Here is a 143,590-nt window from a genome sequence, read left to right on the forward strand (position 1 = left end):
ACCGACTGCCGGCTGTAGACTTACAGTATATTTACATTTCGTACAGATCATCTAACTCTCAGCAAGAGAGCAAAGCGTATTTCCCCCAAAATGTCTAAGTATTCCTTTAAGAGCTGGGGCTGTCGTGTCCTGGTCTTGCTAGGTACATGATAGAGAAAAAGAGAGCAGATTAACTCCATCCAAGAAAACTTTCCACTTGCTGAGGTAAAGGTAGATAGATTTAGAGCCATAATGTTTTCTGTTAGGCTGTTGTCTTCTTCCTGTTGCTCTCTGACAGCTTGAGGGGAAATAATGATTCAAATCTGAAATTCATTCAAGCAGGATGTAATTTTAACTGTGGATAATCATTCCTGCCCTTTACAGTAATGTTTTATTAAAGTGCAGAAAGCTGAAACTCCTGGGAAAGAATGACATATACCGGTCCTGCTCCTCCACACATATCCTTTGTGCTGGCCCAAGGCGGCAGCAGAGTGGAGATATATAAGATATATAAACTTCTATCCAGCTAAGTGGATAAAGAGAGGAGAGTGAGCAGGAAGTGCCTGGAACTACGGTGTCCCCAGAGGCCCATTATAAGCTTCTCAGTGGTGCCATCCACTCTCAGTGTGGCACTGAATCATTAGGAGATATATGGCTGCTGGCCCATAATGAGTGTAGCACCGGGCAAATGTCAATCTGTCATCGCTCCTGGGAGACCAGAGGAGTGAGGGGAATCGAAGACGCCGCGGGCCACTTGGAGATTGCCTTTGTATCTCAGATGTATCAGTGTAGGTGTGAGAGCATCAGGTTAGACAGCGACTCTGCTGTTAGATTGTCTCCTAAAGGATTCAGGACCCACTGAGATACATGTACACGGACAAGGAATAATTGAAATGCTTTGACACCATGTTTTCTGACACTGGTTCATTACATCTTGCAGTGTGTTAGTAGATTGTGCCAGTTTCCCCTAGCTGTGCACTCAAGGGACAGAGACAAAACACCCACTGTACACCAACAGCAAAGTAGTGTTTCCATCACATCAGCCTGGAGTTCACCATGTGGGCAGGAACATAACAACGCAACCTGAGGCAGAGAAATGTAGTTTAAAGACATGTAATTCAAAGAATGTCTTTGCAATCATTTGGGTCTTTTGTCAAATGAAACCCATCACTCATTCATTTAAGAAACACCTCTTTTTTAAGTCTCTTTGTATTGAAATTTTCTTTCTTTTACAAAAAGAAAATGTTGCATGTTGTTGCATGTTTCTGTAGATCCTCAGTTCTTATCTGTTGCTCCTGTCGACATCATAACTTGCACTCTGAGAAGCCTGGGAGCTTTTCACTCCATGACAGCTACAACTAGTAATGTGAGCATGTGATCATGTTATGTATTGTAGTATTTTACTCATTGTTCTTTATCAGTCCACCAACCATACATACAGGCTTACTGTAATATTTACACACATCTGAACTGATTGGTTCAGTAAAACTCATCTGATTTTCACTTTGAGACTTGATAAAAAAAGATGTATTTGAGCTTGATGGTTAATTTTTTACTTTTGGGAACAGTGTGTATAAATATCTAAAAATCAAAGGCTGATGGTTTCACTAGTTTGTTAGAGCTTCCAGCAAAGATCACCAAAGCATCTGATGATCACTGAGGAAAACTGTGAAATGCCGTTGAAAGATCTGAAATGTCAACACGTCACGTTTGCTGTCAACGTCATGTCAGCGACTTATTTTTTTAGAAGCTTGTAGGCCATAGATAATGTTTTAATGCACTATCTACAAGCAGTGTAGGCCTGTTACATCATCAGCCTAATAATTTCAACTGAACAATCAGCTGACTACCCCAGGTATTTATTAGCTGTTGTTCATTGGCACCTCTACCTGCTCCTGATGGTGGTTTTAAAATAAAACATAAAGTTTAAAGGATAAGGCAATATTCTATATTTTTCTTATTGTCTTATTGATTTGTTAGCTTGTTGTGCTACATATCACAAGCTCTTGGCTTTGTACTACATTGTAAACTTGTGAAAGAACTATAGCACAGAGTCAAGAGGTTGTGATATGTAGCACAACAAGCTAGCGAAGCAGTGGTGTCTGCCGTACACGGAACTACTCTCTACCAGTTCTAAAAACAACAATGGAGGCACTGAGGAATAAGATGTATCAGGCTTTCGATACACACACAATACTTGTAAGTAGGATGAGTTCATTGATGGTTTGGCTCTGCACATGAAATTTGTTGACAATAGGATAAATGTAGCAAATCACCAGCCATATCCTTTAAAAATGCAAATATGCCTCTGTTCTTTTTCTTTTAATACATTTTAAATATCAGTTTTTGGGAGTAACTCTGGTTTTATGTTACATAAGTTTGTTGCATATAAAAATATAACTGTGTTTTACAGAAAGAGATATTCTTAAAGATTATTTAATGGAATGTGGAAAATTCCTACACATTCATGTTGTGCATAAATACACGTCACACAGTTTTGGGATGCAAAATATAGCACGGACAGCAGTCTGCCAATTTAGTCAGTCATTTGAGAGGACCCTGTTACACACACACCATTAACTCACAGTATCAAACACACACACACACACACACTCACTTTCACACTGAGCAGTTTTCATGCACCATTTAAAGCGCACTATCAGTTAAACACAAGAAAACACCCACACATAAGCACTGTATCTGCTATACGGTAAATTAGCACAAAGCCTGTGAGTGTGTATGTGAAAACCGTAAGTGTTTGAGTCCCACTTCTGTCCGTCCAGATGGTGTGTGGCCACGCCTCTTTCTGTTCTGCTGCAAATGGTTGGAGGGGATATGGCGAGCTGGTCATCCATCTCAATCCTGAGCTCCAGATGTTCCACAGACACACAGGCACACACAAACAAACTGCCTTGCTGTCAAACACAAGTGCAGCTGTGTTGATTATTCGATGCTTATTTCCTGTTGCATATTTAAAAAAACACATCATATGCATCTTTTCTTTGGTGAAGAAGTGAGAGTAAGACAGAAGAGGTTGTATTTCACCTTCAACTGATGACTTAGGGAAAACGCCTGAACCTGAGAGCATGTTGTGTGTCTGTGTGTGAGTGTGTTTTTGTGTGTTTTCAGGGGTAAGGTAGGGTAGGGTTGTCAGGAAAAAAAAGAGAAGGAAAGGAGGGGGAGGAACCAGTAGAGAGGGATGGACAGAAAGAGATAGCAGAGGAATGAAGGAGAGAGGAGCTAAGGAATGAGAGGAGGAGGAGATGAAGAGAGATTATGCAATCAATCAATAGATTCTTACTGTGTGCACTTTGACAAAGACAACCAATTCTAAAATCAATTCACACTCTGGGAGTCAGAGCAAAGAAGCATTTATTTCTTTCTCCTTTTGTATCTCTCTTGTTTTTTTTCTCTGCCTGTTTTTGAATCTCCTTGTTTTTAGTATACTAACACACTCTGCTAGAATCTCCTCTGCGCTCTTGTTTCGCCTCTTGACTCAAAGCTGTACCCAGAAATCCCTCTGTCAGCTCCTGACAGGACACTGAACTTGCTAAGCGCAAGATGAGACAGTGTCAGACACGAAAGGTCAAAGGTCACGTGGCTGGCTCACTTAATTAACGCCTTTGCAGTGAGAAAGGTTGACAAAAAGGACCTACTTGCTTGTGCGAAAAGGTGATGCCACCATCTGTATAAAGTGACTAATTAGCGCTTGTGTGTGCCTGTTAGTGAGTGTGTGGACGGGCTGAAAGCGGGAGAAGACGAGTGTTTTGTCCCTCCACCTTAAATGTGATGTGACGTGAGCTTTTAATCACCTGTCACATCTGTCAAGACGTATGAAGCAGTGCAATTGTTTCCTAGTTCATAACGCAAGCGAAGCACTTGTGTGTATGTGTGTGTGTGTGTGTGTGTGTGTGCTGGGCCCAAGCACTGAGCATGCTGCGTGAAAATGGACATTTCTACTAACTGCAGGGTATGTTGATATAGTCAGCGCCAGGAGAGAGGTGGGAAATGCCCTTAAAATCAGGACAGAAACAACACACACACACACACACACACACACACACACACACCAAAACATTCCCCACATGTACTGGCATCACTCCCAGTCTCCTAAAACGTTCTAAATCAAAGGAAGAGATAGAGAGAGCGAGAAAGAGATTTTACTCAATTGTTGAGTCATATGGCAATGGTTAACAAGTTGTTTCTCAAGAATTTTCTCAGCTTGTTTCCTGTTAGTGACCATAACATTAACAGAGTGAAAGAGAAAGCGAGTGAGGTAGAAGCAGAAACTGAAAGAAGTAGAGAAAGGTTATCTAGTAACAAGATAATGAAAGGAAACATTAAAAAGGACATGCATGAGAGAGAAAGAAAGAAAATGAAAGAAAGAAGACAATAATAGAACAAAGCTTCCTTTATTCTTGTTGGTCAAACCTTAAAGGAACAGTTCAACATTTTGGGAACTACACTCCCTCACTGAGAGTTATAGGAGATGTTTGTCAGGGTCGGCCTCTTTTGTTTAACCCAACACAACACAGCTGTAACCGCTGCTGTCAGGGTACAGTGACAAATAACTTGCCGCATACTGCAGATACATTCATCAGTGAGCTTTACAGGGAGGTACATTTTTGAGCTGTGGAGAGAGACACGTTAGCTGTTTCCCCGTCTTTATGCTAAGCTATGCTAATCACCTTCTGTCTCTTGTTTCCTATTTAGCACACAGACTTCTTATCTTCTCCAAAAGAACGAGAATAAGTGTATTTCTCAAAATGTCAAACTATTCCTTCAATTAACTCTCCTGTGTTCAGCATATAGTCTGAAACAAACATGCACATAAACCAACCACTTAGCTCATTCTCTTCTGTTGTTGGATAACATAGAGGCTGAAATGATTGTTGCTCAAACATCCACATTTTGGGCTCTCGTGTCTATCCTACACTGTATATATACTGCATGTATGTCTATTTTCTTGTCTCACAGACGATTGAAATCTTGAATAATAACATCTTTCCTCAATGTGGACACACACACACTTGCCCACAAGGTTGAGCAGCTAACAATACACAGAGGTATGGATGTGGTCATTATAGCAGAAATCGATGCGGTGCCTTTCATTGCCGCATTGTTACACTTATTAAGGTCATTAGTCAAAGAGAAAAGGTGCTTGTTAGCAGGCAAATGTGTGTTAAAAAGTCAAAGGTGATTCCTAATGAAGCAGCAGCACTCTGTGGGCACTCTCCTGTGGTCAATACTCTTCAATGTTTCAGTAAGGACAGTGTAATAAGTAGAGATGGTTACAAAATGGAAGTGATTCACCAAACCAAGTACTTATGCTCACAGTTATTTAGAGATGAGGAACTGTTTATCTATTTTTTTTGTACATTCATCATCCTTCAGCTCTCCCTGCCTACTTCAATTTCAGCGAATGATTTCCGACATTTACCAGGATGCCTTTTGACAGCTCCGCAGAATATGAATGATGTTTTTCCTTTAAGCCTGCTGATATAAAAATGCAAATTTCCCCACACACTTTACCTTAAATTACGGTTCTGCTGCCCTCCGACACACATTCAGATATACTTTTTCAACCTTTAATCCAATTTAAAAGCAAAAAAAAAAAAAGACCTAATGAATGATGTGTGAAACATATTGATAAAAATGAATGAAGAATAAAAATCATGACTGGTGGAGACATTATTTAAAATGAAGAAAAATGCAGGGATTCAATCCAATTACACAGAGAAATATCAACAGCAGCAGCAGCTACAACTTATCATCTGTCTCTTGGCTGTTTTTTTCCCTTTCTTGCCACAGCTGTTTCAGACAGTTCAATGTGGCTCCAGTAGAAAATAAAAATCTCTTCAAAACATTGGCACATTTACAAAAGATGCGTTTCCCTCTGCAAAAGATAAACATGAAATCCTTTAATACTCATAAGTTGGTGTTGTTATGAAAAGAAACTATAGTAGTTGGGGTTCACTAAGAGTTAGGACTTTATTAAGAAACAGCAGAATATACTGTTTATCTGCAGTGGAGCGCATATGAAACCCCACACCTGCCTGTCTATTAGCACGACATGCTGTCTCTCTGTGTCTTTGCATGTCTGTCTGTGTGTTTTTGTTCCTCAAACTTTATTTGTTGATATGGTTCTCTCTCTTCCGTTCTCTCCCCCGATGTGACCTGGCTCACCTGTCAGTAAGAGGCGATTGTTTTGTCATGGTTATATTGTCACCCTTATATTTTAAACAGCCATTCATGTATTATCCATCACGATAAAGCAAATACACAAACAAACAGACCAGGTGCTATGAGGCCATGCTTCTCTCACGCTGTCCTTAAAAGATCGAAGCGGTGTGATTTTACTGCAGTTTTACATGACTGTTGGGTTTTCCTACTGCGTGGTATGAAAATCAACTTGCAAGTACTTAAAACGTGCTGCTGTAAGGTTTATCATAACAAGTTGATTTTCATACTATAGTGAAATGAATGATAACCTTTTACTGCCTGGAAGGTTACAAAAAAACATTAAAAATTGAAGGTCATGGGGCGCCCTGGTTGCCTATTGGTGAACACACATACCACCGCAACGTCTGCAACGCCCATGCTTTGATTCTGGCAGTGGACCCTTATTGTATGTAACACCCCTCTCTCTGTTTCCTGTCTCTCTGCACTTTCCACTGGCAAAAAAAGACAAACATTCCGAATAATAATCTTAAAGTATAGACCTATATATAAACTGTGTGATTTGTAGAGTAAATGGGCTGAAAGATACTAAACAAAGAGATTTAAGTGAGCAAAGTTTAGATTTTAGAACAGCCAAACTTATAAAGCAACAGTAATAGGTGTGTGTGTGTATGTGTGATGAATAATGAAAGTGAATGGTAAGCCAGACATCTGCAATGTGCTATTTCTCTATAGGAGATTCCTTGGGGAGACATATTGATCAAGAGGCTAATTGATTGGGAGGATTCATTTTCTTGGTGTCTATAAGTTTGTTCGTGTGTGTGTATTGCATGCATCAACACAGTCATGGTGTCTCTATGCTTATAATGTCACTATAAGCTCTGTCTTAAAAAAAATAAAATTAAAGTTAAGAACTTTTATTGGGGAAAATCATGTTCCATGCTACTTAACTGAAAACTTGAAAAATAAAACAAAATGGATACACAAGCACTACATGGCATCTGTGTTTAATGATAATGAAAATATTCTGTAAATTGTTCCAGATTCTTAAACAATGAGCGTTGGCTGCCATTTGTTAGATTTTGTGTTGACAATGTTAAAATATTCAAACTGTGTTTTGGAACTATTTCCTGTATTTCCTAAGTTGTATTTCTCAGCATTTGAGCAGCATCTGCTGTGTGGGCAGCAGCCCTGCCAAGTAAACAAGGCTCTTATTAACTATTAAACACTTCACAGCAGGGACCACAAAACACACACACACACACACACACACACACACACACACACACAAACACAAAGATGCACAAATGCAAGTACGAGTGAAGAGGGGGTGAAAGTCCCAGTGCAGAGTCAGTGGCCTCTTTTTCCTCTAGTCACAGTGAAATTGGATCTCTCCCTCCGTCCTCTGTGAGGAGGTTGAACACTTCACCACCAGGCGGTCCACGTCCCTCTTGGCCTCTAATGGACGAACAGATGAATGACTGCGTAAACTGAGTGCAATCCAGCCTGATTCAGCCCCACTACAGGCAGTTGAGGCCTTGAAACATTCTCTTTGAGGGGTTACAGAAACCATTTTAAGCTGAATTAAGGAAAGGACAATTCATCTCTACAAGCAACAAGTCCAAGCAACTGTAAGTCAAAACTATTGCCAAATAATAGCCTTTTTTTGTCAGCATGGAGACACTTTAGAGAAGGCAGAAAGGAGACAAATCCAGGATATTTCTGTACCATATGTTCCCCTTTCAGTATGTCATGACTTCTGTTTACAAGGTGGGGCCACAAGAGGGCCCTGTCACACAGTGAGAGCCTGTCAATGGACACTATAAGAATATTAATAAACAGCAGCAAAAGCATAAGGTGAGAATGTAATGTGGTGTATTTTAATAACAGGAATGCATTTATTATGTTACTTTTATTAATTTAGATATTGCATATGTTATGGAATGTGCTATCAGTCTGAATTAGATTGTACTGGATTGAACTTTAGGGCTGTGACCATTTTTTCAATTAATGAATTAATTGTCCCATGAAATGTGTAGTGAAACATGCCCATCACATGTTCAAGAGCTCAAGATGAATTTAGTGTGCCAGATTTCTCTCAAACTGGTCTTGTACAAGACATGACTTTTTCTCACATACACAACATACTATGCAGTAAGATTAAAGGATAGGTTCACCATTTTTCAAGTCTGTCTTAAAATAATAGTCAGGTGCCCATATGAACACTGAAACAGAAATTTCTTGGTCTCTTTGGATTTTGTCCCTCATCACTTACGCTGAAAGCACATTAGGCAGGCATCTTTTCTTGGCCAGTAAGGAATGATAACAGCAAGAAAAACATCTTTCAATGTTCATCTAGACACCTGACTGTTGTTTTAAGACAGACTTGAAAAAATTGTGAATCTATCCTTTAAGTTACTGTGTGGTGTTTCAAAAGGAAGAGAAAAAGTTGAATTTTTGGTGATTGGTTTATTAATTAAACCCACTGGATCTTTTTACTTCTACTCATGGAAGAACATTAATGTTAAGAATAGGAGTTTAGATTGTTCTTTGTTTCAGTGGAATCTTAATCTGGTTGTGTTAATAAAACACTCAAAGTGGCTTTAAAACTTCTTTAGGTGTTCAAAGCTTATAAAGAAAAACAATTTGTACAATAAGAGGTAGAAGGGAAGCTGACTTTGAACAGAGTTGTGAGTGTGCACGTTCACTCTGAGGGTGAAAAGGTTCACTGCATATTTTCATTCTCCACCTCTCCTGGCCGAGCCCTGACCACAGGAGAAGTCCACTGAATGACACACTAACTAGTTCACCCAGGAAGGAAACTCCCTGTCTTCCCGAAGCACAGTCGTCCAAAGTCCACTGAAGCAGCTGTGTGTTTGTGTGCATGCATTTATGAGGAAAGAAGAAGGAAAGAGAGGGGGCTGTGTCAATACACATTAGATGACTCCCTCAAGTGTACCGTCAAGCATCAAAGGCTAAGTTTCATACTGATACTCAAAGCAGTTTGTTTTAATAAAAACAATCCCTCCTCGCTTCCTTTCTCACAGTAGATTCTGCTTTCTTTGGTATTTTTCATGTCTGCTGCTGCTATGAGGAAGATCAGAGAGCTGCTGAAATTGCTGAAAAACTATAGATGAGTGGTTTTGTTTAAGGATGACATATTCATGAATGACGCATAGGGAGTAGGAGGGACATGCACTCATGCTCTCACTCACATCATCAACCTTACACTTGGACAAATAAATTTACGGATCGACATACACACCCACACACAGTTGTAGAGGTGATGTAATAGCTTCCTGGAGCTGCTGTAAAGTGAATAAGTTGTTCAGGCCTCAGCCAACTGTAAGACAGTATAAGAAGTAGGTAAAGAGCAACAAAAGACACATAAACATATTTACACCACTCCCAGTTCTCCCATTACACATCCAATACTCGTGTTGTCGGACCCACTTCTCTGATTTGCCTGTTTGACTCATACGAAGTTTTGTTTCTCACTGTACTGCTACACACTTTAAACTGAAGTGGAAAGTAATTTATTTATATTTCACAAAACACTATTTTAGTCAAAATCTAGCCTACATATACTGTATGCTGTTACATCTTGGTGTCACATCTATGATCAAAGAACACCCACACAGGTGTTTTCACTTATTCTGGCTAATTAGTCTTCTACTCAGGTAGAAGTTGCTATGAGTTATACTGGAAAACAAAATAAAAAAAACAACAGGAGGGTTAGAGAGGATGTCAGCCAAGCACAGTCTGTACACTCCCACAAAGTCCTCAGAAGGGGTCTTAAGATGAAGTGCGCTGAGCTCTTTCATCCACTACTATGCAGCAGATGTGGCAGTGTCGCAAGTAGCCACTGGGTCAAATTAAATGAACTCTTAATAAATCTGTAGTAGAAACACTGAGAACTTAAGCTTTGTTTGACTGCAATAACAGCACCCTCCTCATGATTTGTCATGTTTTGCAATTTTCTGAAAAATCAGACGAAGTTGTATGGAAAGTTAAAATTCATTCCAATCATCTTTGGTTTCCTTTGTGTAGTTTTACAATAGAGTCTCAAAATTAGTGCAATAATTTGCTAATGTTAAAGCGATTCAGATAGTACCTTTAAAGTTATGGCCTATAGTATTCAAAATCAATTTTCGTAATATGTTATGAGCAATTATCACATTGTAAAGCATTATTTTATATAACTTCCACACAATGAGGATAAAGGAGATTAGCACAGGTGAAAGTGTAAATTAAAGGCTCTGTGTTGTGTGAAACTTTTTTAAAAAAAATTTTCAGGCATTCTTACCGTATAAACTTGCAGTTCATTGCCAACTATTCAACTTGACCTTTTGTAATTAGCCAGTTAGGCCAGTGCTTTTGAACTCACTACCTGCATCATGAGAAACTAGCTTGGCAGCTAAATTATAGCTACTTTGCTTAAAATGTGAAATTCTGTAACTACCTGCTTATCTGCGCACAACTTAGTTATTGTTTACAGTATTAACTGTCCTTGGCATCAGCCTTGGCTACCAATTAACCAGTGTCCGTTACTGGAAGGTAAAGTAGAAAACTTTCCTGGATTTTCCTGCAGATTTCCCCTGATGCTATGACCTTTCGGGGAATGATCAAAAAATATGATTAGGCTAATTTAGTTTATTCTTGTTAATTATTGCTCATTTTAACTTTCACTTTCCACTATGAGAGCTCTCCATCTGTTACAAAGCCACATAAAAGTTTCCCTATCTTCCCTTGCCTTTTCTTATTGTAGGTCAAACTGCTGCCTGTAAGGTAGAACATAATCTTCCATAATTTGACTTCCTCACCATCTAATATTGCCAGAAACAGAGTGAGTCGGCTCTTTTGCTCTAACCAGTGACTCACAGGCAGCACGTTGACATCCATAAACAGAAGTGTCAGCCAGTGAGCTAGTTAGTATCAAAATTACCTCCACTCTGAAAGCACTTCATGTGTAATCGTGTCGCTTTCAGGGAATACAACTTATTACTCCCTGGCTCTGGCTGGGAAAAGGAGACAATGGCTTCATTCAGTCCACATTAGTCATTTGCAGTGGAACAGCATTGCAGCATTGACACAGATAGTGGGTGTATTACCTGGAAATCCACATGACTGTTGGGTCAAATCACAACAAACAACCTCACAGCTATGTCAGAGAAATATAACCGAGTGGAGATTCAGAGGAGCTGGTGGTGAGTGAGTGTGTGTGTGTGTGTGTGTGTGTGTGTGTGTGTGTGTGTGTGTGTGTGTGTGTGTGTGTGTGTGGACTGGACGGCAAGCTGAACCACAGGATGGTATATCATTGTTACTCCTCCCTGCTGCAGCCAGTACTGCAGTCCAAATGTGTTATTTCCCTGAATATAGACACTGTGGCTAAAAGTCCTTGAGACTGGTGACCTTTTTCCCTCCCTCCTTCGCTCTCTCTTTCTTTCTCATGGTGAGGCTGGCACAGAGCCGAACAGCAGCTCTGGTGGCCTTGATAGAATTACAGTCACAGAGTGCTTAGCAGCTGGCACCCAGGATGTGGGTGAGAAAATTAGGGACTCTCCGAGAGTCCCTGGTGAGTGGGAAGGGGTATGATGAGGGGAAAAGATAAAGAGCCTCTCTTGGGGGTCTCTTCTTGCATTTCACTTTCACATTTCAAGGACAAATGAGTGCGTGTTTCTGTGTGCCCAGAAGAGTACAGTAACAGGTGGTCATGCCACATGGTTTCAGTGAGAAGAATGCAGAATTCTGGTGTTTAAAGGGAGTTTTTACTATTTTTATGACTCTGTATTTTCTTTTAGTACTTTATTTCTATTTCATATAAGGTACAATTACTAGCTTTCTCTTGAGTTTTCAGTTGCATCTCAAGGTCTTCATCTGTTTCTGTTCAGTTGTCATGGAGATGGCTCAGTTGTAATCATGTGACCTATGTATGGAACTATGTCCATTAGCTCGTGCTCCTAGTCTGACCCCTACCCAGTTGATATTGTGACTAGTCTGATAGGATGATGTTTGTGGTGTTCATTCAGTCTCTTGTTTCCTGGCTGTCGCATGTGATGTCATGCACACTGCGGTTGGGTTGGGTCTCGTCTTTAGGGTCTACCAGCAAAGATAATAAAGTGTTGAATGGTTTGTGGTGGGTGACTGACTCCTTGTGGCTTGATTTCCTGACAGCCCAACCACGTAAGCGAGTCACACATTAGTGACCAGTGACAACTCAGCTAATTCCATCCTGTGATAAAGTCCATGAGATGTAACTAAAAGCTCTGGAAAAAGCTAGTAAGAGGACCTTGAGCTAAGATTATTTTGTCAAACCACTATTTCTAGAGTCAAGAATGAATTTTGAAGTTGAGTTGAGTTTTGTTTGCATTGTCAATGCTTTGATGCACTAAGAGTCAAAGTTCATATATTTTCATACCTAAATGCATCACAATCTATCATGAATCCAGCTATACACTTAGTAGAGTCAATGCAGAAAAACATCAACATCGCTGAGGTCTGTTAGTCAACTTACTTACGAAATTTCTCAAGAAATACTGGATTTCCTCTGGACTATGAAATGGTAAAAACAAGAAATTCATGGCTCACTGTGGTCTTGGTGCGTCTGTTATGTGCTGATAGTCATGCTCGTGGTTGAATGAAGCGTAGGTGTCTATGCGTGTATGCATTTGACCACAAGGCCACCGATGGTCAATGCAAATGTCAGCATTGACATGGTTAGAACCACGGGGTTTCCTCGGTTATGTACAGGAGCCACCACACGGATGTTTTCGGAAATTTAAGTGCATGCCATCATTCCAACCATGAAACCACAGACGAAACATCTGATCCAGTTCTTAAAGTGATGTTGACATTCCTGTGTAAAAAATTAACTCTGCCATGTTAGTAGCCTTCAGGAACGTGATAGATGGAAGGAGGAAGTTGGTCAAGTAGTTTGAACATTTTTGCTACAGTAAGCAGCAGGGTTTATGGGTATTGTGGTCTCAATGTGGAAAACACTTGCACAAACAATACCGCTGGTAACAGAAGGTGGGGGATTTTATCAAAGTATCTCAGTTACTTTGTGTCGATATTTAAAGACACTTAAAAAGACGTTGCACTGTGGGAGAATATCCACCGTTGTTCCATTGCTTCACATCTTCTGCGATAATGAACATGTTTTTCATTAAGCATAATAAGCTTCATTAAGGTTGAATTCATGACTGGGGGCAGTGCCCACTGGTCTTAGAGGGCTGGTAATGTGGGAAAACAAGAAAAATAAGCTGTGGGAAGGATTACGGTGATGGTGAAGGCCCTCTTGTGCTGTAAACTTACTCAATTCTATCTCTTCTGTCTTTTAAAGTAATTTGAAATTTTGAACTTTGCAGCTCAAGAGCTTGCGTTGTTGAGGCGGAACCTGTTACTATGTCACACCAGAAAGTCACATCAAATATGGTGTGAAGCTTTAGCATGAGCCCTCTACTGCCCAGTGCTATACTGAGTGCGTACATAACTTCTGTAGTCGGAGTTTGCAATTCAGCCGGATGACAAGCAGAGCAGGACACTGGGAGTGTTGCTGGCTGTTCAGCAGCTAAAAAGTCTTTGCCGCCTTCCAGAGGATGGAAAACTATGTCAGGAATGGTCATGTTTGGAGACAATCTTTCTTCCGTTATCGGCAAGTGCTTGTGTGTGTGTTTCGCAAATTTTACAGCTGACTGTCTGCTTAATGACTCAGTTTGCTGCAGGATTTCCAACTTTTTATCTTCAATCTTTGGATGAAGTTTTAAAACAAAAGCCCTTGCAAACCTTGTTTCTTTCTGTTACTCAGCTAAAGGAATGTTATATATCTGTGCTAGCCAGACCACCAGTTATGCTTGAAAAAATTACTTTCACTTTGTGAGGAAATTTAGGCACAATTTTACCATTCTGTAACATCCTTTTGAAATCTCAACTGCGCCACAGCAGTTTCTTCTCCTTCCTCTTTATATTGTCCAACGTCTCCAGCTGCAGCCATTACTCCAGGCAATTTGCATTATTCATTAGGTCATATTCCAATTGGCTGGGGGTGAAGGTGGGGGCCACGTCTCCAGCCAATCGGAGTACGTGCTCATTAATAATGCTGATTTTATGTAAATAGCTTGGGAGTCTGGGCTGTCAGAGAGAAATCTAAACAAATTTTGGTGAATAAACATCACAGATATGTTTAAATCAACTGAGTATTTACACAAATGTGTCAAAAAAGGCCATAATACCAGATCTTTAAGCTTCATTAACCATGACTTTGATCCTATTGATTATTTCTAATTATCAAACATTAATGTTTTGCTGTTAGATTTTAAGGAGAGTAATTATTTGGGCATAAAAGTCTTGTAATAGCAACATGTCTGGTAGTAATTTGCACTTTTGCTGTTGAGTGTAATTGCAAAATGGATCCTTTTATCTTCAAGGCTTCTTTGCCAAAGCAGCACCTTGAAGTATTTTGTACATTTTCTCCCCTCATTTATGTCTATCTGTTGCCTCGTCATTTTCCACTGAAGGTTAACAAATACATTATTCATGAAGAACAGATACAAATTCCTTCCCCAGCAGTATCCCCAGTAGACAAACAAACAGTGCAGCTACACAACATGTATTTTAAATGAGAACTATGATTTTCACTTTATAACAAACTGAGAGAATCTCTGCAGTTGGTATCACTGCTGAAAAACAGTAAAAAAAACAACAACAACAAAAAAAACCCCACATCATACCTGAGAGCTGTGGAATGGAAGTTGAATGGATGCAGCTTAATAGTAGAGATGGAAGAAATATTCAGATCTGGTACTTCAGTAAAAGCATTCAACAATGTAAAAGTACTCCATTACGAGTCCTGCATTCAAGATTTCTTTAAAGTAGAAGTACAGAAGTATTACCTGAATATATTCAAAATGTCAAAAGCAAAAGTACTCATCATGCAGCAGAATGGCCTCTGTAAGTGTAATATTATTATATATTCTATTATATGCTTTTTATTACATATGATTTAACATGTGAGCAATAGTTTAATGTTGTTGCTGGTAGAAGTGGAGCCAGTTTTAACCACTGTATGTACTATTGGGTTGTTTAATCTATAACAATGATCACATGTTTTGTATGTTAAATCTTCATCTTTAATGTAACTATTATCTGTAGCTGTCAGATACATTTATTGGAGTAAAAAGTACAATATTTCCTTCTGTACTGCAAAAATGAGCACAAAATGTAATGCTGAAATGCTTTAACCCTGACAGAAAATCGCATTTCTTTTTATCCCAAGATGAAATATGATCTCAAAAAGGATTGTTGGCCTTTGATTTGTCAAACTCACTCAGCATTATATATAAGTTTGGATCTCACAGCAGAACAAAAATGATACTAAAAACTGTGAACATGCAGTAATCACATGCGTTTCACTTATGTTTAAGACAAATAACAAAAAACAGATTAGCACGTCATTCTGCGCAATAAGGTAATAGAGATTTCGTTCACTCAAAAATTTACAGATTGTTACCACAGTGACATTCAAAATAGTGAAGTGGTTACAATAGAAACAAGGGGGTTCAGACTAGACAATGCAGTCATGCGTACCAACACATGTTGCTCACTATCACCTCAAAAATTTCAGTTCTATGTTGAATTTCCATGGAGGAGACTCTTTGACTAAATCGTTACAAACAAATAGATACTCCTACACAGACACACATAGAAAAACAGGAACATACAGAAGAAAGGTTCCTCAAGAGCTATTTTTAGACTTTCATGCTGTCACAAAATGAAATGTATCTGTCTGTGACTACAGTTTCAATAATAGCAGTTGCCAAATTTAAATCTCCATGACCTCATTTGTGCGGTTTTGAAAGAAGTTGCTGTTTAATCTAAAACCCGTTTGTCTGAAGAGAATTTGAAAACAAAAACATTTCAGTGAGTGTGTGTATTGTACTGTCTGTGTGTTAATGCTTGCACGTAGGTGTGGGGAGGTGATAATAATCTGAGGGGAAAATTCAGTTCACTAAATGCCAAATTTTTACTAAGTACAAGAGGGGAATTCAATTTGCTGAATCATGGTGATTTGAAGAGAAAAATAATTTACAATTGTGTGATTGTTAGACTCCCACACACAGTAAATGGCACAAATGTTTCAGAATATTTCACTGCTCACAATGTCAGATTCACCCACTTTGTGCACTTGTGCTGGCTGGTTTAGGTCTGTGCATGGGAATCCCCAGCAGGGTCCCGTCTCACCTTTGACCCCTACTTTGTCCTCCCATCAACTTATCCAGTTGTGCCAAAGAATGTGCGGCTGAAAGGCGAGTGTGGGAGACACTTCAGAGCGAAAACCGGTGAGAGGAGTTGACTTTGAATGGGGATTTGGAGAGAAAGAAAGGCAGGCAGGTGTTAAAGTGGGAGTGGTGGTTCAAAAGTGGACATGAACTAGGTTGGTGTGTATGTGTGTGTGAGTGTGATTGGAGAATGATGAAACCAGACCAGCGTGAGGGAAAGCCCAGCCGACTGCTAACACAAACACACCAAGTGGGAGAGAAAGAGAAAAAAGAAGGGGGAGGACCTGGAGGTTAAAAAGGTGGGGGAGGATTGATAGAAAGAGGAGTGTTTTGTGTCAGCTTTACAACGACGACAGATGTCATTAAGATGCTGATGTTGACCAGTATTGATAGGGCCGAGGTAGTGTTTACACCAGAGTCCATTATCAAGCTTGCTTGGAGGAGAACAGATCCATATTTTGTCCAACCCTCCCTGCCTTGGCCTGGGTGACATCTATGAGTGGAAGGCCTTGGAATCTGGATTTCAGAGATGTTTCACACACTTAGAAAACAGTATGGTGTGTGTTTGCATCATTACCATAATTGAGAGTGACTGCTAAGAGGACACGAACAGAGGAGGTGTTGGCACTCTCCCTTCAAAAATCCTTGTTTGACAAATTATGTGAATGAATGGGAGGAGAGGCGTAGCTGGCTTGGTTCCAGCGCTCCTGAATGACAGATGGGGTCAAACAGAGTAGATAAGGGACTTGTGTGAGTGTGTGTGCAGGGTGAGCTTACTGCTGTGAATTGGTTGCAACTGCTGGAGTCTTCACAGTCACTGTTTAGGCTACGTGCCAAGAAAAACATGTCTGCTTTATCTGGTAGACCTCTGCCAGAGACAAGCATCCAATCATGCCAAAGATGGTAGACTATTGTGTCGTTTGTCCCTGAGCGGCTCTGTTTTCCCCCAAGCTTAAAATGTTGAGTTGTTTAGAAAGTCTTTGGCTCCTGCTCAGCGGAGCAGCCGGCGGAGCGAGGTTACTCCATGTCATTGGAATCTGTGCACAATGGACCTAAACCCTCCTCCTCCTTTAGCACCAGCTTGTGAACCCCTCTGCAAGAGCTCTGGTTTTACTGACCCCCCTCCCTCTACCCCTGCACCCCCATCATCCATCCACAATTTCAGTCCCCCCAACACACACAGGAGCCCTCAGTGTTGTTAAATGACTCCCTGGAGAAGCAATATAAACATCAGTGTTCAATTCAAGGCCATACTTCAGCTGGAATGCACCCCACCGCAACTGCTTGTAGTAAGCACTTTACGTCTGTCTTCCTCTCTCTCCTTATTTGTCTCTCTTCCCTCCCTCTCTCTCTCTCTCTCTCTGATAAAACCGAGGACAGCGTCGTTGCCATGGCACCGCCTGAGTCAGTACAGCGGTTAAAACACGGTCACTCTCCTGGTTTTAGTGTGGGATGTTCAGTCAGCATGTTGGTGCGCACCGGCTGAACGCAGCACTGGCAGCTACTGGTGTGTTCGCTGTAACTCCGTTCAGCTCTGTCCCGGGATGAGACTTCAGCTGTGAGAGGAGGTCCGTCGTAGGAAGCAGACCCGGACACGTCGCACACCTGCGGCTGGATGGAAATAGATGGAGGGACTTGCGCCGCAGCCGAGCTGTCGCCGCACTCGACCGATTACTTCACCTCCTCTCCTGGTCGACGGGGGAGCGCGCTTGTAAGCTGATTTGACCGGGGGATGTGAATACCTCTCCGGGATTAGAAGGTTATTGGGTGAACGACAATGCCCCGCGGCTCGGTCCGGCACTCCCGGCTATTGTTAGTGCGGCGGCGGACGCACGGTGCCCGGTCTCCCCCGGTTCCACGTCATCTCCAGTAGCTGCACAGCCTGCTCCTCTGCCTCCTCGCTCCGGTCGCACTCCCGGTGTGGATAGGATAATATGACTTCCTGGCTCCGCACATACGGCAGCGTCCCTCTGTGTCTCCTGCTCGGCTTCTTAGGGGTCTGCGCAGAAGCTTCCCGACCGGGTGAGTGGAGGTTCATTAGGACCAATTACATCATATCCTAGCAATTAGCCTACATCTTGTATCATGTCAAACCATCACTGCGCAACATCAGCTCCCATCCCGCATCTGTGCTCTGCAGGGGGTCGACTGGTTTCCCAAGATCTTCTTGAAAAAAGATTTATATCTAAGGACGCATATTTAAAAGCATTTTAGCACTCAGTATCTACAAAGCTGTCATTATCACATGTTAGAGGAGGACAATTAAGATTTTAAAGCAGTCAGACTTATAAATTCTCACTTAAATGAGTGAAATAGATGCTTATTTTTAAAGGGGAACCTGTAAAGCCTCCATCTTGGCCCTGGGGCCCCAGTCTGAGTGTCTGTTGAACAGCCTAGACTGCATCAACTTCTACTTCAGCCTTTATTGATCAGTTATAATTAGAAGTTAAATGTTTCACCTATTCAGAGCTTTGCCAGAGGCCAGGAGCGCTAATTGGGTCAGAGCGGCTTGTTAGTGGGCTGTTAGTGATGCTCAGACCTGCAGCCTTTCTCTGTCCTACATTTCTCTATCTCAGCTCACTGCAATGGCTGTGGAAAATTGGATTTCAGCAGATAAATCATCTCAATGAATCATTAATCCCACTACAGTAAGCCTGAGGTCCGTTTTGCGCCTTTTGTCACCTCGTAAAATCTTCAGTCTTCATTCTTGCTGTATTTTTCTACTAAGGCTGTATAAAAGTAAGAGTGATTTGGCCCTTCACTCCATTAACAAGTTCATGCACATGTAGTATTAACTGACTGATTCATGATTAGATGTCCTCTGTGTGGGGGTTGGTGTGTATGTCTGTGGAAATGATCTATTGCACCATTTCAATGACTGAAGCACCTGTTCCCACACTCCCAGTCATTTTCCCACAACACGGCCGGCTGATTCGTAGTGAATAACTCCATATGAGATCCTAAGTGGTGCTTCGATCATCAAAAGTATGCATGAGATCTCTACATATCCACAGGGGCTCGACTGCATGGCTAATGAGTGCTGACACACACATTCTTTCATATGCTAATTGAATTTACAGATTCTTTTGCCTCTTCTCTTCTCGACAGGTGACAGCGCATGTTGGTCTCCCAGTATCACTTCTTGTGCCGAGTGTCTCAGACGTGGACCGCAGTGTGCCTGGTGCTTCAAGGAGGTAGGAGTGCGTACAAAAATGTGTGTTTAACAGAGAGAGAGAGGGAGAGAGAAGCTTAAACAAAAAAAAAAAGGGGGAACGTGGCAGATATTCAGCAGCATTCCTCAGATGACACACACCAAGGCTTTGATGCCATCCACAGATGTGAATATAATGCATATGTTTAAGCTTGGTGGCCTGCCCTATGACCTGTGTGTGTGGCTGTTTGTGTGTGAATCTTTCCATGCGTGCGTTCTCATGCAGCAGCAGAGGCAGAGCCACTTTCTATCCATGTGTTTAGTCTAGACACATCACTGCAATTCTGCGGATCCGCCTGCGTCTGTATCTGTCTTTGCTTTTTTTGGTGTCAGTCTGTCTCGTAAAGAGTCTTTCCAGAATCACTGAACAGATTTGAGAAGCTGTAAAGCCTCCAAACACAGCAGCCTGAACAACACAATAACTCCCACACGCACAAAACTCCACCAGACTGTCAACATGTGTGTTTAAAGACTTCAGGTGGTTTCCCACCCTGTGAACCCTAACCTTATCTGACATCATTAAGTAGGGCCGGGTTCACCGGTGTGTGAAAGCATTCAAACACTCCTAACCACCTACACACACACGCACACACACACACACACACACACAAGCACACACACACACACACACACACACACAAACTCAGAGTCATGCTTGGAGAAGCACCTCAAACTAAGCAGGTACAGCACACACGCATGTTAACGCACAGTCATTGACATTCGGTGCCAGCCAAAGGAAAGAAAGGAAAGTCCCGGGAAGTCACTCTGAAACTTTTTGATATTCAGAGTTGTTAGAGGACAAATTATAGCCACAGGGAGAGAGCCATAAATAAACCAAATTCAGTCTAACTTTCAGGTTCAGGCACTGGTCACATATTCAGTTTCAGCTTTTATTGTAGACTGTTTGCTTTGCTTTCATGCAATTGCTGTTTTTAAAAGTAATTAAGGGTATTCATTCCCCATCTGTACAATCCTGCTGGTCTTGTCGCACTATTTACAGAAAAATGACTCATACCATCATCTTATGAATGAGCATGTTGTAAATATTCACATTTTATGGTCTAGTGTTATGTTTCTGTATTTGTGTTTCTCACAGACTAAACGATCAAAGGTCACTAATCCACTGCAAAGCTGCAAGTCATGACACTGTTGTATTGTCAGGGCAGCTATGGTTGTTAGTGGAGAGGTTAGCTATATAACATATCAAGAGTCATTCAGTGAAGTGTTGATTAAATTATATCCTGAATAAGAAAAAGCCCATCGAACCATGTAATCTCTTCTCTATCCATTAAAATTCCTACTTAAGATTTAACCAGTGACGCAATGATCGCATGACTAAACAAAAACACACATTTGTTCCTGATATTTCAAACTAATAAATAACTTAAAAAGCACATAATAAAACAGCAGTGGTTCTCATGTCGGTGTAACCATGTAAGAAATCAATACAAACATCATAAACATGTCAGAAATGAATAATGAAACCAACGCGACTGATTGTGAAACTGGTTTCGATTTGAAATGACTTTCTTGTGTCAAATAAACCAAAGCGCTTTAAGCAAAAAGGCTTATCACACCGAGACTAAAGATCAAAAGCCATGGGTAAATTAACACATGCGATAAATACTGTACTCTGGAAATCTACTGCAGACAGTGATTCAAGTAGAAAATAATGATTAGACAAATAGGAAACCTGTGGGGTCACATGAGACAGTGTGGCTTTCAACTTGACCCTGTTGTTTGTGTCACTTCTCATTCCTGACAAATCCGATTACTGTGATAATATCAGTGTAGCTGGATTATCTTTACAACTGTCTAGCAGGTTTTCTCTTTTGTCTTTTTTCATTCTCTATGTGCTGTTTTCTATATTTTATATAATTTTATTACTGTAGAATTAATAACTGAAATAATCAAAATATATTAATAAAAGAAGACTACCTGATCTTGACTTTGTGTGACCTCAAGGACTTTCTGGATGGAGCGGGCCCTAGCCACCGCTGCGACCTACCGGTGAACCTGCTCAGAAGAGGCTGCGGACAAGAGTTCATGGAGCAGCCGGAGATCAAAGTGGAGGTCAACGCCAGCACCAGCAGCACACAAGTGTCCCCACAAGACATCAGCATCACCCTCAGACCCGGTACAGATGCCTCTGGATTTGAACATGTTTGTGTCTCGAGTAGGACAAGTATAAAATGGTGGATCTCTGGTGTGCTTGAAGTTTTCTGAAGTAAGGTTTAGAGTTATCTGCTGTTATTTTATTATATGTTTGTGTATGTGTGTGTGTGTGCCTCCAGGTTCAGAGGCTAGCTTCATAGTGGCTGTGAAGCAGCTGGAGCGTTATCCTGTGGATCTGTACTACCTGGTGGATGTATCGGCATCTATGCAGGAAAACCTTGATCATGTAGGTGTTCATAAATTCAACTCTACCTTTGATCTATCACCACCGTTCAGTGAGTCAGTGCGGAAGCATTATGCTCTCTTTTCTTAAGAAGAGAGGAATTTGGAATTATCACAACGTTTTTTTACTCAAATTCTCACATTGATTTGATCACGGTCCGAAAAAATCTAGACCTAAGAACACAGATAACAGTTTGGTATTAAATCATTCAGGCTTATTATATGGCTACTGTCTTTACATTTGACATCTGATAAACAAGCAACAAACTTACTCATAATTGGCTTTCCCATGCTGTGTCCACCTGCTTCTGCTTGCTGTCTACGGTCCAGCTGAAGACGGTGGGCGTAGCTCTGTCTCTTCGTATGACGGAGCACTCCTCAGACCTTTGGCTGGGTTTCGGCTCGTTTGTGGACAAACCTGTCTCCCCTTACATCAATGTCCATCCCTCCAAGATCAACAACCCCTGCAGGTAAGGCACATCATTTGTCAGCTGGATTATTGAACTAGCCTGATAAAGCAATGTTAATCCGCCTCATGTAGCTCATTTTGTGAATTTTCTTGCAATCAGCATCATACATTTATAACACCATCAGAGTTTGCCTTGCTATATTCCTCAAATAACATAAATGGTGTGGTAATTTGAGTGATTATTTGAACAAGACTAAGAGTTTACAGCCATGCTTGCAGCTCTGTGAGGCTGTATGTCTAGCATATATAATGTTTATCATATTCACTGTCTTAGTTGCCTGCTGGCATTTACTATTTAGCAGTAAATACAAAATACAGCTGAAGCAGATGGGAATGTCATTACAATGACATTCTAGCTATAGCTCTGCAGGTATTTGGTCATGAACTAAAGTATTGGACAAAGTAAAGTTTTCAGCTGATGTTGATGCTAGAGGAAAAGTCAGAGGATTGCCAAGGTTAATACAATTCATCCTGAGGGGAACATGAATGTCTGCACCAAATTTAATTGCAATCCTTCCAATGGTTGTTTAGACATTTCATTCAAAACCATAAATATCAACCTTATGGTCGTGCTAGAGGAAAAGTCAAGGGATCCTCAAAGTCTTTAGGATACATCTTCTGGGGATTATGAATGTTGACAAAATATTGTGCAAATTCATTGAATAATTGAGACAGACAGAAAAAGAGCCACGCCACCAGCTTGACTAAAAAGATCCAAGCCAGCTGTTCTCATTAATTGTTCCCAATTTTGGTGTGACTAAGCCAAAGACTCATCAGTTGTTGGGGGCAACATTGTTATGATGATGAGCTGTGCTGGGAGACCAACAAAACAAGCTTTTGACATTTGTTTGTTCTGGTTGTTGATTTGGAGCTCTGCATTCCTGAATGTTGCAATTAAAAATCTTTTTGGACTCGTCTCCGCCTCTCACCAGTGATTACGAAATCCGCTGTCGGCCAGCCCACGGCTTCCACCACGTCTTAAGTATGACAGGGAATATGAGTGAGTTCACACGTGTGATCAAACGCCAGCGCATCTCCGGAAACATGGACACGCCTGAGGGAGGACTGGATGCTATGCTGCAAGCTGCTGTCTGCCAGGTGTGTGGGTGTTTGTTAAGAAGAGAGAAGGGGTTATAAAAATATTTTGAGATTGATTTTCAGGGCATGCACACTTTCTCTTAATGTAAGGGGTTCTCAATTATGTCCTTCTTGAATAGTTCAGAAAAAATGAGATAAACCCTAATATGGTGATAAGTCTGCATGGCAGTGAAAGAGGAATTTGGTGGCACTGTGACTCAGCATTGGATAGTACAACTGGAATGCCACTAAGTAATGACAGCACTAATAGGGAATGACAGCTACACATATAAACACACACACATACACACTCACATAGAGTCATAGTCATTTATACTATGGCTGCAGGAGAGGTGTGAGTCAGACCATGCTGGGGGTCCTGAGTAAGCAGGCTGTAGGGGAACACCGTGGTGGTCATAAGTCTAGAAATAGACTCTCCATTATGTCAGACCTATATTTATAAGCTCACTGGGTTTCCTTAAATACACACATGTGCTCAGAGATCCACACAGAGCCTTTTTGCTCACACTGTCTATGACGAATCACAGACATAAAGACGGAGACTCTCTGACTACTGCTTTTCCATGGGAACTAATATAGTTCAGATGAGGAAAATGTTTTGAATTTGCAGTATCTTAACATGTGTAAACATTTAAGATATAAAGTATGCACATATTTTCCACAGCACTCATTGTGTGTGTCTTGGTGACAAGTGATATGAGGTAATAGTAATGATGTCATTCGTAAAACTCTTCTCCAAAAACAGAACGTATCAATTTGCAAAATATTTTGTGGCTTTAAATAATTGCTGTGGAAAATGATGCTTTCTCCTCTGGATATGGAGGGATGTGAGAGATTCAGTCTCATTCATTTATTGTTTGATAGTTTTAGATATGGATGCGCCAATCTGACTTTGTCAGTCCCGATACCGATACCTGGGCTTTGGGTGCCGTCCGATACTGAGTGCCGGTTTGATACCAGTATTTACTTAAACGCTGTATGCCTCACTGTGTGGGAGAGACTGGGATCATTCTTTTATGTGTAAGGCAAAATCAGGCTTAACTTAAACGTTGCTTTCCTAACCGATCTGATCCAGCTGTTTGAGTCAGTATTGGACCGATATCCAATATCAGTAACGGTATCAGTGCATCTCTAGTTTTAGATTCTTTGTATTTATTTTATTTTCTTAGACTGTTCTTATGTTGTCTTTAAGGAGGTACTCTAAGCTGTTTCTGTTTGCACTCTTTTATGATTCTTTTTGACAATAATTGAATTTGGCATAATTTAACAGTTGCATTTTTATTCAATTTTGCTCTTATGACATATTTTGTGTTCCTGCTTTTATCCCCCATCTTGGACAGGACCTCTTGAAAAAGAGGATTTTAATCATAACATTAGTCCCTGGTTAAATAATGGTTAAATAAATGAACAAAATAAGTTAAATACTAGAGCAGTTTTTGCCAATTTTGTCAGTTATGTCTGATAAGGTGTAGTTTGTCTAGTCCTGTATATTTGTGATGGTTGTTTGGTTTCCTTCAAATCAAAGCGAGGTTTTTCTTAAAATTACCATTAAACATAATTTAACCATATTTGGATGACATTTTAATTCCTCTCTGTCAGAGAGCGGTGGGTTGGCGGCCAGAATCCAAACGTCTGCTGCTCCTGATGACCGACCAGCCTTCCCACCTTGCCCTGGACAGCCGGCTGGCAGGGATTGTCACGCCACATGATGGCCTGTGTCACCTGGAGAACAACATCTACACGGGGAGCACTAGGATGGTGAGAGGACAAGATGCTGAGCAGTCAGGCTCACAGGAGCTACCCTGAGGATTTATTACACAGCGTGACGAATCAACTAATTAAAGCCCACGTGGTCACATGCCTACATGGACTGTGTACACTATTGTTGCTGTCTTGTGAAAAGCATGTTTCTCTAAAAAACTGTTAATTTACTGTGTCTCTTTCTCAGGACCATCCCAGTGTGGGCCAGTTGTCTGACAAGTTGCTGGAAAACAATATTTACTCCATCTTTGCTGTGGAGAAGCAACAGTACCAGTGGTATGAGGTAATCTCTCCTACATGAGTGTATAAAACAACACATGCCTCCGTTGTTATACATAGTTTTCCCAGGAAGTGCAACTTCGTTTTAGCCAGAAACGTTCAACATAACATCAGTAAACACCTACCACGTGTCACGAGTCCTTAGCAACACAGTGAATCCCTGCTAGCTTCAGTAGGAACAGCTCCAGAGCTGAACTGAACTCTCGCGTCTCTCCTTCAGGAACAAATATGTTGCTATTTAAGTGGTATTGATATGTCAGGTTTCTGACACTAGTGTACTTTTAACAAAATCAAAAGTATTTCTTTGACCTCATCTACCTTTCCTTCTCTAGGAGTTAGTGCGCCTGCTGCCTGGCTCCTACCTGGGAAAGATAGGTTTCTTCCAGGCCCCAAACCTTATAGAGCTGGTGGTGGATGCATATAAGGTACAGAGCAATCAACCACTCTCTGCAACTGCAGAGAATCACTTCTCTCTCATTTTTAAATTTCCTGTCCTGTCCTCCCTCTGTGTATTATTCATCCTTTAGACCACAAACAAAGAACAGGGATATGTGAAAGGTTGGGCAGAAGAGTGCAGCAGCACAGCATGAGCTGCATCCATGAGCCCACGCACTCCCAGTTCAAAAGAGTTGAAGCATTAGTCCGCTTATCTGATGAGGGAACATGAAACTTTTATTTGGGCCTTGTGTTTTGTAAAATATGCAAACTCACTAATAGCACAATCCTGTTCGTAGACAAGGCGTGGGAATAAGTGATACTGAGTGTCTGAAAGCACATACTACTTATAAGTACGCAGGAAATTTAGGTTTGGATGCTCAGAGTGCAGAAAAATGCCAAAGATATTTGTAAAGAAAACTTAAAATTGCATGAAATTAAGTTTGTTTTTGGTTGCTGAAGGCCTAATGAAACAGAAAAACACAGATGAGAACAGGAGGTTAAGGAGGGTTAAGGCCCTCTGTGTGTGTGTGTGTACGTGTGTGTTTGAGTGAGTGACTAGGGGTTTGTTCAGTTGGCAGCAGTCTAGGCTATAATCTTGCCTCAGGCACAGCGCTCCATTGTTTGCTACGAGAATCTGCCGAATCCACAGTTCCGGGTGCACAGCCACGCATACATACACACACACACATACACACACACACACAAGCAGCAGAGCCCGAACAGAAGCTGGCATTATAATAGCTATCAGATCCCCACGGAAACCATGTGTCCTAATCATGGACGAATACAAAGATGCTATTTTTGGCCCCACCTCCTTTTTCCCATAAGCCCCCTTGTATTTCAGAATGAAAGGACGACAATGAGGGCTTTCTCAGGACATGTGACAACTTTAATTAATCACAGTTCTCCCTTTCTGTCACCCGTTCTCCCTCTTGCTTCATTAATTTTCAATCTCACAAATTATGGTCATTAAAATTTAAAATGGCCACTGTTCTTTCTACTGTCTTTTATCTTTTCCGACATTCCCCTTAAACATAATACTTTAAAGAATTTCTCAATGTCAGGTAGTAAACTTAATGTTTCTTTTTCATTTCTTCTCACCATCTCTGCGCCCAGAGGTTGTTGTCAGAGGTGGCGGTGTCAGTGTCAGTCGAAGACAAGGCAGTCAGCAGGTACTGGGTGTCTGTGTCTCCCATCTGTCCTGATGGGTCCACTGTTAAGGACCAGAGCTGCACAGGGGTTCAACCTGACCAGACGGTAAACACACCTTCAGTACATGAAAGTATTAGAACACACACACATGACTAATACAGTTAAACAGCTAAATGTCAGTCATATTTATTTACAGATCTTTGAATTAAGCTGCCAGAGATGTCACAGGACATTTGTTGGTTGTATTGGATTACTTTGACACATGCAAACACGCTGACAAACACATCACTGAGAGCTTTACGTGACAGAAAAGATTTGGTAAATAATCCGACTTGAGCGGATTAGGGGCTGTATTTAACGGGAAAACATTTCCATGTGATTCCGTGAACTTTTCATCCTAAAATCCTTCTGTTGCCTAATATGAGAGGCCTTTATACAAACAAATAGGACATGTGTTTTTGGAAATCTATTGTACTCGCAGTCTGTTTCATGTAGCCACTAAAAGAAAAGGCATACTTGAAGATTTTAGTGCTGCAGAGAGTTCTTTGTACTACACAGGTTTTTCTGACTTACTTATAATGATTATACAGAAGGCTGAGTGTCACAGAAATGTTCAATTATAACAACCAAAGGGATCTTTTGGTACTTAAAAGAACATTTCCTTTCTGTTTTCTCCCTTAACTACCTGTGAGACCCCTCTCCTCTTTAACCTTTTGGGGCTCTTAACTTTGTCTACCAAGATGCTTAATCACTGCTCTATAGTTACTCTATTGTACAAAGAGACTGAAGCTCAGCCCTTTAATCCATGGGTGGATTAAAGTGAGTTACGGAAAGTACCCACAGTTACCAGAATGGTGATAAAAATCAAATGAAATGCTTGACTGTACGCATATTTCTACACCAAAAACATGAAACTTGGAAAGGAAATTACATTAAACTTAGAAAGTTGTCAAGAACACAGTTCCTGGTTACACACGATTTAAGTCCTATCAGAGATTTCTATAATTATGCAATGAGAGGAAGCTCATTATATGTTTTTCCTTTTAGATTTAAGAGATTTAAGAAATGGTTGCTAAACTGCTTCTTTTTTTAACCTATCTTGACCCACCTGCAGATTTGTCAGCCTTCATCCTTTCTAACAGGAACCACAACTAAGCTTTTAAATATGTTTTTTACCCACATTTTAATGTACTGTATGTCAGGACTGAGTGATTGCAGTGTTGTATTTGCATTTTATTACTGTTAAATACATGAATCTACATATCTACCTTCTCAAAAACCACTAAAACATCACTTAGTTACTGTTAATTTATTTGTCTTTTCATGCAGGTTTACTTCAACATCACCATCGGCCTGCGCTCTTGTCCGGATGATGGTGAAGATGAAGATATAACAGTGATGGTTCGCCCTGTGGGTTACAACGAATCTACCACTGTTAGGGTTCACTCTAAATGTGGCTGCAGTTGTGGACCAACAGGACATTGCCGTGACAGCAACGAATCACCATGCAGCGGGACTGTAGACAGCACCAAGTGGGAGCAGAGGCCAGATCAGGGACTTCTTAAAGACTCAAGCAGAGATTCAAACTGGAATTGCAGAGCTGATGGGTCTGACGTGGACTGTAGTGGTCGGGGAGTATGTGAATGCGGGAGGTGTGTGTGTGAGCAGAGCAGGCTCGGGACAGTATACGGGAAATACTGCGAGATAGATGACTTTTCCTGCCCTTACGAAGGCGGACTGCTGTGTGGAGGTAAGGGGGAGAATAACAGGGACGCACTTAAAATAAAAAAAAAAACACTTTTCATCACATAAATTCAGTTCATAGAGACATAACAGGGGATTAAAATGGTAATAATATGAGCACCTTTGATGCACAAACATAATATTTTGTCCTGTCTCTGTCTGTCCCTCTCAGGACGGGGTGTGTGTGTGTCAGGTGAGTGCGTGTGCGAGGACGGCTGGACAGGTGATAGCTGCGGTTGTACCGACTCCACAGCAACCTGCCAGTCGTCCGACGGCCTGCTGTGCAGCGGGCGGGGCAAGTGCGTGTGTGGCAAGTGTGTGTGTGATGACCACCGATACTCTGGAAACTTCTGTGAGAGATGTCCTGCTTGCCAAACCACCTGCCAATCATACTGGTACTTTTTCATTTCCTTCTACAACAAAGCATGATGGAAACTTTTAATACTGAAATCTTTATACAGTTATATATATTTTGTTCCGTCTCTCTCTCTCTCAGGAAGTGCGTGGGCTGCCACCTGTCTCATGGTCTCACGCAAAAAGAGGCGGGACACTGCAACAATACTTGCGCCTCATTGGTGGGCTACACGGATGATGTATCAGGTACAGCTGGTTTAGCCAATAGAATCTGCTCTGAGCACAATTTCACACCTGGGCTTTGCTCCACGTGTGGTTTTGTTGTTCTGAGAGAAGTTGATAATATATAGGAACTAGGATGTGGTTTTTATGTTTAATCGAAAGCATGGGCACCATTTGAGCTTCCTCTTCGTCAAAAAGATGCAGCTTGTCTTTTTATTATTAGACAAGAACTTAAAGCTGCATGAATTGATCTTTTTGGCCAACTGGGAGCAGTATTCATTTGAGGTCATGGTTGTGTCCATTTGGCTTTTGTAAGTCAAGTTACATATATAATGTGGCTCTTTATCTGCTTAATGCCCCACTATGTTCACCAGATAGTTGCTAACTGTGTCTGTCTGGTGTTTAAAGTGAAAAATGAAGAGCCAAAAAACACAGCACTGGGTGTAAACTTTCACATATTTGGACTGAACATCATTTCACTTCGGCTTTCTCTCTCTCTTTTTAGGTCAAACAGGGGAGATGTGGATTCAGTGTATGTACATCAGTAATGACAGCTGTCGCTATCGGTTTCAAACGAGCTCAGAGTCTGGACAGAACCAGCTTCACATTAGCACAAGACCAGGTATAATGTCAATAAACACACACACACACACACACACACACACACACACACACATACACACACACACACGCTCGCCTTCATTCCAGGTCACTTCCGTTGCTACCATTGCTGGACTACTATACCCTGGTGTATTTGAGTCAGCAAGCCTGCTGTCAGTGGTACAGCTGTATTTTACATTTCCCCTCAGTTCCCAGTTCCCCAATCCCTTTCTTGATTTTCGCAGCCACGCACAAATGCACACACACACACACACACACACACACACACACACACACACACACACACACACACACACGTACATGCACACATACACAACTTGAAACACACTAGTTCACACATGCCCTGGGTTACACACACACACACATTATTACACATCCAAATGCTACAGTTCATCCCCGCCTTCCCAATTTTTGGAACAGCACAGCTCATTGTGTGTCGACCCCCCCCGCAATCACCCCTCACCCCTTCATCCCCCCACCCCTCCACCCAACGGGACACTCTCTTCCTGCGTACACCCACTCCTCCCGGGTGCAGCAGGAGCCAGGTCTCCATGGTAACCCTGTTACAAAATGTCAGAGCAATCTTTGGGCTCTTTGTGTTGAGCGATGAGCCCGTCGAGCCCGTTGAGCCCGTCATCCACACATGCTCCCCAGCATATACACAGCTAGCTAACTATTCAGTATAGCACCACTGGCACCGCTGCCCCTGACTGAGCTCTGTGTGTGTGTGTGTGTGTGTACGTACTCTTCAATGGTGGAAAGAAATTAATTACATTTACTCAAGTACTGTACCACTACATCTATCTGACAACTACAGTTATAACTTTTTAGATTAAGATTTTACTGTAAGACATGTATGCTTTAAAAATGAAATGTTTTTGTATAGTGTAAACTACCTAAATGTATATAATGCAGTTAAAATACTACTTATGCATGGATGCATCAGTATTATTAACAAACTAATATATAATAGTATATCATTCACAGCAACCCACAAACTTTGATAGTTACAATTTGATTATAATATTTGTGAACTTTAATTAATGTTGGATTTATTAGTAAAGTATGTAAAACAATTTTCTATTGGTACATCGATCTTTGTGAGGACACGGTTGAGTTTTAGACCTAGAGTGAGGACATTTTTGGAAATTGAGGACAGCTTGGCCAGTCCTCACTTCTTTAAAGGGCTATTTGAGGATTAAAACCTGGTTTTAAGATTAAAGTTTGAATTAGATTTAGAGTAAGGGCTGGGGTTTGGCATGTAGTTGTGATGGTTATGGATGAATAAGGGGGCTAAGGAAAGGTGGTCCTCACAAGTATAAAAGTATAAATGTGCGTGTGTTGGTCTTTTATGTGGATATGGTCACGAGGTATCTCTGCACCTCCATGTCTTTTTTGATTACATATTTTCATGTGTATTTAAGTGTGCATGTGTATATGTGTCAGTGTTTGTTTAAACTCCCTATGACTCACTTTCCTAAACTTTTTTCCCATCACAGTATCCCAGCTCTCTACAGTGAAACCCGCGTGTTTGTGTTTATGTGTGTGTCCACAGAGTGTGCAAGCAACAGCCGGCTGGTAGGAACTTTCCTGAGTGTGTGTGCGCTGACAGTGCTGTGTGGGCTGGTGGTGGTGGCCGTGTCCAGATTGCTGCTACAGAAGAGAGGCTGGTCACCAGGGGACGCTGCTGAGCATGGAGACTATCACTGCACTGGCAAGGTTTGCTCACAAAGGTCCATACAAGGCTGAATGTGGTTATCATCAGCACTGCAGGGCTTTAATTTAGCGGAGCTGAGGCGTCCTCGGAGCCCTCAGAAGCATTAAGGCACCCCGTAATTCTTTTATTTTTGTTCATGCACGCTGTCTGCTAGAACCAGGAGTGAGAAATTTGAGTCTGCCGTCAGAAGTACAGCTGTATTTTACATTTCCTCCCAACTCCCAGCTCGCCATCTACACAGTCCAGATTTGTGACCTTACAGTGATGTACAGCACCACTGAGAAGAAAGAAAAAATGGAGGTTTTTACAAGGGGTAGGGGAGTTTCTGGGGTTATGTGTGCCTAAACTGGTTAGACTGCCAGTTTGGATTAGAGCCATTTATGGTTCATGACACCACTGTACATCATTTCAATGACATATTACAAAGTCATGCATCTGTTTGGGTAAAACTTAAATTCTTGCTAATTTTGCAAATAAAAAATGATACTCTCAGGGGAGTTTTGCTAGTGTTGTAAAGCTGTACATACTTCCTCAATGATTACATAAGGTGACAAATGGTTTCCTTCCACTTAAGTCGAATTTTTATTGAATCCACTCAAAATGAGCAAATATTAAAGGGGCACTGCACTGATTTTACATGTCAATGTCAATTTAGTAGTCAGGAGTTCTACACAGCCTGTGAAAACACTGAAATGTCATCTCTGGCTCTGGAGGAGCTTTCCTAAGTCTTAGAAAATTACTCAAGTGCCATCACTTGAGTGATCTTGGCTTGAACTACATATTTTTAACGGAAGATTTTATGGACATAGTCCTCATTTTGTCACAGCACAGTATTTTTAGCCTTCACATGACCAATGTTAGGCACCACTGCATCAATTTTGACCTCTTGTGATTCCCCTGCCTTTAAAAAAATGCAACACTAAATCAAGCATCATGTTTTGGTTTAAATCTGTCTGTGTAGATCCATGGATGCATGCGTGTGTATGTGTTTGGGTGTGACTAACTGCATATTTCTGTTACCCTTCAGGACCTGTCATACATTCCTACAACCAATGAGAAGACAGTCACCTACAGGAGGGACCACCCGCCCGACCGACCTGTGGAGATGCACATCCAAGTTCCCAAGATGCCCCTCGGTGACCCCTGGCAGTGCTAGGCAGAGTCAAAGGTCAAGGTGAAGATCAGAAGGAAGTCAGTAGAGACATTCAGTAGAGAAGAGTTGGACTAATGGCTTCTCTCTTGCTCTCTCTCTTAACCTTCATATAACTCCAACCAGTTCTACATGGACACTCTGATGGTAGTAAACTAACCTATGAAACCTCTGTGGAATCACACTTGTAAAATGAACTGAAATACTTTTCATAGTGTGTGACTAACGTGGCCAGTATCCCGGAAATCGAGATGAGACAAAGAGCACAAGTCCCCCACTTCTTCTTCCTCTGTAGCAGCAGGGAGGCTACTTCTTCTACAGGGTAAAGGGTTCCTCGCTTTTTAGCCATGTAGCAATTACTGCTCTAACTTATGAGTGTGTGTGTGTGTGTGTGTGTGTGTGTGTGTGTGTGTGCACGCATGTGTGTATGTGTGTGGTGCAGGTACATGCATTGATGCTCTATCTAGTCTCTCTATTTATGATTTTGTAGTTAAAACACTACATGTTTTAGGTTTACGTGATTGTGTGGCTCCCCAACACTCCAAATGTAATATCTCTCTGTCTTAGTCTGCCCCCGTGTGGTCAGCTTGAGGTACGACATTTTTTTTCCTCCAATTATACTGTCTACACATTCCTGACCTCAGCTGTATTGCCTTGGGATTTAACTCATGAGGCACACCAATGACTCAATATGGCTTTTTATTTTACATTTTTACTTTGAGTAGATTTTTCAGTGATTGGTGGTGTACATTGTTCTAGTGTTTTGAACTGTTTCATTGTATTTTTGCATTGTCTTTTTGTTAACGGATCAACTGCAATAGCAAATTAGTGTTATTTTATGGCATTTTTTTCTATCATGATAGGGGAGAATGTAGTTTTATGTGATTTTCAGTTGTTAATAATCTGTTAGACTTGCACTAGAACAATTGTTTTGCATTATACTACTGAAAACTGAGGAGGCTCGTCATGTCAGGACAGAACTGGATAGTGGGTTTGGAAGAACTCTTGTGCTATAAATTGGGCATTAGAAGGCATTAAAAGTGAATAAGTGCGTTTGAAGCTAATGTAACAAATCCACTGGAATTACAATGGAAGTATTTTAAATAACAATATACTGACAATTACTGGTAACAATATCATCAAAAGCCTGAGCATGTGACCTCTACATCAGAGACAGAACTGTGTCTGCATGAATCTATTTAATGATGATCATCTGTTGCTACATCCAGCTGCACTGGACTGACAACTTTACACTTTGATAACAACGCCTGGGCAAAGGTACAACTCAGCTCTAAAGGTACAGAGATCAGAGGTGGAATTACACTCCTAACACCCCTCATGCACTAGATCCTCTGGATCCAGAGTGCCAATTGCATGGCATCTTGTGAGAATTTCGCTTGCCCAATCCCGTTCCTCTTTTTGATTATTATTTAACGCAATGTTTACAGCAATAGCTGCTCTATTTTACTGTAAGTCAGGAACACTAATTATTATTTATTGTGATGTTATTATATTTTCTTTGTATTTGATATATTAATTGTGCTATTTTATGGCAAGGCTACTTGAGTTACAGGTGGAAGTACTGTTTCTGTTTATGAAGAGCAGTTTGTCTCTAACCCTGAGAATAATTCAGCAATAAGGTATTAATCATCTCATCTAACCGGGCACTGAGTTCGGAATAACAACAGCACTTTTTTTTTGTAGTTTTGCTGTCAATCAATGTGACTAGATGTGTAGCATGACTGTTTTCATCACAATAAAAATGTGCAAGATTTTTATCATTTCTGTTGAGAGCTTCTGCTTTTCTATACCATTGGACTTAAAGTTGAATTAAGACTTTTAAGGAAAATGTGGCCTAATTCATGTTAGTATAAGGAGACATGAAAAGCCCAACGAATATTTATTATTAAGACAGTAGCAAATGAAGCAAGACCAGTGTCTTATTTGCAAAATGCCCTGATTTTTAATGAATGTCACGGCGTTCAGCTCAGTTGAAAGTACATTTTTGTGTTGTGTTCATATGTGCAGTGCCACAAAATGTACAAAAGTTCAAAGTTTTACCAACTTTTGGATTCAAGAGCAGGATCCAAACCACATGTGGTGCAACAAACACAGGTGACTGTGTAATCTGAACACTAGGTGGAGATGCACACAAAGGTAACTGAGAGGAAGGTTACTGCAAAGTGATTGATAAAAGGAGGAAGTTTTGACTTGTTATACCCACAACTCAACTGAAATATTACTTCAAGTCGTAATTTATTTCATTTAATGGCGTTTAACATGTCTTTACTAATATCTGTTGTATTAAACGTCTACTGTAAAAACTGTGGATAACATCCTAATAATCCATTTAAAAATGGAATGAGAGTGTTTGATTAATTCAAGCAGTACTGAGAATATTTTTTTGCCTGGTTTAGACCGGTTAAGATATTGATAATTAGTTTTAAATTCGATATAATTTATGTAATGTTTTATGTTTATTTTTCTAAAAACAACAACAAAAAACAAGACTCTTCAGTCACTAATTATAATGCAATGCAAATTATATGTAAGAAATGCTTAAATGATAGTAGGCCTGAAGAGAAACGAAAAATGTCCCAAAATTGTCCTGTTTTATTGATGTCAGTGAGATACAAGCAAGATAAATTATAACACTTAGTGTTCCAACCAAAGATGTTTTAAGATAACCTACAATCATAATGGCAGAATCAATGTATATCAACAAATAACCCCAGATATATAAAAACAAATACTCCATTAATAAAAATGAATTTTCGTAGAATAAATTAGGCACAGACAAATGTCTTCAAATAAACTGTAGAGTAAAAATGTATTTTAAAGAAGGCTAAAATAACATAGATGAGGTAAGGACACAATGTTCATCCGCAGCTGAAGTTCATCATAAAGTGCCAGTTTTAGTTTTTAAGTACACTCCATACAGGCTGGTGATCAAATGCCCACGTGTTGCTTTGTTCGTTTAGTTTTGCAAATTATTCCACCGCACTTTGTCCCTTGGTGCTCTGGACAGTCTCACGCACGTGCAGCCCGGGAGACTGGCTCGGGCTACCTGTGATGCTATTGTCCGTGTCGCTGCTGGTTTTACCGAGTCCCGGTTCCCCGCTGTCCTCTGAGCCCTCCGCGCTGTGCGTCCTCGCGTGCTTGCTCAGGTGATCGGAGCGCATGAACCGTTTGTGGCAAATCGAGCACTCGAAGCGCTTCTCTCCGGTGTGCGTGCGCAAATGCCTCTGGAGCTCGTCGGAGCGCGTGAACCGTTTCCCGCAGAAGAGCCAGTTGCAGACAAACGGCCTCTCCCCGGTGTGCCAGCGCAGGTGAGCCTTCAGGTGGGAAGTCTTACCGTAAACTTTACCACAACCCGGGATGTGGCAGCTGTGCAAGCCCCTCCGCCGCGGGCTCGTGCCCCCCTGGCCAAGGCTCTCCGCTTCCTGGCAGTTGGGGCAGTCGCAGGTGGCTCTGCCGGTGTAGCGACGTGAGGAGGAGCGGGAAGATGCCGGCAGAGAAACGACGGGGGCTCCTGTCAGCGCAGGTGCACCGGACGTGGTGGACTCTGAGAAGGAGGCCGGGGCAGGTGGCCTGAAGCCGTCAAACAGGTGTTGCGCGGCGGGGAGCAGATGCTGAGACGCACCAGAGCTGAAGGCGGAGCTGTAGTCAGTGCTGTAGCCGCTCAGAGGAGAGGATAACCCGGTCGGGCTCTGGGTGTCCACCCAGCTGGTGCCCATATCCCACCAGGCAGAAGACCCATTACCAACCTCCCCCACAGGCTTGAACCATGACTCATAGGGATGTGAGTGCATCCTTGGGTATATCCCCGCTATGCTTTCCATTGAGGGGGGAAATTTGGTCAGAAACACAGACCGCTGTGTGTGCGCAGGATCGGGAACACTGGTGTCTGATGGCACAGCGGTCTGGTACATCGAAAAATCATTTCCAAAGGGGGAGGTGGCGGTGGTCACTGAGAAAGCGCTGGAGGTCTCTGTCAGCCCGGTCCCGTTACTCCTGGAGGTCCCAGAGGGAACCTCGAGTGAGGTGAGGCAGGTGCCCAAGCTGCTGGTGCCCGGGGCGCTCCGTTTCCATGGGTGAAAACCCCTGACGAGCCCCGGGGCCCCATCGGAAAGAGCAGGGGAGCACGAAGGGCTGGGCTCACCGATTCTGCTGCAGGTGGCGGCCAGCATAGCTAGAGGGGTGCTGCCCAGCCGGGGCTCCTCCTGAGTGGAGCACACAAACATTTAGGTCAGCGACTCAAGGCCAAATACAATGTGCGTAAAGACGCGCAATAAATCTAGTGCGCTAGTTACGCGCACTGATAAAAACACTTTGGGTCTCAAAGATTAAATTTATGTAAATCAAGAATGCGGCATAGCTCTTCGTTTTACAAATCTTTGACTTAGTTTAATCAGATAAAGCGGGGGAGTCATATGTTTTGTCATGAATGAACAAACAGCTCCAACATTGCAGCAAGTAAACTTTTTCATATTCTGAAAAAATACCAGTTTATCGTAGTTAGAATACATTAGGATGGTTCCTAAAATCAAATGCTCAACTGTCGCTTTTCTTTTCACTTGAGTCAATACTACTCGTTTCCCAACCTGTAACAGCATTCATTAACTCTGTCATGATCACAGGAAGAAACAGTGGAAAGAAAACTCACGATTTAAACCAGGTTTCCTAATACTATTCATGTAAATTAGGCACAACTGTAAACCAGTAATACCAGTTTATTAGGCCTATAATTATATTATTTTGTAAATGTTATCGGTTACAGCAGCACACTAGGAAATTAAAAAGAAGAAAGTATTTGACTACAACTCCGTGCTGCACTTTGAATACCACAGACGCATTAAATAACCACGAATATGTTTTGCAATTTCTCGGAAAAAAAGGTGTTTCGGTAAAATATATGGAAATGTAAACTTACCCCTAGCAGTGTAGCAGCCATGGTCTGTACTGTGATAACTTCGGCTGACTGTGTGTGTGTTTGTGTGTGTGTGTGCTCGCAGTGTCTCGATGTGATGAGTCTGTGCTCCGTCTCTAACTGCTTTGGTAGTTGTAGCTTCTTCGTGGCTTTGAAGCGCCGCTGGGAGCCTGAGGACCAATCAGAAAGCAGCTCAGAATGTCTCTGAACGTTTGCGCTCGAGGTCGTCGTAAAATTTAAAGGTGAGGTCTCACGAGCGCTCGCTCTAAAACTTCAACAAAGTGGGACGAGAAGAAGTTCAAGACAATAAATCCCGAGCAGTGATGGATAATCGGAAAAGTCGAATAACTGGTCACACCTACCATTAAATAGACCAAAAGCTAATTGACAATTAGCTTTTTTCTTACCTATGACTGCATGTGCTCTTCTCCATTTATTATCACTTATGATTACTCTAGCAATTTTATATTATTTCTTAAATTTATTTACAAAGGTCTGACACCAGAGGGTCCATGATGGATCAGGAAAAGTGTGCAACTCCAAGGGCCTTAGGGACCCCATGGACCCAGTTCATTGTGTGCCCATTGGTGATTTGATTAAATCGATATTTGTGAGGAAACATGCACAGTTTAAGCAAATTAAAGATTCTATTTGAAAAACTCAAAAGCAACGCCACTCTCCAGCTTGAAGGATACCCTAAGTTTTATTGTGTTTTTAGGGAAAAGGCCAACACCTTTGGTTACTTAAACCAACCCAGCTGGCTGGATGTGTCAGACAGAAAAAGTCTCAAATAAAGATTGCTGTTTTTACTGCTATTGTGAAGCCATGCAGTGGGAGAGGCTGATGAATGAGAGGTTGGTCCGGTCCGTCCCATCCTGTCCCTGGGGCGTATCCAGTCAGCCCTGGGGGAGGGAAGGGAGGACACCACCACTGCCTCCACAATTTCATCTCATTCAACCCAAAACAATTGTTGGCTTTCACAGAAACACCTCTTCCTGTGCTTCTCTTACAATCATCTAAATACAAGCTCTCAGAGACTGTATACACTGTGAAGGAAACCCTTTATCACCTGAATGTGTACCTAGATAGGTAGGTCCTATTATTAAGAGAAGGGATGGTTGATCAATATGATGATGCACACCCTGGAAATAACCCAGAATGATCCTCAGTCTCTTAATATATGAGCATCCGAAGCACAGAGGGAGCATTTCATTTGAATTTCAAATTTAATAAAACAGCAGGATTTAATCAATTTCCCTCATTTGTTTGGTATTAACTGCTTCCCTGCCCTTTCTTCATCTCTCTTGTTTTATGACCAGCCTGAATAAAGTCAGCTGGACACAGACGGAAAAGTTAATCACATTCCTCATCCACTCAAACCCTCCCACACACACCAACACACCGTTTACACAGGATGATTGATAGTGCGCAAGATTAATTTTGGTGATGCTATGCAAAGACAAACTGTTCACTCCATCAGAAAGCTTGAATCTCACATATATAGTCTATTCTTTAAAATGTTTTTTTTATGTACAAAAACTGGGTGAGCAACTACATTATATTACATTATTATTTGTTATTTTTAGAAAGCGAAAATAGTTGCAATAAATTTTACACCTTGGGGTCAGTTTTTTCCACTTTTGAGAACACGTGCCTTTGCAGTTAGATATAGGTTCTGTAGCAAATATATTGTTAAGTTATGATTTTGCTCCTCACCAGGTTTTTAATAATTATTCACATAACTCATGAATGTTCAGAAACATATAATAGTAATTTAATTTAGTACTTCAGTTGTGCAATAATATCCCAGTGAGGCCTTTGGAGAGGACTGGTAAGTCTCCAGCAAAAGTAGAAATTGTTTTACATTGTTTTTACAAAACAAAACAATGCAAAATGCATGAACTAAATATTTAGTCAAAATTGGGTTAAGACCTGAGTTCTACTTTAACTATATATAGATAATTATGTCATAGAAATTGATCATTTCTATAGAAACAGCTTTTTAAATTTGTAGTAACTATAAAACCAGGCCACTCTCTGTCACAGACAGATATGTAACCAACTAGACAGCCAAAGCCAGGCAGCTGCATCAAATGAAAGCTAACTGGTGAGATAGCCATCAGAAAGCTTTAGCTAAAACTAAAATTTAGTCTGTAAAGTAAAGATGTAGATGAATTGAGTCATGATGGAGAAAGAAAAAGAGTTAAACTAGCTCAGCAGAACTCAACAAATCCCATCTCACCCTTTGACTCCATTTATGTGTGAATTCATGTAATTTGTTGTGGCTGCTACCTTTAAATCACATAATTAAACATATTAAGCTGTAAATTAATTACATATAAATAATAATAGTAGAAGGACAACAAACACCTTTTTAAACAAACTTGTTAAAACAGGCAGGAAAGTAATAATATGTTTTGTTCATAGATGCTGCATTTGCTCTTGAATTCTTTGAACATTATCCAAAGGAAGAGTATCTGCATTTTTAAAGTATCATGTAGGATTTTGGGGGTAAAATAATCTGCCTAAACAGATATAATATAACATATATATATATATATATAACAGATATATATCACTGCAACCTTTCTGTCTGTTAGTTAGTTAGGGTTAGGATTAGGGTTAGGGTGGTGATTTTGAGGAAGTTTTTAGAAGTAATTTATGAGAATTTCTTATGGCAAAATCACAATACATATGGTCTATTATGGAACTATTTGTGTCATTTTGCCAGCCCCCCACACTAATACACACCTCCCAGTGGCCCTGACAAAATCACAGGCTCCCACGCTGGCCCTGCTCTCCCCCACAGCCTCAGGCGTTGCCGAATGCACAGGTGGAGTTTACAGTAGCCCATCTTCCCTCTAACCTGATCGCCATCCTCACGAGCCACCCAAACAGCTGTCCCTCTTTTAGGAGCATTCTTTTCCCACACTGAAAGTGTGTGTGTTTGTATGTGTGTGTGTGTGTGTGAGTGTGCTTTAAAGGCCCCCAATGAAACCCTGCCTGAGCCCCAACCTGTTCCTTTAGCGATGATAATGACCACATTATCACGCGCCATCGAACGTCAACAAAAAAAGATTGTCGTGTGCTTTCCAATTACTTTGTGGGCACTGAGACAGAAAAAACAGAGAGAAAGGAGTGAAAGAAAGATCTGGCACTTTTGGGGGAGAGGGATGGGTGGAGTATTTTATTTCTCCTTGGTGTTTTCCTCATCTCCCCTTTTGTTGGTGGAGTATAGTCACAGTGATCCTCATGCAAGGCAGGGCAGCCATCTTGGTCAGCTGCCCTGCTGAGACAATTAGCGGGAGACTGACGGAGTCAAAAGACAAGCTGCTAAACATGACACAAAAAATATTCGCTACAACTGGGGGGTTAGCCAATCAATTTGTGTAAAAGAAAGAGAAAAAAAAGCAGATTCTGTGCAGCCATGTGGTGCAATTGTGACATTGACGCCGCTCCTTGGTGTGGAGATGTCTCCTTATTTTTGTCACATGCCTTTTTTTTTCCTGCAGATGATGATCTTTTTCCTACTTAGTTTCAGATGTTTGACATTTTTGGTGACCTATGAATGTAAAGAAACACTCCACCCAAAACCTGTCTTTTGAGTATGAATCACTCACTCACTGCAAACCTGAAAGGTGGCTGTAAAACATTAGTATTTTGTACACGGGTGCAGGACAGAGGCTGCGGTCAACTTGAATTCAGTCAGTTACAACGGATTCCAATATTGATCCAGACCTCCCCTGTGACATAGCTCATCTTTCTGCTGTCTACCAGTATGTTCACTGTGATCCAAACAGGCATATTTCTGTTAAGATATTTTACAGCCATCTTTCAAACACAGTGCTCCATCCTCAGTTCATTTTTGGTAGAGTATCACATTACGTTTATTCCATTTTTGCACTCATTGTAGGTCAATCTGCATTGTAGATTCAGCCAAAGGCCTAAATTTTCTTCTGAACGCAGCAACGCCTTTTAAAACTGTCTAAATGTTTATTTCACATGTCTGCCTGTGTTATAATACCTGTGTTTTATGATATTACTGTATGTAAATTGTTTTGTGAATGACAGGGAGAGCGCCATTTCCTATAATGTTTAAACCGTACTGAAGGAAACTGAACGGAGAGCACTTCCTTTTCAGTTTAATATACTTGTTTGTGGCATAATGTTTATCAGAATGTCTTGTGAAGTGTAGTGTTTAAATCCTTTATTTTTATTTGTTGTTCGTGACATTTGATGATGAATACTGACTGGCTGCTATTTCTTGCTACAGAGGAGTTACAGTAAGTGTCTCACCTCTGACTGAATAACCTGAATTTGTTTTTTGATGTTTGCAAAACTCAACCCTTGACACAAATTGAAGTTGTTTTACAGGAGAGAGAAGAAGTCATCCAGGTGATCTGTGTGCCAGGATGTGCCTGGAGCTGCTCCTCCTTGGCTTCCTGTAATTACTGTGTGGAGAGGGCACGTCCGCCGTCTGTCAGCACAGGGCTGATGGACGACTCTGGCAGCAGAGTCGGTGAAATGTGTCCGGGTTGCTACGATGAAAACATCGTATACGTACAAGATCTCCTTTCATAATAGATGATCAATTAATACCAAAACCCCCTTTTGCCAGTCACACATGCGAACACACACACATAATCTTACTATCTTTAACTAACTCTCCGAATTTTGGTGTCTTGCAAGTTCTCTTACTTTCAAATCATCGAATAAGCTTTACTAGCATGTTGGTGTTATATTGTAACAAAAACTAAATTACATCACAAAAAGACAAACATCTTAAACAGTGCAATCCCATAGACGTGTGCAGTGGTGGACTAACAGAAAACAGTAAAGCAAAGTAGAACAAAAGCTTGTGGCATGCAAATACATATTTTGCAGCCCAGAGAGCTGTTTCACTGATCTCTCATACAAGCAATATTAACCTCTTTTGTGCAAGTCTCCGTCTCACGCACCCTCATGTAGGGGTCATAAAGGGCATCTTTCATCTGTCTATGCAGCAGAAAGAGGGAATCCTGGCCAATGTAATTACACTGTTGAAGTGCTTCATTCACATTCATGTATACGGTGCATCTACATACTACACAAAACACACTCATTCATGAAATGAGGAGAAGAGAAGAGGAGGAGGAGGATGAATTCATGGGAAGGATGAGTGTGTAGGGGCCTCTGCGGTGTGTTTGTTAGGTACAAGTTTGGGCTGAGGGTGCACTGAAATTGCACTTTATGAGTAGCAGCTCTTTCTTTCTTTGTTACACACACACACACACACACACACACACACACACACACACACACACACACACACACACAGGTTTGGGTTGATGGATGCATGGGGTTTGTTAAGTCATACATCACAGAGGTCATTTAACCTGCCAACACATCTGCTGTCTCTGCCCTCAGAAGGAGAGGAAGAGGTGGGGAGAGAAGAAAGATTTATAAAGGCAAGGGGGTGAATTATGCAGGGTGAGAGAGAATGAGACTGTGATTAGTAACTGGAGTGGATGAAAAGCTCTCAGTCTGTCTCTCTCTGCCTCACACATACACACACACATACACACACACACACACACACACACACACACACATCCACACACCCACACCCCGAGTGCTGTAAAGTGGTATCTTCTTAACAGGCATCTTCGCCGAAGCTGCTTGCGTTATGAGTTTCTCCGCTTCTCCATCAACTTTCCTCCTGTCTCTGTTAACTACTGACAATAAAGTTGCTGATTTATGCAGAAGAGCCGTTCCATGCGCCAAGACATTAATGAGATGCGTCTGAAGGAGGAGTCTTCATTGATTTCTTCAAACGCTGTTGACGTTTGTGAGGTGGCTTTATCTCAGACGTTTCAAAGGAAGCGCGTGTGTGTGTGTTTGTGTGTGTATTACTGTGTGGTGATTGCAGATCAGTGGCTTTTATCCACTCATGCTGCACCCTAAGTTGCCTCCTAGAGGGTGTGTTATCTTGTCTTCTAATAAAACTGCAGCTGCCATGAGGGTCTCCACTGATGAGGAATATTTTACTTATTCATGAAATAGATGTTAGCTAGAAGCCAGAACATGAATCAGGACTTACTCCTCCAAAGTTAGGAATAAAGTTCTGTATTTGATTGCATATACAACAATAAAAAATCTTTGTGCAAGGTGGTGAATGTGACATTATCTTATTTAACAGTAGCTTGTGACATTTCATGTATCTGTTGTGCATCTTTTGGCATAAAAAATAACCCTACTCTTAAAATCTGTGTCAGGTCTGTATTTCTTACATCTTGTCACTGTGACATCCATTCTGTCACTCGCTATCATTATGCCTTCATCAGATGGCTGATAGTAGAGAGATATAATGCGTGAGGGGAGAGAGATGGGGAAACCGGGGGTTGGTCATGGTGCCCCAATTAGTAGACTTTTGTCAATGTTGTATTGTTGTGGTGAGGTAATCCAAAGCAGACTTTTCAAATCAATCTGCACATAAGCTGCGTGTCATGCAAGGATAATGTAACATGATAATGTGACAAATATTAATGCAAACCTGATGTTCAGTGCGATCAATAACTCAACTCAAGCCAGTTTCAAAAGTCTGTTGATTTCATATTCCACAGAAATTAATGCAAACTAATGGTCGCCGAATGAATGATATTTTGGGTCCAACAGATAAACTTGTGAAATCAACAAAATTTTCATATTAAGGAATTCTAAATTTTCAATGAGGAAGAGGGAGTAGATGTAATTTTCAAAAAGTAGGGAAGTGACTTTTTGGAGAAAAAAACACAAATGATGACAGAATTTGGCTTCCCTAAAACAAATATAATATGTATTAATAAAAAGATAAAAAGTTAAAACATGAATGTTGTGGTACTTTTTTGGAGGTAGCTATCCAAAGTTATTAGTGAGAAAAATGTCACTTCCACTGACTAAATTACCAATAATTGATAGATACAGACTGATTATAAAATTAGGTAATGATTGTTTCTCTTTTTGAAAATAAACGTACATTTTTCATTTCTTTTACTTGGAAGAAACGGCCCCTTTTTAAACCTGTATGAGTTCTCCTACATGGCTGAACTGAGGAAGTGTTGTGTATTGATTAACTATTTTATCTAGCATGTAGAGACTGTCATAGTAGATGACATGATACGGATGACCAGATGTGGCATTTAAAGTCTGGTATTATACTCTATTTCTTACAGCTGCTGACACACACACACACACACACACACACACACACACTCATCACCATTTCTGAACTGCACACACTCCGATGGTGTGATGAGAGGGAGAGAAGATGATGATAAGGAGCAGGGATGAAGACGTAAGAACAGGAATGCTGGTGAGGTGACACGTCACACATGTTTCAGTTTTGCTAAGCTTTTTTTAAGCTTCTGTAAAGATTTTTTTTCCTTGAGTGAAGCTGGTGATGTTCTTCAGCATCAACTGCTGAGGAACATTCAGATAGATCTCACTCTCTCATACACAAACTTGCTCTCTCACTCTCTCTCCTTGATTAAATCTTGCTCCGTGATCTGTTCTCTTCACCAATAACACTGTTCATCCCTCTATCTGCTCTTCACCGACACACACACATACACACACACACTTTTCAGACAAGGAAATTAATTTACTCCTGTTCATTTTTCAAGTTCTGCGTCTTCCCTGTGTTTAATGTGTGGTCGAGTGTGTGTGTGTTCGCAGTGTCCCTTGATTGATGTGTAGAAGCCCAGGAGCATAATCATACACTTCCAGACGTCATTTTTCACTTTCAGTCTTGATGGATGGACTTGATGCATCTGATCACTGCTACCTCAGTGTGGGGGGTCTAGGTCATCTTTGGGGTGTGTGTGTGTGTGTGTGTGTGTGTGTGTGTGTGTGTGTGTGTGTGCGTGCATGCTCAATGGCTAGTATCTGTCTGTCTGAAGCAAGTAGTGATTGAGTAGACTCCCCCATCCCCACCAGAAGGCCTGTTTTCGGGGTCTCTACTCCTCGCTGTATCTGTAAGACAACCAGCCATGGCAACCAACTGTGTTTGGATTTAAGTGTGTGTTTGTGTGTCTAAGTTTTTTAAAGGGGAAATTCCAGTATTTGTCAATTCATTTACACTTCAAACTGACACTTTAACTCCTGACTGTGAGTGTTTCAACTTCAAGTTCAACCTCAACAATTTGACATTTTGGGAAATATGTTTACTTGCTTTCTTGCTGGGAAAGCAAATAAGCCTATTTGTACACAAATATTAAGCTGGAGCAAGCAGGCAATTAGCTTAGCTTAGCACAAACACTGGAAAAGGGGGGAAACAGCTAGCAGGGCTCTCTAAATCCCAAGCAGGTAGCTCCGGGTCTGAAAAGTGAAGTCGATGCGGAAGTGCCTTAAACCTGTATTCTCTCTAATGGCCAGCAGGGGGCGACTCCACAGGCTCCAAAAAGAAGTCTATTTGTATAGAAGTCTATGGCAAAATGACCCTACCTCTCACTTGATTTATTACCTCAGTCAACACTTTGCTAATGAGTTTATGGTCTCAGTCTAGTTTCAAATCTTCTTCAATACAGCATGATGTTCATTTTGCAAATTATGGCCCTATTTAGAGTAAAATAGACGATAAAGCAGCATATAGTTTAGGGCATGGCTACCTTGTGATTGACAAGTTGATACCACTGCGGTGCATAAGGTGCTGCAGTTGGACCCTGGGGAGCTCCTCCACATCGCCACACTCTCATCCAAATATGGTCACTTCTGGCTCCAAAAAACTAAGATGGCGACGGTCAAAATGCCAAACTCCAGGGTTCAAAACAGGAATCCACAAACCACTGAGTGATATCATGGTGGCTACATCCATTATTTTTACACAGTCTATGTTAAATCCACCTATCAGTACCTCTTAATAATGAACACTTTGCATCCAGTTTGTTTACTCTGCGCAAAAACAGTAATGTAGAAGTTGTGGTTTAACATCCTGGAACTATTTCCAAAACAAATGAGATAAAATATGTTTAATAGTGAGCTTTAGAAGTGCTAGTAGGCAGATTTTTGTTACCTTTGGAAAGCGTTAATCTAGCTATTTCCCCCTGTTTTCAGTAATTATACTAAGCTAAGCTAATCGTTTGTTGGCTGTAGCTTTATAGCCTATTTAGCATCAAAGAATAAAAAATGTTAAGACATTTCAGAAGTACACACATTTACATCAAAAATTCAAGGCTTTTCCAGTTAGCTACAAGTACTTAGCATTTTTTATGTGTGCACTTTTCAGTGCAACCCCATGCAACAACACCCGGCCATGCACATACATGTGTATGCAGACAGATACACGCAAACACACACACACACATGCACACTATTCATGCTATGTTCCTGTTTAACTATTGCTCCTCCCACTCATTGCGCTTCACCTCGCCACAATGCCTGCCATAAAATTCAGGGGCTGAGGGAGCAGAAGAAGAGAGGGGGTTAAGAAAAGCACAGAGAGATGGCTCAATGTTAAATTGACTGGAAAAAAGCTGCTTGCTTTTTCATGCTAATTGCCATGCAACAAATTGTTAATTTATTCCACAAAGAAATGCGAAAACAGCCCCTGTGTGGCTGAAAATGTCTGCAGTTTGTAAGGCAAGCACAACTCGAATATCATCTGTATATCTACTCTTATTGTGTTTACAATCACATATTTACACTCTCACCATCTCTGCACACATACACACACACATAAATCCTGCTCTATGTGGTCGTCAATCAGTCAGGGTGGATGGAGGCGCAAAAAAAAAATGAGAGAAAAGAACACAAGTCAATACTCATTCTCTACTCTCCTTCAGTCTCCTGTTGCTCTCACTCTTCCTCTCTCTCTCTCTCACACACACACACACGCACATTCCTGCACACTTTCTCGGACCAGGTTCAGGTGGTTTTGAGGTGATTTCATGGTTGCCGTTTTATTGATGGTTCCCGTCAAACATGAAACGTTTCTTTTCCCACCTAACCACACACACATGCACCGCCTCTGGGCTGTCATTCAGGACATATACAGACAGCCAGAAACAAGTGGTTGGCGTCAGCTCTACCAGGCCCGCAAGACATGTCAGGTCCTGCACTGAACTACACACAAACACACACATTTACACACTTATCTTGGATCTTTATGGTGTGCTGCACCCTCCACTTAGCGCTGCTGTAAAGGTCTTCCTGAACTCATACAAGAGTACCATCTTCAAAGAGGTCCATGCACGCAAACACACACACACACACACACACACCGAAGAGCCACGCAAACTTCTAAGCGGACTTAATTATTTCACATTTAGCTTCAAAGAGACTGTTTAAACACATGCTTGCTCACTGTCTGAAAGCACAGCATAGGTCTCATCCTCTTTAATAGTCTTTCAATTCAGCTTAATTCAGCGTCTTTCAGAGTTCAGCTGCATCTGAGTTGTGAAGTTATAACGGTGAAACAACTGAGATAATTGAGGGCACATCTCATTTTTAATACATTTCTCAATAACCAGCCTCTCATAAACAAAGAAGGGAAGGTTTCGGTGTCCTGAACTAGTAAACACATCACCAGGAATCTTGTTACTCTCCCAAAAAAAAGCTGTCTGATGAAAATTAGTTTTTGCAACTTCCATTTGTTTTTTTATAATTCCTCTGTGAAAATAGGTGTTTTACTGCCTTGTTTGCCAAAAGTGGAACCAATCATTATATATCTTCAATCATATTTAAAACTTGAGCTTAACTCATGGTTTATGGGGTCACAGTTCAACTCGGAGTTCACTCTCAGTTCAAGGTGTTGCTCCTATCTCTCCTGTAATGATGTTACATCTTCAAGCATCTCATCTCCTGTCTTCAGGAGCTCTGTGCTGTGACCTTTGAACCCCTGGGGTCACACACATAGTTCTCGTGGGTGACCGCAGGTTGACTTTTTCTCTGTCTTAGTGTATCTGTTGTGTCTCCGGTGTCATTTGTGTGTGTGTATGTGTATGCAGGGGAGAAGGAAGGAATGTACCTGACCTGCTTCTATCAACACATGTGCACATGCATTTGCACATACATGCACATGCACACAACAGTACAGATTAATGGAGGCATGCCTTCAGTATTCTGAGAGCATATAGTAAATATCTGCGGTTGTCACCAACATTCACATTCTGCGAATTCTGGTCATTCAGGCCCCATGTTTGAAGGTGTCTTCTGAGTCGAGGACTTGTAATTATGTTCAGCTGTCCGTCTCACTGTTGTGAGAACAAAGAGTTGTAGACAGAGCTGTTTACTCTGCAGTAAACAATTTGTTAGTATTTGAAGTCCTTCATGTAGTATTTGCTCACACACTAGTGAAAAGGGACAAAGACACTTAGGGAAGTACCGCACTAGACGAGATGGGAGCGACCTGTCTGACAAAGCCATTACCTCACCATCAGTCATTGCTCGTATGTCAACGATAGAAGACTTTACGCAACGCTGAGTTGGAGTCTTAGTGACATATTAATGTCGTAACTGAAAAAATATGTGAACTGATACGAATTGTAGGGTGAATAAATAAATGTAAAATAAATGTATGTAGAATAAATGTAAAAGTTAAAAATGTATGTCACAGTTATGGCAAACCCAAGTTGATGTATTCAACCAGCAGTTTAAAACCCAAAGAAAGTCTGCTTATTATAATGGAAGACAGCAAATATTCACACCAGCTCAAAATTGTTGAGGATTAATTTTCCGTCATTCAACTAACTGAACAATTATTTCACTCCAATGGATTGTGTTTGTAAGACACACAGAGTAAGTGTTCACAGATCTGTAAGAGCCGTTCCTCTGAAGAACTTCTATGTTTTGTTGTTTAAAAGTGATATGAAGTGGTATATTTGATATTGTTTTGTAGATGCCCATCAATCTGCAGCAACAGGCAATATATCATATCAAATGTCACTTGTTGTCAAGGTGTTCTTCTGGGTTGAGACAACTTACTGTGTGGTATTGTGCTGATTTTACTTAATAATAATAATAATAATAACAATAATAATAAGCTTTGATTTTAGCTCAAACAGCCCTATAAGAGCATGCTTCGCACAAATCAACTTACTGTCAACAATGGCACATAAACTGTACTCAATCTTAATATTGGCAAATTAGAAATATTATTTCTTTTAAGTACTTTGCCATGTTTAACATAATTGTTAGAGCAGCGGTTGCCGACCTGCAACCTCTAAAAATCAGGAAAAACCACTCTTTGGATGAGCTACTGTTGATCCTTAGCAGTGTATTTATACTAGTTCAAGACAATCGCGCCTTCTGCCTTTGTTTAAGAGGACAGGTGTAGACACAAGTTATTAAAAAATGCCTTGAAAATGACGTGTGCGCCCAAGAAAACATTGCTCTGTTTTAAGGGGTCACAAGCCAAAAAGATTGGACACCGCTTTCCAAAACAAAAACAAGTGGCACACTCTGCAGTATGTGCGCTAAAAAAGATAAACCATCCAGACATGGGGCGGGGGAATCACCTTGACAGAGGTTTTCTCATTGTGGCTTAGACAGATGTCCCACCCACACCCCGAACTGGCACAATGCCCACTGAGACACACCGGTTGTTTTCCACTTGATCCAGACACCAGGAAGCATCAATCATTCAACTATCATTAAAGTGAGACGCTGCCAACTTTCACAGAGCTTCATGCAGGTCCAGTTCAGTGTAATGTGATGTGTCATGTTTCCAGGAATAAAAAAAAAAAATCTTTTATCACGCCAAGATACATCTACTCAGGTTTCTGTGTTCATATGTCACAGACACTTAGATGTGTATTAAAGTAGAGAAATTATAAAAGTATTGCTGCATTTACAGCTATAGTGACTCTGTGCATGTATTGTGTTTGTATGTTCCTGTGTGTGTAGCTACATGTGTATCTGTAGTAGGAACAGTAGGAAGTTATCACCTGATCTCTATCTATATATCTGTCTATCTATCTATCTATCTATCTATCCACAGTATGTAGGTCGTTATAGGAGAGTTATGTGAAACATGTCTGTTATCACACACACACACACAAGTGGTATGAACAGCGGAGGTATCTGCCAAAACATTAACTCATGGTAGAACTCATAAATCTCTTTGTCTTTACAGCCTTACCTTTAGGAAAGGGAGACATCCTGACGCCACAGCCGCGTGTGACAAATGCACACCTACGCATACGTGTGTGCAGAAACCTCGGGGATATCATGCAAAAAACACGACTGCACGCAAGCATGCTCTGACTCACACATGCATACATGCTTGTACGTATATGTGCCATTATAAATTTACATTCCTGCACACCCACACACATGCACAAACACACAGTTGTGTTTCGTAGCCATGGGACATCTGGAAGTGAGGTGGACAATGCAATCACCTCCGAGCTATAAATCAAATCCATCAGAGCTGCCTGAAATGATGCTCTGTCACTCCGAGGGGTTGTCTGTTTTTTTTTTCTCTTTGATTTAGGCAGACATGTAAGTAAAAACAACTCGAATGGGCACATGTTCATATTTTTCTCTGGCTGTATCAGCTAATTCTGGTTCTCCTTGTCTTAAGTATATCAGGATAAGACTTGACTTTTACAGTCAAATCCACTGGAGTTTACATGTGATGGATACAAACTGCCAAAACTGAGAATCACAGAGTTTTAAAAGATAGCAGGCAAACCCTACTGCTTGCTAAAATGTAGTGATACAATTGCTCTGGTGGGATGAAAACATCTAGAAATGCTCGATTCTGGCCTTGCACGTCTCAAAACTTGTTCTGCGCTCACAAATATGTGCACACTCTTAACTCTTGACTTGCAGATTTGTTGAAACACTAAAGCTGCAGTTTTGTGCTTGCTCAATAGAGTCTAAATGAAAGAAGGAAGAAGAAATTTCTTGTTTCATTAGTTAGTTCCTCATAGATACTGTTTGTACTTACGTAGATGTACGTAAATGTAAGTTTCTTTTGGACAATGCAGAAACGTCAGTCATAGAAACTGAGTCATGTACTGTAGTTATGCACAATTTTTAGGCACTTTCATTTTGTGCTACTTAATACTTCACTATATTCAAGAGGGAAATACTGACAGCTATAGTTACTGGTTACTTTACAGATTAAGATTTTACATATGAAAAACTTATGATCAGTTTGATGCATTATTACAGGTTTAATTACCTAACATTAAGTAAGGTAGTGAAAATTGATGTACTACAACATCAAAATGTGGTTTACATGTTAATCTATCAGTAATAATAAGCCATTAATATACAATATATAATAACATGCTGAAAAGGGCCATTCTGCATAACAAGTACTTTTACTTTTGATACTTTATGTACATTTTGGTGCCAATATTTCTAAATTTCTACTTGTCATGGAGTATTTTGGCATTTTTGTGTTGCTGCTTTAACTCAAGTAAAAGATCTGAATACTTCTTCCACCACTGAGAAAGGTGCAGGTATGAGTGTACAGTCTGTGACTAACTATGAGGTGCCACCTGGTATATGGCGCTATCTAGTGGCAAGAGTTGAATCACAAGTATTACAACCATTTTCACTTCCTTCACATTATGGGAATATCAATTTGTTAGTTATTGCAGATACTGTATTTGGGCTTTTGCTCAAGTTTTTTTTTAAATGGATCTTATATTTGTTGGTTCCCTCAGTGACTTTGCTCAAATAATATGATCACCCAAGGATGACTTTAACTTTAGTGAGGGTTAATGCTGTTAAGAGCAAACTCCTCACAAGAACATATACAGTATTATAGCACTAAATACTGGAAATAAGCTTTTGGATGTGTGATACAGTTACCATAGTCCAGACCATAGTCGTCCTTCTACCACACCTCTTTCCATCACCACAACTGTAGGCTACATACTCACACACAGACAACACCCCATCTTCAGACCAGACCTCGTTGCCTAGCAACGCCCTGCGGAGTGGCTCAAGGGGCGGGAACAAGCCACTTGGCTTCCGCAGTAATTACAGTGCATGTGTGTGTACGCATGTTTCTGGGCCACCCCAGGTGTGTGTGTGTTTATCTGTGAAAACATGCAGGCTACTAGCAGTAGACAGAGAAACCATGTGAGCAGAACGTGCATCAGGTCTGTATTAACAACCATGTTCAACACAGTTATTTCTTTCTAGGCCACTGATGGGGTGAAGTCAATGCTGAAGTCATCAAGACGTGATATCAAATGTCTCAACATAATAACACTAACACTTCAAGTGTGGTAAAAAATATATATACACGTGACCATATTATATATATTTTTTCCAATCAAGATCCATTTTGTAAATTACATTTTACACTGTTGAAACCAAAGTTTGGAGCTCAAATTTCTCATTTTCACATACTGAAACTATCACAAGAAGTGTTTTAAATCTACATCAGTACTAACTGAGCAACTTTTAATATCATCCTGACTTAGTTTAAATGTGGCCATTTGCATCTTAGTGACACAGTGCCTTGGCTGACAGCCTATGAGTGTAAACATTTCCTTTGTGTGCCAGGGGCATATCCTCGGATGGCCGCCTGCTAATAATGTTTTCTGCTTGGTGTACCAAGGCTGTGACTGCACTTGGCGAAAGTCATTCCTGACTCAGGAAGGGCTTCTCTGAAGGACAAGACAAACCCAGCCAGATAAACCTCTGCCAAGGACCATACGGGCCTACAAGGCTATGATGTAGCTCTGTTTGCTGGGATGAATTTAACATATAATTTCCCTTTGGGAGATGGAAAGTGTTTCACGCCTGACCTTTGTTACAGACTGTTACGCACACAAGAAGCTTCTCTGTGTGATTGCTGATAATGCAACAAATACCTTTGCTCAGTAATCTTATCTGCTGCTGGAATTTTTATAGCCAAATAAATTTATATTGGCAAGTGTACTTTTTAAATTGAAATTTTTTTCAAATTCAAATTTGCTTTATTGGTATGAATGTCATAACAACAATATTACCAAAGCATCAAGAGTCAATGAAACAAAATAACATTAACCTAACATTAAGATTGATATATATTAATTATATATAGTATATCTATGTATTTTTGTATATATATACAGTATATTCTATGTATGTGTGTATGTGTGTGTGTGTGTGTGTGTCTAGGTCATTCACCACCCCTGAGGTTGTGGCATGTTGATACATACTGAGCAGCAAGATGTCTCCTTCTCCTAGGAGTGGTTTTAAATTTTAGAGGTCATTAAGCTTTTTGAAATCTGAAATTTTAGAGTTGATCTTGTTAAAGTAAATGTTCCTTATGTTATTGAACGTTTAATTCTACGTTTGAACCTTAGATATGTAATCATCTGTGAAGCTTAAGACAGGTTGATGTGTCAAGAACCACCATATGGCTGCAAATATCCACTGTTTTTAATTAATCTATCCATGATTTTTTTCATTTAACCATTTAGACTAAACAATATCAGAAAATAGTAGAACATAGTCAAAGCCAAAGTTAAAGCATTTATTGTCATATGCACATTTAAAACAAGTTTCACTGTACAATGAAATTCTTCCCTTGCCTTCCACTCTAAATGTTATTTATCAAAGAAACACTAGGTATAGAAAATGAAGAATATAAAATTAAAAGAAAATAAATAAATAAAATATCAGGAGAGATAAAAAAAAGAATAAAATATCTGAAGAACACTATGTGCAATATACAATGCACAGAGTAGTATGGCCCATCACAACTTCCCAAAGCCCAAGCCCAAGCCTTAGGGGGCATTTTTGCTTAAAAAAAAAGACTCAGATGAATGATCAACTATTGAAATCGTCACTGTTTAATTTTGTTGATCAGCAGGATTAATTAAATAATCACTTCAGCTCTAATGCATATCTCAAAACTCATTTCCCTTTTCTGATTTCTTTTAATTGATTTTGTTGTTGTTGTTGTTGTTGTTGTTGTTGAACTACAGTCCAAAAGATATTTAATTTACAATTACATAAAAGACAGAAAATTTAAGAGGCTGGAAGCAGCAAATATTTGGCATTTGTAATTAATAAATAACTATAAATAAAAAAAGGGAATTGATTATCAAAATTATTGGCAGTTAATTTTCTATATTTTGACTAATCGAATAATTGAGTATCCTAATAATTTCAGACCTCTATCAGTGCGAATTCCCTGAGAGTCCTCAGCAGACCACTCTGTTGTCCTGTTTTTATACCATATAAGCTTCAAACTTAAGATATTGGTGGAATAGGAACTGATGAGGGAAATATTATAATAGAAGCAAAAATAAGACTTTTTATTAAATAGCAATATAGTTACATAATTTTTAATTACTCTCCATTATTAAACTAAATGATTCTATGGTTATGCTACCTTGTTTACTTTCCTTTTTTTTTTAACTACGACTGTTATCTTGTGACACCAGTACACAGACTGGAGTGGAAATAAACACACACACACACACACACACACACACACACACACACACACACACACACACACACACGCCTCCCTTTCCCGTTCGCCCAACCCCCCACAACACAGAAGTCACCGCCCTTCCCTCTCGCTCTCACACCAACATGACTACCAACCACCGCCGCTCCAACCGACGCGCCAGAGCATCATGGGAAATGTTGTCCGGGTCGCCCAATCCAGTTCGAGAAGGCGAGGCCTCACCAAAATACAACTCCCATCTCGACCCTCGCACGCCGAGCCCCGTCGTCCAATCTGAATATGTGGGAGGAGCGCGTCCGCCCACAAAAGCCACAGCTATCTCCCCGTATCTCCCCCTTAAAAAAATCAATTGTGCACGAAAAAAAAGGGAAAAACGCGTAAAATACAAACACTGGTGACGGTTTGTTTTCGGTGCACGACGGACGGCGACGAGGTGTCCCCGCGTCGTGCGGCGAGAGAAACGGCGGCGACAGGCAGAGCAGAGAAGAGGGTGTTGTCCTGATGCTTAAATGGAAGTGGGTGGGCCTCTACGGTCACACACTGCCAACTTCTCTCTGGATATCATTCTGACAAGCGCTAATTTGCTCGTTTATGGACTGTCTATCCGGTAAAAGAGACATACGACGGGGCTGCGAGGGGGCCGACGGGCCGGGGACGGTCACTGTGTTCTCCGTTATTTCCGTTATTTGGGGTTGCTTGATTGTGCCTGCGCTTGGCACCGCCCTTCCTGGCCGGTGGGTGGTTTCGTGAAACGGGCAGATCCGCCACGGCCCAGCGCCGAACATATAGGCCGTCCTCCGCCTCTGTACCCGGCCGGCCTTCTACCGTGAACTACACCCTCTCCCTCTTGGTATATTAATGCGTTATGAGTGGTAGGTACCCTCCCCCCCTCTCCGTCTCCACCCCTCTTTCCCACTCTCTCTCTCCGTCTGACAGATAGGAGGCTCCAAGCCTCTTTGATATTGATGATGAGGTTACTGGTTTCTCCTCTGTCTTTATTGATCATCTTTGTTTTTGCTATATCTGTCAAATTCTTTATTCACACCACTTGGTTCCTACATGACTGTGCCTTATCTTTGGGACTTTGCACTATTCAGAAGTACAACATGTGATGATGATATTATAACTGGGGCATATTCTAACATTTTGTTCTCCTATCATAGACTCGAAGAAGGAATCATCTGGATCTGAAGGAGGGAAAGCATCTAAAAAGGGGAAGAGCTCTGGATCACAGGTACTAAAATAAATAAGAGTTCATTATAGTTCATTACTTTTTGCTTTGCCTGGAGGCCAAAAATGTACTCCCTCCCTCCCAGCCAGCCAGACACCTCTGGGGGCGTTTCTCTGGTGAATTCCACTTCCTGCTTCTGTGGAGCCCTGCTGAGAAGCCAGCCCAGAGCCTCATGAATAGGTTTATACGGTTGTCACACTTCAACCACTGTACTTTTGAATTGTCTGTTTGAATTACAGTCAAAATGATTTAATTCTACTCATGGGTTTATCTTAAAGACATGCAGTATTGGTATGTGGTTCTGCAGCTGTGGAACTTCTATTTTCAGCTGTTTTTCATAGGATGTATATATGTTAGAGATTATTTTCAGCCAGGCAGTTATTCTTGAGTGCATCTTTTGTTGTTAAATGTGTATGACAGGCGTTGCTGCTATGTTATTTTGCATGCTACTGTATTTGTTACAACATTTAGGCTGTTTCCATGCAGTGTTGAGAGGTGTATAGCATTAAAAATTTGCCTGCGACCTAGTTCCTTTGAAAGGGAGGAGAGAGAGAGAAGGCGGCATTTTCCTCCAGTGTTCTGAGAAAAGAGAAATGTGGTTCTCACACGCCCACCCACTCGCTTCCTGTAATACCGCCCACTTCCACTGACAGCTCTCTCTCTTTCTCTCAGCTTTTTGTTTCTTTTCTCTACACCATAAATTTTACCCCACCCATCACTCATTTTCTCTTCCTTGTTTCAAATTGTTCTTCTTGTATGTAAGTATGAGTGTGTGTATGATAATACCTGCTGATCCTTTCCCTTTAGTTTTTTTTTTTACTTGCATGCTGTACTTTCTTGTTTATGTGTGTATATGAGCTTCCTATGTGTGTTTCTGTAACTCTTCTCCCTCCTTTCCTCGTCACTACTGTTTAACCGTCTCTCTCTCTCTTTCCCTCCCTTCTATCCCTTCTCTGCCCTCTTTCCTATCCTGTCTCCTCCAGGATTCCTCTCAGCCCTCTCCGTTGGCTCTGCTAGCGGCCACCTGCAGTAAGATCGGAGGGCAGGGGGGAGTGGAAGGGGCCCAGGCCCAGACCCAGGCCCAGTCCCAGCAGGTCCAGGTCCAGCCTGGTCAGATCCAGCTGCAGGCCGGTCAACTCCAGGGTCAGATAGTGGTGGACACAGCTGGGGGCCAGGCCTTGGTGCCCCAGCAGCTGGAACTGGTCCCAGCTCAGTTCACGGGGAACGGTTGGCAGATCATTACAGCAGCACCTACTATGGCCAAGGAGAACACCAATCAGCCTGTTGCTGTGACGGTGGCCACCACCTTGGCTAATGACAGCTCACCTGGCGGACGCAAGATGAAGGAGGTGCGAGAGGCAGTGGGTTTGAGACGATATTTTTTGTTTGTTTGTTGGTGTTGTCTGTCAATGTTTCTTCACTAACTGCATCACTGCTCCTTTCCTGTTGGGCAGGTGAAGGCAGTAAGTGGGACCAACAGCAGCGCAGCCAATCAGCAGCAGCAGCAGCAGTTCCAGATAATCCAGGTTCAGAACCTGCCCAATGCTGGGGGCGGGGTCCAGTATCAGGTCATCCCTCACCTGCAGACTGCAGATGGACAGCAGATCCATATTAGCCCAGCTCAGACGGCCTCCATAGGGGCTCTGCCGGAGCATGTTCAGCTCATCCAGACCCCGAGTCCAGGCCAGACCCAGGCCATTCTCCAGCCAGCCAACCAACAGGCCATCCTGACAAGTACAGCCAATCAGACGGTCCCTCTGCAGATCCGCCCTGCTCAGTCTTTCCCACTGCAGCTGCAGACTCTGCAGGGCTCCCAGACTCCTGTTATGACCACAGTACCCATAAACCTTGGTGGCATGACCCTGGCCTTGCCTGTGATCAATAATGTTGGAGGGGGCGGGGCTGTGCAGCTTATCCAATCAGCAGATGGCACCTTCTCTGTTGCCAATGGCAACCAGCTGGTGACAACAGCAGTGTCTGGGGCGGCTCCTGCTGCAGTATCAACTGGCTCGACAGCGGCAGTAGCCGAAGGTGACAGCGTATCTGATGGGACACAAGTGGTTTCTGCTGGATCTGAGGGTGGAACAGCTGACACCCAAGCACAGAGCAGTGAGGCAGACTCACAAAGCCAGAACCAGGCCAACGGACTGCAGAACCAGACAGACACAGCAGGAGCCATTCAGCAGGTGATCGTGGGCCAGGTGGGGCACCAGTTGGTGCAGCAGATCCAGCTGCAGCCACAGGCTCAGAGTCAGGGTCATGCTCAGGGCCAGCAGCAACCTCAGCACATTCAGACCCTTCAGCTGGCCCCAGGACAAACCCTGCAGCCCATCCAGGCCTTCCAGAACCCAGCCCAGGTCCTTATTCGCACTCCCACTCTGTCCCCCTCTGGGCAGATCACCTGGCAGACCCTGCAGCTGCCCGGTGGAGTCTCCCTGCAGGGCGGCCTGGGGACGGCCGTGCCACAGCAGCTGACACTGGCCCCTGTGGCTGGTGGGACAACAGTGGGGAGTGGAGGGCTGGTCTCCTTAAGTGGAGCTCCCCTGACGCTCAGCGCAGCTCAGATCAACCCGGGATCTGGGGTACAGACGGTCAGCATCGCGGGGCTGGGCGGCACCGGGGTTCAGGTGCAGGGTGTGCCCCTAACCATTACTGGTCTACAGGGTAAGAGTGCACTCAGGGCAGCTGTGTGAATGTGTAGTGACTCATCCATTACTGAACCGTTTATTAATATGAACAACAATGTGGTTAAAGCAATGTGGTTGGACAATGTGAGAATTATTAGTTGTAAATTTTGAGAAAATATTAAGCTGTAATGATTTTCTCCTGTTGTGTGGCACACTATGTACATTTATCATTCAGTGTTTAACTGTACCAGGATGTCATGCTGGCTCAGTCTGACACTGTACTCAATGCTGTTGTGTATATGTTTTTCAGCTTTCTCTATATACAACTATTGTTTTTGAGTAGTTAACACAGTTTGTCATTTTCAATTACCTTTCAGGTCAAGCACAGGGTCAGGATGGGGTCAAAGTTCAGTCATCTCCTGTGACGGTCACTGTGGGAAACGTGGCATCGGGTTCAGCAATGAGTCCAGATCAGCTGGGCTCCATCCAGAGTTCTTCAGACCAGGAGGGACAGCCCAGCAAGAGGCTTCGTCGTGTTGCCTGCTCTTGTCCGAACTGCAGGGATGGAGAAGGAAGGTATGAATACATTAGAAAGACAGAGCAACATGCACAAGTGCAGCAGGAGAAACTGGGGTTGAACATCTAATGTTAGAGGGAAATCAAACTTCATATCGAAATAAAATATATTTCTAGACAAATTTGAACAAGCATAATCAATTTACTTAAAAACTCTGCACTAGGCAGCAAGTTAATGCAGAAATATATAAACATAGTGCAGTATACAGTAATTCACAAGAAAAATAGCTTTTGGGCATCAAAATGTTTATGTAATTCTATACTGGAGTCTTGTCTCTCTTAACCCACCTATGGTACTAATTTGGCCCCAGAGCTGCTCTGTCACAGTGAGTAATTAAGTGAAAAAGTCAGAGGAATTTGACTTGGTTTGTCCCGTATGGATCTACAGCTATGTGTGCCCAAAGCTCATGATTTATAAACCTTACGATTATCCCAAAATTATTTATCACTGTCGTGTCGTTATGGGACAACTGATTTGACAGATGGACAAAACACAGTGCAGCTTGTGTCCTAAAGTGAGAGATCTGATCTGTCACCACCCAACACTTCATATTGCAATGAGGCACCCAGAACTGACAGTGAGACCAGTCAAATACTGTATATTCAGCTTTGCTAGAATAAACTTTCTTCAGCGTGAGCCCTAAAAAAACACAATCAATTAGCAAAGCTCGTTTAATGTAAATTTATTTTAGCATTCTGCATGAAAATGGCTTATGAGTACCAACAATGTGCTGTTTATAACGCTTTAATGACAGATCATGATATTTACTACACACACACCAGCACACACCTGACTCTAGTGTATGTTGCAGGAACAGCGGAGACCCCACAAAGAAGAAGCAGCACATCTGCCACATGGAGGGCTGTGGGAAGGTATACGGCAAGACGTCCCACCTGCGGGCCCACCTGCGCTGGCACACTGGTGAGAGGCCGTTTGTGTGTAACTGGATCTTCTGTGGCAAGAGGTTCACCAGGAGCGATGAGCTGCAGAGACACCGGAGAACGCACACAGGTAGTAAAAACACATACAGGCGTGTAGACTGGCGAGGTCACCCTGGTATTTTCAGTGTAGCCAAAGTCTGATATAGCTTATTCCTCTGCGCCATAGCAGGCCATTGTTGTCCGAAAACTATTAAAAACACATTATTGCACTTTTTCCCTCATTACGATGTACATGGACACTGAGTCAATCCCATATACACTGTCCTACTGCCTTAATTACCGACTAGTGCTCCAAATCAAATGCTGAAAATAGTCCACAACAAATGCAGTGTTTTTGCTAAAAACTACAGTGCCCAGTTTTAGGACATTATTATTTTTCAAAATCAAAGTATATATTATAGTATATATACTGTCTATATATTTATACATTTAAAAAATGTTATCCCCTATAATTAACACCTCCCTTGGTTGTGGATCTCTTCTTCTTTTGTCATTTTCTGTCTCCTTCCCTCTAGGAGAGAAGCGTTTTGAGTGTCCTGAATGCTCCAAGCGCTTCATGCGTAGCGACCACCTCTCGAAGCACATCAAGACCCACCAGAACAAGAAGGGCGGAGCCGCGGTGGCAATCATCACCACTGATGACATGGAGGAAGATGCCCCCGAAGGCCTGGGCGCTTCCCCTCAAATCGTTGCTGTGGCAACCCTCTCACGTGACTCTGACCCCGCCACCCCGACCACCTCTAATCACCTGGAGGAAGAGGAGGAGTTTGAAAAGGCAACGGATTCCTCTTACTTTGCAGAAAGTTGACTTCCTGTTTTTTGGAGGTCTTTGCAGGGACGGCTTTGGGTGGCTGCTTTTTCCTTTCTTTTTAATATTCCATAATTTTAAAAATGTTGTTCTCTCATGAAAAAGGGACTCAAGAGATGAGATCATGAAATGAACAGAAACCTTAAAATATAAACATCACAATCTAAAAAAAAAAACAAACTAACACATATAATAACTAAAATTTAGCCTAAGCGTGTGAAAGATTAGTTTGGCTTTTATAAATGAATCTATAATAATTCCATGCGCAGTGGGGGAAAGGAATGTAAGAAGTGTCTAGATTAGCACAAGACAGGGCGACCTGCTGAATCTAAAACCATCCAATATCAAGAGACATTTTTCTAATCGCAACAGAATCTATCTCTATGCACAACGTTGTGTTCCTGTTTCATACCTGTCAGACAGAGCTGAGGGTCAATCATGGTACAGGACTGTTGCAGAGCAGTGACAGAGCAGAGGTAGTCTTGGGATGGTGTGTGTGAGTGTGTTTGTGTATGCGTATATATGAACTATTTGAGTGAGTGTGCATTTGTATTCCCATGCTGTCGTGGAGAGGATCTACCTAATTTGAGTTTTATTCATGGTTCAGGTTTAGTCCTCGGATCAGATTCAGGTGTTGATTCTTTTGTGACCAGTCAACGGATAAACTGTTATTGAAGAAGAGAGGGGATAATTCTTTAAAATAAAAAAAGAGGAGTAGAAAAAAGCACATATAAAAAGATTTATAAATAATGCATTCCTATTGAGGCGCAGTGGCCATTAGAAAAAAAAAAAGGTTTGTATAGAGAAAAACAATCTAGCTTTCTACAACTTTGTTCGTGTGGTGAAAGCAATACTATAATGACAATCCTAGTGAAATCATGTTTACATTGTCAGGGGAAGTTTTCTGTTAATAAAACAAGCCAGTTCGCTCCAAGATTGGGGGGAAAACATCTGAAAGCAGTGCTGTTGTCTGAACAAACCTGTAACTTTGCAAAAACCTCAGAATGATTTCAACACAGCTGCAGTTTGTTTGTTTTTCATTTTTATATGTTCGATTTCCATCAGATGGTATCTGGTAGATCTAACTATGGTTTGGTTCAGACAGCAGCACGGTCGCTGATGTTGCTTTTTCGATTTCTGTGCTCTGGTGATGACCCCCTCTCCATCCCGCCTCTAACCTGCTACGTTGACCGATGTACCACAATTGCCTTAACACAAGCTGTTGTACAGAGGGAACTACAGGGAGGGAGGTGGGTGGAGAAAGAGAGCAGCTCTCTTGTATTATTAGGGGGTGAAATGGAGAGCAGACCACAGCATAGAGAGGTGAAGTGGGTTAAAGAGACAGGGCTGTAAGAGCTGTGGGTGGGAGTGGGTCGGGCTATTTAGCTATGTGGATATGAGATGTTTTCTGGTGGTGTTGCTCTGTGTTAGTTCAGTGCGTACATTCTTTTTAAATTAAAAAAAATACTTCTATTTTATAGAAAAAAAAGTCCCCTCCCAGTATGTTAACACACAGGACCCCACTGTGTAAAGCTAATTTATTTTCCTTGATTTGTAATATTTGCCTTTTGCTGGACTTGTATTTGTGTGCGTTGATTCTGAGGTTGTGTACAGCATGTTTCAGTTTTTTGCCGTAGTGCTGCTTCTCTCTTCTTTACTCTTTGTGCTTCTGTTTTCTTTTCTACGTCTGGCCGTTGCTGTTCATTTCTTCTTCTTCTTCTTCTTCTTCTCTTTGCGCCATAATGTGTGCTTTTCTTTTTTTTTTTTTTTTGGAGAAAATAAATGAAAGAAGAAAGCAAAAAAGTTACAATTGTTTAAAGTTGAAAAGGTTGATACCAAACAAATTTAGATGTTTTTGGTAATATTTTGTGTGACAGCCAACTTTTTTTTCTTTGATATTTTGTAGTGACATCTCATTTGTAAATCTTTTTCTAAAGATGTTCGTTTGTCTCCATGACATTTGATAATGGGTTTTTGCCAGGTTAGCCTCAAAGGCTCCAGTTTATTGATATTTTTAAAACTGGTTTGTACAAACGTGTTATGTCAATAAAAAAAAGAAGAAAAAGGCCAACTTCAAGAAGAAAAGATGCTTTGCCTGCATAACACTTGACAATAAAGTGATTTAAAACGGTCTTATCTTTCCTTCTGATGCTCAGGTATTTATGCGTTTTGAGAAGCTGTTTTACATCGAGACAAGATATTTCACCCAGTCTCACCTCTGTAACGGCGTGTCATGTCACTCTGTGGCTGCACATCACTCTTTTCCACTAAAACAGAGAGCGAGCCTCACAGGGGTACTTTCAGCCCAGCATCATGCTCATCGTCTCCTCTACCTCGAAGGTATCAACGAGCACCAAAGCCTGATAGAAAATGTGATCACAAACACAACAGATCCCCTAATGATCTCTACACATGGTAAACTTTGACCTCAACACACATAGTTACTATAATTCCTCCGGCCCCATATCGCTGAGTAATTGCTCAGCTGTGTTGTGACAGCAGTGATGGTGGAGTATCTGTGCTCTTTGGAAAACAATTACCGCTACAAGTTCCCAGTTTCTGCTGTTGATGAACTCCAAATAGATGCTGCGTGTATTGAATCTGTGACCATCCTGCTGATAGTCACCTGCTTTGACAGCTATTTGTATTTTGATTGTACATAATAAACTAAATCTGCCAAGTGTAACTCACCTACGATCAAAGTGTGACTTCAGGGAGTTCATCGCCAGGTCACTCTGACAGTCAGTTAACAAAAAGCATCACGTAGTAGGCAGCTCAGACATACCTTTGACATGTCACTCCTTTGAAGCACTTCAAAAACACCTAAATCTACACCCTCAGGTGTTTTTGTAGAGTTTTGAAGCTAAAATGGAGTTTAATGTTGTGAACTCTCAAAGTATCAGAGCAAGGACCGTTTTTGGATGTTTTGACATCATTATTTTTGTCACTTTGGATGTTAAATTGATACATCGGGTGAGATTTGGACCAAGAAAATGAGGGCAAATAAAAATCAACACAAAAATGTAAACAACTTAATACCTGGAGGAATACAGTGTTCACCATCAGACAAAAACCTTTTCCTCTTAATTCAAACTATATAAGGGTTTTTTCAGGATCTGTATCATCACATTAATCTTGAGTGCGCACTGCAAGACTGATGAACACATCACACAGACAAGATAAGAGTGATTAGATAAAAGCTTCACCAGACAGTTGTAATCTACCTTTTTCTTTCTTACACACACGCTGCATGCCAACGATGCCTCATGAAGATCCAGTGACCTCAGGTTGATCTCTGACTGTGATGTGACCCCTGCCCTCCAGCTCAGGTACCTGGCCATTACATGAAATCAGCTGACTGAATCCCTCGCTGCCTCAGGAGCCAACAGTTGACCTGGACCTGACCCCACTAACCTGGGGAAATGACACCAGATCCACAGCACCCACACACCCACACACACGCACACACGCACACACACCTACTCAGCCTCGCCTGCAGCACCCCTTCAGCCAACATTGATGCTCTGAATGTACAATGATTTTCCTCCTTAAAAGACACTGTAGTGCACTGCTGACACCTGTAAAAAGCTGAAACAAGCATCAAACAGATGAAAGACTGCATGAACATATAAAAAAACATGGCAAACAATTTAGATAATGACATTCTTTATTAGAATTTACAGTGGACTGACAGGAATGCCGTGAAGTTACTAAGTTCTAGAAAAGTAGTTGGTATACAAGGTTTGTTTTGCATCCGTAACACAGAAAATAACCACTTAGATTTGTTCTAATGAACACCAAAAGTTAAAATATGCCAAAGAAAATATACAACTCAAAATTAAGCACCGGCCTTACAACAATAAAGAACATCTCTGCATCTTATGCAGAATTAAAATCAGGATATATAAAACATATTAACAGTGTATGTGCTTAAGGTGACATGAAAAAAGAAAAGTTCCTCTAGTTAGATAAAAGGTTGCTCTAAACCTAAGAATGTGCATTAAAATGAGTTCTACAGTACTGTGCAGCACAAAAGCCTGCCCCAGGTACCAGCTGTATGAGTAGGTTCTCCTCTCTGGACTCTCACTGCAGCTCCTTCTGAATGCTGCCATGAAGAAAAAACAATGCATAAGTTCTCAGTAGGGTTGAACCTAATTATCATCTTCATTATCAATTAATCTGTTCATATTTTTCTGACGAATTGAAAAACTCTTTTTTTCTATAAAATGTAAGAGAATAGTAAAAAATGCACATCACAATTTCCCAAAGTCCCAGCTAACGTCTTACCCAGTGTCTAGACCGCAAGCAAAGTGTGAGCAGCATGTTTAGCAGCAGCAGCAGTAGCAGCAGCAAGTGCTCTGTCTGTGTGTCTACACAGGAGGTGTTCAGGTACAGTGTTGAACATAGGCCACACACGTTTTGGAAGTGTTCAGAGTCCAATACACAATGACTGTAGTTATGTGCATAAAACAGAAGAAAACAGACTTGAAGCTGAAACGCAGCTGGGTCGCTTGCCTGCATGGAGCCGGTTCAGACAGCTGCATAGATTAAAATGAAAGTATCTGTTGCATGAGACGTGCGAGTAAAAAACACGTCTGATACGCTTGTGGTCTAGACACGGGTTTAAAATTGCTCGTTTTGTCCAAGATGACTGTCCAAAACTTAAAGATAATCAATTTACATTTATATAAAAAAGAGAAAAGCAGCAAATCCTCTCACTTGAGAAACTGGAACATGCACATATTTGGCATTTTTGCTTGATAAATTACTTAACCGATTCATTTTTGGTTAAATTGAAAATTCATTTTCTGATTTGTCGATCAACTAATTGTTTCGGCACTACTCTTCAGACACTGAGCTTCAAAGATTTAAGTATCCAGATAAGGGCCTTTTGTTTTAGAAATTGCAAACTTCTCACTAATCAGTCCATCACTCCAACACATGATCATCTCTAGAGTGTAACTACAGCAGGCTGAACCCTGTTCTCCTAGTGCAAGAAAGAGTCTGTTAAGAGTTATCAAAACTAATTATTGGAAATTCTCCTAATTCCATACTTAATTAAACACATTTTCCAACAACGTGAGTGTGCATATGTGTGGCATTAACCCGTACAGGGAAAAGGGGGTGACATTACCTCTCCAGATACTCGTGAACATTGTCATGGCCGTTGTAGCGGGCCAATCCCACCAAGATGCCGGTAGCACAACGGCCCTCCTTTTTTCGACACAGACTGCAGTTACACATGTCTCGGCAGATGGGACACGACCATGTCTGCAAAGAAAACACACAAATGAATCCAGTTTCTTTGTGCGTTCAGATATGTTGGTTCTTATCGTTTCTGTTGACTATTGTGTTCTGTTTATTCCCCCCCCCAAAACACCAGAACCTAGAAATATTCACCAAATCACAATTACAGTTCAAATCATGTTTTTCCTCCCTGACACACATATATCAGGCTGTAAATCAGCATAACAAAGTATGTATTTATATTTAACTCTTACTAACTGTCTTTTTCACCATGCTAGCAGCATGGGGTAAGAGAAGACACTGTCAGTCCACCTCTTTGGTTCAGACTGAAATATCTCAGTCCCTGGTGATCCCTGGCTGTTCCTCTAGCACCAACATGGTTGACTTGTGTGGTTCATAGTGAAAAATGTTGTTCAAACTATCAGATGGATTGCCATGAAATTTGCTACAGATTTTCAAGTTCCCTTGAGGATCAATTCTAATCACTTCAGTGATCTTTTCCTACAATGTAAACAGTATGTCATAGTTTTCATTTATTCAGTCTAGTTGATGGATTCTCACCATATTAGTTTCCAGACAATGTATTCCAATGACTTTGGTAATCCCCTGACTTTTACTCTAGTGCTACCATGAGGTTGACATTTTGGGTTCAGAGTGAAATGTCTGGACAGCTACTGGACATTCATGTCCCCCTCAGAATGAAGCCGAATGGCTTTGTTGAGCCCTTCAGGTTTCCTCTAGTGCCATCTTGAGGTTGAAATATTGTTTTTTTTTTGTTGTTGAAAAAACTCAAGAACTATTAGATGGATCCTGTGAAATTTGGTAAAAACACTCATTGTCCCCAAAGAATGCATTTTACATTCATCCCCTAACATTTCATCTGTATATGACCAAAATCAGGTCAACATTTCTGTTTGTCAAATGCTTTTTAACTAAATACCAACAAACTAATGGCAAAATCAGCCCCAGTTGTACTTTGTGTTTAGTGCTAGTGCAAATGTTGCCATGCTAACGCGCTAAACTAAGTTGGTATACTTGCTAAACAGACTGTAGAAAGTAAGTCTTGTTATAAACAAGTCATATTTTTCCTTTCCAGTCTTGTGTTTGTAAAGTGAGCAAATAACAAAAAGCACTCCACACATTGCAGTATTATTTTGTTGTGTGAAATCAAGATGAGTACACATTTTTGAGGAAAATTATCTTGTGTCTCTCGTGTCAGTTATAAAATAAAGCAGAAAAACAATCTAAATGTTGTATGCACTTGCAAAAAAGACAACTTACTGAGGCTTTCATTAAAACTTTGAAGTTTGTTAATATTGTCTTTGACCCCCTTTGACCCCCATTCTGAATGAAGAATTCTTACTTTTCCCGTTAGATATTATTTGCTTTTAATTGTCCATTCTGTAGCGCTGTGGCTTTTTGTATGAAGTGACAAGTTCCAAAAATAAATGAATAAATGAAGATAAACTAAATGTCTTTTTAATTTGTTTCTAACAGTTACTTGCAATATTTACAATTGTACTACTTCAGGTTTGACAAACTGTTTTTCTTTCTTTTCTGGTGTCTTTTCAGTCCCCGTATTCACCTGACCAACCCACAGTGAGAGAAACAGAAAATTAAATGTTGAACACGTGTGTATTAGTACTGACCGGGTCAAGCAGCACTGTGCGTACATCCTCTCCGTAGCGGTTCTTAAGGCACGGCCCACAGAACTGACCTTTGCCCCCCACACAGAAACCGCTGCGACACACTGTCTTGGTGTCCAGAGTTTTCTGTCTGCACTGGTGACACGAGCTTCCCTGAAAGAAACACACACACACACACACACACACACACACACACACACACACACACACACACACACACACACACACACACACACACACACACACACACACACACACACACACACACACACACACACACACACACACACACACACACACACACACACACACAGTGAAGAAAAGCGCTACCCCCAGCAAACCTGATTATATATTATAGTACTGACAACATTGAATGGACAAAAGCCTGTTGTGACTCACATTCTCTTTGTCCCAGATCTTGTCTTTGCTGCGGTACGCTATGTTGTCCAGATCTTCTTTGGTGATCTCGTCGACTGATCTCACCTCATACTGGCTCCTCCTGGAACTACGGCTCCTCCTCTTTTTCCGCTTGTCACCAACATGTTCCTCATCCACCTGTCCAATCACATCAGACAGACTTTAGGTACAACTGAGAAAGCATTAACAGGACATTGCTATGTAGCCAATATATTTTTAATACAAAGTTTTATACATAAAACTATAATTGTGCTTTCTTCCTGAGTAGAATTTGTTTATTGAGATTAATTTGTAGAAAGTTGATTTCATATCTTATCTGGTGACTGAAATTGTGTATTTTGAGTAAACAAACTTCTTCACTACAGATGTTAAACCTGCTACAAGAGATTTTTTTGGCCACTTGGGGGCAGCAAAAACAAGATATAAACTCAACATTGACATATTATCATCTTATAAAAGGTGACATGGTGAACTTGTTAGCAAACAGTTGCCTATCCAGCAGGTACGGAGCAACATATGCGAGAATTTGGAGTCATCAGATAGTGTACAGTGGATTTTAGAGCTTTTAGTGCTGCCTGCTGCTGGGAAAAATGATGATGAGAGCGCTGAAAGTGAACCAAAACAGTAAAGTTGTGGGCCGTAAAACCAAAACAATTAGCTGAAAGATGCTGAAAAGCTCTGTGTAGCTGATGGGAACAGCAGTCGGGTGATAAATCTCTTATTCGTCATTACAAGCAATCCCATTTCACAACCAAGTAGTCATGTGATCCATTGTTAAGATAAAATATTGATTTTTAGCCTCTTCTCAAGTTCTCACAAAATACAACATCTGGATGAAAAGAAAATCATTGTCAATGTGTGTAAGATATAATCGGATATGATTCAGAAACATAAAAACACCAAATGTGAACATTTGATTGACAATTTATCAATATACTATCAAAGCACTACCCTGGTACTGCAGTGTATATTGTATTAACAGCATAGTTGATACATCATGAAGAAATTCTCGACAATAACCTCTTATATCAAGCAAGTTCCCCTTTCCTACAGTATAAACTTCATTGCATTATATTCACATGAGAGCTGTATAGTACTGCCTGGCAGCACACCGCTTAAAGCGTATGCACATGTGTTGCACAGCGTACCTCCACCAGTCTCCTGATGTCTACAGTCCTGGGGCTTCTGTGGGTGATTGGCTCGCTCTTTTCCTCCACTGCAAAGTTCTCTGGAGGGCGGGCCTTACGGGACGGGTTCCTCCTCTCTGAACCCCTCTCTGGTTCAAATTTGCGTTTCCGTGCGGTTGCTTTCTCTGAAATGCGCTTCTTCTTCTGCATAGATAAGATGAAGACAGATAAGAACAGTAAAAAAAAAAAAGAAAGAAAAAAAGTCTCTGTAGAAAACACACAATCTGATCAATCTGTTTAATCAGTTTATTTAATTAAGTACCAACCAGTTACGGTAGCAAAATATATCAGACTGGAACTCAAAAAAGGTTATCTGACCTGCATCCACAGCCCTCTTCTCAACCAGTTTTTAACATGGGTCTTATCAACACTTGAACACATGAAAAGGTAAATATTTGTTAGTATAAGACTTACAAGAATACTAATGACCCATTAAGTTAATACCTGCAACTTCTAACAATTCAAGTCATACATTTAGCCCTCCTTGATCACAGACATGCCTGAACATAGTTGTTAAGCTGCTGCTGAGTAAAAAGAAGAAACATAGTCTGCACCATAACCAGAATGATTAGTGTAAACAAAACAACAGCTTGATTAAGTAACCAAAATGAAACAGAATAAAAGTCTTTGGTAAACAACTACAACAAAGTTATTCATCACCAGTAAATGAATGGCTAATCTCCTGCCTGAGGACATGTTTAATATTGCATGTTATATGTTAACGAGAAACTGGTTTTGTGTGTGTACTCACTTGAGGAGTGGTGGGCAGAGTCAGGTCAGCCATGGTGCTCAGATCAGCAAACAGCTTAGCCAGCTGAAAGACGACAACAGAGGAGACTAATGACATCGACAAGGGAGGGACTGAATGATGTAGATGTAAACTTTAGATTCGTATTGTTATGGACAATGAACTGAGAGAGTGAGCTCAGACTGTCAGTGCAGCTCAAAGAAAGTGTATTTAGCACCACACCACAGGTTGTTAGGGTTCATTACCATGGCCTTGTTTTCCTGGATGTTCTTGTCTCGTTTCCTTAGGCTCTGAGACAGGACATCCTCTTTGTTTTCCTCCTGCTCCTCCTCTTCTTCCTCATCCTGCTGCTTCATCCTCTGCCTGGTTCTCTGTGAAGGAGGGGTTTCTTTGACTGGCTTTTTGACATTTTTCTTCTGTGGTTCCTGTTTGGGGGTAGACAGTCTTTTGATGGGAAACCTGAGGAGCAAGATTGAAATAAGATCATTGTTCAATCATTGGAGAATCAACACTATTAACACAATTGTCATGAAATTGGCATGTGTTTACTAAGGTCCTTCTATAACTGGGCAAATACACTGGCACAAAGCAATAAGCTGAATCTATGCCCAATTAACCTTTTTTTTTTTTTTTTTTTATCACAAATGTTAGTGTAACCTAACACTGCTTTCTCTATGTTAACAGACCTAAACAGTATCCTGGCATAAATGCTAAGTGCTGCTCAAACTGGGATTATATTTATGCATAATTGTATTGCAACATACGGAGCAGACTGGTACACAAGTCCAGGTGTTTGAACATGCAGAGACACAACTGATCAGATGTAATCATCGTTAATTTCAATAAAGCTGGCAAAATATTGTTTATTTGTTTTCTAATGCACCTCAGGGCTACTAAAAGACTCCTTCTCTTTTGCGGGGGGGCCTCCTCGCCATCGGAATAGAAGCCTGTGTCCACATCGCTATCCTCTTCTGACTCCACCATCTGGAGAAGAACAGAGAAAAAAAAAGCATGCAGGCTGGAGCTTCAGCTGCATTATCACACCGCATTGGCATCCAACAATACAGCCAATATTGAATTTTTCATACCTTGGTCTTCAGCCTCTTGTTAAAGCATCCCCTGTCCTCTTCCTCCTCGCCATCGCTGAAACCTTCAAACTCCTCTTCACTGTCTGACTGGCTGAACAGATGAGCCAGCTCAGCAGTTATAAACTTGGACTTGAAACATGGAGCCTGCAGGCAGACATTGTGGTCAAATGTTATCATCACAACCCAGAACTAGAAATCTGAATTCAGCTGATAAATATTTTCCTAGGAATGTGTAAATTACAAGAAAATCTCCAGAGTAGAGCTGCACTTTCAAGGTCATTCATTGGTCAGATCACACAAGGGCTACTATAACAAAAAAAAAAAAAAAGACACTGGACCATTTCAATTTCCACACTCTACACCAGAGGGAGCACCATTCCATCAGTGAACATCCTTGGTAAGGAAGTGAAAGCTGTGGAAACAATGAATTTAGTTCAGCTTTGTTTGAGACCGCCTGTCTTGAGTTTACCTGGATAGGTACCAAATCAAATATAAGGCAATCCTTATTGCTTCAGGTCTGCGCAACTTCTTGGGGGCAGGGCGATTAGACTAAGGAAAAAGTGAAGTAGAAAAAGTGACATTTAACTGACACTTCCATATTGTTTGGGGTCCCACAGAGCCAAATGCATGTGTGAAAATAGTAACAGCAACTGCAAAAATCAACCAATTGTTTTTGTTTTTGGGGGGATGCAGAGGGCAAAAACAAACCAGGATTGGCCATAAAATCATGTAATTACAAAACATTAAATGGGCTAGCTCCAACCTATCTCTCTGATCATTTACAACCACACATCCCATCAGGGTCAATCAAGGGTCAATCTTGGGACAAGCAACTGACTAGTTGCTTGTCCCAAGATCAAGGTTGAAGCACAGGCGAGATTGTGCCTTTGCAGTTGTAGCCCTCAAACTCTGGAAGGAGTTGCCTCTGCATGTAAGGCTGGCCCCTATACTTCCTGTTTTAAAATCCCATGTTACAACACATCTTTATTCCTTGGCTTTTGAGTCAGTATGAGGGTTGACTTTCTTTTATTATGGTCTTATTGCTTTATTATTTTATTGTCTTTTTTTCTAAACTGGTCTTTGTGTTTTATTGTGTTGTTTTATGGTTTTTGCTATTTCGATTGTACTGCACGTTGGTCCACTTTTGTTGATTTAAATGTGCTTTATAAATAAATATGACTTGACTTTTTTTTTTTTTTAATGCAAAAAATGATCTGGTTCCAACTTTGTATTTGTGAATATTTTCTGGCTCCTTTAACGTGAAGTTAGACCTCTATGACAGTAATATCATATCTTTGGGTTGGTGGACTGTTAATTGACACAAAAGAAAACATTTAGGTTGCATCTTTGGCTGATCGAAATTGTTCACCATTTTCTGAGCTATTATAGACCCAATGACTAATCGATAGTGAAAATAATCGTTGCAGCCCTAGTCTGATCCATGCATTGATTGATGTCTCAGGTCCAACTTGCTGATATCAGCTGAACCCTTTTCTCCAGCCTCAGGAATGTTGACCTCTGACCTCCCCGGAGATAGGGCGACATAGGTTGGGCCCACCTCTCCAGCTCCTTTGACATAACACTGAGGCCACCACACTCCTTTCACATTGGGCATTAGATGACAGTTCAGACATTTATCCAAAATGTAAACGATCACCTGAACATTAACGTGAAGCCGATCACGTGTAAGCTAGCTAACTGTTATCCAGTTCAAAACAAAGACAGATGACAAGTTATGAAAATAGTGTTCGGTATATAACATTATGACAGGATGTGTAGGTTACCGAACTTAATTAATTACAGCTAGTACAGTCGCTTATGCCGTTAAAAAGTTATTACAACGTATCTCTACAACTGAGCAGATTCAGGTCGGCCAAGCCAACAACGTTAGCTGTTAACAATAGTGCTCGTTTTGACTCATTGTGTTTTTTTCCATTTTAAAAAACCCGACGAGGGAAAGAGAGCTACATTTGAAGACAATGCTCTGTCGCTTACCTTTGATCTGAGTGTCATTTTTATATCCGTTTTACTGCAAAATCTCCGTCCAACGGAAAGTTTTGTCGTGTAAAATGAAAACCCAAATGAGTGGAGGTGGATTTAAAAATTAGCCGCTACAGAAGTCCGATGATTGCAAAAAATAGGGGTGTTGTCGCTGCTGGGCTTATGGCTACACTTGTGGTTATTCTACTAATTGTAATTTTGAGAGTCGATTTACGATTTTATGAAGTCAATATTTATCTGAAAGCCTACGCTCATTTACATTGTTTTGGTGAAGGTGTTTTTCTTTGTGTTTAGGAGTGGTCTCTCTTCTGGGTCTCCCCTCCCCACACTCATAATGGTGCAGTCCGTTCTTTCGCGCGAAAAGGGTATGTGGGCGTGGCTATTCAGTCCAGACAGAAAGGCTGCCAGCATCATGTTTGTCTTGTATGCTGTACCAATGCCCTTGATTATCAGTGCCATGATTGTATTAAGGAGAATTAACAGTATCAACATTTTAAGCAGACTTTCAGGCATAAGATTCCTTAGGGATTTCTGCAGGTGAAATTTAAGAAATTAGTTCTCAAACTGTTGCTTCAACAGCAGGAATAACTCATGTCAGGCAAAGGAGTATCCAACAAAATTATTCACTTTATTATTTTGTCATTATCTATACATTATTTATAATGCTTTCTTTTAAAACTGTTGTTTTCTGAATAATATAATAAAAGAACAACTTTGGTGGTTATTCTAATGGACTCTGAATCTGTCAATAAAATTGATGATGATAATGATGATGATGATGATGATTATAGATATAGCCTAATAATAGTAGCAGTGTTCAATTGGTACATTTCCAGTAAGGCTACTCAGTTGCAAGAAATGCTAATGCAATATTTACTTGTGCTTTAATTGAGCTTTTATTTATATGAGTATAGGCTACATATTACCCCAATAATTAGTACCAAACTACACAATAATTTCAAAATTCTAGGAAATTAATTACGGACCCATAAAGTAAAACATACCAAATTATTTTTGGATGGATGTACTCTCTGTTTTTTCAACATGTGTTGACAATTGTATTTGAAATTTGCATTCAACGCTAGTGCAAAAACAAAATTCACAGTTTCATCACAACAAGACTTCCCCAACATTAGTGGCCTATAAAGATCTGCATGGGATCATTATTTACACGTTAAGTATGGGCACCCCTGATTAAGACCTTCATTCCCACAGTATTTTTAAAATGAACAAGAATAGGCCTTGATGGCACTCAGTGCCATCGAGACCTACAGTCCAGAGTCAGGCCTACAGTCTGCAGCTTACAGGCCTACCAAGATGTCACAGCCTGTACTTAACAAGGCCGTAGCTACCATAGATCTTTTTTACTGAAGATATTTTTACATGTCACAGGTGTGACATAATAAATGATGGCTGAATTACATTTAGCTGCTTCAGTTTCAGGGTCTTGGTAGTGTGCATACTAACTCACTGTCACACTGTCATGGCATGGATCAGAGCCATTGTTAATGTTTTTAGTAACAATTGTGCTTTTCCTATATGACAAATCAAAATGTCTGAAGACCTCCATATCCTCACTAGAGCTGGCTTATTGAGGATATGGAGGTCATGTCCCCAGCATTTTTTTTCAGGGGATTTGGGGATTCACACAGCACATAGCATGGAGTGTTTCTTGTCACAGCTCATGCCAGCTGGAATCATCCGAGTTAAGACAGAGGCAGCTGTTCACACATTACATTGCTCAATTAAGTGAAGCATTTCAGGGGAATACAATATCAACTTTGTAATACTGTTGTCCAGGGTGTGATCAAGCTGTGCCAGAATTACAGGGAAGGATCATGTGCACTTTGCTCTCATCACTGATTCATTGAATTCCCAATATCTCTTAAGCCAAATGAAATTGTTAGACAGCAATCCTTTTAGAAAGGTGTATCCATATTTTTTTTTTTACCTTTTTATCTAACCAACCCCTCAGATAATGTGTTTATCATAGGTTTATCATGTATTTATTGGAGGTATTCAGAGGTATAAAATCACGCAGACAAGTTTCATGCCTGTTGTCAGGTGTTTGTGAGTTGTGTTTGCATAAACATCCATATGAACCTACATACATCTTAGTGTCCTTTTCATTTATAAAAATGAAGGCTTGATAAAAATGACTTTCTGTACACATAAACTTGCAGAAATATATCTTTATTGTTGAGAACCAATGCATTTCAACAGAGCAACAGGTGGAAAGTCATTGGTTGAATCGGACATAACCATCTCAGATCCTAAGGACAAACTGTGCGAGATACACAGACAAAAGGGAATGTCTCAGAACAAGGAGTGTCATTCCATTTCAGCTGACTGCCCAAGTTGTTGTGCACACAGTTTCCTGAATTGTTTGGCTGGTCTTTGTCCCAAAAGACAAAGTGGACTGCAGATCCATCAGACCACATCCATCTTCCTTCTTTATGGATGTCACTGAGTCCGATCCAGGTGGGTGAGACAGCAGGGTCAAAGTTCTTGATCAGGGATTTGACAAAATTGTTCTCACTCAGACTGTGGATAGACACCAGGTTGGCACTCTCTGACACACAGTGGAACTCTGCATCAGCCCAGGTCATACGTGTGGCAATGTACTTGTAGCAGCGGCCGTTGAAGCTGTACCAGAACATGGGACAGTCACCCTGCTGTAGCTTCACTTCACGGTCACCTGAAGGAGATGCGGTGGCCAGAGCCAGACCAACCAAGAAAAGGAACAAGAGCATGATGGTGTCCTTGTGTCACAGGAGCAGAGCTGATATGCGCCAGTGAGTGGGATGGAGATCCAGGAGGAGACAAGTAACAGTCTGTTTTCTTTTATATGCTGTGGAGTGGGTGTCTGCACTGTTGTTGTAATAGTATTGGCCAAGTGTACTTGACAAACATATTCAGTTGCACACTGCCACACAGTATCTGAAAATAAGCCAAAAAAGACCAGCACACCTGGAGATGTCACATATAACCTACAACTTATTCAAATAATATATAAGGTCTAATCCATTCATTCTCCTTCCACCCCAATAAAGACCCTGTGAGGTAAAAACAGATTGGTGTTGTTTAAAACAAAACTAAGTTAAGGAATGAATATATCTTTTCTCATTGCACTACCAAAAAGTGCCAAGAAGAATTTGTATTTTTTATTTATTCTATTTATTTATTTTTTGAGTTTTTAATGCTCGACAAGGACTTAGCTGATCATAACACTAAAGTGTTCACCTTTGAATTTTGCCTTGTGATGAAGTAAAGATGCTCTTGGCACTAAAATGATTTGGGAAAAACCTCAGAGATCTAATATAAACTAACTCACAACAGTGTGATTTTACCTTCAGAACCGAGTAAATATTGAGTTTTGAATACATAAAAAGATATCCATGTGTAAGGTAGTGTACTTGTGATTACATCATAAGAGCTGTTACACCTGTGCTGTTCCCATATTTATCTGATACAGAATATAAATATCTGGGACAGCCAATCATTTTTATTGAACCACTGGAGTCGAACATGTGAACATCCAACAATGGTGAAAGTAAGAGTTAGAGAAATAACTTCTGTACACACACGTAAAATTGTATATGTTTATTTTTTGTGTTCCAGACTGTGGATAGACACCAGATTGGCCTCTCTGACACACAGTGGAGCTCTGCATCAGCCCAGGTCTTATCTGTGGCGATGAACTTTTATGAATGTCCAACACTGGTGAAAATGAAGGTTAGATAAATGACTTTTCTTCATGAACATTTGTAACTTTTTTTGTTGAGGCCCATTGCATTTTAACAGAACAAGAACAAGAGGAAATTCACCAGGTTGCCCATAGCAACCATGTCAGTTGCTAAGGACAGACTATGCGAGAAGCACAAACAGACGGATAGGTGTAATAACATTTGGCATCATTCCATTTCAGATCAGTACCATGGTTGTTGTGAACACAGTCTTCAATTCTATTATTATTGTTTGGCTCTCCTGGAAACCAAAAGTCAAAGTTAACTGCACATCCATCAGACCACATCCATCTGTCTTCTTTGTGGACATCATTGAGTCCAATCCAGGTGGGTTCCTTAGTATGGTCAAAGTTCTTGATCAGGGATGTGACAAAATTGTGTTCTTCCAGACTGTGGATAGACACCAGGTTGGCCTTCTCTGACACACAGTGGAGCTCTGCATCAGCCCAGGTCATATGTGTGGAGACATACTTGTAGCAGCGGCCCTGGAAGCTGAACCAGAACATGGGACAGTTCCCACGCTGTAGCTTCATTTCATGGTCACCTGAAGGAGACTCGGCACCCAGAGCCAGACCAAACAAGAAGAGGAACAAGAGCATGTTGGTAATTTCTTGATTGGAGCTGATCTGCACTGTGAGGTGTGATCAAGAATCGTGCAGAGACAGGGGAAAGGCTGTTCTCTTTTAAATGCTTTAGAGAGGGTGTCTGCACTGCTGGCATTATATGATTGGTCAAGAGCACTTGCCAAACATTTTCACCCACACAGTAACACACAGAAGCTGAGCATAACCCAAGAAAAGACCATCAATTCACCATGAGATTTCATATCAACACTATAATTAGTTAGTTGTGTCTTAAAATAATATTCATATTTACATATGAACATTAAAAGTGTTTTTTTTCTTGCTGTAATCATTCCTCCTGTTCATACTGGCCGTTAGAAGAGTCATTCCTCATGTGCTTCAATGTAAGTGATGGACAGCCCTCAGTTTGTGCAAATACGTATTTGAAGGTTATCAGAAGCTTATATTCAAATTAGTAAAATCGAGTGGATATCTTCCAAAGTTACCACCTTTTTACTGCAAATGTTCCTCTTTTTATTACTATCCTCTCACAGTCATTCAACAGAAGAATGAGAAAGACTGTCTGGGGAAACAAAGAGGAATTTTGTACTAAAACACTTTAACTTTGGAAGATATCCACTTAATTTAACTAGTGTGGATGACTTAAGCCTCACATTAAATTCAGATGAACTCTGAAATATATTTTTTCACAAAACAAGGACATTGAATTGTGTCCACTTACATTGAAAAGGCATTTGGAGGATCTTCTAATGGTCAGTATGAACAGGAGGAATGATTACAGTGTTTCAATGTTCATATGGGCACCTGACTGGAGTTTTAAGACCAACTTGAAAAATTGTGAAGCTATCCTCTAATATGCCAGACTAAATGAAGATTTTATCCTTTCTCCATGCTCTGCCAAGAAGTTCCAGAAGAATTTTTCTTTTCTGTGAATATCTGAAGGAAATGTTGGTGATAGAAAGGGATCAGTGTCTATCTTTGAAAGAGAGTTTTACTGCACAGACAAGCACTAAACTGCTCATAACAATGAATTTCTGTATGAAAGTGAGCCTTCACCTTGAGATCATCTTTAACTTTTGTCTTGTAAAGAACCAAAGATGCTTTTACCACTAAAATGCTTTGGGAAAAAATGTGGTTCTCCCCTGAACATTTCACTCATTGTTATTTTACCTTTAGGTTGAAATGATGTTGAACACGTGTTGCATACATGACTTTATTGCACTTTACCCCCCTCCCACAGAGTATTTGTACTCGGTGTTCGTGTGATCAAAACAGCTGTTCCCAAATTTATCTACTACACAGAGAATATGAAGTGGTGGAGCAGACTTTGAAAAACACTTTAATAATCTAAACTTACACAAACAAGCAAGTAAAAAAGTGTTATTTCACTGTTAGTTCTCTTAATAATATGTTTTTGTTTTGCACAATGAGTGGAAGTTATCTGTGTGACTGTCAAGTGTCAGAGAAAATTTGGGTTGATAAAATAACTTGTGTACATACTTCCCCCACATTAGTGGCCTATAAATATCTGCATGGGATCATTATTTACGTGTAAAGTGTGGACACCCCTGATTAAGACTTAGATTCACACAACATGTTTAAAATAAACAAGAGTAGGCCTCAATGGCACTCTTGGCACTCTTAAAGTCTACAGGCCTACCAAGATGTCAGTTATATAACAGTCTGTACTTAACAAGGCCGTAGCTACCATAGATCTTTTTTACTGCAGATATTTTTACATATTACAGGTGTGACATAATAATAAATTATGACTGAATGACATTTAGCTGGCTCAGTTTCAGGGTCTTGGTAGTGTGCATGCTAACTCATTGTCACACTGTCACGGCTTACTGGAACACTTGAATCGAACAGAGCCATCATTAATATTACCAGTAACATCTGTGCTTTTCCCAAATGACAAATCAAAATGTCTGAGGACCTCCATATGCTCAATAAACCTGGCTTTTTGAAGATATAGAGGTCATGTCCTTTGCATTTTTTCCAGGGGATTTGGGGGTTTAGGGAACTTGGGATGAGTTAATATATTTCATTTTTTTATCATTGCTTTTTAAGTATTTAAAATTTCTCTACCAGAATTTTATTCCTGCGATAGTGAGAGCTTTGTTACAACAATATACAGACAATAAAGCTGAAGCTGAATAAATAAAATGTTTTTTTTATTATTCACATCATTAAAAAATGTGTGTCCCTCATTTCCCCATCATCCGTCACCGTTGTTTAGTTGGCAGAAGCCTGCTGAGTAAAAGAATGATAGGGGTTAACAGCATCAGCAAACCTTATCGCTGCCAGGTGTCAACCATCAGTGACCCTACCTTCCTTTCACACACACACACACACACACACACACACACAAACGCAGCACATGGCATGGAGTGCTTCTTGTCACAGCTCATGCCAGCTGGAATCAGCTGAGTTGAGACAGAGGCAGCTGTTCACACATTACATTGCTTGATTAATTGAAGCATGTCAGGGGAATATAATTATATAATTTCAACTTTGTAATACTGTTGTCCAGGGTGTGATCAAGCTGCATCAGAATTACAGGGAAGGATCATGTGCACTTTGCTCTCATCGCTGATTGAGTTAATTCCCAATACCTATTAAGCCAAATTAAATTGTTAGACAGACAAATTTTTAGAAAGGTGTATCTTCATTTTTTTTTTTCACATTTTTGTCTGAACCACATAGTTAATCATGTATTCTTTGGCGATTCAGAGGTGTAAAACCATGCAGACAAGTTTCATTCTCTACTTTTTCTATTCCCCCTCTCGTCTTCTCCCAGTAACTGACTCACCCAGATTCTATGTGACACACTGGTCTGTTTTATGTTTTCAGAGAAATGATCCCTTCACCAGAGTATTTTGTGACATTCAGAACAGATTAAGGGGCAGAGATGTGGTTTCTCCCTTTGTCAGTTAAATGAGAGCAGCTTTCAGTTGACTGTTGTCAGGTGTTTGTGAGTTGTGTTTGCGTAAACATCCACATGAACATACATACATCTTAGTGTCCTTTTCATTCATAAAAATTAAGGTTTGATCAAAATGACTTTCTGTACACACATAAACTTGCACAAATATATATTTATTGTTGAGAACCAATGCATTTCAACAGAGCAACAGGTGGAAAGTCATTGGTTGAATCGGACATAACCATCTCAGATCCTAAGGACAAACTGTGTGAGATATACAGACAAAAGGGTATGTCTCAGCACACTGAAAGTCATTCCATTTCAGCTGACTGCCAAAGTTGTTGTGCACACAGTGTTGATTTCCTGAATTGTTTGGCTGTCCTTTGTCCCAATTGACAAAGTGGACTGCGGATCCATCAGACCACATCCATCTTCCTTCTTTATGGATGTCACTGAGTCCGATCCAGGTGGGTCCCACAGCAGGGTCAAAGTTCTTGATCAGGGATTTGACAAAATTGTTTTCACTCAGACTGTGGATAGACACCAGGTTGGCACTCTCTGACACACAGTGGAACTCTGCATCAGCCCAGGTCATACGTGTGGCAATGTACTTGTAGCAGCGGCCATTGAAGCTGTACCAAGACATGGGACAGTCGCCGCGCTGTAGCTTCACTTCACGGTCACCTGAAGGAGACTCAATGGCCAGAGCCAGACCAAACAAGAAGAGGAGCAAGAGCATGATGGTGTCTCTGTGTCACAGGAGCAGAGCTGATATGCACCAGTGAGTGGGATGGAGATCCGGGAGGAGACAAGTAACAGTCTGTTTTCTTTTATATGCTGTGGAGTGGGTGTCTGCACTATTGGTGTAATATTATTGGCCAAGTGTACTTGGCAAACATTGTCAGTTGCACACTGCCACACAGTATCTGAACATGAGCCAAAAAAGACCAGCACACCTGGAGATGTCACATAAAACCTATAACTTATTCAAATAATATATAAGGTCTAATCCATTCATTCTCCTTCCACCCCAATAAAGTGAGGTAAAAACAAATTGGTGTTGTTTACCTTTGAATTTTGCCTTGTGATGAAGTAAAGATGCTCTTGGCACTAAAATGATTTGGGAAAAAGCCCAAAGCCTCAATTAGAACAGATATAAAAAGTGTATTAAGCCCTGACTGCTACCTGTGTTAAATAGATCAAATATAAACTAACTCACAACAGTTTGATTTTACCATCAGAACCGAGTAAATATTGAGTTTTGAATACATAAAGAGATATTCACGTGTATTTTAGGTAGTGTACTTGTTATTGCATCATAACAGTTGTTACACCTGTGCTGTTCCCATATTTATCTAAAACAGAATATAAATAGCTGGGACAGCCAAGCACTTTGAATTTATGCAGGTGAAGAAATAAAACACATGTGACTTCTGTGAGAAATGGACATTGATGGTCAACAGTTATATAACTCAAGTTTTAGTTTTTGGTTGTAGAAAAGATGATATTAGCAAAATGTTTTCATGAGATAGATAAAATTTAGAGATTCACTATTGCTGTAAATATCTCAGTGTCATAATGAATTAAAATGACTCATTGTAATTGCCATTGAGGAGCTGTATAAGCAGACCTCCACAGATATGTTTGCTCATGTTAGTAAATGTAAAACTCTCGATTTACTTGTAAATGTCAGATTAAATGTTTTAGGTAGGTTCGGCCCAACAGTTATGTTGTGTGTATGTGAAGAGTGGCAGTTTAAAATATACACATATATACTGGAAAAGCTACACATTTCTTAAGTATACCTCAAAAGTTAAAATGACAATCTGTATTAATAAGGTCTATGGAGAGTTGGGAAGATACTTTGTGTTGCAGTTAAAAAGAGAATTATTGGCCTCTGGAGGAGGCTGCTTAAAGGTAACAAAACTCCCTATTATTGATGAATCAGAATATAAAATTCATGTGATGTTCCTTTATTTAATCAACAAGCAAAGAGTATGAAAATCTAGAATAGACATGTAAAAGCACTTTAACTAAAACAATCATTTAAATCTACACAAATGTGCAAGAAGAAAAATCTATGGATTGAAATGTCTTTACGCCATTATTGTCAAAAGTAAATGCTTTTTGTTGTAATTTTATAAATAATACATTTTGTATAGTCAAACTGGGACAAAAAGGACAATTTTGAGACTATCAAAAAGTTATGTGAATATTTCTTTTGACCAATCATTGGAGTTACATGTGTGAATGTTCAATATTCATGAAAATAAAAGAAATTGAGAGTTTGTCTGCACACTGAAATTTGCAGACTCCCAAAGATTTTTTTATTGAAATACAGGAGTTGACTACATGAATATCCAACAATGGTGAAAGTAAGAGTTGGAGCAATAACTTCTGTTCATACACTTTAAATTGTATATTTGTATATTTTTTGTGTTCCAGACTGTGGATAGACACCAGGTTGGCCTCTCTGACACACAGTGGAGCTCTGCATCAGCCCAGGTCTTATGTGTGGTAATGTATCTGTAGCAGCAGCCGTGAGTGGCAGTTTAAAATATATACATATGTACTGGAAAAGCTACACCTTTCTTAAATATACCCCAAACGTTAAAATGACAATCTGTATTAATAAGGTCTATGGAGAGTTAGGAAGATACTTCAAGATACTTTTTTTTTTAAACCACCCCTCAGATAATGTGTTAAACATAGTTTATCATGTATTTATTGGTGATTCAGAGGTGTAAAACCATGCAGACAAGTTTCATTCTCTGCTTTTTCTATTCCCCCTCTTGTCTTCTCCCAGTAACTGACTCACCCAGATTCTATGTGACACACTGGTCTGTTTGATGTTTTTCCAAAAAATGATCCCTTCAAAGTATTTTGTGATATTCAGAACAGATTAAGGGGCAGAGATGTGGTTTCTCCCTATGTCAGTTAAATGAGAGCAGCTTTCAGTTGACTGTTGTCAGGTGTTTGTGAGCTGTGTTTGCATAAACATCCACATAAACATACAAACATCTTAGTGTTCTTTTCATTCATAAAAATGAATGTTTGATAAAAATTACTTTCTGTACACATTAACTTGCAGAAATATATCTTTATTGTTGAGAACCAATGCATTTCAACAGAGCAACAGGTGGAAAGTCATTGGTTGAATCGGACATAACCATCTCAGATCCTAAGGACAAACTGTGCGAGATACACAGACAAAAGGGAATGTCTCAGAACAAGGAGTGTCATTCCATTTCAGCTGACTGCCCAAGTTGTTGTGCACACAGTTTCCTGAATTGTTTGGCTGGTCTTTGTCCCAAAAGACAAAGTGGACTGCAGATCCATCAGACCACATCCATCTTCCTTCTTTATGGATGTCACTGAGTCCGATCCAGGTGGGTGAGACAGCAGGGTCAAAGTTCTTGATCAGGGATTTGACAAAATTGTTCTCACTCAGACTGTGGATAGACACCAGGTTGGCACTCTCTGACACACAGTGGAACTCTGCATCAGCCCAGGTCATACGTGTGGCAATGTACTTGTAGCAGCGGCCGTTGAAGCTGTACCAGAACATGGGACAGTCGCCCTGCTGTAGCTTCACTTCACGGTCACCTGAAGGAGACGCGGTGGCCAGAGCCAGACCAACCAAGAAGAGGAACAAGAGCATGATGGTGTCCCTGTGTCACAGAAGCAGAGCTGATATGCGCCAGTGAGTGGGATGGAGATCCAGGAGGAGACAAGTAACAGTCTGTTTTCTTTTATATGCTGTGGAGTGGGTGTCTGCACTGTTGTTGTAATATTATTGGCCAAGTGCACTTGGCAAACATTGTCAGTTGCACACTGCCACACAGTATCTGAACATGAGCCAAAAAAGACCAGCACACCTGGAGATGTCACACAAAACCTACAACTTATTCAAATAATATATAAGGTCTAATCCATTCATTCTCCTTCCACCCCAATAAGGACCCTGTGAGGTAAATACAGATTGGTGTTGTTTAAAACAAAACTGAGTCAAGGAATGAATATATCTTTTCTCCATGCACTACCAAAAAGTGCCAAGAAGAATGTTTATTTTCTGTGATCATTTGAGGGAAGTATTGGTCATAAAAAGCGATCAGTCTGTCTTTGAAAGAGGTTTTAATGCTTGACAAGGACTAAGCTGATCATAACACTAAACTGTTCACCTTTGAATTTTGCCTTGTGATAAAGTAAAGATGCTCTTGGCACTAAAACGATTTGGGAAAAAGCCCAGAGCCTCAGTTAGAACGATATAAAAAGTGTATTAAGCCCTGACTGCTGCCTGTGTTAAATAGATCTAATATAAACTAACTCACAACAGTGTGATTTTACCATCAGAACCAAGCAAATATTGAGTTTTGAATACATAAAAATATATTTACATGTATTTTAGGTAGTGTACTTGTGATTACATCATAACAGCTGTTACACCTGTGCTGTTCCCATATTTATCTAAAACAGAATATAAATAGCTGGGACAGCCAAGAACTTTGAATTTATGCAAACCAGCAGGTGAAGAAATAAAACAAATGTGACTTCTGCGAGAAATGGACATTGATGGTCAACATTTATACAACTCAAGTTTTAGTTTTCGGTTGTAGAAAAGCTGATATTTGCAAAATAAACTTATTATGAAATGGAGAAAAATTAGAGATTCACTATTGCTTTAAATATCTCAAAGTCATAATGAATTAAAATGGCTCATTGTAATTGCCATTGAGGAGCTGTATAAGCAGACCTCCACAGATTTGCTCAGATTTCCACAGTTTGCTCATGTTAGTAAATGTAAAACTCTCGATTTACTTGTAAATGTCAGATTAAATGTTTTAGGTAGGTTCGGCCCAACAGTTATGTTGTGTGTATGTGAAGAGTGGCAGTTTAAAATATACACATATATACTGGAAAAGCTACACATTTCTTAAGTATACCCCAAACAGCGTCGGAAATTAGCGGGGGGCAAGGGCAAAAATGCCCCAAGAAATCTCAGACTGCCCCTAAAAACCGTGATCGTTGCAGTTAAAAAGAGAATTATTGGCCTCTGGGGGAGGCTGCCTGAAGGTAACAAAACTCCCTATTATTGATGAATCAGAATATAAAATTCATGTGCTGTTCCTTCATTTAATCAACAAGCAAAGAGTATGAAAATCTAGAACAGACATGTAAAAGCACTTTAACTAAAACAATCATTTCAATCTACACAAATGTGCAAGAGGTTGTTGTAATTCTATAAAAAAATACATTTTGTATAGTCCAACTGGGACAAAAAAGAAAAATTTGAGACTACTGAAAAGCTGAGTGAATATTTCTTTTGGCAAAAATCAGAAAAAAGATCTGCACACTGTACTAATAACTCCTAGCACATTTAATTTAGCAACATTTCGACCTACCAGAGACTTCATCAGGTTTTGTTAAATCACCATCACAGAGCAAGACAAACAATATATAGGCACAAACACATTCAGCACTTAGGTGATTGTGAGCTGCATGATTGAGAGTCAATCTGCTCCCAAGCTGAACCAATCAGGGCAGAGCTGGACACTGCCTGATACTTCCACATGTGGAACAGAACATTCCTCTGTAGCATTTTCCCCAGTATTAACTACCCTGAGATACAGCGCCCTGGGTTCTTTAACTTAAACCACATCCTAATACTAATCACTTGTATCACCTCTTTTTTAATATGTCCAATATTACCATATAGACAAGATAACACTTCCAAACATCCCAGCTGAAATGGAAGTAGACTAAGGTGACTGTCTAACTGTAACGCTTGACCCCTTCCCTTTGAAACCTTGGCTCCTAACTGTTCCTATTTATTGACCTGACAAAGAGGAAATTTATATGAAATTATATCATTTATTCACCAAAATTTAAAGATGTTGGGCCTCAAACCACGAGGTCACACAGAGAAGGCCTACATGTAACCTGTGAAGCCTGACCATGAGGTGCTTTTTCCTGTAGGAATAGCGCCAAAATGCTGCTTATAGACAATGGGAGTCCATTGCAAACTCCATTTCCAGGGATGCTTTGCGATTTTCATACCTCTGCAAGGAACAGTCAACATACAGTCCCTCATTGGCAGAGATGCTCCTGCAGGGCAGAGCATCCTAATGACACAGTCATGACATCACCGCCCCTTTAAAAACTGAGCACACCCTGAAAAACACGCCTTTCCCATGTCACTGAGCTAGGGGTAACTTCTGTTCCTCTGTGAGTCAGCTTGACTAAAGGGGGTACCCCACGCACATGTTTTTCCCCTCACCAAAGTCTTTCCCCTCGCCGGACGAGACGAGACTTTTCCCGTGTTCACCCGAACACATTCCCGGATCCAAGAGAGACCGCTGCTGCAACCAGCGTCCTCAAATTCCCTCGAGAAGAAAGAGACGGAGTTTCTTCAGGAAGACGTGGAACTTCTCTGCCCTGCTCTTCTTCACTGAGTCGACTCTGCTGTTCTCCGCCACGCCGCTGAGAGCCAGCTTGCCGGAGAGTCGCCACAGCGCGAGAACGGCCACCATCTGCATCCGAACCAAGGACAGAGCTGGACAGAGCCGGACAGTACCAAAGATGGACTTCACACACACCCTGCCCACTTTCTTAAGGGACCAAGTAAAAGGCATGAGTCTGGGCAGAGGCAGTGTTAGATGTGTGTTCTTTTCAGCATCAGTGCTGTTGTTTAGCATTTAGCTTTTTAGCTTTATTGCTATTGTTTATTTGTTGTGTGAGTTGACGGACGGCCGAGTCCATTTTTCCTGCTTACTCTTAAGAGTATTTTAAGATTGCTGCCTGTTTTGTTGTGTTCACCACCCTAGACTGTTTTGTGTTTGTCCCGCTCGGGACTACTGCTGTATTTGTGCCACCGTGAGTGAGTACGTAAGTTGCTTGGTCGATCAGAAACCAGACAACGTGCATTACAGACTGCCATCCATACGCATGCTGTCTGTGGACAAAGGAACTGCTTCTCTTCCCCTCACGATCGCTTTCCCTCCTCCCTCCTCCCTCTCTTGCGATTAACAAACACAGACACACATGCGCGCACACACACACACAAACCAGCACCTACATCTTTCTGCACATCTGATGGTCAGATAACGTCAGACAAAGCTTTGCTTTGTCTTTCCTTATCCTCCATCAGACATGTGTGTTTTTCACGGAATTGGGTGAGTGCAAGACGCCAACCACCAGGCGGCGCCATCTTGCTATTGTCTAACCAAGACACCGCCGTATTTCCGCCATTCGGTTCTCACGTGACATGACTTCCTCCCATAGTCACGTCCGCGTCGCAGACCGATGACGTCATCACGTCAGGCCAAGTCGCCATCTTGGCACACACACACACACACACACTCACATATACACACACACGCACACATGCACTCCCCTGCATGTGTTCAACCCTGTACATAGCTGTTTGTGTTTTGCTTGGTAGAATTAGATTTTAGAAGTTTAGTAGTTTATTGAATGAAGCATTTGTTAACTTTGTTGACCTTGCTAAGTTTAATAAATACTGTTATATCTTTAAAGAGAAGTTCTTTTGTCACTATTGTGTCTAACATCTTGTTAAAAGTGGCTGATTGAAGGAGTCAGAGCTCGAATTCAACCCTTCTTTGTTCACTTGAGAATATTAATATCCCTATAAGACTACCTTGTTTGGTTATTGGTCCCGGTTTCCAGGTGATGCCCTGTATTTGTTAGTACATGTTAATAATTCTATTAATTTTATAATTAATCAATTATTACTGATAATTGTTAATCATTGTTAATAACCAACTGTGCTCCTCAAGGATCCAACAGTTGGTGTCTGAATTATTGATTGATATTAATAATCTTTTGATTTCATAATTCATAATTATCATAGATAATTATGAATTATTGCTAATAACCAAACACACTCCTGCCCGTCCTAACAAAGAGAATAAAACAAAAGCACGTTTGGTGTTCTCTTAGGGTGAGTTAACCTATGAAAAAAAATATATATCTCAGCCCTTTTTTCTCAAGATAAGGGAAATGAAACAACAGGCAATATACTATTTAAATATGACTGAATGTAAACTTGTAACAGCTCTGCACCACAATATCCACGGCATCTAGCAGTTCTAACTGTGCAGAAAATAATCTGTACTTTTAAGCTGATATGAACTATCCAACAGCTATTACCTCAATTAACACCCAGATTGCATGAATAAACAACACTTCAAGTTAGGGATGCATGATATTATCGGCATGTCATCGGTATCAGCCGATAAAAGCTTTAAAATTAAATATCGGCATCGGCCATTTCTGCCGATTATGAGAGGCTGATTTGTTGCCATCTCCTCTGCCCCCTGACTATACTTCCCTCCACGGACTGTTTCACCCTGATGGCTCCACTTCACTCAAACTGCCCCGACTTGAGTGAAGTGGAGCCTGCGCGGGGAAGCACCATCAGTGAGAAACAGTCCGTAGAGGAGCTGCTATGATCGGCTGCACGGAGAGGAAACACCTCGACTGACAGGATGTACCACTCTGTTTGGAAAAAAAATTTTTTTGATTTATAAATGCAGTTGGCAACCAGCGTATTAGGTGCATTACCGCTACCTTCTGCTCCGGAGTGTGGACCAGAGATTAAATCCTACACATTTAATCCTGGCTGTCTAGTAAACTCGAAGAAAACTCTACTGCTCCATCCACGTGTCAGGTTCATTAAAGTTTTAAGGCTGAGCTCCTGAACTCCAGCCCTCCTAAGTTCTTCCTTCATATATTGTCTTTCTTGATCATACTTAGTACAATCTCTGCTTGCATGCATAATAGCCTCCTCAGCCAGCTGGAAAAAAATCGGCAATCGGCCACGATGAGTTGGAAATATCGGCATATTGGATATCGGCAAAAAATCCAATATCGTGCATCCCTACTTCAAGTTTCTCTTGTGGGTTACTCACCCACGCCGGACAGTTAAACCGTCTCTTTACTGTGATGGCCGACCCCAGACCAAACTCCGTACCAGGCAAGGTGAAGGGAAGTCCGCATTCCGTCCCAGCAGCGATGAAGAAGGAAAGTCCCAGTGAAAAAAGAAGAAAGAAACGGTAGGTTTCTCTCTAAAGCCAAAGGTGCCCAGTCTGATGCTGAGAGCGGGCTTCAGAGTCCATACATAAAACGCTAGCATAACATTAGCGTGCATGTGTTGTGCCCTTAAAACAGGGAAAATAGTGAGGGAAGAGGGATGAAGAAACCCGCACACTTCTCTCGTTTTCACTCGTTTGTATTGAGTCTTAATTATGTACAGTACAACCAAATTCACATATTTTCTCAGTCGGAATACACTCAGTCAGGACCACAGTTTCCTTAATTGAAATACATTTACCTTCTTAACTTTCATATTGTACCTAACACATGAACTGACCTTTTACCATAATAAAGTAATGTTTTTAAACCTTACAGACAAACTTAAATGCAGAAAATGGCGGAACAACAGTCGGATGCTACATTGGGACAATAGCAGTAGCTAGCTTACACGGTGAATGAGTTAGCCCGAAACTCTTCAACAATATAAAAGTACAAAATTCACCTCGCTTGCAACGAACAACAATGACGAAATAAGTATCAACAATGTGTATCGCTAAGTTTATAGTGCCTTAAGTACGGTAATTACCTTAAAACAGGGAAAATAGTGAGGGAAAAGGGATGAAGAAACCCGCACACTTCTCTCGTTTTCACTCGTTTGTATTGAGTGAGGCAGAGAGCGCGATTCCCCCTACTGGAGTCATGAGGCATTACCAATAGATCGACGCACAATCAACCCAGAAAAAGAATACACATTACCTATTTGTACGGTTTACATTCTGGCTGGATATTCTCCACAGTAATAACCTTAGCAAAATAACCAAATAACAATAAAATGATGTATTAAGGAAATAGAATATATAAGACATATAATTGCATAACTCTGAAAAGAAATAAAATCATGTTTCTGAAAAATCTAATTATTTTCAAATTCTTAACTACCACATACTCCCCCTCAAAATAGATGTTGTCCCCAACATCCAGACATTTGACCTTTAGTGCAATTAAGAGTTTAACCTCTTGATGGTATGTAGTTTAACCTACATACCATCAATAAACATTCAATGCGACATTACATACTATCACTTTTGCTATACCTTGCCTTATGCTCTACAAGTGTTCTTTTACAGGCTGGAACTTTTTTCATACATTCCTTCATATGGGTTAATACCCAGAGTCCATCAGTGTTCTCTGTTGGTCTGTGGGGCCTAAAGTGTCCAAGTTAACACAGTCCATTGCTGGCTTGTAACATAGTTCCGCTATTGCAGCATGTCCAAAGCAACTATACTCTCCTTTGATAAAGGTCCATGAGAGTGAAATGATTAACTGCAATCATGTGATGTTCTTTGGATGTGTAAGGTGAGCTGTAATCACAGTCTAAATGTGTACCAATTGTTCAACAGTCCCTTTGACTGTCAATTCTGTGTTGAACAGTCCATTTGCTTTGTCTAGAGTATAATGTATGTGCATTTACTCAGTTCAGTGACCTGTGCTGTGTGATCACAATATTTCTACCACCCATGTCCATAGGGTTGCTGGTAGTAGTATGGCTGCACAGTGTGTCCATGGCACCTCAAGGTTTGTATGATGTGATAGTGTTCTCAGATTGTAGCAAGCTGGTGAGCCCAGTCGATCATATGTGAAGACCTTAGGTCGCCTGTGCTGTCTAGGCCGCTGAGGCCCCGACTCACTGGTCCTGTTGTGCTCACTTGGGACAGGTGAAGGGATAGCCTCTTCCACAGGTAGGTCCTCAACATAACTGTCCTCTTGGTCCGGTAAGTGCTCCAGTTGGTTTATCACTTCATGTTCTCTCTCTGATTCAGATGACACATTTTCCTCCAACTGTATTTGTTCAGCAGGTTTACCCGTCCTCTCAGGATTTGACGTCTGAGGTTGACATGGCTGAAATGGCTTCTGAGGTTGCACTGGATAATATTCATCATCGTCCTCCTCTTCCTCTGACTGCTCCACTTCCTCAGTTGTCTCTACAGTTCTTTTCTTTGCTCGTGGCTGGACAGACATTTCGAGTGGCAGATGGTCACACGGTAGGAGAAGGTTGCGGTGTAATATCCTTGATCTCCCTTTGCCCTTCTCAGGTCTGAGTTCATAGACAGGGATGTCTTCACTGACTCGACGGACAACTGTATGGACCACATCCTCCCAGTGGTTTCTCAACTTGCCTGGACCACCACGAGGTGTCATGTTCCTGATTAAAACGCGATCACCAGGCTGTAATACTGAGCTTTTCACTTTACTGTCATAAAGTCTTTTGCTCCTTGTGGCCGCTTTATGAGCATTCTCTCTTGTGATCTGGTATGCCTCTTCCATGCCCTGTTTCCACTTTTCCATGTAATGATGATGATTACTGTCTCCTTGTTCTGGGGTCAAGTTAAACAACATGTCAACTGGCAAGCGTGGAGAGCGTCCATATAACAAGTAAAAAGGAGAGAAACCAGTCACCTCACTTTGAGTACAATTGTACGCATAGATAAGTTTGTTCAGTGAGTCTTTCCAGTTGGTCTTTCGTCTTTCTGTGAGTGTCTTTAACATTTGGAGTAGTGTTCGATTAAACCGCTCCACCTGTCCATTCCCTTGGGGGTGATAGGGAGTAGTTCTCGATCCTGCAACTCCACAATAGTTTTTCAGTTGTGCAAACAGCTGATTTTCGAATTCGCCACCCTGATCATGGTGTATTCTTGTCGGGAGGCCAAACCTTAGAGCATAGTCATTAAAGATTTTGCCTGCAGCTGTCTTGCCTGATTTGGAAGTCGTGGCGTACGCCTGGGCGAAGCGTGTAAAATGGTCGATGATGACAAGAATATATTCATAACCACCCTTGCACTTGTCAAGGTGGAGAAAATCAACAGAGACAAGCTCAAACGGGTGAGTTGTGACAATGTTAGTCAGTGGTGCTCTTGTGTCACGGCACGGCTTCTTGTGTTTAAGACACACACATCTTCTCATGACATAATCCTCTATCTCTCGTTGCATATAGGGCCAGTAGAACCGGTCCCGTATCAGTGACGTTGTCCTATCTACACCTTGATGGCCCATTTCATCGTGGAGTTCCCTCAACACTGTACTTTTGTGCTTTCCTGGTAGGACCAGCTGTTTTCTGCGAGCTGTTTTTCTGTATAAGACTCCATTCTCACTCATCTCTAATTTGTCCCATTCTCTCAGAAGACAAGTGATCTGTGAGCTGAGTTGTTTCAGTTCTGGACCTGATGGCTTTTGCTCTGATAGTTTACACTGAATCACAGGTCCAATAGTCGGATCACTCCTCTGGTCCTGTTTGATCTGTCCTGTTGTTAGCGGGATGACGGATGTGTCTGTAGTTATGGTTGCACACTTGGCCGAGACACCCATGGACCATGACACACTAGATTCATCCTGATTTTCCACTGCCTGTGAAGTTGCTCCAAGCACATCATATGATATTTCCTCTGAGCACTCTTTCATGAACTTCTCCATATCTATAGGCATCCTAGACAGACTATCTGCATCAATGTTTTCCTTACCAGGGCGATATTTGATCGTGAAATGGAAATCTGCCAATTCTGCTACCCATCGGCACCCTGTTGCATTCAATTTGGCAGTAGACAGTACATAGGTGAGTGGATTATTGTCGCTGTAGACTGTGAAGAATGGCGCATAGTAGAGGTAATCACGAAATTTTTCTGTGATCGCCCACTTGAGGGCTAGAAACTCTAACTTGCCTGAATGCAGATGGTAATTCTTCTCGGCTGCAGTTAAAGTACGAGAGCCATAAGCGATTACACGGAGCTTTCCATTCTGCTTTTGATACAATACTGCACCTAGTCCCTGGTTTGATGCATCAGTATGCAGAATAAACGGCTGCGAGAATTCTGGGAAGCCTAGAACAGGAGGCTGAGCTAGACAGTCTATCAACTCCTCTAATACTGACTGATGCATGTCGGTCCACTGAATAGGTGTACTCGATGGAATTCCTCTGCTGTTTCGTTTTGTTTGCCACTTTCTCCTTTTGTTTTGCAGGGTTTCAGTTTCTGCAGGTCCTTTAAGCAGGTCATACAGAGGGCTGGCGATCCGTGAGAAATCCTTGATATACTGTCTGTAATAACTCAACAGTCCCAACACTGCTCTTAACTCACCAACAGTATCTGGCTGTTTGTTTTTCAGAACCATCACTGCAGCAGTATCGGCTGGATCTATCCTGTTTCCCTCTGCAGACACAATCCTGCTGAGGTACCGTACTTTCGCTTTAAAGAGGTCACACTTCCTGGGTTTTAGTTTTATTCCATGCTCCCTCAGCCGTCGCAGGACCGTCCTGACGTCATTAACATGATCCTCAAATGTTCTGCTAAACACTAGGACATCGTCAAGATAAGGCACACATATTTTGTCCCTTAATCCCTCCAAGCACTCTTCCTTGCAGCGCTGAAATGCTGCAGGCGCGTTCATGAGTCCAAATGGGATTCGTACCCATTCATATAGGCCCCAGGGGGTCACAAAGGCTGTTAGATGTTTACTGTCCTTACCCATGAACCCCTGGTGGTATGCCTTACCCTGGTCCAGCTGTGAAAAGAGGGTGTTTCCACCCAGATTGTCCATAATGTCCTGCACTCTGGGGATGGGGTGGCGATCTGGGTGAGTTTTCCTGTTGAGCTCCCTGTAGTCGATGCACAAGCGCAGAGTACCGTCTTTTTTTCTCATACAGACTACTGGGGAGGAATAGGACGAAGTGGATTTTTCCACCCACCCCTGCGCTATCAGATCCTGTAAGTAGTCTTTCATCTCCTGGTACAAGGGCTTTGGGACAGACAGATATGTCCTCAACACTGGTTCATTATCTTTTAGTGAAATGTTCATTTGCAGATTTTCCACACAGCCTATGTCATCATCAGACCTAGAGAATGACTGTGATTCTTCTCTTAACATCTGACTTATAACTTGTCTTTGCTGTTCATTCAGGTGTGTCAGGTCAACAGGGGGGTCCCATTGCTCATCAGTGGGAGTGTCCTCACTAGAACTCTTAGCCTGGACTTTGTGGACTGAGGCAGTAGGTAGGCAGTCTGATTTGAATATGTTGGCAGGATATACTGATCTAACAGACTGCACTGTTCCAATAGCAGTCCTTCCTGACAATGTGAGGTCATGGCTGGTAGGATTTTGCACACTGACAACAATTTTTGGGGTCATGCCTGCTTTCACTGACACCAGAGTGTCACAAAACTCGAGTCCTTCAGGCTACTGCGGGTTCTCATGAGGCTCAAAAATCAGAGTCTTATCCTCCTTGAAGGGTGGAGCCTGTACCCGACATTCAATCTGGATGGAGCTGCGTTTAGGCACACTGACTCTCTCATTTGCTGCTCTCACATTGTGCTCACATGGCTGCCCTGCACTCACTGCATTAATAAAGGCTTTGGCTCTATTCTTTCTGAGGTGAGGGAAAGCTATCCTTACTGTTTTCAAAAGCTTTTCTCTGTCTCTGTGCTTTGTCCGGTCCAGCACACTATTCACCACCAGGTACTCAATGACATTAAAGCCAATAATGGGACATGGTTGTTGATTACCTTTTAGCACTAGCATGGGTATCAGTAACTCTTCATCATTAGCAGTAAGTTTAAAGCTTACCTCAAGCCACCCAATCTATGGCATTTCTGTTCCATTGGCTGCTTCAATGTGCAAAGGGTCAAGTGGATCAATTAGCTCTGCTACATCCCTTAGTTTTGCATCAGGTAAGTGGCTCTCTTTCCAGACCTCATCTATAGCACAAATTTGTGAACCTGTGTCCCAAAGTGCCTGAATTCTCTGTTTGTGCAGAAAACACCTGATGACACATTTCTTTCCTACCAACTCCCTTACAGTGGGTGTTTTCACCGGTTCGTTAATTTTTCTACACTTGGACTTCTCACATGACTGTGCTTCCTGTTCCTTAATGCCTGAACATATGTATGGCTTACAGTGTCTTTTGTGAGCCTGCCAGTGGGTCTCTTGGCATTCTTTTGAACAGTACAGTGTTGTTTTACAAACAGAACATTTTAGTTCCTTCCTTTCTTTCTCTTCTTCACAGCTAGCACAACAGGGGGACTTATCTGTACTGCAGGTTGCCCCATGTCCCGTGGGAGCAACCCCTCTTAGTTTAAAGGGATCTCTCTAGCTGGTTTTGTCAGTCTCTGTGCTTTACATCCTGCACGAAAATGCTCACTACTTCCGCACCTAAAGCAGTGTTGACAGTAGTCCTCACCTGCCTGGATACAAGCAAAACACCTAGGGCGGGGGCGTGGTGCTGGGTAATATTGCTGTGGTGCAAATCTTTGCTGGAACTGTGCTGTTTCCCTCACATGTCTAGGTCCAAGCGCTGGTCGGTACTCCTGCACCGTTGCTGGTGGCTGCTGGTGGTAAAACTGCATAAAGTTTTGTTCAGCCTTAAAGGAGGAGGGCTGTGGGGTTGCAGGTGCTGACTTTTGGATGGTTTCTCTAATCTGGGAAACTTCAGCTCTCAGATCTTTCAGCAGCGCCATGTCAGAACGCATTTCTTTCATTTCTGAGAGGAGGTCCGGGGGTAGAGTGGCTGTACTTTGCTGGGTGGTACTTTTCTTTTCCACTGGGGATTCACTGGGCTGGACAGTGTTTACATGAGTCACTCGTGATGGGGCTGAATGTTTCTTTTTGTCCTGTCTCTCCTTTTCATTGGCACATGCAATGTTCACCTTCTCCAGCAATAGCTCATCTGATGTATTTGTTTGCAGGAGGTAAGGCTGCAGGTCACTTTTGATATTATCATTCTGCAGACCAGTCAGGACAGTATGCATGAAAAGACTCTGGACTAGTGCCGGGTCGTATTTGAGACTCGATTCAACTTCCCGAGAAGCAAACAGAATTTTCTGTCTCAGGTCCATTGCCCTTATCAGGAAATTTTGGGGTGTTTCTTTACTACTCTGGACCTCAGAGGTGAGTTGTTTATATAACTCTGTGGCACTTCTTTCCTGGTAATGGGACCTGAGGATTCTCCTAAGAGCAGGCAACGTGAGGTTTTCTTTTCCTTCAAGGTAACTCCTTAACTGCAGGCCTGGTGTGATGGCACGGATTACAGCATCAGTGATCTCTGAGTCTGGGTAGCCTTTGCTGAGCCCATTTTCAATTTGCCTAGCCAGACTGGAAAAGGTGAGTCTATCTTTTTGTCCGTGCTCCCCTATTTGGCCTGATATCTTAAATTCTTTGTGCCACATAGAGCCATTTGGCAGTGCTGAAGCCATGTTCTTCACTGGGATGCTAGAACTCAAAGGTAGGTTCATGCTATTTTTCATCAGATCATGCATCGCACTCTCTTTTTCACGTAAGGACAGCCTTAATACCTCTACCTCCTTCTGGAGGCTCTCCTGTTCCTCAATTTGATTTAGAAGTTCACTTGCACTATGTTCTTTGTCCATTTTTATTTTGTCTATGATGTCCTGAGCGTTAAGGAGTTCAGACATACCTTCATCCTCTAGGTTGGCCAACTCTTCCTGTTCAAGGTACCTTATGACATGTGAGACTAACTGACTGCGTGTCTTTCCAGTCACATGCTCTTTCCCTGGTCCTGAGATTTGAAGTGCATCACATACTTTAATCAGCTGCTCTACAGTCAGTTTATACAGTGCTCCTTTAATCTCCAACTGCAGTTTCTCTAATTCAGATTCCATTTTATCAGAGGAGTTGGCATAAACAGTCAAATGAGGGTTTATCAAGCTTAATTGGTTTTCGCTGCTCCCTAGTGGTCACGTTGCTCACTTCAGGACACAAACCACCAATATTGGTCTGAAAACCACCTCTGCTGCTTTGCTGAGCTCCTTTCTGATGCCTGGGTAGTTTGGGGGGATGATCGACAAGAGGATTTCTCTTACAGGTTAGGGATGGTCCTCCAGCCAAACATCCCAGCGGTGCCTCCAAATGTTGTGCCCTTAAAACAGGGAAAATAGTGAGGGAAGAGGGATGAAGAAACCCGCACACTTCTCTCGTTTTCACTTGTTTGTATTGAGTCTTAATTATGTACAGTACAACCAAATTCACATATTTTCTCAGTCGGAATACACTCAGTCTCAGGACCACAGTTTCCTTAATTGAAATACATTTACCTTCTTAACTTTCATATTGTACCTAACACATGAACTGACCTTTTACCATAATAAAATAATGTTTTTAAACCTTACAGACAAACTTAAATGCAGAAAATGGCGGAACAACAGTCGGATGCTACATTGGGACAATAGCAGTAGCTAGCTTACACGGTGAATGAGTTAGCCCGAAACTCTTCAACAATATAAAAGTACAAAATTCACCTCGCTTGCAACGAACAACAATGACGAAATAAGTATCAACAATGTGTATCGCTAAGTTTATAGTGCCTTAAGTACGGTAATTACCTTAAAACAGGGAAAATAGTGAGGGAAGAGGGATGAAGAAACCCGCACACTTCTCTCGTTTTCACTCGTTTGTATTGAGTGAGGCAGAGAGCGCGATTCCCCCTACTGGAGTCATGAGGCATTACCAATAGATCGACGCACAATCAACCCAGAAAAAGAATACACATTACCTATTTGTACGGTTTACATTCTGGCTGGATATTCTCCACAGTAATAACCTTAGCAAAATAACCAAATAACAATAAAATTATGTATTAAGGAAATAGAATATATAAGACATATAATTGCATAACTCTGAAAAGAAATAAAATCATGTTTCTGAAAAATCTAATTATTTTCAAATTCTTAACTACCACACATGCTAACTAATAACTAAGCAGCAAGAGCAGCCTACAGCGTTAAAATGAGACACAATGCCAAAGGCGAAAACTCCTAGCCATTTAACCAACTCCTTACAAATGAGTTAGGCTGTTACTGGACTCACTTAATCTGACGCTTAACTAACTTTTGTAGCTATTCGCCACAGCACCCGAACACACACACTGACTCTCGTCTCAAAGAAGCGCACACTCCCGTTGATCTGCGTGATAGACACGCCCCTTAACCAATCGTAATTTTAGAAACGTCATGTATCTCTATACAGACTAATCCGAGGCAGGAAAACACTCTAAAAAAAAATACACTCACTAAAAATAAACAAGATAGTCTGTCATACCTCACGTTGAGATATATGTTGTAAACAACCTAGGAAAAGATTATGATGCTCAAATGACAGGGCCTAATATTGTAGCAATGGTATGGTTTCTACTTCTATGCCCATTTTAACTGGGAATTTACCAAGGGGTTGCACCTCTAAGAAAAGGGCAAAAACAACTTGAAACAACATCAATATTATACAGGCACATATGAAATAGAACACTTCAAAAGTTAAATCAAATATAGATCTTAAATCACATGAGTAATCCAAAAAGTTACCATAAAAACTATTATATAGAAAAATACATAGAAAAATAGAAAAATTACTTTATTACTACTAATATTCCTTTTGACCAATCACTGGAGTTACATGTGTGAATATTCGTTATCTCTCTATATAAAGCAAGGAATCTCTGTCTGTATGTATGTGGGTTTGTCCTTCGTGTATCTCGAGAGCTGTTCATCCGATCTACTTCATACCCGGCAGGTGGATTAATGTCAATGTGTGAAGTTGTTTGGATGAGCGGTTCTTGAGAAATATATTAAAAAATACCTCATAAATCACATTGATAATGTTGATTTGCTTCTATTTCTGCCTGTGGAGTCAATGCGGCTGTAGATGCGGCTGTGAGTGGCAGTTTAAAATATACTAGAAAAGCTACACCTTTCTTAAATATACCCCAAAAGTTAAAATGACAATCTGTATTAATATGGTCTATGGAGAAATGGACTATGGAGTTTTTGTTTAAACCACCCCTCAGATAATGTGTTGATCATAGGTTTGTCATGTATTTATTGGCGATTCCGAGGTGTAAAACCATGCAGACAAGATTCATTCTCTGCTTTTTCTATTTCCCCCTTTTGTTTGACCCTCTCGTCTTCTCCCAGTAACTGACTCACCCAGATTCTATGTGACACACTGGTCTATTTTATGTTTTTCAGAGAAATGATCCCCTCCCTTGTGGTTTCTCCCTTTGTCAGTTAAATGAGAGCAGCTTTCAGTTGACTGTTGTCAGGTGTTAGATGTTTGCATAAACATCCACATGAACATACATACAGGAGAGAGAAAGAGAGAGAGAGAGAAGCGGTGGTCGAGCAAGCTAGAGAGTGGATGAGGAAAGCGAGCAGTGGTAATGAGAAAGCAGATGAAAGAGAGGAATAAAACGTTATTTTCTGATTGTTTCACGGTGGTTACAAATAAACACACCCACACCTTTAAACAACCCTGCGGAGGTGTGCTGCAATGCCTGATAATGGTGTCGTAGCCGCTAAATACACATCATATGTGTACTATGGGAGTAAGGTAAAAAGAAAACAGAATTACTGTAGTTTAAAATGTTTTTTTCCATATGTTTTCATGTATGAAAATACCCAAAATGAACACTGTGAACGAACTATTCATTACTTTAAGTGAATTATTTAAACAGCATTTGTATAGGAATGATTCTGTCCCGAGCATTTTGATCCATATAAGCGATTGATCACTGTAAACGTGAGCACTATAATCAGTTTCCACTGTACTTATCTAATTTAACTACTAAAATATGATTGTCTATGAGGTTAGTAAATCAAAAGTTAAACACTTGGGTGATTTTAAAATACAAATACATGGTTACCAAACATTCATCAACTCATCAACTTAATATAAGGGAGTTTAACTCTTGTCAATAGAGGGCAGCATTGTTACATGTAGTATAAAGTTAATAAAAGTTAGCTGGTTCAGTTTCAGGGTCTTGGTAGTATGCATGCAGGCTCACTGTCACACTGTCACGGCTTACTGGAACACTTGAATCAAACAGAGCCATCATTAATATTATTAGTAACATCTGTGCTTTTCCAATATGACAAATCAAAATGTCTGAGGACCTCCATATCCTCAATAGACCTGGTATTTGAGAATGTTTTTATTCAGATCATTAAAAAATATGTGCACATTTTTTCTGGGTGAGGGGGACTGTCCTCAGTAATTCTAAAAGTCTGACACTTCCTTCATTATCCGTCACCGTTGTTTAGTTGGCAGAAGCCAACCCTTTCACACACACACACACACACACACACACACACACACACACACACACACACAAACGCAGCACATGGCATGGAGTGCTTCTTGTCACAGCTCATGCCAACTGGAATCAGCTGAGTTGAGACAGAGGCAGCTGGTCACACATTACATTGCTTGATTAATTGAAGCATGTCAGGGGAATACAATTATATAATTTCAACTTTGTAATACTGTTGTCCAGGGTGTGATCAAGCTGCATCAAAATTACAGGGAAGGATCATGTGCATTTTGCTCTCATCACTGACTGAGTGAATTCCCATTAACTCTTAAGCCAAATGAAATTTATTGGCGATTCAGAGGTGTAAAATCTTGCAGACAAGTTTCATGTTCTGCTTTTTCTATTTCCCCTTTTGTTTGACCCTCTTGTCTGAATAATAAACTGAATAAATAAAATGTTGTTTTTTTTCATTCAGATCATTAAAAATGTGTGAATATTTTTTCTGGGTGAGGGGGACTGTCCTTAGTAATTCTAAAAGTCTGACACTTCTCTCATTTCTTCATCATCCGTCACCGTTGTTTAGTTGGCAGAAGCCTGCTGAGTAAAAGACTCATCAGGATGACTACAATATGATAGGGGTTAGCAGCATCAGCAAACCTTATCGCTGCTGGGTGTCAACCATCAGTGACCCTACATGCCTTTCACACACAAGTTGCGTCAGAATTACAGGGAAGGATCATGTGCACTTTGCTCTCATCGCTGATTGAGTGAATTCCTAATAACTCTTAAGCCAAATTAAATTGTTAGACAGAAAAAATTTTAGAAAGGTGTATCTATTATTTTACTCACCTTTTTATCTAACCAACCCTCAGAGAATGTGCTAAACATAGTTTATCATGTATTCTTTGGCGATTCAGAGGTGTAAAACCATGCAGACAAGTTTCATTCTCTGCTTTTTCTATTCCCCCTTTTGTTTGACCCTCTCGTCTTCTCCCAGTAACTGACTCACCCAGATTTTATGTGACACACTGGTCTGTTTTATGTTTTTCAGAGAAATGATCCCTTCACCAGAGTATTTTGTGACATTCAGAACAGATTAAGGGGCAGAGATGTGGTTTCTCCCTTTGTCAGTTAAATGAGAGCAGCTTTCAGTTGACTGTTGTCAGGTGTTTATGAGTTGTGTTATAAACATCCACATGAACATACAAACATCTTAGTGTCCTTTTCATTCATAAAAATTAAGGTTTGATAAAAATTACTAACTGTACACACATAAACTTTCACAAATATATATTTATTGTTGAGAACCAATGCATTTCATCAGAGCAACAGGTGGAAAGTCATTGGTTGAATCAGACATAACCATCTCAGATCCTAAGGAAAGACTGTGTGAGATGCACATACAAAAGGGGATGTCAGAGAACAATCAGCATCATTCCATCTCAGCTCATTGGCATAGCAGGTGCCAAAGTGTTCATTTCCTTGATAGTTGTCTGGCTGTCCTTCATGCCAAAAGGTAAAGTCGACTGCGGATCCATCAGACCACATCCATCTTCCTTCTATATGGATGTCACTGAGTCCGATCCAGGTGGCTTCCTCAGAGGGGTCAAAGTTCCTGATCAGGGATGCGACAAAATTGTGTTCTTCCAGACTGTGGATAGACACCAGGTTGGCACTCTCTGACACACAGTGGAACTCTGCATCAGCCCAGGTCATATGTGTGGAGACATACTTGTAGCAACGGCCGTTGAAGCTGTACCAAGACATGAGACAGTCGCCCTGCTGTAGCTTCACTTCACGGTCACCTGAAGGAGACTCGGTGGCCAGAGCCAGACCAAACAAGAAGAGGAACAAGAGCGTGATGGTGTCTCTGTGTCACAGGAGCAGAGCTGATATGCGCCAGTGAGTGGGATGGAGATCCAGGAGGAGACAAGTAACAGTCTGTTTTCTTTTATATGCTGTGGAGTGGGTGCCTGCACTGTTGGTGTAATATTATTGGCCAAGTGTACTTGGCAAACATTGTCAGTTGCACACCGCCACACAGTATCTGAACATGGGCCAAAAAAGACCAGCACACCTGGAGATGTCACATAAAACCTACAACTTATTCAAATAATATGTAATGTCTAATCCATTCACTCTGATTCCATCCCAATAAAGACCCTGTGAGGTAAAAACAGATTGGTGTTGTTTAAAACAAAACTAAGTTAAGGAATGAATACATCTTTTCTCCATGCACTACCAAAAAGTGCCAAGAAGAATGTTCATTTTCTGTGATCATCTGAGGGAAGTATTGGTCATAAAAAGTGATCACAGTCTGTCTTGAAAGAGTTTTTAATGCCTGACAAGGACTAAGCTGATCATAACATTTAAGTTGTGTATAATAGTGCTTTTTCACTTTGAGATCAACCTTTGAATTTTGTCTTGTGATGAAGTAAAGATGGTCTTGGCACTAAAATGATTTGGGAAAAAGCCCAGAGCCTCAGTTAGAACAGACATAAAAAGTGTATTAAGCCCTGACTGCTGCCTGTGTTAAATAGATCTAATATAAACTAACTCACAACAGTGTGATTTTACCATCAGAACCGAGTAAATATTGAGTTTTGAATACATAAAAAGATATTCACGTGTATTTCAGGTAGTGTACTTGTGATTACATCATAACAGCTGTTACACCTGTGCTGTTCCCATAGTCATCTAAAACAGAATATTAATAGCTAGGACAGCCGAGCACTTTGAATTTATGCAAACCAGCAGGAGAAGAAATAAAAAACATGTGACTTCTGTGAGAAATGGATGTTGATGGTCAACAGTCATATAACTCAAGTTTTTGTTTTTGGTTGTAGAAAAGATGATATTAGCAAAAAGTTTTCATGAGATAGATAAAATTTAGAGATTCAATATTGCTTTAAATATCTCAGTGTCATAATGAATTAAAATGGCTTATTATAATTGTCATTGAGGAGCTGTATAAGCAGACCTCCACAGATATGTTTGCTCATGTTAGTAAATGTAAAACTCTGTTGTGTGTATGTGAAGAGTGGCAGTTTAAAATATACACATATATACTGGATAAGCTACACATTTCTTAAGTATACCTCAAAAGTTAAAATGACAATCTGTATTAATAAGGTCTATGGAGAGTTGGGAAGATACTTTGTGTTGCAGTTAAAAAGAGAATTATTGTCCTCTGGAGGAGGCTGCTTGAAGGTAACAAAACTCCCTATTATTGATGAATCAGAATATAAAATTCATGTGCTGTTCCTTTATTTAATCAACAAGCAAAGAGTATGAAAATCTAGAGCAGACATGTAAAAGCACTTTAACTAAAACAATCATTCAAATCTACACAAATGAGCAAGAAGAAAAATCTATGGATTGAAATGTCTTTATGCCATTATTGTCAAAAGTAAATGCTTTTTGTTGTAATTTTATAAATAATACATTTTGTATAGTCAAACTGGGACAAAAAGGACAATTCTGAGACTATCAAAAAGTTATGTGAATATTTCTTTTGACCAATCATTGGAGTTACATGTGTTCAATATTCATGAAAATAAAGGAAATTGAGAGATTGTCCACAAACTGAAATTTGCAAACTCACACAGATTTTTTTATTGAATGACTGGAGTTGACTATGTGAATCTCCAACAATGGTGGAAGTGAGAGTTAGAGAAATAACTTCTGTACACACACGTAATATTGTCATATATGTTTATTTTTTGTGTTCCAGACTGTGGATAGACAGCAGGTTGGCCTTTCTGACACACAGTGGAGCTCTACATCAGCCCAGGTCATACCAGTTGCTAAGGACAGTCTATGCGAGAAGCACAAACAAACGGAAGGGTATCAGAACATGGGAGATCATTCCATGTCCGATCATTACGATGGTTGGTGTGAACACAGTCTTCATTTCCTCCAGCATTGTCTGGCTGTCCTTCATCCCAAAAGACAAATTTCACTGCACATCCATCAGACCACATCCAACTGCCTTCTTTGGGGATGTCATCGAGGCCGATCCAGGTGAATCCTTCAGCAGTGTCAAAATTCATAATCAGGGATCTAAGAAACTGCTCTTCTTCCATACTATGGATAGACACCAGGTTGGCCCTCTCTGACACACAGTGGAGCTCTGCATCAGCCCAGGTCATATGTGTGGAGACATACTTGTAGCAGCGGCCGCGGAAGCTGTACCAGGATGCGGGACAGTTACCACGCTGTAGCTTCACTTCATGGTCACCTGAAGGAGACTCGGCACCCAGAGCCAGACCAAACAAGAAGAGGAACAAGAGCATGTTGGTAATTTCTTGATTGGAGCTGATCTGCACTGTGAGGTGTGATCAAGAATCGTGCAGAGACAGGGGAAAGGCTGTTCTCTTTTAAATGCTTTAGAGAGGGTGTCTGCACTGCTGGCATTATATGATTGGTCAAGAGCACTTGCCAAACATTTTCACCCACACAGTAACACACAGAATCTGAACATAACCCAAGAAAAGACCATCAATTCATCATGAGATTTCATATCAACACTATAATTAGTTACATATGAACATTGAAAGTGTTTTTTCTTGCTGTAATCATTCCTCCTGTTCATACTGGCAGTTAGAAGATTCATTCTTAATGTGCTTCAATGTAAGTGATGGACAGCCCTCAGTTTGTGCAAATATGTATTTGAAGGTTATCAGAAGCTTATATCCAAATGAGTAAAAATCGAGTGGATATCTTCCAAAGTTATCAACTTTTTACTGCAAATGTTCCTCTTTTTATTACTATCCTCTCACTGCCATTCAACAGAGAAACACTGTCCGGGGAAACAAAGAGGAATTTTGTGCTAAAACACTTTAACTTTGGAAGATATCCACTTAATTCAACTAATATGGAAGACTTTAGCCTCACATTAAATTCAGATAAACTCTGAAATATGTTTTTTCATAAAATGAGGACGGTGAATTTTGTCCACTTACTTCGATAATGCATTTGGAGGATCTTCTAATCGTCAGTATGAACAGCAGGAATGATTACAGTGTTTCAATGTCCATATGGGCACCTGACTGGAGTTTTAAGACCAACTTGAAAAATTGTGAAGCTATCCTCTAATATGCTGACTAAATGAAGGTTTTTATCCTTTCTCCATGCTCTGCCAAGAAGTTCCAGAAGAATTTTTCTTTTCTGTGAACATCTGAAGGAAAATGTTGATAATCATCAGTGTCTGTCTTTGGACGAGAGTTTTAATGCACAGACAAGCACTAAACTGCTCATAACACTGAATTTCTGTATGAAAGTGAGCCTTCACCTTGAGATCATCTTTAACTTTTGTCTTGTAATGAATCAAAGATGCTTTTACAAGTAAAATTCTTTGGAAAATTGTGGTTCTCACTTGAACATTTCACTCATTGTGATTTTACCTTTGAGTTGAAATGATGTTGAACACGTGTCGCATACACATTTGACTTTATTACGCTTTACCCCCCTCCCACAGAGTATTTGTACTCGTGTTCGTGTGATCAAAACAGCTGTTACCAAATTTATCTAATACACAGAGTCTATGAAGTGGTGGAGCAGACTTTGAAAAACACTTTAATAATCTAAACTTACACAAACAAGCAAATGAAAAACAGTGAATTATTTCACTGTTTATTCTCCTAATAATATGTTTTTGTTTTGCACAATGAGTGGAAGTTACCTGTGTGACTGTCAAATGTCAGAGAAAATTTGGGTTGATAAAATAACTTGTGTACATACTTCCCCCACATTAGTGGCCTATAAATATCTGCATGGGATCATTATTTACAGGTTAAGTGTGGACACCCCTGATTAAGACTTTCATTCACAACATGTTTAAAATAAACAAGAAGGGGTCTTGATGGCTCTCTTGGTAAAGTCTACAGGCCTACCAAGATGTCAGTTATATAACAGTCTGTACAAGGCTGTAGCTACCATAGATCTTTTTTACTGAAGATATTTTTTACATGTCACAGGTGTGATGTAATAAATTATGACTGAATGATATTTAGCTGGTTCAGTTTCAGGGTCTTGGTAGTATGCATGCAGGCTCACTGTCACACTGTCACGGCTTACTGGAACACTTGAATCAAACAGAGCCATCATTAATATTATTAGTAACATCTGTGCTTTTCCAATATGACAAATCAAAATGTCTGAGGACCTCCATATCCTCAATAGACCTGGTATTTGAGAATATGGAGGTCATGTCCTCTGCGTTTTTTTCCAGGGGATTTGTGGGTTTTGAGAACCTGGGGTGAGTTAATATTTTTCATTTTTGTATTATTATTTTTTAAGTATTTAATATTTCCCTACCAGAATTCATTCCTGTAATAGTGAGAGCTTTGGAGCAACATGAATATCTTCATTTTGGAAAACAACAATATACAGACAATATAGCCAAAACTGAATAAATAAAATGTTTGTTTTTTTTTCATTCAGATCATTAAAAATGTGTGAACATTTTTTCTGGGTGAGTGGGATTGTTGTCAGTAATTCTAAATGTCTGACACTTCCCTCATTTCTTCATCATCCATCACCGTTGTTTAGTTGGCAGAAGCCTGCTGAGTAAAAGACTCATCAGGATGACTACAATATGATAGGGGTTAGCAGCATCAGAAAACCTTATTGCTGCCGGGTGTCAATCATCAGTGAAACTACCTCTCTTTCACACACACACACACACACACACACACACACACACACACACACACACACACACACATACACACACACACACACACACATACACACACACACATGCACATAATAGGGAGTGTTTCTTGTTATAGCTTATGCCAACTGGAAAGAGAGCGAGGCAGCTGTTCATATATTATGTTGCTCAGTGCTTTTCCACACTACCAAAAAGTTCTAAGAAGAATGTTTATTTTTTTGTGATCATCTGAGGGACTTATTGGTCATAAAAAGTGACCACAGTCTGTTTTTTGAAAGAGTTTTTAATGCCTGACAAGGACTAAGCTGATCATAACATTAAAGTTGTGTATAATAGTGCTTTTTCATATTGAGATCAACCTTTGAATTTTGCCTTGTGATGAAGTAAAGATGCTCTTGGCACTAAAATGATTTGGGAAAAAGCCCAGAGCCTCAGTTAGAACAGATATAAAAAGTGTATTAAGCCTTGACTGCTGCCTGTGTTAAATAGATTTAATATAAACTAACTCACAACAGTGTGATTTTACCATCAGAACCCAGTAAATATTGAGTTTTGAATACATAAAAAGATATTTACGTGTATTTCAGGTAGTATACTTGTGATTACATCATAAGAGCTGTTACACCTGTGCTGTTCCCATATTTATCTAAAACAGAATATAAATTGCTGGGACAGTCAAGCACTTAGATAATTTGAATTTACACAAACCAGTAGGTGAAGAAATAAAACATGTGGCTTCTGTGAGAAATGGACGTTGATGGTCAACAGTTATATAACTCAAGTTTTAGTTTTTGGTTGTAGAAAAGCTGATATTAGCAAACTAAAGTTTGTATGAAATGGAGAAAAATTAGAGATTCACCCCGCACTGTAGCGTCATTTCATGGTCACCTAAAGGAGACTTGGCACCCAGAGCCAGACCAACCAAGAAGAGGAATGAGAGCATTTATTTTCTGTGATCATCTGAGGGAAATATTGGTCATAAAAAGCGATCACAAAGAGTTTTTAATGCCTCACAAGGACTAAGCTGATCATAACACTAAAGCATTCACCTTTGAACATCAACTACCAATTAGTTAGTTGTGTCTTAAAATAATATACATATTTAATTCAACTAATATGGAAGACTTTAGCCTCACATTAAATTCAGAGGAACTCTGAAATATGTTTTTTCATAAAATGAGGACGGTGAATTTTGTCCACTTACATTGAAAATGCATTTGGAGGATCTTCTAATGGTCAGTATGAACAGGAGGAATGATTACAGTGTTTCAATGTTCATATGGGCACCTGACTGGAGTTTAAAGACCAACTTGAAAAATCGTGAAGCTATCCTCTAATATGCTAACTAAATGAAGGTTTTATCCTTTCTTCATGCTCTGCCAAGAAGTTCCAGAAGAATTTTTCTTTTCTGTGAACATCTGAATGAAAATGTTGGTGATAAAAAGGGATCAGTGTGTGTCTTTGAAAGAGAGTTTTAATGCACAGACAAGCACTAAACTGCTCATAACACTGAATTTCTGTATGAAAGTGAGCCTTCACCTTCAGATCATCAATCAATCAAAGATGCTTTTACAAGTAAAATTCTTTGGAAAATTGTGGTTCTCACTTGAACATTTCACTCATTGTGATTTTACCTTTAGGCTGAAATGATGTTGAACACGTGTTGCATACACATTTGACTTTATTGCACTTTACCCCCCTCCCACAGAGTATTTGTACTCGGTGTTCTTGTGATCAAAACAGCTGTTACCAAATTTATCTACTACACAGAGTCTATGAAGTGGTGGAGCAGACTTTGAAAAACACTTTAATAATCTAAACAAGCAAGTGGAAAAACTGCAAATCATTTCACTGTTAGTTCTCCTAATAATATGTTTTTGTTTTGCACAATGAGTGGAAGTTACCTGTGTGGCTGTCAAGTGTCAACAAGCACTAAACTGCTCATAACACTGAATTTCTGTATGAAAGTGGGCCTTCATCTTGACATCCTCTTTAACTTTTGTCTTGTAATGAATCAAAGATGCTTTTACAAGTAAAATGCTTTGGAAAATTGTGGTTCTCACTTGAACATTTCACTCATTGTGATTTTACCTTTGAGTTGAAATGATGTTGAACACGTGTTGCATACACATTTGACTTAATTACACTTTACCCCCCTCCCACAGAGTATTTGTACTCGGTGTTCTTGTGATTGAAACAGCTGTTACCAAATTTATCTACTACACAGAGTCTATGAAGTGGTGGAGCAGACTTTGAAAAACACTTTAATAATCTAAACTTACACAAACAAGCAAATGAAAAACAGTGAATTATTTCACTGTTAATTCTCCTAATATTGTTTTGTTTTGCACAATGAGTGGAAGTTATCTGTGTGACTGTCAAATGTCAGAGAAAATTTGGGTTGATAAAATAACTTGTGTACATACTTCCCCCACATTAGTGGCCTATAAATATCTGCATGGGATCATTATTTACATTTTAAGTGTGGACCCCTGATTAAGACTTTCATTCACACAACATTTTTAAAATAAACAAGAAGAGGTCTTGATGGCTCTCTTGGTAAAGTCTACAGGCTTACCAAGATGTCAGTTATATAACAGTCTGTACTTAACAAGGCCGTAACTACCATAGGTCTTTTTAACATATGTGAACATCCAACAATGGTGAAAGTAAGAGTTAGAGAAATAACTTCTGTACATACATGTAAAATTGTATATATGTTTATTTTTTGTGTTCCAGACTGTGGATAGACAGCAGGTTGGCCTCTCTGACACACAGTGGAGCTCTGCATCAGCCCAGGTCTTATCTGTAGCGACAAACTTTTATGAATGTCCAACACTGGTGAAAATGAAGGTTTGATAAATGACTTTTCTTCATAAACATTTGTAACTTTTTTGTTGAGGCCCATTGCATTTTAACAGAACAACAAGTGGAAATTCACCAGGTTGTCCATAGCAACCATATCACTTGCTAAGGACAGTCTATGCGAGAAGCACAAACAGACGGATAGGTGAGAGAACATGGGTGATCATTCCATTTCAGATCAGTATCATAGTTGTTGTGAACACAGTTTTCATTTCCTCCATAGTTGTTTGGCTCTCCTGAATTCCAAAAGACAAAGTTCACTGCACATCCATCGGACCACATCCATCCTCCTTCCTTCTGGGTGTCACTGAGTCCGATCCAAGTGAGTCCCTCAGCATGGTCAAAGTTCTTAATCAGGGATTTGACAAAATTCTGTTCTTCCCGACTGTGGATAGACACCAGGTGGGCCTTCTCTGACACACAGTGGAGCTCTGCATCAGCCCAGGTCATATGTGTGGCGACATACTTGTAGCAGCGGCCGTTGAAGCTGTACCAGAACATGGGACAGTTACCACTCTGTAGCTTCATTTCATGGTCACCTGAAGGAGTCTCAGCACCGAGAGCCAGACCAAACAAGAAGAGGAACAAGAGCATGATGGTGTCTCTCTGTCACAGGAGCAGGATGAGAGGTTGATCTGTTAGTTGGAGCTGATCTGCACTGTTAAATGTTATCAAGAATCTTGCAGAGACAGGTGAAAGGCTGCTTTCTTTTATCTGCTTCAGAGAGGCTGTCTGCACTGATGGTGTGATATTTTGTAATGTTTGGCTAATTATCAACCAGGACTCTGAAATGAAAACAATGAAATCAAAGAGAACTAATAACTGCTTTTCTATTGATCACTATTGATTTACAGTTGTTAAACTTTGGCACTTTCAGGAGAGCTCTGCTGTTTGTTTTTCTATATAATTGTATTTTTGCATCCAAAAAGTGCTTAACAATATTATTACAGTATCAGTCAAAACCATTTAATCCTTTTATTGTGGCACTGAGCTTTTCTATTGGAACAACTTCAAGTAGAAGGTTATTATATTATATTATTATATATATGATATACAGTTATATAGTACTCATTTTCTCGCTAAGTGAAGGAGTTTGTTCCACTTATATCTAACTGAGTCCAAGGTTCTTTGGCAGCCCTAATAAAAGCTGTCCTAGATCTTTACATACATTCTGCATTAAAATGTTACTATTCTCTTTGGTTACATGACCAGAGCTCAGCTATGTTTAATTTAATTTCAAAAGCAAGAAATGTACGTTCCACCTGTCAGTTTACTTTTAATAAACAAAGGGGATCTAATAGGATCGGTTTTGAAAGAAGGGAATACGAGGCCCAAATATATTCTTCCCAAAAATATTCATCTTAAAAATTATGAAGGCCCTTTTCCCTTCACAGATTTTCAGCATTATGTTCATTACTGCTCTTTTAACTATTGTAAAAATATTAAATAAAACCTTTGTTCAGTGTGAAATGAATTGTAAATTACTCTATTTGTCCAAGAAAGGCCATATCCTTTATTACTGCTCTTTTAGCTATGTTGCACATTTCATATCAAAACTATAAATAGTTAATTGTGTCTTGAAATAATATTCATATTTACATATGAACATTGAAAGCATTTTTCCTTGCTGTAATCATTCCTCCTGTTCATACTGGCCGTTAGAAGATACATTCTTAATGTGCTTCAATGTAAGTGATGGACAGCCCTCAGTTTGTGCAAATACGTATTTGAAGGTTATCAGAAGCTTATATCCAAATCAATGAAATCAAGTGGATACCTTCCAAAGTTATCAACTTTTTACTGCAAATGCTCCTCTTTTATTACTATCCTCTCACTGCCATTCAACAGAGAAAGACTGTCTGTGGAAACAAAGAGGAATTTTGTACTAAAACACTTTAACATTGGAAGATATCCACTTAATTTAACTAGTGTGGATGATGTAAGCCTCACATTAAATTCAAATAAACTCTGAAATATATTTTTTCATAAAACAAGGATGGCAAATTTTGTCCTTTTACATTGAAAATGCATTTGGAGGATCTTCTAATGCTCAGTGTGAGAAACAGGAATGATTACAGTGTTTCAATGTTCATATGGGCACCTGACTGGAGTTTAAAGACCGACTTGAAAAATTGTGAAGCTATCCTCTAATATGCTGACTAAATGAAGATTTTATCCTTTCTCCATGCTCTGCCAAGAAGTTCCAGAAGAATTTTTCTTTTCTGTGAACATCTGAATGAAAATGTTGGTGACAGAAAGGGATCAGTGTCTGTCTTTGAAAGAGAGTTTTCAATACACAGACAAGCACTAAACTGCTCATAACACTGAATTTCTGTATGAACGTGAGCCTTCATCTTGAGATCATCTTTATTTTTTGTCTTGTAATGAATCAAAGATGCTTTTACAAGTAAAATGCTTTGGAAAAAATTGTGGTTCTCACTTGAACATTTCACTCATTGTGATTTTACCTTTAGGCTGAAATGATGTTGAACACGTGTTGCATACATGACTTTATTACACTTTACCTCCCTCTCACAGAGTATTTGTACTCTGTGTTCTTGTGATCAAAACAGCTGTTACCAAATTTATCTACGACACATATGAAGGGGTGGAGCAGACTTTGAAAAACACTTTAATAATCTAAATTTACACAAACAAGCAAGTGAAAAACAGTGAATTATTTCACTGTTAATTCTCCTAATATTGTTTTGTTTTACACAATGAGTGGAAGTTACCTGTGTGACTGTCAAGTGTCAGAGAAAATTTGGGTTGATAAAATAACTTGTGTACATACTTCCCCCACGTTAGTGGCCTATAAATATCTGCATGGGATCATTATTTACGTGTAAAGTGTGGACCCCTGATTCACACAACTTAAATTCACACAACATGTTTAAAATAAACAAGAATAGGTCTTGATGGCTCTCTTGGTAAAGTCTACAGGCCTACCAAGATGTCAGTTATATAACAGTCTGTACTTAACAAGGCCGTAACTACCATAGATCTTTTCAACATATGAACATCCAACAATGGTGAAAGTAAGAGTTAGAGAAATAACTTCTGTACACACAAGTAAAATTGTATATATGTTTATTTTTTGTGTTCCAGACTGGAAGACTAGACACCAGATTGGCCTCTCTGACACACAGTGGAGCTCTGCATCAGCCCAGGTCTTATCTGTAGCGACAAACTTTTATGAATGTCCAACACTGGTGAAAATGAAGGTTTGATAAATGACTTTTCTTCATAAACATTTGTAACTTTTTTGTTGAGGCCCATTGCATTTTAACAGAACAACAGTTGGAAATTCACCAGGTCGTCCATAGCAACCATGTCAGTTGCTAAGGACAGAGTATGCGAGAAGCACAAACAGACGGAAGGGTGTGAGAACATGGGCGATCATTCCATTTCAGATCAGTACCATCGTTGTTGTGAACACAGTCTTCATTTCCTCCATAATTGTTTGGCTCTCCTGAATTCCAAAAGACAAAGTCCACTGCAGATCCATCAGACCACATCCATCTTCCTTCTTTGTGGATGTCACTGAGTCCGATCCAAGTGAGTCCCTCAGCATGGTCAAAGTTCTTAATCAGGGATTTGACAAAATTGTGTTCTTCCAGACTGTGGATAGACACCAGGTTGGCCTTCTCTGACACACAGTGGAGCTCTGCATCAGCCCAGGTCATATGTGTGGCGACATACTTGTAGCAGCGGCTGTTGAAGCTGAACCAGAACATGGGACAGTTACCACTCCGTAGCGTCAATTGATGGTCACCTGAAGGAGTCTCAGCACCGACAGCAAGAAACAAGAAGAGGAACAAGAGCATGATGGTGTCTCTCTGTCACAGGAGCAGGATGAGAGGTTGATCTGTTAGTTGGAGCTGATCTGCACCATTAAATGTTATCAAGAATCTTGCAGAGACAGGTGAAAGGCTGCTTTCCTTTATATGCTTCAGAGAGGCTGTCTGCACTGATGGTGTGATATTTTGTAATGTTTGGCTAATAATCAACCAGGACTCTGAAATGAAAACAAGGAAATCAAAGAGAAGCAATAACTGCTTTACTATTGATCACTATTGATTTACAGTTGTTAAACTTTGGCACTTTCAGGAGAGCTCTGCTGTTTGTTTTTCTATATAATTGTATTTTTGCATCCAAAAAGTGCTTAACAATATTATTACAGTATCAGTCAAAACCATTTAATCCTTTTATTGTGGCACTGAGCTTTTCTATTGGAACAACTTCAAGTAGAAGGTTATTACATTATATTATTGTGTGAAGTGAAGGAGTTTGTTCCGCTTATATCTACCTGAGTCCAAGGTTCTTTGGCAGCCCTAATAAAAACTGTCCTAGATCTTTACATACATTCTGCATTAAAATGTTACTATTCTCTTTGGTTACATGACCAGAGCTCAGCTATTTTTAATTTAATTTCAAAAGCAAGAAATGTGCGTTCCACCTGTCAATTTACTTTTAATAAGCAAATCATAAAAATTATGAAGGTCCCTTCACAGGTTTTCAGTATTATGTTCATTGTTCACTGCTCTGTTACCTATTACAAAAATATGAAATAAAACCTTTGTTCAATGTGAAGTTAATTATGAACTTCTCTATTTGTCCAAGAAGGGCCACATCCCGTGATAATTTGAGGTGGTGAGCTCGAAAATGAGCAAAAACATCTTTTTGAGGAATTCCAAAAGTAGAATTTTGAACTTGTGTTAAACACATAACATAATAATTATGCAATCCATATTAATCATGAGTTATACAGGAGAAAGTATCATTTCTACCCATGACTTTATTCATATCCTGCTGGACCCCGACAGAAAAGTTGACTGATCAACACGACTCAAGAGGATCTTCTCTTTAATTTAGATAGCAGTTAGCCCACTTATAGATGAGTCTACTATGACAGTCTCAGTTATAACATTTGGAAATCTCTCTTTGCAGCTGTAAGGTTTTCATTCTTAATCTGGGTTTTTTTTTCTTGCTATATGAACGTTGAGAAATCTTTTTCAAAATCTTTTTCAAAATCTTTTGCTGTCTTCTTTGTGATATATATAAGTGTCATCTGCACAAGAGTCTTCGGGTTAATACATTCACTTTTATTACATTTATTTTAGAAAAATTGACGTAGTAAAATGTTGCTTTTGAAAAGACATGCCATCTGAAAAATGTATAGGTCCATGTTATATAAAGTACAATATAAAAATGAGCATCACCAATTGGCACAAAAATATCATAGTCTAATGAAAAATGTGAATAAGGAGTGTTTGGTTCAAAATCATCCAGGAAATGAAAATAAGGAAACCAAAGAGAAGCAATAACTGCTAATTATTGACTTACAGTTGTTGAACTTTGGCACTTCCAGGAAAGCTCTTGTTATTTTTTATATATAATCATATCTTCATTGCAACATAACAATGCTCAACAACATGATTACAGTAACTATCAATTATATAACAGAGAAGGGATGATGGAAAATGGGTGGAGGATGAGAACACATTATACACATATTTATACAATATCTCATACTTACTATTGTGTACAGGCAAATCCACTTCTGCTGTCTATTACATGGAAATGCAGGAATCCAGTGTGCCTTTTGTCATTTGTCATTTGGTCACTTAGGCCACTGGGACTATTGATTGATCAGAGGGTGCCAGAGATCCATAAAGTTGTTGTCATAAAACCAGGATGTCATTGTGTTTCAGTGTAATTTAGATCTAAATTGCAAAAAATTACAAAAAATTTGTGGACTGAAATGTCTTCATGCCATTATTGTTAAAAGTGAATGACTTTTTTTTTGCAATTCTATCAATAATACATTTTTGTGTGGAGAAAAAGTTGTGTGAATATTCCTCTTGAACAATCACTGGAGTTACATATTTGAATGTAAAATATTCATGAAAATAGAGGGAATCAGAGAAGTTGTCTAAACAAATTGGCTAATTCCCTTTTTTTCAATCGATGGAGTTACCTATGTGAAGGGCCATCATCAGTGAAAAACATTTTTAACTTTTTTTTGGAGGCCCATTGCATTACAACAGAGCAATAGTTGTAAATTCATCAGGTTGTCCATAGCAAACCCGAACAGACAGATGTCATTGCTGTAAAAACACTTTTCATCTCATCCAGCGTTGTTTTCCTGCTTTCCAAAAGATAAAGCTGACTGCACATCTGTCAGACCACATCCGTCCTCCTTCCTTCTGGATTTCACTGAGTCCGATCCAAGTGAGTCCCTCAGCATGGTCGAAGTTCTTGATCAGTGATTTGACAAAATCATTTTCACCCAGACTGTGGATAGACACCAGGTTGGCCTTCTCTGACACACAGTGGAGCTCTGCATCAGCCCAGGTCATACATGTGGTGATGTACTTGTAGAAGCTGCCGTTCAAGCTTTACCAAGACATGGGACAGTTGCCAAACAGACCAACGAAGAAGAGGAACAAGAGCAGGATGGTGTCTCTCTGTCACAGTAGCAGGATGAGGTGTTGATGTGTTAAATGGAGCTGATCTGCACTGTTGGATGCTATCAAGGATCTTGTAGAGACAGCTGAAATGCTTTCTTTTATCTCTGTCGGAGAGGCTGTTGGAGTGATATCATTGGTCAAATGCATTGAGAAACACAATCAGTTGTACACTACTACACAGTGTCTGAACATAACCTAAAGAAAAGATCACCAGCTGTCATAAAACCTATAATTTATTCATTTCCGATAAAGTTGTGACATAGTAAAACACAGCTTTAGAAAAGACGTGGCTTCAGTTGTCAGAAGGTTAAAGGGACACAAGGGGAGACGTATTGCTTTGTGCTTGACATCTTTTCTCATTTACAACAGATAAATACTAACAACATACCAAACATGGGCATATATTTACACATTAACAATATTACGTATGTACAAAACCTTCAACATGTCCTCTCTTGCATTGTGAACTTTGTGTTTTCTGTTTTATCATGCAAACAGGTTTTAAACAACATTGCTTTGAAGAAAACATAACTTTAAACAGTCATGACATGGACCAATAAAAGCACTAAATACACCCTCATGTTAGTTTCCTCTCCATTGCAGCACTTGTCACCAGAGGAGAGAGATAAGCATCATCACACTGACTTGCTCTCCTGCTGCCCTCAAGTGGCCACAACACTTAACAACAAGTACTTTTACATTCCAACATTACATCTTCCTGAAGTAAGCACTTCCACATTGTTGAACCTCTGAACATGGCACATAAACTGACACATTGTCACCTCAGAAATACATAAATAAACTTGTGACGGTCCCCTGGCTTGTGCTTGCACTTTGTTTCTGTGATGCAGCAGGTACCTGGAGGGCAGGAAGCTGATCATGATTGACATAAAGGCTGGTATGGATTTGAAGGGTTAGTAATAAACAAAAAGATGTCTTCTGCATACAGCTCAATCTTATACATAAAAGATCTTATTTGGAATCCTAATATAAAGCTGTGATATAAAGCTAATGGTCTCAGCTAACAGCTACATGGCCAGATGGCCAAATATAGGGTCTCCCTAACAGGCGGATTTCCCCAACCAGGACCCCTCCAGGACCCCTGGAAACACGCCTGACTGAAGGGAACTGTTTACGATTTGTAATACATCTCGTTCTATGCAGTTAAAAACAATTTTAAAAAAGCTTGTAAGCAGGATGTCAAGACAGCAGGTAGTGGGTTTAAGGTGTTGGACAATTCCTGTCAATGTTGCACAGTCTAATAGGTGAAAATGTGCTAAATTTACTGAGATGGTTTTATGTTGAGGCACAGGTAACAGAATTACAAACTGTTTGCTTTATCTTCAGAATTTTGTCAGTAAAGAAAGATGCAAAATCAACCATTGCATGATTTGGTGGATAACAGTTCAGGAGGGACTGATGCTGGGGGGTTTGTTAGATTGTCCACCACAGAGAATAAGGTGCATGTATTATTGCTATTTTTATTAATAATCTCTCAGAAAAAAGGACTGTCTTGCTCCTTTTAGTTCCAGATTATGCTTGTGGAGTTTCTCTTTATAAATGTTATAATGAATCTGAAGTTTGGTTTGTCACCACCTGCATTCTGTTTGTCAGCATTCTCTTTTCTGGACTTTTACTGTTGTTGTATTTTTGTCCATGGTGCCTTCTTCTTACCAGAGACAGCTTTGGTCTTTATGGGGGCAATGGTATCAATAATATCCACAACATTAGAGCTGAAACTGTTTACAAGATCATTAACAGGAACTGAAAGTTGGTGTAAAAGCCTGGGTGAATAATGTACAGGTGTTTTCGTTAAAATAGCGCTTCCTGATTACCTCAGTTTTAGTTCTGGTTGTGTCAGCAGAGATGGTCATTTCAAAGAATACACTGTAATTGTCAGAAAGGGCAACATCAGACACCACAACCTCAGAGATACATAGACCCTTAGAAATAACTAGGTCCTGAGCATATCCCTTATTGTGTGTTGAGTCACATGCTGTTACATGCTGGGAAAGTCCAAAATTGTCCAGAATGTGCAGAAGTTCTTTGGCACTGCTATTATTGGGATTATCGATACAAAAATTAAAATTGCCCACTCTGACAACTCGGTCAAAATCAATAAACACAGCAGACAGCAGTTCTGTGAAATCATCAAAAAAGTGTGCATTATATTTTGGGAGTCTGTAGATGGTTACTGATATTGCACGACAGGAGGATCCCAACTGAAGTGCAACATATTCTTAAGAGCCAAACTTCCCATAAAATGACATCAATGACATCATTAAATAATGTGGCTACGCCACCTCCTTTCCTAAGCATTCTGGTCTCACTGATAAAACAAAAGTTTGGGGGAGCTGATTTATTGGGGGCTGCTGCACCATTGTGTTCATTTAGCCAAGATTCAGTTAAAAACCGGAGCTGCTCTTTGCTGTCTTTGGTGTCTATCAGTGCCTAGGGAGGTGGTAGTAGGGACTCCTAACTGCAAAAATACACAAACACAAGAGGCAAACTACCAAAGAAGAAGGGCCTGTGGATGCTGTTCAAACCATAAACCAAATATAACCAAAAGAGGACTCCTAAACTTGAGCTAAAAGTAACTAACACAATGTAACAAAAATGAAAATAAAACCTCACTGTCTAGACCTGGTCTTTAGTGAATTGAAAAAAACATAAGCTCAATCACAACAGCACCACTGCTCCTAATGAAACTAACACAGGAATACTAAGTGTGTGAGTGCAATCAGTGGTCAGCAGAACTACACCTGGCCCAGTCCCTGGGTAGAAAACAAGTGCCTTGTACTAGTTTCTCAACAAAAGATATCTACACTCTTAAACACAACAACAATGAGAGGCACAATATCCCAGCCACCCCGAATGACAGACTGGCCAGACATTTATTGGTTCAGACACCTGACTGAATCTTTTGGATTGGAGTGCTGGACTGGGTGCTGCTCCAATCAGGATCACTGCCGAGGCCAAGCAGGAAATGGGAGGGCCTTGGAGACAGGAGACTTGCCCCTCTTCTCATTTCTCAGTTCGTACATCCTCGATTCCTTTCCTCGCCTCCTCTCTTCATGTCTTAGTCCCTCCCACCTGGAGGAGGCAAGGAAGAGACACGAGGAGAGAGGAGTCAAGGCAGCAGGCATCTAACAAAATGAGACATCCTTGCTTCGGAGCCGGCATTTTAAAGTGATGTCAATTAAATATGATGTGTGGCACAGCTGCATCATCTGTCCATTATTTTATTATAGCCTACTGCTGTATTTTATGATCTCTGTCAGATGAGCATAACAGTGTTCATGACAACTTATACATTAACTTTTAATTCAAATCACAACGTGGCATAATGTGACAAGAATGTACGGATGTTATATTGTTATTTTTTAACACACACACACACATTTATGTGTGTCACGCCTCTTTTATACTTCACGGATGCTGAAGAACTTCCTCGCTCAAAGCTCCTCCAGCAAGCCTCCTCTCTGCTCGCTCCTCTCTCCTCGAGATGCATTTTAGGAATTGAGGCATACTTAAATATGGCACGCTGGAATTGATTTCTGGGTCACAGGCAGGAGGATGGAGGAGAGAGGAGATGAGGAGGCACAAAATAGAGAAATGAGAAGAGCCCCTTGAGACTGCTAGACATGTAAAAAAAAAACTCTAAAGAAAATGACTACACATATACACAGAACGCAGGTGCTGGTGGTGGCTGTAACAGGGGATAAAAGAACATTTTGAGTTTATGAGAAAAATGATGAAATGTTTTATTTGACCCACTACTGGTGTTAACTGATGAGTGCCCAGAGTTCATGAAAATGAAGATTAGTGAAATGACTTTTATTTACGCATAAATAAATGTATATATTTGTGTCATCGGGATGAATCAGAGATAACCCTCTCATATCTGGGATGAAATGGGTGTCTGAAAACACTGATAATCATTCCATTTCAACAGACTGCCAAAGCTTTTGTGGGCACAGTGTTCATTTCCTCCAAAGTTGTCTGGCTGCCCTATGTCCCAAAAGACAAAGTCAACTGGATCCATCAAACCACATCCATCTTCCTTCTTTATGGATGTCACTGAGTGCGATCCAGGTGAATCCCTCAGAGGGGTCAAAGTTCCTGATCAGGGATTTGACAAAATTGTTTTCCTCCAGACTGTGGATAGACACTAGGTTGGCCTTCTCTGACACACAGTGGAGCTCTGCATCAGCCCAGGTCATACATGTAGAGACTCGGCACCCAGAGCCAGACCAAACAAGAAAACCTATAATTTATTCATTTCCGATAAAGTTGTGACATAGTAAAACACAGCTTTAGAAAAGACGTGGCTTCAGCTGTCAGAAGGTTGAAGGGACACGAGGGGAGACGTATTGCTTTGTGCTTGACATCTTTTCTCATTTACAACAGATAAATACTAACAACATACCAAATATGGGCATATATTTACACATCAACAATATTACATATGTACAAAATCTTCAACATGTCCTCTCTTGCATTGTGAACTTTGTGTTTTCTGTTTTATCATGCAAACAAGTTTTAAACAATATTGCTTTGAAGAAAACATAACTTTAAACAGTCATGACATGGACCAATAAAAACACTAAATACACCCTCATGTTGGTTTCCTCTCCATTACAGCACTTGACACCAGAGGAGAGAGATAAGCGTCATCACACTGACTTGCTCTCCTGCTGCCCTCAAGTGGCCACAACACATAACAACAACTACTTTTACATTCCAGCATTACATCTTCCTGAAGTATGCACTTCCACATTGTTGAACCTCTGAACATGGCACATAAACTGACACGTTGTCACCTCAGAAATACATAAATAAACTTGTGACGGTCTCCTGGCTTGTGCTTACACTTTGTTTGTGTGATGCAGCAGGTACCTGGAGGGCAGGGAGCTGATCATGATTGACATAAAAGCTGGTATGGATTTGAAGGGTTAGTAATAAACAAAAAGATGTCTTCTGCATACAGCTCAATCTTATACATAAAAGATCTTATTTGGAATCCTAATATAAAGCTGTGACTCCTAATGGTCTCAGCTAGCAGCTACATGGCCAGACTGTGGATAGACACCAGGTTGGCACTCTCTGACACACAGTGGAACTCTGCATCAGCCCAGGTAATACATGTACAGACTTGGCACCCAGAGCCAGACCAAACAAGAAGAGGAACAAGAGCATGTTGGTGTCTCTCTGTCACAGGAGCATGATCAGAGGTTGATCTGTTGGTTGGAGCTGATCTGTACCATTAAATGTTATCAAGAATCATGCAGAGACTGGTGAAAGGCTGCTTTCTTTTATCTGCTTCAGAGAGGTTGTCTGCACTCATGGTGTGATATCATTGGTTAAAAGCACTTGGCAAACACAAACAGTTTTACTCACCCACACAGTATGTAAACATATTGAAGTTCTGTTTAAAAGTGGGTCTTCATCAGAGCTCTACAGTACATCTATGCTGCATGACTCAATGTAACATTTGTGATTGCTTTATTATTGATGACTATTGATTTACATTTGTTGAACTTTGGCATTTTCGGTAGATCTCTACTGATTGTTTTCTATATAATTATATTTTTATTGCATCAAAAACATGCTCAACAACATTATTACAGTATCAGTCAGAATCCTTTAATCATTTTATTGTGGCACTGAGCTTTTCTATTAGAACAACCTAAAGTAGAAGATTATTATTTTATTATATATGATATTATTATATATTATACAGTTATATAGTACACATTTTCTTGCTAAGGAAATGAGTTTATTCTACTTATATCTACCTGAGTTCAAGGTTCTTTGGCAGCCCTAATAAAAACGGTCAGATTTTTACATATATTCTGCATTAAAATGTTACTATTCTCTTTGGTTACATGACCAGAGCTCAGCTATTTTTAATTTAATTTCAAAAGCAAGAAATGTACGTTCCACCTGTCAGTTTACTTTTAATAAACAAAGGGGATCTAATAGGATTGGTTTTGAAAGAAGGGAATATGAGGCCCAAATATATTCTTCCCAAAAATATTCATCTTAAAAATTATGAAGGTCCTTTTCCCTTCACAGATTTTCAGTATTATGTTCATTACTGCTCTGTTAACTATTGTAAAAATATGAAATAAAACCTTTGTTCAGTCTGAAATGAATTTGTCCAAGAAAGGCCATATCCTTTATTACTGCTCTTTTAGCTATGTTGCACATTTCATATCAAAACTATAAATAGTTAATTGTGTCTTGAAATAATATTCATATTTACATATGAACATTGAAAGCATTTTTCCTTGCTGTAATCATTCCTCCTGTTCATACTGGCCGTTAGAAGATACATTCTTAATGTGCTTCAATGTAAGTGATGGACAGCCCTCAGTTTGTGCAAATATGTATTTGAAGTTTATCAGAAGCTCATATCCAAATCAGTGAAATCAAGTAGATACCTTCCAAAGTTATCACCTTTTTACTGCAAATGTTCCTCTTTTTATTACTATCCTCTCACTGCCATTCAACAGAGAAACACTGTCTGGGGAAACAAAGAGGAATTTTGTACTAAAACACTTTAACTTTGGAAGATATCCACTTAATTCAACTAATATGGAAGACTTTAGCCTCACATTAAATTCAGAGGAACTCTGAAATATGTTTTTTCATAAAATGAGGACGGTGAATTTTGTCCACTTACATTGAAAATGCATTTGGAGGATCTTCTAATTGTCAGTATGAACAGGAGGAATGATTACAGTGTTTCAATGTTCATATGGGCACCTGACTGGAGTTTAAAGACCAACTTGAAAAATTGTGAAGCTATCCTCTAATATGCTAACTAAATGAAGGTTTTTATCCTTTCTCCATGCTCTGCCAAGAAGTTCCAGAAGAATTTTTCTTTTTTGTGAACATCTGAAGGAAAATGTTGGTGATAGAAAGGGATCAGTGTGTGTCTTTGAAAGAGAGTTTTAATGCACAGACAAGCACTAAACTGCTCATAGCACTGAATTTCTGTATGAACGTGAGCCTTCACCTTTAGATCATCTTTAACTTTTGTCTTGTAATGAATCAAAGATGCTTTTACAAACAAAATGCTTTGGAAAAAAATTGTGGTTCTCACTTGAACATTTCACTCATTGTGATTTTACCTTTGAGTTGAAATGATGTTGAACACGTGTTGCATACACATTTGACTTTATTACACTTTACCCCCCTCCCACAGGGTATTTGTACTCGGTGTTTGTGTGATTGAAACAGCTGTTACCAAATTTATCTACTACACAGAGAATATGAAGTGGTGGAGCAGACTTTGAAAAACACTTTAATAATCTAAACAAGCAAGTGAAAAACAGTGAATTATTTCACTGTTAATTCTCATAATATTGTTTTGTTTTGCACAATGAGTGGAAGTTATCTGTGTGACTGTCAAGTGTCAGAGAAAATTGGGTTGATAAAATAACTTGTGTACATACTTCCCCCACATTAGTGGCCTATAAATATCTGCATGGGATCATTATTTACAGGTTAAGTGTGGACACCCCTGATTAAGACTTAAATTCACAACATGCTTAAAATAAACAAGAATAGGTCTTGATGTCTCTCTTGGTAAAGTCTACAGGCCTACCAAGATGTCAGTTATATAACAGTCTATACTTAACAAGGCTGTAGCTACCATAGATCTTTTTTTCTTGAAGATATTTTTACAGGTGTGACATAATAAATTATGACTGAATTACATTTAGCTGGTTCAGTTTCAGGGTCTTGTAGTGTGCATGCAGGCTCACTGTCACACTGTCACGGCTTACTGGAAGACTTGAATCAAACAGAGCCATCATTAATGTTATTAGTAACATCTGTGTTTTTCCCAAAGGACAAATCAAAATGTCTGAGGACCTCCATATCCTCAATAGTCCTGGTTTTTGAGAATATGGAGGTCATGTCCTCTGCATTTTTTTCCAGGGGATTTGGGGGGTTAAGGAACCTGAGGTGAGTTAATATATTTCATTTTTCGTGACATTATTTTTTAAGTATTTAATACTTCCCTACCAGAATTTTATTGCCACAATAGTGAGAGATTTGGAATAACATTAACTTCATATTGTAAAACAAAAATATACAGACAATATAGCTAAAACTGAATAAATAAAATGTTTTTTTTTCATTCAGATCATTAAAAATGTGTGAACATTTTTTCTGGGTGAGGGGGATTGTCGTCAGTAATTCTAAAAGTCTGACACTTCACTCATTTCTTCATCATCCGTCACCGTTGTTTAGTTGGCAGAAGCCTGCTGAGTAAAAGACTCGTCAGGATGACTACAATATGATAGGGGTTAGCAGCATCAGCAAACCTTATCGCTTCTGGGTGTCAACCAGAAGTTGCGTCAGAATTACAGGGAAGGATCATGTGCACTTTGCTCTCATTGCTGATTGAGTGAATTCCCAATAACTCTTAAGCCAAATTAAATTGTTAGACAGAAAATTTTTTAGAAAGGTGTATCTATTATTTTACTCACCTTTTTATCTAACCAACCCTCAGAGAATGTGCTAAACATAGTTTATTAAGTATTTATTGGTGATTCAGAGGTGTAAAACCATGCAGACAAGTTTCATTCTCTGCTTTTTCTATTCCCCCTTTTGTTTGACCCTCTTGTCTTCTCCCAGTAACTGACTCACCCAGATTCTATGTGACACACTGGTCTGTTTTATGTTTTTCAAAAAAATGATCCCTTCAAAGTATTTTGTGACATTCAGAACAGATTAAGAGGCAGAGATGTGGTTTCTCCCTTTGTCAGTTAAATGAGAGCAGCTTTCAGTTGATTATTGTCAGGTGTTTATGAGTTGTGTTTGCGTAAACATCCACATGAACATACAAACATCTTAGTGTCCTTTTCATTCATAAAAATGTTTGATAAAAGTGACTTTCTGTACACACATAAACTTGCAGAAATATATCTTTATTGTTGAGAACCAATGCATTTCAACAGAGCAACAGGTGGAAAGTCATTGGTTGAATTGGACATAACCATCTCAGTTGCTAAGGACAGACACGAGATGCACAGACAAAAGGCAATGTCTCAGAACAAGGACCGTCATTCCATTTCAGATTACCGTTATAGTTTTGGCGTGCACAGTGTTCCTTTCCATGATAGTTGTTTGGCTGTCCATTGTCCCAAAAAGCAAAGTCCAATGCAGATCCATCAGACCATATCCATCTTCCTTCTTTATGGATGTCACTGAGCCCGATCCAGGTGGATCCCTGAGCAAGGTCAAAGTTCTTGATCAGGGATGTGACGAACCTCTCTTCTTCCAGACTGTGGATAGACACCAGGGTGGCACTCTCTGACACACATTGGAAGTCTGCATCAGCCCAGGTCATATGTGTGGAGACATACTTGTAGCAGCGGCCGTTGAAGCTGAACCAGAACATGGGACAGTTCCCACGCTGTAGCTTCATTTCATGGTCACCTGAAGGAGACTCGGCACCCAGAGCCAGACCAAACAAGAAGAGGAACAAGAGCATGTTGGTAATTTCTTGATTGGAGCTGATCTGCACTGTGAGGTGTGATCAAGAATCGTGCAGAGACAGGGGAAAGGCTGTTCTCTTTTAAATGCTTTAGAGAGGGTGTCTGCACTGCTGGCATTATATGATTGGTCAAGAGCACTTGCCAAACATTTTCACCCACACAGTAACACACAGAATCTGAACATAACCCAAGAAAAGACCATCAATTCACCATGAGATTTCATATCAACACTATAATTAGTTAGTTAGTTTTGTCTTAAAATAATATTCATATTTACATATGAACATTGAAAATGTTTTTTCTTGCTGTAATTATTCCTCCTGTTCATACTGGCCATTAGAAGATTCATTCTTAATGTGCTTCAATGTAAGTGATGGACAGCCCTCAGTTATAAGAAGCTTATATTCAAATTAGTAAAATCAAGTGGATATCTTCCACCTTTTTACTGCAAATGTTCCTCTTTTTATTACTATCCTCTCACTGCCATTCAACAGAGAAAGGCTGTCTGGGGAAACGAAGAGGAATTTTGTACTAAAACACTTTAACTTTGGAAGATATCCACTTAATTCAACTAGTGTGGACGACTTAAGCCTCACATTAAATTCAGATGAACTCTGAAATATATTTTTTCATAAACAATGAATTTTGTCCACTTACTTTGAAAAGGCATTTGGAGGATCTTCTAATGGTCAGTGTGAAAAGCAGGAATGATTACAGTGTTTCAATGTCCATATGGGCACCTGACTGGAGTTTTAAGACCGACTTGAAAAATTGTGAATCTATCCTCTAATATGCCAGACTAAATGAAGGTTTTATCCTTTCTCCATGCTCTGCCAAGAAGTTCCAGAAGAATTTTTCTTTTCTGTGAACATCTGAATGAAAATGTTGGTGATAAAAGGGATCAGTGTGTGTCTTTGAAAGAGAGTTTTAATGCACAGACAAGCACTAAACTGCTCATAACACTGAATTTCTGTATGAAAGTGAGCCTTCATCTTGACATCCTCTTTAACTTTTGTCTTGTAATGAATCAAAGATGCTTTTACAAGTAAAATGCTTTGGAAAATTGTGGTTCTCACTTGAACATTTCATTCATTGCGATTTTACCTTTGAGTTGAAATGATGTTGAACACGTGTTGCATACATGACTTTATTACACTTTACCCCCCTCCCACAGAGTATTTGTACTCGGTGTTTGTGTGATTGAAACAGCTGTTCCCAAATTTATCTACTACACAGAGAATATGAAGTGGTGGAGCAGACTTTGAAAAACACTTTAATAATCTAAACAAGCAAGTGAAAAACAGTGAATTATTTCACTGTTAGTTCTCTTATTTATATGTTTTTGTTTTGCACAATGAGTGGAAGTTACCTGTGTGACTGTCAAATTTCAGAGAAAATTTGGGTTGATAAAATAACTTGTGTACACACTTCCCCCACATTAGTGGCCTATAAATATCTGCATGGGATCATTATTTACATGTTAAGTGTGGACACCCCTGATTAAGACTTAAATTCACACAACATTTTTAAAATAAACAAGTATAGGTCTCAATGGCTCTCTTGGTAAAGTCTACAGGCTTACCAAGATGTCAGTTATATAACAGTCTGTACTTAACAAGGCCGTAGCTACCATAGATCTTTTTTACTGAAGATATTTTTTACATGTCAGAGGTGTGATATAATAAATTATGACTGAATTACATTTAACTGGTTCAGTTTCAGGGTCTTGTAGTGTGCATGCAGGCTCACTGTCACACTGTCACGGCTTACTGGAACACTTGAATCAAACAGAGCCATCATTAATGTTATTAGTAACATCTGTGCTTTTCCCAAAGGACAAATCAAAATGTCTGAGGACCTCCATATCCTCAATAGACCTGTTTTTTTGAGGATACAGAGGTCATGTCCTCTGCAGTTTTTTTAAGCTAATATTTCATTTTTCGTGACATTATATTTTAAGTATTTAATATTTCCCTACCAGAATTTTATTCCTGCGATAGTGAGAGTTTGGAACAACATTAAAATCTTCATATTGGAAAACAAAAATATACAGACAATATAGTTAAAACTGAATACATAAAATGTTTTTTTTTCTTTTTTAAATAGAGATCATTAAAAATTGTGTGCACATTTTTTCTGGGCAAACATTTTCAGTTGCCAACATAAGCCAGAAATGACCAGCTCACCTAGAAATGTCAAATGAAAGCTACAAGTTATTCAAATAATACATCAGGTCTAATCCATTCACTCTCCTTCCACCCCAATAAAGATGTGAGGTAAAAACTGATTGGTGTTGTTTTAAACAAGCACCAGTGAGTGGGATGGAGATCGTGGAGGAGACAAGTGACAGTCTGTTTTCTTTTATATGCTGTGGAGTGGGTGTCTGCACTGTTGGTGTAATATTATTGGCCAAGTGCACTTGGCAAACATTGTCAGTTGCACACCGCCACACAGTATCTGAACATGAGCCAAAAAAGACCAGCACACCTGGAGATGTCACACAAAACCTACAACTTATTCAAATAATATATAAGGTCTAATTCATTCATTCTCCTTCCACCCCAATAAAGACCCTGTGAGGTAAAAACAGATTGGTGTTGTTTAAAACAAAACTAAGTTAAGGAATGAATATATCTTTTCTCCATGCACTACCAAAAAGTGCCAAGAAGAATGTTTATTTTTTTGTGATCATCTGAGGGAAGTATTGGTCATAAAAAGTGGTCACAGTCTGTCTTTTGAAAGAGTTTTTAATGTCTGACAAGGACTAAGCTGATCATAACATTAAAGTGTTCACCTTTGAATTTTGCCTTGTGATGAAGTAAAGATGCTCTTGGCACTAAAATGATTTGGGAAAAAGCCCTGAGCCTCAGTTAGAACAGATATAAAAAGTGTATTAAGCCCTGACTGCTGCCTGTGTTAAATAGATCTAATATAAACTAACTCACAACAGTGTGATTTTACCATCAGAACCAAGCAAATATTGAGTTTTGAATACATAAAAAGATATTCACATGTATTTCAGGTAGTGTACTTGTGATTACATCATAACAGCTGTTACACCTGTGCTGTTCCCATATTCATCTAAGACCTAATATAAATAGCTGGGACAGCCAAGCACTTTGATAATTAAAATTTATGCAAACCAGCAGGTGAAGAAAAAAAACACGTGTGACTTCTGTGAGAAATGGACATTGATGTTTTAGTCTTCTGTTGTAGAAAAGCTGATATTAGCAAAATAAAGTTTGTATGAAATGGAGAACATTTAGAGATTCACTATTGCTGTAAATATCTCAGTGTCATAATGAATTAAAATGGACAACCAAGCACTTTGAATATTAAAATTTATGCAAACCATCAGGTGAAGAATAGTTATATAACAGTCTGTAATTAACAAGGCCGTAACTATCATAGATCTTTTTTACTTGAAGATATTTTTACAGGTGAGATATAATAAATAATAGCATTTAGCTAGTTACGTTTCAGGGTCTTGTAGTGTGCATGCTAGCTCACTGTCACACTGTCACGGCTTACTGGAACACTTGAATCAAACAGAGCCATCATTACTGTTATTAGTAACATCTGTGCTTTTCTAATATGACAAATCAAAATGTCTGAGGACCTCCATATCCTCAATAGACCTGGCTTTTTGGGGATATGGAGGTCATGTCCTCTGCATTTTTTTCCAGGGGATTTGGGGGGTTAAGGAACCTGGGGTGAGTTAATACATTTAATTTTTTGTATAATTATTTTTTAAATATTTAATATTTCCCATTCCTGAATTTTATTCCAGCAACAGTGAGAGCTTTGGAACAACATTAAGATCTTCAGATTGGAAAACAAAAATATACAGACAATATAGCTGAAACTGAATAAATGAAATGTTTGTTTTTATTCAGATCATTAAAAAATATGTGCATATTTTTTCTGGATGAGGGGGACTGTCCTCAGTAATTCTAAAAGTCTGACATTTCTCTCATTTCTTCATCATCCCTCACTGTTGTTTAGTTGGCAGAAGCCTGCTGAGTAAAAGAATGATAGTGGTTAACAGCATCAGGAAACCTTATCGCTGCCATGTGTCAACCATCAGTGACCCTACCTCCCTTTCACACACACACACACACAAATGCAGCACATGGCATGGAGTGTTTCTTGTCACAGCTCATGCCAACTGGAATCAGCTGAGTTGAGAAAGAGGCAGCTGTTCACACATTACATTGCTTGATTAATTGAAGCATGTCAGGGGGATATAATTATATAATTTCAACTTTGTAATACTGTTGTCCAGGGTGTGATCAAGCTGCATCAGAATTACAGGGAAGGATCATGTGCACTTTGCTCTCATCGCTGATTGAGTTAATTCCCAATACCTATTAAGCCAAATTAAATTGTTAGACAGCAAACTTTTTAGAAAGGTGTTTCTTTATATATTTTTTTCACATTTTTATCTGAACCACCCCTCAGATAATGTGTTAAACATAGTTTATCATGTATTTATTGGCGATTCAGAGGTGTAAAACCATGCAGACAAGTTTCATTCTCTGCTTTTTCTATTCCCCCTTTTGTTTGACCCTCTCGTCTTCTCCCAGTAACTGACTCACCCAGATTCTATGTGACACACTGGTCTGTTTTATGTTTTTCAGAGAAATGATCCCTTCAAAGTATTTTGTGATATTCAGAACAGATTAAGGGGCAGAGATGTGGTTTCTCCCTTTGTCAGTTAAATGAGAGCAGCTTTCAGTTGATTATTGTCAGGTGTTTATGAGTTGTGTTTGCGTAAACATCCATATGAACATACATACATCTTAGTGTCCTTTTCATTCTTATAAATTAAGGTTTGATAAAAATTACTTTCTGTACACACATAAACCTGCACAAATATATCTTTATTGTTGAGAACCAATGCATTTTAACAGAGCAACAGGTGGAAAGTCATTGGTTGAATCAGACATAACCATCTCAGTTGCTAAGGACAGAGAATTTGAGATGCACAAACAGAAGCATACATTTCTGAACATATATCATCATTCCATTTTAAATCAATATCATAGTTGTTGTATACACAGTGTTCATTTCCACCTGCGTTGTTTGGCTCTGTTGCACCCCACAAGACAAAGTCCACTGGGCATCCATCGGACCACATCCATCCGCCTTCCTTCTGGGTGTCACTGAGTCCGATCCAGGTGAATTTCTGAGTGTGGTCAAAGTTCTTGATCAGAGATTTGACAAAATCGTGTTCTTCCAGACTGTGGATAGACACCAGATTGGCCCTCTGTGACAGGCCAGGTCATATGTGTGGAGACATACTTGTAGCAGCGGCCGTTGAAGCTGTACCAGAACATGGGACAGTTACCACGCTGTAGCTTCATTTCACGGTCACCTGAAGGAGACTCGGCACCCAGAGCCAGACCAAACAAGAAGAGGAACAAGATCATGATGGTGTCTCTGTGTCACAGGAGCAGAGCTGATATGCACCAGTGAGTGGGATGGAGATCCTGGGTGTCTGCACTGTTGGTGTAATATTATTGGCCAAGTGCACTTGGCAAACATTGTCAGTTGCACACCGCCACACAGTATCTGAACATGAGCCAAAAAAGACCAGCACACCTGGAGATGTCACATAAAACCTATAACTTATTCAAATAATATATAAGGTCTAATCCATTCATTCTCCTTCCACCCCAATAAAGACCCTGTGAGGTAAAAACAGATTGGTGTTGTTTAAAACAAAACTAAGTTAAGGAATGAATACATCTTTTCTCCATGCACTACCAAAAAGTGCCAAGAAGAATGTTCATTTTCTGTGATCATCTGAGGGAAGTATTGGTCATAAAAAGTGGTCACAGTCTGTCTTTTGAAAGAGTTTTTAATGTCTGACAAGGACTAAGCTGATCATTAAAGTTCTGTATAATAGTGCTTTTTCATATTGAGATCAACCTTTGAATTTTGCCTTGTGATGAAGTAAAGATGCTCTTGGCACTAAAATGATTTGGGAAAAAGCCCAGAGCCTCAGTTAGAACAGATATAAAAAGTGTATTAAGCCTTGACTGCTGCCTGTGTTAAATAGATCTAATATAAACTAACTCACAACAGTGTGATTTTACCATCAGAACCCAGTAAATATTGAGTTTTGAATACATAAAAAGATATTTACATGTATTTTAGGTAGTGTACTTGTGATTACATCATAAGAGCTGTTACACCTGTGCTGTTCCCATATTCATCTAAAACAGGATATAAATAGCTGGGACAGCCAAGCACTTTGAATATTAAAATTTATGCAAACCAGCAGGTGAAGAAATAAAACATGTGACTTCTGTGAGAAATGGACATTGATGGTCAACAGTTATATAACTCAAGTTTTAGTTTTTGGTTGTAGAAAAGATATTAGCAAAATGTTTTCGTGAGATAGATAAAATTTAGAGATTCACTATTGCTGTAAATATCTCAGTGTCATAATGAATTAAAATGGCTCATTATAATTGCCATTGAGGAGCTGTATAAGCAGACCTCCACAGATATGTTTGCTCATGTTAGTAAATGTAAAACTCTGGATTTACTTGTAGATGTCAGATTAAACGTTTTAGGTAGGTTAGGCCAAACAGTTATGTTGTGTGTATGTGAAGAGTGGCAGTTTAAAATATACACATATATACTGGAAAAGCTACACATTTATTAAGTATACCTTAAAAGTTAAAATGACAATCTGTATTAATAAGGTCTATGGAGAGTTGGGAAGATACTTTGTGTTGCAGTTAAAAAGAGAATTATTGTCCTCTGGAGGAGGCTGCTTGAAGGTAACAAAACTCCCTATTATTGATGAATCAGAATATAAAATTCATGTGCTGTTCCTTTATTTAATCAACAAGCAAAGAGTATGAAAATCTAGAATAGACATGTAAAAGCACTTTAACTAAAACAATCATTTAAATCTACACAAATGAGCAAGAAGAAAAATCTATGGATTGAAATGTCTTTATGCCATTATTGTCAAAAGTAAATGCTTTTTGTCGTAATTTTATAAATAATACATTTTGTATAGTCAAACTGGGACAAAAAGGACAATTCTGAGACTATCAAAAAGTTATGTGAATATTTCTTTTGACCAATCATTGGAGTTACATGTGTTAATGTTCAATATTCATGAAAATAAAGGAAATTGAGAGATTGTCCACAAACTGAAATTTGCAAACTCACACAGATTTTTTTATTGAATGACTGGAGTTGACTATGTGAATATCCAACAATGGTGGAAGTGAGAGTTAGAGAAATAACTTCTGTACACACACGTAATATTGTATATATATGTTTATTTTTTGTGTTCCAGACTGTGGATAGACAGCAGGTTGGCCTTTCTGACACACAGTGGAGCTCTACATCAGCCCAGGTCATACCAGTTGCTAAGGACAGTCTATGCGAGAAGCACAAACAGACGGAAGGGTGTGAGAACATGGGAGATCATTCCATGTCCGATCAATACGATGGTTGGTGTGAACACAGTCTTCATTTCCTCCAGAATTGTCTGGCTGTCCTTCATCCCAAAAGACAAATTTCACTGCACATCCATCAGACCACATCCAACTGCCTTCTTTGGGGATGTCATCGAGTCCGATCCAGGTGAATCCTTCAGCAGTGTCAAAATTCATAATCAGGGATCTAACAAACTGCTCTTCTTCCATACTATGGATAGACACCAGGTTGGCCCTCTCTGACACACAGTGGAGCTCTGCATCAGCCCAGGTCATATGTGTGGAGACATACTTGTAGCAACGGCCGTTGAAGCTGAACCAGAACATGGGACAGTTCCCACGCTGTAGCTTCATTTCATGGTCACCTGAAGGAGACTCGGCACCCAGAGCCAGACCAAACAAGAAGAGGAACAAGAGCATGTTGGTAATTTCTTGATTGGAGCTGATCTGCACTGTGAGGTGTGATCAAGAATCGTGCAGAGACAGGGGAAAGGCTGTTCTCTTTTAAATGCTTTAGAGAGGGTGTCTGCACTGCTGGCATTATATGATTGGTCAAGAGCACTTGCCAAACATTTTCATCCACACAGTAACACACAGAATCTGAACACATTGCTTTTTCACATTGAAATCAACCTTTGGATTTTGCCTCGTGATGAAGTAAAGATGCTCTTGGCACTAAAATGATTTGGGAAAAAGCCCAGAGCCTCAGTTAGAACGATATAAAAAGTGTATTAAGTCCTGACTGCTGCCTGTGTTAAATAGATCTAATATAAACTAACTCACAACAGTGTGATTTTACCATCAGAACCCAGTAAATATTGAGTTTTGAATACATAAAAAGATATTTACATATTTTAGGTAGTGTACTTGTGATTACATCATAAGAGCTGTTACACCTGTGCTGTTCCCATATTCATCTAAAACAGGATATAAATAGCTGGGACAACCAAGCACTTTGAATATTAAAATTTATGCAAACCAGCAGGTGAAGAAATAAAACATGTGACTTCTGTGAGAAATGGATGTTAATGGTCAACAATTACATAACTCAAGTTTTAGTTTTTGGTTGTAGAAAAGCTGATATTAGCAAAATAATGTTTGTATGAAATAGAGAAAATTTAGAGATTCAATATTGCTGTAAATATCTCAGTGTCATAATGAATTAAAATGGCTCATTATAATTGCCATTGAGGAGCTGTATAAGCAGACCTCCACAGATATGTTTGCTCATGTTAGTAAATGTAAAACTCTGGATTTACTTGTAGATGTCAGATTAAACGTTTTAGGTAGGTTAGGCCAAACAGTTATGTTGTGTGTATGTGAAGAGTGGCAGTTTAAAATATACACATATATACTGGAAAAGCTACACATTTCTTAAGTATACCTTAAAAGTTAAAATGACAATCTGTATTAATAAGGTCTATGGAGAGTTGGGAAGATACTTTGTGTTGCAGTTAAAAAGAGAATTATTGTCCTCTGGAGGAGGCTGCTTGAAGGTAACAAAACTCCCTATTATTGATGAATCAGAATATAAAATTCATGTGCTGCTACTTCATTTCATCAACAAGCAAAGAGTATGAAAATCTAGAGCAGACATGTAAAAGCACTTTAACTAAAACAATCATTTAAATCTAAACAAATGTGCAAGAAGAAAAACCTATAAATTGAAATGTCTTTATTGCATTATTGTTAAAAGTAAATGCTTTTATTGTAATTCTATAAACATATTTTACAGTCAAATTGGGACAAAAAAGAAAATTTTGAGACTATCAAAAAGTTGTGTGAATATTCTTTTTGACCAATCATTGGAGTTACATGTGTGAATGTTCAATATTCATGAAAATAAAAGAAATCGAGAGTTTGTCCGCAAACTGAAATTTGCAAACTCACACAGATTTTTTTTATTGAACCACTGGAGTCGAATATGTGAACATCCAACAATGGTGAAAGTAAGAGTTAGAGAAATAACTTCTGTACACACACGTAATATTGTATATGTTTATTTTTTGTGTTCCAGACTGTGGATAGACAGCAGGTTGGCCTCTCTGACACACAGTGGAGCTCTGCATCAGCCCAGGTCTTATCTGTGGCGATGAACTTTTATGAATGTCCAACACTGGTGAAAATGAAGGTTTGATAAATGACTTTTCTTCATAAACATTTGTAACTTTTTTGTTGAGGCCCATTGCATTTTAACAGAGCAACAGGTGGAAATTCACCAGGTCGTCCATAGCAACCATGTTAGTTGCTAAGGACAGAGTATGCGAGAAGCACAAACAGACGGATAGGTGAGAGAACATGGGCGATCGTTCCATTTCAGATCAGTACCGAAGTTGTTGTGAACACAGTTTTCATTTCCTTTTTCGTTGTTTGGCTCTCCTGAATTCCAAAAGTCAAAGTCCACTGCACATCCATCAGACCACATCCATCCTCCTTCCTTCTGGGTGTCACTGAGCCCGATCCAAGTGAGTCCCTCAGCAGTGTCAAAGTTCTTGATCAGGGATTGGACGAACTTCTGTTCTTCCAGACTGTGGATAGACACCAGGTTGGCCCTCTCTGACACACAGTGGAGCTCTGCATCAGCCCAGGTCTTACGTGTGGCGACATACTTGTAGCAGCGGTTGTTGAAGCTGAACCAGAACATAGGACAGTTACCACGCTGTAACTTCATTTCATGGTCACCTGAAGGAGACTCGGCACCCAGAGCCAGACCAAACAAGAAGAGGAACAAGAGCATGTTGGTAATTTCTTGATTGGAGCTGATCTGCACTGTGAGGTGTGATCAAGAATCGTGCAGAGACAGGGGAAAGGCTGTTCTCTTTTAAATGCTTTAGAGAGGGTGTCTGCACTGCTGGCATTATATGATTGGTCAAGAGCACTTGCCAAACATTTTCACCCACACAGTAACACACAGAAGCTGAGCATAACCCAAGAAAAGACCATCAATTCACCATGAGATTTCATATCAACACTATAATTGGTTAGTTAGTTTTGTCTTAAAATAATATTCATATTTACATATGAACATTGAAAGTGTTTTTTCTTGCTGTAATCATTCCTCCTGTTCATACTGGCAGTTAGAAGAGTCATTCTTAATGTGCTTCAATGTAAGTGATGGACAGCCCTCAGTTTGTGCAAATATGTATTTGCAGGTTATAAGAAGCTTATATCCAAATTAGTAAAATGGAGTGGATATCTTCCACCTTTTTACTGCAAATGTTCCTCTTTTTATTACTATCCTCTCACTGCCATTCAACAGAGAAACACTGTCTGTGGAAACAAAGAGGAATTTTGTACTAAAACACTTTAACTTTGGAAGATATCCACTTAATTCAACTAATGCGGGCGATGTAAGCCTCACATTAAATTCAAATAAACTCTGAAATATATTTTTTCATAAAACAAGGATGGCAAATTTTGTCCATTTACATTGAAAATGCATTTGGAGGATCTTCCAATGGTCAGTGTGAATAGCAGGAATGATTACAGTGTTTCAATGTTCATATGGGCACCTGACTGGAGTTTAAAGACCGACTTGAAAAGTTGTGAAACTATCCTCTAATATGCAGACTAAATGAAGATTTTATCCTTTCTCCATGCTCTGCCAAGAAGTTCCAGAAGAATTTTTCTTTTCTGTGAACATCTGAATGAAAATGTTGGTGACAGAAAGGGATCAGTGTCTATCTTTGAAAGAGAGTTTTAATGCACAGACAAGCACTAAACTGCTCATGACACTGAATTTCTGTATGAAAGTGAGCCTTCACCTTGAGATCATCTTTAACTTTTGTCTTGTAATGAATCAAAGATGCTTTTAGAAGTAAAATGCTTTGGAAAATTGTGGTTCTCACTTGAACATTTCACTCATTGTGATTTTACCTTTGAGTTGAAATGATGTTGAACACGTGTTGCATACATATGTTGACTTTATTGCACTTTACCCCCCTCCCACAGAGTATTTGTACTCGGTGTTCTTGTGATCAAAACAGCTGTTACCAAATTTATCTACTACACAGAGTCTATGAAGTGGTGGAGCAGACTTTGAAAAACACTTTAATAATCTAAACTTACACAAACAAGCAAGTGAAAAATAGTGAATTAATTCTCTTAATTATATGTTTTTGGGTTTTTTTTGCTTAATCAATGGAAGTTAACTGTGTGACTGTCAAGTGTCAGAGAAAATTTGAGTTGATAAAATAACTTGTGTACATACTTCCCCCACATTAGTGGCCTATAAATATCTGCATGGGATCATTATTTACGTGTTAAGTGTGGACACCCCTGAGCAGCATCAGCAAACCTTATCGCTGCCGGGTGTCAACCATCAGTGACCCTACCTCCCTTTCACACACATACACACACACACACACACACACACACACACACACACACACACACACATGCACACAGACGCACACACACACACACACACACACACACACACACACACACACACACACACACACATGCACACAGACTAATCCATTCACTCTCCTTCCACCCCAATAAAGATGTGAGGTAAAAACTGATTGGTGTTGTTTTAAACAAAACTAAGTTAAGGAATGAATACATCTTTTCTCCATGCACTACCAAAAAGTGCCAAGAAGAATGTTTATTTTTTTGTGATCATCTGAGGGAAGTATTGGTCATAAAAAGTGATCACAGTCTGTCTTTCAAAGAGTTTTTAATGCCTGACAAGGACTAAGCTGATCATAACATTAAAGTTCTGTATAATGGTGCTTTTTCACATTGAAATCAACCTTTGGATTTTGCCTCGTGATGAAGTAAAGATGCTCTTGGCACTAAAATGATTTGGGAAAAAGCCCAGAGCCTCAGTTAGAACAGATATAAAAAGTGTATTAAGCCCTGACTGCTACCTGTGTTAAATAGATCTAATATAAACTAACTCAAAACAGTGTGATTTTACCATCAGAACCGAGTAAATATTGAGTTTTGAATACATAAAAAGATATTCACGTGTATTTTAGGTAGTGTACTTGTGACTGCATCATAACAGTTGTTCTCTGGAGGAGGCTGCTTAAAGGTAACAAAACTCCCTATTATTGATTAATCAGAATATAAAATTCATGTGATGTTCCTTCATTTAATCAACAAGCAAAGAGTATGAAAATCTAGAACAGACATGTAAAAGCACTTTAATTAAAACAATAATTTCAATCTGCACAAAAGTGCAAGGGGAAAGATCTGTGAATTGAAATGTCTTTATGCCATTATTGTTAAAAATAATGCTTTTTGTTGTAATTCTATAAATAAAATAGTTTTTACAGTCAAACTAGGACAAAAAAGAAAATTTTGAGACTATTAAAAAGTTGTGTGAATATTCCTTTTGAGCAATCACTGTAGTTACATGTGTGAATGTTCAATATTCATGAAAATAAAGGAAATTGAGGGTTTGTCCACAAAGTGTAATTTGCAAATTCACACAGATTTTTTTTATTGAACCACTAGAGTTGACTATGTGAATCTCCAACATTGGTTGACATACAGTGGAGCTCTGCATCAGCCCAGGTCTTATGTGTGGCGATATACTTGCAGCAGCGGCCGTTGAAGCTGTACCAGAACATGAGACAGAATGTAGCTTCATTTCATGGTCACCTGAAGGAGACTCGGCACCCAGAGGCAGACCAAACAAGAAGAGGAACAAGAGCATGTTGTCAAGTCAGGAAAAGAGTGTAATGTGTTGGTTGGAGCTGATCTGCACTGTGAGGTGTGATCAAGAATCGTGCAGAGACAGGGGAAAGGCTGTTCTCTTTTAAATGCTTTAGAGAGGGTGTCTGCACTGCTGGCATTATGGTTGGTCAAGAGCACTTGCCAAACATTTTTACCCACACAGTAACACACAGAAGCTGAACATAACCCAAGAAAAGACCATCAATTCACCATGAGATTTCACATCAACACTATAATTAGTTAAGAAGGGCGGAAGAATTGTGACCAAAAAACTGGCGTAAAGAATCCAGGTCCAGGCACTCAAGGTAGGTTTGAAAAATAAAAGTTCTTTATTTCAGTGGGCTAGAGACATTAAAAAACATACCAACGCAGGTTTGGAGACACAAAGAAACAAACTGTGTAATTATATTTGCAGTCACCACAAGTGTGCAACACTGAGCACCTGCATAATTTTCTTTCTGGCCTCTAGTGACATCACACAATAAATACAATACAGGAAATACAAAACCAAGGCCCTCCAACAGGCTATTATCCTTGCTAAGGATGGTGTAGGCAAAGAAGGATAAAAAAAAAAATGTATCAATGAGCAATGTAAATGTTTGCACTTTGGCACTTTTTGTACTTTATTGTTTGATATATTGTATTTGTAAATTTATTATTGTGAAATTCAATAAAGATCTTTAAAAAGCAAAGACGGATAAAATCCACAATAGGAAACAAACATCAGAATACAACATTTAAGTCAACATTAGTCAATCAAACAAAACTACCATTACAGATGCACTCAAGCAATAACAACATCAATATATAGTATCTTCAATGAGGAAACCAAGTTGAGAACACTTTAGGGACCTTTAAAAGGAAAAAAAAAAGCTTTTGGGAATATCAACTCCTTAAGAAGAAGAAAAAAAAAATTACACTAATATAGGACAAAGCTAATGAGTATAAGAAAGATGAAAGGTCAAAGTCTTCGTTTAGACCAGGGTAACTGGTGGCTTTAAGGGCATAGATCCAATATGCCTCTCTTTGTTTGTGGTGTTTAATTTTGTCCCCACTCCTGGCATCAGAGCTGATAACTTCAATACCTTACACTCTTAGGGTTTAATCACTCCCATGTTTCCATGTAGTGTTTGGCCATAGGATAATTCATGTTCCCAGTACGAATGGCAAACCTATGATTGGCCACTCTGTCCCTCAGCCTCCTTCTAGTGAGGCCTACATAGAAACAGCCACAAATGCATTCAAGTCAGTACACAATATGGGTAATATTACAATTCATGAAACTGGTGATAGCATAGGTTTTGTTACTAAACACATTTCTAAAAGTGTCAGATTTCACCATATTCTCACAGTAATTGCAATTACCACAGCAAAAATTGCCAAGTGTCAGGTTTGAGAGCAGGAAGTCAACTCCTGACTAGTTTGTCCTTGATCGTTGGAGCCCTTCTGAATTCTTAATGGGCTTCAATGTAAGTGATGGACAGCCGTCAATTTGTGCAAATATGTATTTGAAGGTTATCAGAAGCTTATATCAAAATTAATAAAATCAAGTGGATATCTTCCAAAGTTACCACCTTTTTACTGTAAATTTTCCTCTTTTTATTACTATCCTCTCACTGCCATTCAACAGAGAAACACTGTCTGGGGAAACAAAGAGGAATTTTGTACTAAAACACTTTAACTTTGGAAGATATTCACTTAATTCAACTGTAATTTGGATGACTTAAGCCTCACATTAGATTCACATAAACTAAAATATATTTTTTCAAAAAACAAGGACAGTGAATTTTGTCCACTTACATTGAAAATGCATTTGGAGGATCTTCTAATCGTCAGTATGAACAGGAGGAATCATTACAGTGTTTCAATGTTTCAAAGATTCCTTTACCACTAAAATGCTTTGGAAAATTGTGGTTCTCCCCTGAACATTTCACTTATTATGATCTTACCTTTGAGTTGAAATGATGTTGAACACGTGTTGCATACACATTTGACTTTATCACACTTTACCCCCCTCCCACAAAGTAACACTTTAATAATCTAAACTTACACAAACAAGCAAGTGAAAAACAGTGAATTAATTCTCTTAATTATATGTTTTTGTTTTGCACAATGAGTGGACGTTACCTGTGTGACTGTCAAGCGTCAGAGAAAATTTGGGTTGATAAAATAACTTGTGTACATACTTCCCCCACATTAGTGGCCTATAAATATCTGCATGGGATCATTATTTACAGGTTAAGTGTGGACACCCCTGATTAAGATCTTCATTCACAACATGTTTAAAATAAAAAAGTATAGGTCTTGATGGCTCTCTTGGTAAAGTCTACAGGCTTACCAAGATGTCAGTTATATAACAGTCTGTACTTAACAAGGCCGTAGCTACCATAGATCTTTTTTACTGAAGATATTTTGACATATCACAGGTGTGATATAATAAATTATGACTGAATTACATTTAGGTGGTTCAGTTTCAGGGTCTTGTAGTGTGCATGCAGGCTCACTGTCACACTGTCATGGCTTACTGGAACACTTGAATCAAACAGAGCCATCATTTATGTTATTAGTAACATCTGTGCTTTTCCCAAATGACAAATCAAAATGTCAGAAAATGGGGTAAGTTAATAGATTTCTTTTTTTTTCATTATTTTTTTAAATATTTAATATTTCCCTATGAAAATTTTATTCTTGTGAGATTTGGAATAACATTAAGATCTTCATATTGGAAAACAAAAATATACAGACAATATAGTTAAAACTGAATAAATAAAATGTTTTGTTTTTTTCATTCAGATCATCAAAAAATGTGTGAACATTTTTTCTGGGTGAGGGGGACTGTCCTCAGTAGTTCTAAAAGTCTGACATTTCTCTCATTTCTTCATCATCCTTCACTGTTTAGTTTGCAGAAGCCTGCTGAGTAAAATACTCTTCAGGATGACTACAATATGATTGAGGTTAGCAGCATCAGCAAACCTTATCGCTGCTGGTTGTCAACCATCATTGACTCTACCTCCCTTTCTCACACACACACAAGCACATAGACACACACACACACACACACATACACACACACACACAAACACAGCACATAATAGGGAGTGTTTCTTGTTATAGCTTATGCCAACTGGAAAGAGAGCAAGGCAGCTGTTCATATATGTTTATTTTTTTGTGATCATCTGAGGGAAGTATTGGTCATAAAAAGTGATCACAGTCTGTCTTTGAAAGAGTTGTTAATGCCTGACAAGGACTAAGCTGATCATAACATTAAATTGTTCACCTTTGAATTTTGCCTTGTGATGAAGTAAAGATGCTCTTGGCACTAAAATGATTTGGGAAAAAGCCCAGAGCCTCAGTTAGAACAGATATAAAAAGTGTATTAAGCCCTGACTGCTACATGTGTTAAATAGATCTAATATAAACTAACTCACAACAGTGTGATTTTACCATCAGAACCAAGTAAATATTGAGTTTTGAATACATAAAAAGATATTTACATGTATTTTAGGTAGTGTACTTGTGATTACATCATAAGAGCTGTTACACCTGTGCTGTTCCCATATTCATCTAAAACAGAATATAAATAACTGGGACAACCAAGCACTTTGAATTTATGCAAACCAGCAGGTGAAGAA

The 143,590-nt window shown here is 39.8% G+C and overlaps 16 protein-coding genes and 1 pseudogene across 17 annotated transcripts; 2 read left to right on the forward strand and 15 right to left on the reverse strand.

Annotated features, from left to right (window-relative positions):
- The first annotated feature begins 17,606 nt into the window (after positions 1-17,606).
- On the forward strand, positions 17,607-34,829 carry itgb8 (integrin, beta 8). Of its 2 annotated transcripts, XM_044335923.1 has the most exons (16): positions 17,607-18,458; positions 19,545-19,630; positions 21,613-21,784; positions 21,942-22,048; positions 22,375-22,514; positions 23,446-23,611; positions 25,211-25,369; positions 25,560-25,655; positions 25,984-26,076; positions 27,206-27,346; positions 28,571-28,991; positions 29,157-29,379; positions 29,481-29,584; positions 30,066-30,182; positions 31,737-31,900; positions 32,926-34,829. In XM_044335923.1, the coding sequence occupies exons 1-16, from the start codon at positions 18,371-18,373 to the stop codon at positions 33,052-33,054; spliced, it is 2,406 nt and encodes an 801-aa protein (XP_044191858.1). In that variant the 5' UTR covers positions 17,607-18,370; the 3' UTR covers positions 33,055-34,829. The 2 variants fall into 2 exon arrangements, with proteins under 2 accessions (XP_044191858.1, XP_044191859.1); XM_044335924.1 differs by lacking the exons at positions 17,607-18,458; positions 19,545-19,630 and having other exon boundaries at positions 21,759-21,842.
- An 814-nt stretch (positions 34,830-35,643) lies between these two features.
- Positions 35,644-38,158, reverse strand: sp8a (sp8 transcription factor a). The gene is made up of 2 exons (XM_044335926.1): positions 37,982-38,158; positions 35,644-37,271 (listed from the first exon to the last, which is right to left on the reverse strand). Exons 1-2 carry the CDS (start codon positions 38,000-38,002, stop codon positions 36,039-36,041), a joined length of 1,254 nt encoding a protein of 417 aa, XP_044191861.1. The 5' UTR covers positions 38,003-38,158; the 3' UTR covers positions 35,644-36,038.
- Positions 38,159-54,965: 16,807 nt separating this feature from the next.
- Positions 54,966-63,679, forward strand: sp4 (sp4 transcription factor). The gene is made up of 7 exons (XM_044335517.1): positions 54,966-56,236; positions 56,528-56,598; positions 57,579-57,944; positions 58,050-59,259; positions 59,600-59,798; positions 60,611-60,810; positions 61,256-63,679. The coding sequence occupies exons 1-7, from the start codon at positions 56,230-56,232 to the stop codon at positions 61,546-61,548; spliced, it is 2,346 nt and encodes a 781-aa protein (XP_044191452.1). The 5' UTR covers positions 54,966-56,229; the 3' UTR covers positions 61,549-63,679.
- A 1,518-nt stretch (positions 63,680-65,197) lies between these two features.
- Positions 65,198-74,135, reverse strand: cdca7b (cell division cycle associated 7b). Its single transcript, XM_044335518.1, has 10 exons — positions 73,877-74,135; positions 71,882-72,025; positions 71,677-71,777; positions 71,039-71,252; positions 70,797-70,859; positions 70,007-70,189; positions 68,841-68,996; positions 68,445-68,594; positions 66,683-66,819; positions 65,198-65,653 (listed from the first exon to the last, which is right to left on the reverse strand). The coding sequence occupies exons 1-10, from the start codon at positions 73,892-73,894 to the stop codon at positions 65,632-65,634; spliced, it is 1,188 nt and encodes a 395-aa protein (XP_044191453.1). The 5' UTR covers positions 73,895-74,135; the 3' UTR covers positions 65,198-65,631.
- Positions 74,136-76,059: 1,924 nt separating this feature from the next.
- On the reverse strand, positions 76,060-86,420 carry LOC122969464 (lactose-binding lectin l-2-like). Its single transcript, XM_044335139.1, has 3 exons — positions 86,085-86,420; positions 82,210-82,946; positions 76,060-77,125 (listed from the first exon to the last, which is right to left on the reverse strand). Exon 3 carries the CDS (start codon positions 76,633-76,635, stop codon positions 76,156-76,158), a length of 480 nt encoding a protein of 159 aa, XP_044191074.1. The 5' UTR covers positions 76,636-77,125; positions 82,210-82,946; positions 86,085-86,420; the 3' UTR covers positions 76,060-76,155.
- On the reverse strand, positions 77,504-79,812 carry LOC122969459 (lactose-binding lectin l-2-like). Its single transcript, XM_044335133.1, has one exon. The coding sequence runs from the start codon at positions 78,225-78,227 to the stop codon at positions 77,739-77,741; it is 489 nt and encodes a 162-aa protein (XP_044191068.1). The 5' UTR covers positions 78,228-79,812; the 3' UTR covers positions 77,504-77,738.
- Positions 81,296-82,248, reverse strand: LOC122969461 (lactose-binding lectin l-2-like). Its single transcript, XM_044335135.1, has one exon. It carries the CDS (start codon positions 81,878-81,880, stop codon positions 81,395-81,397), a length of 486 nt encoding a protein of 161 aa, XP_044191070.1. The 5' UTR covers positions 81,881-82,248; the 3' UTR covers positions 81,296-81,394.
- Positions 83,587-104,279, reverse strand: LOC122969465 (lactose-binding lectin l-2-like). Its single transcript, XM_044335140.1, has 2 exons — positions 104,256-104,279; positions 83,587-85,894 (listed from the first exon to the last, which is right to left on the reverse strand). The coding sequence occupies exon 2, from the start codon at positions 84,800-84,802 to the stop codon at positions 84,323-84,325; it is 480 nt and encodes a 159-aa protein (XP_044191075.1). The 5' UTR covers positions 84,803-85,894; positions 104,256-104,279; the 3' UTR covers positions 83,587-84,322.
- LOC122970303 lies at positions 95,419-98,926 on the reverse strand. The gene is made up of 3 exons (XM_044336433.1): positions 98,577-98,926; positions 96,419-98,113; positions 95,419-95,537 (listed from the first exon to the last, which is right to left on the reverse strand). The coding sequence occupies exons 2-3, from the start codon at positions 97,854-97,856 to the stop codon at positions 95,419-95,421; spliced, it is 1,557 nt and encodes a 518-aa protein (XP_044192368.1). The 5' UTR covers positions 97,857-98,113; positions 98,577-98,926.
- Positions 102,563-103,295, reverse strand: LOC122970304 (galactose-specific lectin nattectin-like). Its single transcript, XM_044336434.1, has 2 exons — positions 103,285-103,295; positions 102,563-103,145 (listed from the first exon to the last, which is right to left on the reverse strand). Exons 1-2 carry the CDS (start codon positions 103,293-103,295, stop codon positions 102,650-102,652), a joined length of 507 nt encoding a protein of 168 aa, XP_044192369.1. The 3' UTR covers positions 102,563-102,649.
- Positions 104,280-104,983: 704 nt separating the features above from the next.
- Positions 104,984-105,758, reverse strand: LOC122969458 (lactose-binding lectin l-2-like). Its single transcript, XM_044335132.1, has one exon. The coding sequence runs from the start codon at positions 105,568-105,570 to the stop codon at positions 105,082-105,084; it is 489 nt and encodes a 162-aa protein (XP_044191067.1). The 5' UTR covers positions 105,571-105,758; the 3' UTR covers positions 104,984-105,081.
- A 4,897-nt stretch (positions 105,759-110,655) lies between these two features.
- Positions 110,656-111,476, reverse strand: LOC122969457 (lactose-binding lectin l-2-like). The gene has a single exon (XM_044335131.1). The coding sequence runs from the start codon at positions 111,408-111,410 to the stop codon at positions 110,922-110,924; it is 489 nt and encodes a 162-aa protein (XP_044191066.1). The 5' UTR covers positions 111,411-111,476; the 3' UTR covers positions 110,656-110,921.
- A 2,413-nt stretch (positions 111,477-113,889) lies between these two features.
- On the reverse strand, positions 113,890-114,658 carry LOC122969462 (lactose-binding lectin l-2-like). The gene has a single exon (XM_044335136.1). It carries the CDS (start codon positions 114,641-114,643, stop codon positions 114,158-114,160), a length of 486 nt encoding a protein of 161 aa, XP_044191071.1. The 5' UTR covers positions 114,644-114,658; the 3' UTR covers positions 113,890-114,157.
- An 11,560-nt stretch (positions 114,659-126,218) lies between these two features.
- Positions 126,219-127,102, reverse strand: LOC122969463 (lactose-binding lectin l-2-like). Its single transcript, XM_044335138.1, has one exon. It carries the CDS (start codon positions 126,798-126,800, stop codon positions 126,315-126,317), a length of 486 nt encoding a protein of 161 aa, XP_044191073.1. The 5' UTR covers positions 126,801-127,102; the 3' UTR covers positions 126,219-126,314.
- A 4,574-nt stretch (positions 127,103-131,676) lies between these two features.
- LOC122969466 lies at positions 131,677-132,271 on the reverse strand (annotated as a pseudogene).
- A 1,830-nt stretch (positions 132,272-134,101) lies between these two features.
- On the reverse strand, positions 134,102-134,842 carry LOC122969460 (lactose-binding lectin l-2-like). The gene has a single exon (XM_044335134.1). The coding sequence runs from the start codon at positions 134,688-134,690 to the stop codon at positions 134,202-134,204; it is 489 nt and encodes a 162-aa protein (XP_044191069.1). The 5' UTR covers positions 134,691-134,842; the 3' UTR covers positions 134,102-134,201.
- Positions 134,843-136,288: 1,446 nt separating this feature from the next.
- LOC122969456 (lactose-binding lectin l-2-like) lies at positions 136,289-137,160 on the reverse strand. The gene has a single exon (XM_044335129.1). It carries the CDS (start codon positions 137,005-137,007, stop codon positions 136,519-136,521), a length of 489 nt encoding a protein of 162 aa, XP_044191064.1. The 5' UTR covers positions 137,008-137,160; the 3' UTR covers positions 136,289-136,518.
- Positions 137,161-143,590: the final 6,430 nt, after the last annotated feature.

The sequence above is a fragment of the Thunnus albacares genome, chromosome 19 (genome assembly GCF_914725855.1).
Source record: "Thunnus albacares chromosome 19, fThuAlb1.1, whole genome shotgun sequence".
Classification (NCBI taxonomy): domain Eukaryota; kingdom Metazoa; phylum Chordata; class Actinopteri; order Scombriformes; family Scombridae; genus Thunnus; species Thunnus albacares.

Coding starts and splice junctions, on each gene's coding strand:
- sp8a (XM_044335926.1), bottom strand. CDS start 38,002: ATGGCTGCTACACTGCTAGGG. Junction 37,272..37,981: donor TGGCTGCTACACTGCTAGGG/GTAAGTTTACAT, acceptor TGCTCCACTCAG/GAGGAGCCCCGGCTGGGCAG.
- LOC122969463 (XM_044335138.1), bottom strand. CDS start 126,800: ATGCTCTTGTTCCTCTTCTTGTTTGGTCTGGCTCTGGGTGCCGAGTCT.
- LOC122969456 (XM_044335129.1), bottom strand. CDS start 137,007: ATGCTCTTGTTCCTCTTCTTGTTTGGTCTGGCTCTGGGTGCCGAGTCT.
- cdca7b (XM_044335518.1), bottom strand. Junction 71,253..71,676: donor AGTCTTTTAGTAGCCCTGAG/GTGCATTAGAAA, acceptor CTTGCTCCTCAG/GTTTCCCATCAAAAGACTGT. Junction 68,997..70,006: donor ACATCAGGAGACTGGTGGAG/GTACGCTGTGCA, acceptor GTGATTGGACAG/GTGGATGAGGAACATGTTGG.
- LOC122969459 (XM_044335133.1), bottom strand. CDS start 78,227: ATGCTCTTGTTCCTCTTCTTGTTTGGTCTGGCTCTGGGTGCCGAGTCT.
- LOC122969465 (XM_044335140.1), bottom strand. CDS start 84,802: ATGCTCTTGTTCCTCTTCTTGGTTGGTCTGGCTCTGGCCACCGCGTCT.
- LOC122969457 (XM_044335131.1), bottom strand. CDS start 111,410: ATGCTCTTGTTCCTCTTCTTGTTTGGTCTGGCTCTCGGTGCTGAGACT.
- LOC122969462 (XM_044335136.1), bottom strand. CDS start 114,643: ATGCTCTTGTTCCTCTTCTTGTTTCTTGCTGTCGGTGCTGAGACTCCT.
- LOC122969464 (XM_044335139.1), bottom strand. CDS start 76,635: ATGCTCTTGTTCCTTTTCTTGGTTGGTCTGGCTCTGGCCACCGCATCT.
- LOC122969461 (XM_044335135.1), bottom strand. CDS start 81,880: ATGCTCTTGCTCCTCTTCTTGTTTGGTCTGGCTCTGGCCATTGAGTCT.
- LOC122970303 (XM_044336433.1), bottom strand. CDS start 97,856: ATGGAATCTGAATTAGAGAAACTGCAGTTGGAGATTAAAGGAGCACTG. Junction 95,538..96,418: donor TTTTGCTTGTATCCAGGCAG/GTGAGGACTACT, acceptor ATGTGAGAGCAG/CAAATGAGAGAGTCAGTGTG.
- LOC122969460 (XM_044335134.1), bottom strand. CDS start 134,690: ATGCTCTTGTTCCTCTTCTTGTTTGGTCTGGCTCTGGGTGCCGAGTCT.
- LOC122969458 (XM_044335132.1), bottom strand. CDS start 105,570: ATGCTCTTGTTCCTCTTCTTGTTTGGTCTGGCTCTGGGTGCCGAGTCT.
- sp4 (XM_044335517.1), top strand. Junction 59,799..60,610: donor TGCAGGGATGGAGAAGGAAG/GTATGAATACAT, acceptor TGTATGTTGCAG/GAACAGCGGAGACCCCACAA. Junction 60,811..61,255: donor ACACCGGAGAACGCACACAG/GTAGTAAAAACA, acceptor CCTTCCCTCTAG/GAGAGAAGCGTTTTGAGTGT.
- itgb8 (XM_044335923.1), top strand. CDS start 18,371: ATGACTTCCTGGCTCCGCACATACGGCAGCGTCCCTCTGTGTCTCCTG. Junction 25,370..25,559: donor ACACGGGGAGCACTAGGATG/GTGAGAGGACAA, acceptor TCTCTTTCTCAG/GACCATCCCAGTGTGGGCCA. Junction 30,183..31,736: donor TCACATTAGCACAAGACCAG/GTATAATGTCAA, acceptor GTGTGTCCACAG/AGTGTGCAAGCAACAGCCGG.